The following is a 141,623-nucleotide window of genomic DNA, read 5'->3' as shown; positions in this document are numbered from 1 at the left end:
CCCAAAATCGAAGGGTTGAAGCCCAAAGTTAGGGGAAGGAACGGCCAAATTGTGGGGTCCCCCAAAATTGGGCGGAAGAACTCTTTAATATTAGGGGGGAACCCAAAAAAGGAGGGTGGGGGACTCTACAATTGGGGGGGACCCCCAAAATTGGTCGGGTCCCCCCAAATTAGGGGAGGAACCCCCAAAATTGGGTGGGTGAACCCCCAAATTGGGGGGAAGAAGACTTAAATGGAAAGTGTGAAATTCCAGAATTGAATGTGGACCCCCCCCAGACCTGGGGAGGAATCCCCAAACTTGGGGGGGGACCCCCAAAATTGGGGTTAAAACCCCAGATCCCGGGGAGCTAAGCTCCAAATTAAGGGAAGGAACCTCAAACATGTGGTGAGAACCCCAACATTGGGGGAAAGAACCTTAATATTAGGGTGGCAGGCCAAGAAAGGATGGTGGGGGCCTCCAAAATTGTGGGGGGCTTGGAATTGGGGGGAATCCCCAAAATGGAGGGGGAACCCCAAAAGTGGGGGGGGGGGCCGAAGCACCAAATTAGGGGAAGGAACCCCAAAATTGCGGGGAAGAACTCTGAAATGGAGAGCTGAAAACCCGAAATTGAGGGGAAACCCCCCAAAACGGCGGGAAAACCCTCCATAAACACGAAACCGGTAATGTAACAGAGCAAAAAATGGCGTCCTACGGCACGCTGCGAGGCTCAATTTTCTGGGGAGTGCTGGGAAATGTAGTTCTTGGCCACCGGGTTTCCGGGAGTCCATATTGTTTTCCCAGAGCATGCCGGGAGATGTAGTTCTCGGACACTGGGCTTCCGGGAGGCCATGTTGGTTTCCCATCTTTGCTAGACTCCGGGTGCTCTGGCTTCACAGAGAAACCCCCAAACTGAAAAATGTACCTGCTAATATATTGGGCTCTAAATGTAGCCCTGGGTTAATTGAATAACAATCCCTGGGTAAGATTGAAGTGCAGGAGGGGTTGGCTACGGTTTTAAGAGCCGGTTTGCAGAAAAGGGATTTCCCGTTAAGAAATGGCATATACTGATTGTTCTCTTCCTTGCTCTGCCAAGACCTGAAGCACATCTTGGAAGCCAGGCAGAATCCGTGGAGCCAATGGAGTTCTCAAGCTCGACTTCAGCTTCTTCCCAGCTAGAAGAAGCAAGGACACGCCGGCTGAGTTCCACAGGCAACGCGCCCGTATCTGTAGACGAGGATTTAGAGATGCTACTTTGGGAACTCTCAGACGGCATACTGGAAGCCGAGCTCGACTTGGACCCAGGGAAGGATGAGGATGACCTCCTCCTTGAGCTTTCCAAGATGATTGATGATTGAACTGCATAGTCCTATGGTATATTAAAAAAAAAAAAAAAAAAAAGAAAACAACTCTTCTTCTTGTTGGATACCCTGAGGTGATCCTTTTTCTAACTGAGGCTTTGCAATGAGACTTAAAGCACAGTTGGAACTGGTAGAAATTGGCAGGATCTGCACTCAGTTGTCCTAAGTTTTCCTGCTGGTCAGAGTTAAGGTCTTGTGCATAGTTCCGTAACTATAGGTGCCTACCTTTGATATCAAGAGGACAAAACACTTGCTTCTTTTGGCACAGAAAGATGTCCATCGGCACGCTGTGGTGGCTGTGAATTGACGTAGTGATGGAGCGATGCTCTGAAGGCTTAAACGGAAAGCTTCTTCCTTCCGCCCCCCCTTGGCACAGCTCGATGTTGGGCACATTGTGAAGCCTGGGTGTTCTGATTTCTCGAACAGTTGATACCCAAATCCCGGAGTTACTATGTCAACTCTTGACTTTTATTTGTGTATGCCATTGTTTTGACTGTAATCTTTTCAGATGATGAAGCTGTAAGGGCGGGAGGGAGCAAAATAATTATTCTAGCGTTGTGGACCAAACATGCTGCCAGGAGTGGTGGTGGTGGGGTCAGCCCACCCGGCCTTACTTTCAATTATCAGGGATGATAAAATGGTGTGAAAAGCAGCAGCTCTGCGATACGGCTACGCTACCCCCACTCCCTTCTCTTGTGCTGTACCGAAGTTCCCCCAAGCTTTGGTTGGTGCTTTTTGCTGGTGACAGTAGGACTCCAGGGCGAGTAGTCGGGACTCTCCTGCAGTAACTGGGTCAATTAAGGGTTGGTTTAAGTGCCTCCTGGTTTTTAAAATTGCTCCCCTGAGCTGCTGGCTCTGCTGCCTGCTACAGCAAATGTTCGGGTGCCATCAGCGTCGCACTTGGGCGTGGGCACTGACCCTGCGGAGGAGAGCTGAGACTCGCGTGTATTGTGTACCCTGCCGCCAGTGATCGTTTTCCCCTAGCAGATCTATTTTGAATCATTTCCCTAAATTTTAGAGGAACTTTAGGCTCTTTGTGCTATGATTTGTGAAGCTGTAGGGGCCCTCAGGCATTTGCTGCTGGCAGAGGAAAACCGCTTGTCGAATTTGTTGTAAATACTTTCTGTTTGGACAACAACGCCTGTGTGTGTGTGTGTGTGTGTGTGTGTGTGCGTGCTTTGACGACCCCCTGCGACGCCCCAGCTCCGCGAGGGAAGCTTTGAAGCGGCTCTGGGAAAACCTCTGCGGAAGAAACTGCTGCTAGTGACTTGCAGAAAAGGGACTCCACAATCAGTGAGATTGTAAAGTAGGTATGTTTATTCAGCGCTGGGCAGTACGGGAGGTCGTGGGCATGAAGATTGATGACTCTTCCTCGTCACCGCTAGTTGACCTCTTGTCTTTGCACAGACTCAGTTGCTCCTTGGCTCTTGTCCATCTGCAGGACCAGTTTCTCCCAGTTTCTTAAGACAGGCTCACTCTCTTATTAGGAGACTGACCTTGGTAAGGGGCCCAAGGCTTCTTGCTTTAGTTAATTGGCACAATGCACCATAGTTAGCAAAGACACTAAGTAGCATCCTAGTTTAACGCCGTCAGCGCTCTATCTCTACTTGATAAGATTCTCCTAACTCCCTCTCTCACTGGAGCCCACGCAGCCCTCCGTCCTGCCGAAGGACTTCACGGGGACTTCTGCCGGCTCCGGGTGCCCGCACACAGACAGAAATGGCTTTGAGAGAAAACAATCATGAGGAGGAGAGCTCAGAGACTGCGGCCGGCTTCGGCCACCTTCCCCTCGCTTTCCCTCTCCGTGTTCAAACCGAGCACTGTTCTGCCGTCAACCTTCACTGCCTCTGCCCGCGGCGCTGGGCTTTCGCGTGTGCCATTGCTCCTCTACATATTTTATCCTTCCTTTTGTAAGGAATGGTCCAGCAATTCGTGTCACTAAGGGATTTGAAGGGTTAACATCGAGGCCCGGGTCTAGGTGATAAGAGAACAAAGGGGTTTTTAGGGAAAAGTGCTGACTACTGCAGGGGATGTTGCTAGAGTTTCTGAAATCCGGCGCAGAGGCTCCCAAACGAGGAGGAAGGGGGAGCTGAAGGACAATTGAAGGACAAAAGCCTGAGAGGAAGACAACCAGCATTCAGCCCGAGCAAGCCCCGAGAGACCACCAGAGACTGGTACGCAGGCGCCCCTGGGAGGGGTTTTGGATTCCGGAAACCAATTCTAATAACCCTGCCTCTTCTCGAAGTAGTAATGAATATGTATTAGCCTGGGAGCATCAAAACCAGCCGCCTTACGTAACAGGTGTGCGTCCTGGGGGAGCAGAGACTCCCGGCGCACCCAGCGCTGCTTGCTTGCCTCTATTCGTTTAATAAATTGTAAACTTTGATTGTAATCCTATTTGGATTTATAACAGCCATTTATAACACTTTTTATATTTGTATTTTATTTAAGGCTGTCTTGCCCCCCTCCCCCCCCAGCCTCGCTGCTCGCCAATAAAGCTGGCGCAGGGGCTAAGGGATTTGAAGGGCCTGCTTGTACACCTTTGGGGACTGCCTCTTTTGGGGGGGGGGGGGGGGGTGTTAGGAGCTGCTTGTATACTTTTTTAGGCATTCCTCTGAGAGGGGGTTGGGAGCTTCGTGTATACTGGGGGGGGAGGGCCTCCCTCGAGGTGGAAGCGGGGGGGGTTGGAGCGTTTCTACACTGTAGGGGCCTGCCTGTACACTTTTGGGGCCTGCCTTGGAGGGGTTGGGAACTGCTTGTACACCTTTGGGGCCTGCGTCTGCGCGGGGCGGGGGGGGGTTGGGGGCTTGGAGCTGGTTTTAACCTTTCGGGCTTGCATCTGGAGGGGGTTGGGGCCTGCCTTTGGGGGGGGTGGTTGTGAGCTGCTTGTATACTGTAGGGGCCTGCTTGTACACCTTTGGGGCCTGCGTCTGGGGGGGGGTTGGGGCCTGTGCCGGGGGGGTTGGGAGCTGCTTGTACGCTCTAGGGTCCTCTGGCAGGCTTTGGGGCCTCCCTTTGAGGGGGGCAGTTGGGAGCTGGTTGTACACCTTTGGGGCCTGAGTCTGGGGTGTGGGGGCTGGGGCTGAGGCCTGGGGCCTGGGGCATGCATCTGGGTGGTGGTGGTGGGGGGTCCAGTTCATGGGGGGGGTGGGTTGGGAGCTGCTTGTGGACAGTTGGGGTCTGCATCCGGGTGTGGCTGGGGCCTGCTTGTAGACTTCTGCAGCCTGTGTCTGGTGTTTGGGGGCTTTTCTGTAGTGTTTGGGGATCGCATTTTGGCTTTGGGATGTGTCTAGAGCTTCTGGGGCCTAGCTGTAGTGCTTGGGGCCTGCGTCTGGGGCTTTTCTGTAGCATTTTGGTAGCGTGTTTGTGATTTGGGGTCTGTATCCAGGGTTTTGCCTTTTTTGTAGTTTTCAGCTTTGTGTCTGTTTCTTTGTTGGTTGCCTGGGGTTTGGGGTTTGGATCATTAGTCAGTGTCATTAGCGTCGGGGGGTTGATATGAAGGGTTAGGGTTGTGGTTAGAGTTGTTAGGGTTAAAGAGAATAAGGATTTTAGGGTAAGGGGATCAAGGTTGTGGGAATAAAAATGTTTTTGCACAGAGTTACATCGTTTAGAGGGAAGGAAGGTGGTATCGATATATGCTTGCAGTGATAAGAAAGCTTAACAGACAACCTTGTAAAATGCAGACAACCAGAATCCTTAGAGCAATTGGGTGGAAATCACGGTGTAAGAAACATTACCACCTCAAAGAGGAAAACAGTCAAGAAAAAAATAAAATTGACTAGTAACAGGCCAGCAGCTGTGTATTTTCTGTGAAGCACTGGATAGATTGTGAACATGGATTACCCAGTCAATGGGGAAACTGGGGAGGGTCCTGGTCACCGAGAGGAAAAAAAAAATTATATAAACTGTGTTATGGAACTAGTAGGTGGCTTGTGGGACGCCTGCCATTGCAATCGTGAATAAAAATGCTACCTCACTGAGATACTTGCCTGAGCCTATGGTATTGGTTACAGAGTGTTTCTAATAAGGTGTTAGGGTTTTAAGGTTTCAGGGCTAAGGCACTAGGGTTGGGTTTCAGGGTTAGGGTTTCCAGGGTTTAGGGTTAGGATTTTAAGGTTGTTAGGGTTGGAGTTATAAGGGTTAGGGTTTGGGGGTTAGTGTGTTAAGGTTTTAAAGTATTTTGTGGTTTTAGTGTTGATAGGGTTTTTAGGGTTAGGGTCTTAGGGTTTTAGTTATGGTCAGGTATTTAGGGTTAGGGTTTTAAGGTCTTTTTTTTTTTTTTTTAAGGTTAGGGTCTCCAGCGTTAGGGCTTTGAGAATCTTTACGTTTTGGGTTAGGGTTTAGAGGGTCTTAATTTTTAGGGTTAGGGCTTTTAGGCGTAGGTCTAGTGTGGTAAATTTTATCGGGTTAGGACTGTAAGGGTTTTTAGGGTTAGGGTTTCTAGGGTTTTTTGGGGTAGGGGTTAGGGTTAGATCCGTGGGAGCCGTAGTGTTAGGGGTCAGGGTTCTTAGGGGTAAGGCCCAATATTAGGGTGGAAGGCCAAACTAAGGGGGGAGCCCCCCCCAAAACTGAAGGGTCGAAGCCCCAATTTAGGGGAAGAAACGTCAAAATTGTGGGGTCCCCCAAAATTGGGCGGAAGAGCTCTTAATATTGGGGGAAACCCAAAAAAGGAGGGTGGGGGACTCTAAAATTGGGGGGACCCCCCCAAATTGGTTGTGTCCCCCCCCAAATTGGTTGTGTCCCCCCCCAAATTGGTTGTGTCCCCCCCAATTAGGGGAGGAACCCCCAAAATTGGGTGGACGAACCCCCATATTGGGGGGGCAGAACACTTAAATGGAAGTGTGAAATTCCAGAATTGAATGTGGACCCCCCAGAACAGTCTTCAGGGGTTTAGTGTGGTAAATTTTATCGGGTTAGGGCTGTAAGGGTTTTTAGGGTTAGGGTTTCTAGGGTTTGTTGGGGTAGGGGTTAGGGTTAGATCCGTGGTTGCCATAGCGTTAGGGGTCAAGGTTCTTAGGGGTTAGGCCTAATATTAGGGCGGAAGGCCAAAATAAGAGGGTGGGAGCCCCCCCCAAAATTGAAGGGTTGAAGCCCCAAGTTAGGGGAAGGAACGTCAAAATTGTGGGGTCCCCCAAAATTGGGCGGAAGAACTTTTAATATTAGGGGGGAACCCAAAAAAGGAGGGTGGGGAACTCTAAAATCGGTTGTGTCCCCCCCAAATTAGGGGAGGAACCCCCAAAATTGGGTGGGCGAACCCCCAAATTGGGGGGAAGAAGACTTAAATGGAAGTGTGAAATTCCAGAATTGGATGTGGACCCCCCAGAACAGTCTTCAGGGGTTTAGTGTGGTAAATTTTATCGGGTTAGGGCTGCAAGGGTTTTTAGGGTTAGGGTTTCTAGGGTTTGTTGGGGTAGGGGTTAGGGTTAGATCCGTGGTTGCCATAGGCTTAGGGGTCAAGGTTCTTAGGGGTTAGGCCTAATATTAGGGCGGAAGGCCAAAATAAGAGGGTGGGAGCCCCCCCCAAAATTGAAGGGTTGAAGCCCCAAGTTAGGGGAAGGAACGTCAAAATTGTGGGGTCCCCCAAAATTGGGCGGAAGAACTCTTTAATATTAGGGGGGAACCCAAAAAAGGAGGGTGGGGGACTCTACAATTGGGGGGGACCCCGAAAATTGGTCGGGTCCCCCCAAATTAGGGGAGGAACCCCCAAAATTGGGTGGGTGAACCCCCAAATTGGGGGGAAGAAGACTTAAATGGAAGTGTGAAATTCCAGAATTGAATGTGGACCCCCCCCAGACCTGGGGAGGAATCCCCAAACTTGGGGGGGACCCCCAAAATTGGGGTTAAAGCCCCAGATCCCGGGGAGCTAAGCCCCAAATTAAGGGAAGGAACCTCAAACATGTGGTGAGAACCCCAACATTGGGGGAAAGAACCTTAATATTAGGGTGGCAGGCCAAGAAAGGATGGTGGGGGCCTCCAAAATTGTGGGGGGCTTGGAATTGGGGGGAATCCCCAAAATGGAGGGGGAACCCCAAAAGTGGGGGGGGGGCGAAGCACCAAATTAGGGGAAGGAACCCCAAAATTGCGGGGAAGAACTCTGAAATGGAGAGCTGAAAACCCGAAATTGAGGGGAAACCCCCCAAAACGGCGGGAAAACCCTCCATAAACACGAAACCGGTAATGTAACAGAGCAAAAAATGGCGTCCTACGGCAAGGTGCGAGGCTCAATTTTCTGGGGAGTGCTGGGAAATGTAGTTCTTGGCCACCGGGTTTCCGGGAGTCCATATTGTTTTCCCAGAGCATGCCGGGAGATGTAGTTCTCGGACACTGGGCTTCCGGGAGGCCATGTTGGTTTCCCATCTTTGCTAGACTCCGGGTGCTCTGGCTTCACAGAGAAACCCCCAAACTGAAAAATGTACCTGCTAATATATTGGGCTCTAAATGTAGCCCTGGGTTAATTGAATAACAATCCCTGGGTAAGATTGAAGTGCAGGAGGGGTTGGCTACGGTTTTAAGAGCCGGTTTGCAGAAAAGGGATTTCCCGTTAAGAAATGGCATATACTGATTGTTCTCTTCCTTGCTCTGCCAAGACCTGAAGCACATCTTGGAAGCCAGGCAGAATCCGTGGAGCCAATGGAGTTCTCAAGCTCGACTTCAGCTTCTTCCCAGCTAGAAGAAGCAAGGACACGCCGGCTGAGTTCCACAGGCAACGCGCCCATATCTGTAGACGAGGATTTAGAGATGCTACTTTGGGAACTCTCAGACGGCATACTGGAAACCGAGCTCGACTTGGACCCAGGGAAGGATGAGGATGACCTCCTCCTTGAGCTTTCCAAGATGATTGATGATTGAACTGCATAGTCCTATGGTATATTAAAAAAAAAAAAAAAAAAAAAAAACAACTCTTCTTCTTGTTGGATACCCTGAGGTGATCCTTTTTCTAACTGAGGCTTTGCAATGAGACTTAAAGCACAGTTGGAACTGGTAGAAATTGGCAGGATCTGCACTCAGTTGTCCTAAGTTTTCCTGCTGGTCAGAGTTAAGGTCTTGTGCATGGTTCCGTAACTATAGGTGGCTACCTTTGATATCAAGAGGACAAAGCACTTGTTTCTTTTGGCACAGAAAGATGTCCATCGGCACGCTGCGGTGGCTGTGAATTGACGTAGTGATGGAGCGATGCTCTGAAGGCTTAAACGGAAAGCTTCTTCCTTCCGCCCCCCTTTGGCACAGCTCGATGTTGGGCACATTGTGAAGCCTGGGTGTTCTGATTTCTCGGACAGTTGCTACCCAAATCCCGGAGTTACTATGTCAACTCTTGACTTTTATTTGTGTATGCCATTGTTTTGACTGTAATCTTTTCAGATGATGAAGCTGTAAGGGCGGGAGGGAGCAAAATAATTATTCTAGCGTTGTGGACCAAACATGCTGCCAGGAGTGGTGGTGGTGGGGTCAGCCCACCCGGCCTTACTTTCAATTATCAGGGATGATAAAATGGTGTGAAAAGCAGCAGCTCTGCGATACGGCTACGCTACCCCCACTCCCTTCTCTTGTGCTGTACCAAAGTTCCCCCAAGCTTTGGTTGGTGCTTTTTGCTGGTGACAGTAGGACTCCAGGGCGAGTAGTCGGGACTCTCCTGCAGTAACTGGGTCTATTAAGGGTTGGTTTAAGTGCCTCCTGGTTTTTAAAATTGCTCCCCTGAGCTGCTGGCTCTGCTGCCTGCTACAGCAAATGTTCGGGTGCCATCAGCGTCGCACTTGGGCGTGGGCACTGACCCTGCGGAGGAGAGCTGAGACTCGCGTGTATTGTGTACCCTGCCGCCAGTGATTGTTTTCCCCTAGCAGATCTATTTTGAATCATTTCCCTAAATTTTAGAGGAACTTTAGGCTCTTTGTGCTATGATTTGTGAAGCTGTAGGGGCCCTCAGGCATTTGCTGCTGGCAGAGGAAAACCGCTTGTCGAATTTGTTGTAAATACTTTCTGTTTGGACAACAACGCCTGTGTGTGTGTGTGTGTGTGTGTGTGTGTGTGTGTGTGCGTGCTTTGACGACCCCCTGCGACGCCCCAGCTCCGCGAGGGAAGCTTTGAAGCGGCTCTGGGAAAACCTCTGCGGAAGAAACCGCTGCTAGTGACTTGCGGAAAAGGGACTCCACAATCAGTGAGATTGTAAAGTAGGTATGTTTATTCAGCGCTGGGCAGCACGGGAGGTCGTGGGCATGAAGATTGATGACTCTTCCTCGTCACCGCTAGTTGACCTCTTGTCTTTGCACAGACTCAGTTGCTCCTTGGCTCTTGTCCACCTGCAGGACCAGTTTCTCCCAGTTTCTTAAGATAGGCTCGCTCTCTTATTAGGAGACTGACCTTGGTAAGGGGCCCAAGGCTTCTTGCTTTAGTTAATTGGCACAATGCACCATAGTTAGCAAAGACACTAAGTAGCATCCTAGTTTAATGCCGTCAGCGCTCTATCTCTACTTGATAAGATTCTCCTAACTCCCTCTCTCACTGGAGCCCACGCAGCCCTCCGTCCTGCCGAAGGACTTCACGGGGACTTCTGCCGGCTCCGGGTGCCCGCACACAGACAGAAATGGCTTTGAGAGAAAACAATCAGGAGGAGGAGAGCTCAGAGACTGCGGCCGGCTTCGGCCACCTTCCCCTCGCTTTCCCTCTCCGTGTTCAAACCGAGCACTGTTCTGCCGTCAACCTTCGCTGCCTCTGCCCGCGGCGCTGGGCTTTCGCGTGTGCCATTGCTCCTCTACATATTTTATCCTTCCTTTTGTAAGGAATGGTCCAGCAATTCGTGTCACTAAGGGATTTGAAGGGTTAACATCGAGGCCCGGGTCTAGGTGATAAGAGAACAAAGGGGTTTTTAGGGAAAAGTGCTGACTACTGCAGGGGATGTTGCTAGAGTTTCTGAAATCCGGCGCAGAGGCTCCCAAACGAGGAGGAAGGGGGAGCTGAAGGACAATTGAAGGACAAAAGCCTGAGAGGAAGACAACCAGCATTCAGCCCGAGCAAGCCCCGAGAGACCACCAGAGACTGGTACGCAGGCGCCCCTGGGAGGGGTTTTGGATTCCGGAAACCAATTCTAATAACCCTGCCTCTTCTCGAAGTAGTAATGAATATGTATTAGCCTGGGAGCATCAAAACCAGCCGCCTTACGTAACAGGTGTGCGTCCTGGGGGAGCAGAGACTCCCGGCGCACCCAGCGCTGCTTGCTTGCCTCTATTCGTTTAATAAATTGTAAACTTTGATTGTAATCCTATTTGGATTTATAACAGCCATTTATAACACTTTTTATATTTGTATTTTATTTAAGGCTGTCTTGCCCCCCTCCCCCCCCAGCCTCGCTGCTCGCCAATAAAGCTGGCGCAGGGGCTAAGGGATTTGAAGGGCCTGCTTGTACACCTTTGGGGACTGCCTCTTTTGGGGGGGGGGGGGGGGTGTTAAGAGCTGCTTGTATACTTTTTTAGGCATTCCTCTGAGAGGGGGTTGGGAGCTTCGTGTATACTGGGGGGGGAGGGCCTCCCTCGAGGTGGAAGCGGGGGGGGTTGGAGCGTTTCTACACTGTAGGGGCCTGCCTGTACACTTTTGGGGCCTGCCTTGGAGGGGTTGGGAACTGCTTGTACACCTTTGGGGCCTGCGTCTGCGCGGGGCGGGGGGGGGTTGGGGGCTTGGAGCTGGTTTTAACCTTTCGGGCTTGCATCTGGAGGGGGTTGGGGCCTGCCTTTGGGGGGGGTGGTTGTGAGCTGCTTGTATACTGTAGGGGCCTGCTTGTACACCTTTGGGGCCTGCGTCTGGGGGGGGGTTGGGGCCTGTGCCGGGGGGGTTGGGAGCTGCTTGTACGCTCTAGGGTCCTCTGGCAGGCTTTGGGGCCTCCCTTTGAGGGGGGCAGTTGGGAGCTGGTTGTACACCTTTGGGGCCTGAGTCTGGGGTGTGGGGGCTGGGGCTGAGGCCTGGGGCCTGGGGCATGCATCTGGGTGGTGGTGGTGGGGGGTCCAGTTCATGGGGGGGGTGGGTTGGGAGCTGCTTGTGGACAGTTGGGGTCTGCATCCGGGTGTGGCTGGGGCCTGCTTGTAGACTTCTGCAGCCTGTGTCTGGTGTTTGGGGGCTTTTCTGTAGTGTTTGGGGATCGCATTTTGGCTTTGGGATGTGTCTAGAGCTTCTGGGGCCTAGCTGTAGTGCTTGGGGCCTGCGTCTGGGGCTTTTCTGTAGCATTTTGGTAGCGTGTTTGTGATTTGGGGTCTGTATCCAGGGTTTTGCCTTTTTTGTAGTTTTCAGCTTTGTGTCTGTTTCTTTGTTGGTTGCCTGGGGTTTGGGGTTTGGATCATTAGTCAGTGTCATTAGCGTCGGGGGGTTGATATGAAGGGTTAGGGTTGTGGTTAGAGTTGTTAGGGTTAAAGAGAATAAGGATTTTAGGGTAAGGGGATCAAGGTTGTGGGAATAAAAATGTTTTTGCACAGAGTTACATCGTTTAGAGGGAAGGAAGGTGGTATCGATATATGCTTGCAGTGATAAGAAAGCTTAACAGACAACCTTGTAAAATGCAGACAACCAGAATCCTTAGAGCAATTGGGTGGAAATCACGGTGTAAGAAACATTACCACCTCAAAGAGGAAAACAGTCAAGAAAAAAATAAAATTGACTAGTAACAGGCCAGCAGCTGTGTATTTTCTGTGAAGCACTGGATAGATTGTGAACATGGATTACCCAGTCAATGGGGAAACTGGGGAGGGTCCTGGTCACCGAGAGGAAAAAAAAAATTATATAAACTGTGTTATGGAACTAGTAGGTGGCTTGTGGGACGCCTGCCATTGCAATCGTGAATAAAAATGCTACCTCACTGAGATACTTGCCTGAGCCTATGGTATTGGTTACAGAGTGTTTCTAATAAGGTGTTAGGGTTTTAAGGTTTCAGGGCTAAGGCACTAGGGTTGGGTTTCAGGGTTAGGGTTTCCAGGGTTTAGGGTTAGGATTTTAAGGTTGTTAGGGTTGGAGTTATAAGGGTTAGGGTTTGGGGGTTAGTGTGTTAAGGTTTTAAAGTATTTTGTGGTTTTAGTGTTGATAGGGTTTTTAGGGTTAGGGTCTTAGGGTTTTAGTTATGGTCAGGTATTTAGGGTTAGGGTTTTAAGGTCTTTTTTTTTTTTTTTTTAAGGTTAGGGTCTCCAGCGTTAGGGCTTTGAGAATCTTTACGTTTTGGGTTAGGGTTTAGAGGGTCTTAATTTTTAGGGTTAGGGCTTTTAGGCGTAGGTCTAGTGTGGTAAATTTTATCGGGTTAGGACTGTAAGGGTTTTTAGGGTTAGGGTTTCTAGGGTTTTTTGGGGTAGGGGTTAGGGTTAGATCCGTGGGAGCCGTAGTGTTAGGGGTCAGGGTTCTTAGGGGTAAGGCCCAATATTAGGGTGGAAGGCCAAACTAAGGGGGGAGCCCCCCCCAAAACTGAAGGGTCGAAGCCCCAATTTAGGGGAAGAAACGTCAAAATTGTGGGGTCCCCCAAAATTGGGCGGAAGAGCTCTTAATATTGGGGGAAACCCAAAAAAGGAGGGTGGGGGACTCTAAAATTGGGGGGACCCCCCCAAATTGGTTGTGTCCCCCCCCAAATTGGTTGTGTCCCCCCCCAAATTGGTTGTGTCCCCCCCAATTAGGGGAGGAACCCCCAAAATTGGGTGGACGAACCCCCATATTGGGGGGGCAGAACACTTAAATGGAAGTGTGAAATTCCAGAATTGAATGTGGACCCCCCAGAACAGTCTTCAGGGGTTTAGTGTGGTAAATTTTATCGGGTTAGGGCTGTAAGGGTTTTTAGGGTTAGGGTTTCTAGGGTTTGTTGGGGTAGGGGTTAGGGTTAGATCCGTGGTTGCCATAGCGTTAGGGGTCAAGGTTCTTAGGGGTTAGGCCTAATATTAGGGCGGAAGGCCAAAATAAGAGGGTGGGAGCCCCCCCCAAAATTGAAGGGTTGAAGCCCCAAGTTAGGGGAAGGAACGTCAAAATTGTGGGGTCCCCCAAAATTGGGCGGAAGAACTTTTAATATTAGGGGGGAACCCAAAAAAGGAGGGTGGGGGACTCTAAAATCGGTTGTGTCCCCCCCAAATTAGGGGAGGAACCCCCAAAATTGGGTGGGCGAACCCCCAAATTGGGGGGAAGAAGACTTAAATGGAAGTGTGAAATTCCAGAATTGGATGTGGACCCCCCAGAACAGTCTTCAGGGGTTTAGTGTGGTAAATTTTATCGGGTTAGGGCTGCAAGGGTTTTTAGGGTTAGGGTTTCTAGGGTTTGTTGGGGTAGGGGTTAGGGTTAGATCCGTGGTTGCCATAGGCTTAGGGGTCAAGGTTCTTAGGGGTTAGGCCTAATATTAGGGCGGAAGGCCAAAATAAGAGGGTGGGAGCCCCCCCCAAAATTGAAGGGTTGAAGCCCCAAGTTAGGGGAAGGAACGTCAAAATTGTGGGGTCCCCCAAAATTGGGCGGAAGAACTCTTTAATATTAGGGGGGAACCCAAAAAAGGAGGGTGGGGGACTCTACAATTGGGGGGGACCCCGAAAATTGGTCGGGTCCCCCCAAATTAGGGGAGGAACCCCCAAAATTGGGTGGGTGAACCCCCAAATTGGGGGGAAGAAGACTTAAATGGAAGTGTGAAATTCCAGAATTGAATGTGGACCCCCCCCAGACCTGGGGAGGAATCCCCAAACTTGGGGGGGACCCCCAAAATTGGGGTTAAAGCCCCAGATCCCGGGGAGCTAAGCCCCAAATTAAGGGAAGGAACCTCAAACATGTGGTGAGAACCCCAACATTGGGGGAAAGAACCTTAATATTAGGGTGGCAGGCCAAGAAAGGATGGTGGGGGCCTCCAAAATTGTGGGGGGCTTGGAATTGGGGGGAATCCCCAAAATGGAGGGGGAACCCCAAAAGTGGGGGGGGGGGGGGCGAAGCACCAAATTAGGGGAAGGAACCCCAAAATTTCGGGGAAGAACTCTGAAATGGAGAGCTGAAAACCCGAAATTGAGGGGAAACCCCCCAAAACGGCGGGAAAACCCTCCATAAACACGAAACCGGTAATGTAACAGAGCAAAAAATGGCGTCCTACGGCAAGGTGCGAGGCTCAATTTTCTGGGGAGTGCTGGGAAATGTAGTTCTTGGCCACCGGGTTTCCGGGAGTCCATATTGTTTTCCCAGAGCATGCCGGGAGATGTAGTTCTCGGACACTGGGCTTCCGGGAGGCCATGTTGGTTTCCCATCTTTGCTAGACTCCGGGTGCTCTGGCTTCACAGAGAAACCCCCAAACTGAAAAATGTACCTGCTAATATATTGGGCTCTAAATGTAGCCCTGGGTTAATTGAATAACAATCCCTGGGTAAGATTGAAGTGCAGGAGGGGTTGGCTACGGTTTTAAGAGCCGGTTTGCAGAAAAGGGATTTCCCGTTAAGAAATGGCATATACTGATTGTTCTCTTCCTTGCTCTGCCAAGACCTGAAGCACATCTTGGAAGCCAGGCAGAATCCGTGGAGCCAATGGAGTTCTCAAGCTCGACTTCAGCTTCTTCCCAGCTAGAAGAAGCAAGGACACGCCGGCTGAGTTCCACAGGCAACGCGCCCATATCTGTAGACGAGGATTTAGAGATGCTACTTTGGGAACTCTCAGACGGCATACTGGAAACCGAGCTCGACTTGGACCCAGGGAAGGATGAGGATGACCTCCTCCTTGAGCTTTCCAAGATGATTGATGATTGAACTGCATAGTCCTATGGTATATTAAAAAAAAAAAAAAAAAAAAAAAACAACTCTTCTTCTTGTTGGATACCCTGAGGTGATCCTTTTTCTAACTGAGGCTTTGCAATGAGACTTAAAGCACAGTTGGAACTGGTAGAAATTGGCAGGATCTGCACTCAGTTGTCCTAAGTTTTCCTGCTGGTCAGAGTTAAGGTCTTGTGCATGGTTCCGTAACTATAGGTGGCTACCTTTGATATCAAGAGGACAAAGCACTTGTTTCTTTTGGCACAGAAAGATGTCCATCGGCACGCTGCGGTGGCTGTGAATTGACGTAGTGATGGAGCGATGCTCTGAAGGCTTAAACGGAAAGCTTCTTCCTTCCGCCCCCCTTTGGCACAGCTCGATGTTGGGCACATTGTGAAGCCTGGGTGTTCTGATTTCTCGGACAGTTGCTACCCAAATCCCGGAGTTACTATGTCAACTCTTGACTTTTATTTGTGTATGCCATTGTTTTGACTGTAATCTTTTCAGATGATGAAGCTGTAAGGGCGGGAGGGAGCAAAATAATTATTCTAGCGTTGTGGACCAAACATGCTGCCAGGAGTGGTGGTGGTGGGGTCAGCCCACCCGGCCTTACTTTCAATTATCAGGGATGATAAAATGGTGTGAAAAGCAGCAGCTCTGCGATACGGCTACGCTACCCCCACTCCCTTCTCTTGTGCTGTACCAAAGTTCCCCCAAGCTTTGGTTGGTGCTTTTTGCTGGTGACAGTAGGACTCCAGGGCGAGTAGTCGGGACTCTCCTGCAGTAACTGGGTCAATTAAGGGTTGGTTTAAGTGCCTCCTGGTTTTTAAAATTGCTCCCCTGAGCTGCTGGCTCTGCTGCCTGCTACAGCAAATGTTCGGGTGCCATCAGCGTCGCACTTGGGCGTGGGCACTGACCCTGCGGAGGAGAGCTGAGACTCGCGTGTATTGTGTACCCTGCCGCCAGTGATTGTTTTCCCCTAGCAGATCTATTTTGAATCATTTCCCTAAATTTTAGAGGAACTTTAGGCTCTTTGTGCTATGATTTGTGAAGCTGTAGGGGCCCTCAGGCATTTGCTGCTGGCAGAGGAAAACCGCTTGTCGAATTTGTTGTAAATACTTTCTGTTTGGACAACAACGCCTGTGTGTGTGTGTGTGTGTGTGTGTGTGTGTGTGTGTGTGTGCGTGCTTTGACGACCCCCTGCGACGCCCCAGCTCCGCGAGGGAAGCTTTGAAGCGGCTCTGGGAAAACCTCTGCGGAAGAAACCGCTGCTAGTGACTTGCGGAAAAGGGACTCCACAATCAGTGAGATTGTAAAGTAGGTATGTTTATTCAGCGCTGGGCAGCACGGGAGGTCGTGGGCATGAAGATTGATGACTCTTCCTCGTCACCGCTAGTTGACCTCTTGTCTTTGCACAGACTCAGTTGCTCCTTGGCTCTTGTCCACCTGCAGGACCAGTTTCTCCCAGTTTCTTAAGATAGGCTCGCTCTCTTATTAGGAGACTGACCTTGGTAAGGGGCCCAAGGCTTCTTGCTTTAGTTAATTGGCACAATGCACCATAGTTAGCAAAGACACTAAGTAGCATCCTAGTTTAATGCCGTCAGCGCTCTATCTCTACTTGATAAGATTCTCCTAACTCCCTCTCTCACTGGAGCCCACGCAGCCCTCCGTCCTGCCGAAGGACTTCACGGGGACTTCTGCCGGCTCCGGGTGCCCGCACACAGACAGAAATGGCTTTGAGAGAAAACAATCAGGAGGAGGAGAGCTCAGAGACTGCGGCCGGCTTCGGCCACCTTCCCCTCGCTTTCCCTCTCCGTGTTCAAACCGAGCACTGTTCTGCCGTCAACCTTCGCTGCCTCTGCCCGCGGCGCTGGGCTTTCGCGTGTGCCATTGCTCCTCTACATATTTTATCCTTCCTTTTGTAAGGAATGGTCCAGCAATTCGTGTCACTAAGGGATTTGAAGGGTTAACATCGAGGCCCGGGTCTAGGTGATAAGAGAACAAAGGGGTTTTTAGGGAAAAGTGCTGACTACTGCAGGGGATGTTGCTAGAGTTTCTGAAATCCGGCGCAGAGGCTCCCAAACGAGGAGGAAGGGGGAGCTGAAGGACAATTGAAGGACAAAAGCCTGAGAGGAAGACAACCAGCATTCAGCCTGAGCAAGCCCCGAGAGACCACCAGAGACTGATACGCAGGCGCCCCTGGGAGGGGTTTCGGATTCCGGAAACCAATTCTAATAACCCTTCCTCTTCTCGAAGTAGTAATGAATATGTATTAGCCTGGGAGCATCAAAACCAGCCGCCTTACGTAACAGGTGTGCGGCCTGGGGGAGCAGAGACTCCCGGCGCACCCAGCGCTGCTTGCTTGCCTCTATTCGTTTAATAAATTGTAAACTTTGATTGTAATCCTATTTGGATTTATAACAGCCATTTATAACACTTTTTATATTTGTATTTTATTTAAGGCTGTCTTGCCCCCCTCCCCCCCCCAGCCTCGCTGCTCACCAATAAAGCTGGCACAGGGACTCCTGCCTGCGACCATAGAGGCGCAGGGACTCCTGCCTGCGACCATAGAGACGCGGTCCTCCCGGCCTGCTAGAGCGGCCCGCCACGCTCCTCCAGCATCCCAGCGTCCCTTGCGCGCTCCCGCCCGGCCTCAGGGGCTTCCGGAGGCGGCCCAGCAGGGGCGGCGGGAGCAGCGAGGCGGCGGCAGCCATGGCGTACCGCGGGCAGGACCAGAAGGTGCAGACGGTGATGGTGCAGCCCATCGTAGCCTTCCTACGGCTGGGGAGCGACGGGGGAGCGGGTGGGGGGCGGCCCGGGCCTCAGGGGTCTCGGCCCGGGCCTTGAGGCCTTGTCCCGGGGCCCTGGGGCCTCGTTGCAGGGTTTGAGGCCTTGTCTTGAGGCCTTGTCCCGGGCCTGGAGCTCTTGTCCCCGTGCTGAGCCCTTCACGCAGTGCCCCAGAACCTCATCTTCCGCTACCTGCAGAGCGTGAGTAGCGCGGGGAGAGGACGGGGAGGGGATGGGGATGGGGATTTGGGGGGGGTGGGGGGAGCGGGGAGGGTCCGGGGATCTCCCTCGCTGAGTTTTCGGCTCCCACCCATTGCTCGGGGCAGGTTTGTGGGGAATGGAGAGCTGTGCGGCGTGCTGGTGGGTACAAGGAGCTGCTGCGCAGCCCGGCGTTTCCCCCTCGTGTTAACGGGAGTGGGATCGTGCAGCCGGGCGTGCAGGAGTGTTCCCTTGTGACTGGAAACGTGTCCTTCAGCAAACGTGTAGTATTCACCCAGTCATACAAGACTCTAAAATGTCAGACTGTTAATTGAAACTGCCCCTGAGAGTTGCTCCTTGGAGTGTTTGGGAGCTCTAGCGGCTATGGTTAGCAGGTATTTCTGAACACACGAGAGAGAACAAAACTGCTCGTGGTGTTTGTGTTCCAATTTACTCTCCTCCTTCGTTCTGCAGAGCTCGAGGATCCAGGTGTGGCTGAGCAAGTGAACGTGCGGATAGAAGGCTGCATCATCGTGAGTGTCAGCACGACCCCACGTTACATCGTTAGTTTGTTTTCCCTCATTCACAATCCTATTTTTTCTTGTCAAGAAAAACTAGCCCAAGGGAAAAAAGAAATCGTGCTTCTCTAACAATTAGTCTTCGTTGTCCAGCCTGGGTCAGCAAAGCTGACGATGGTTCGTGTTGTTGCTGAACTAATTGCCACTGTTGCCGATTTCTAGGGCTTTGACGAGTACGTGAATTTGGCGCTGGACGACGCAGAGGAGATTCACTCCAAGACAAAATCAAGGAAACAGCTGGGTGTGTCGTGTGTCTGTGCAACCCGAGTGACGCGCGGTCTGAAACCTGCCTGGGTGAGCCTTCTAGGTAGCAGCACTGAGACGTACCAATTGTGTGACGAGCCTTGCTGTTGAAGTTCAGTGAGCAATTCCTGGCTACATCTCTGTCCCTGATGATTTTTGAGCTGCTGATTTTGCTGGATGAAGGAGAATCTGTCCCTGCCTGAGACCAGTTCTGGTCTTTGAAACGTGTAATACCAGGCGGCCTGCACTCTGCGTGATGGGCAAAACCCTGCTCAACCACAGGAAACACTTTCTGAAAACACGAGATTATTCTCAGCTTCTGGGCTCTCTCTAATCCCCTCTTTCCCTTCTCTTTGCTGCAGGCCGGATCGTGTTAAAAGGGGACAACATCACTCTTCTACAGAGCGTTTCTAAGTAGAATTTGCCATCCTTAGAACAAAGGTGGCTGCCGTGCTGCGGAGTGACTGAGTGCCAGGGGAACGCGGCCCGCTGGTAGATAGGAAGTTATTTGTAACTGGGGTTGCATGCTGAGGTCAAAAGTCTTTCCTTTGTGGGAGCGAGTTGTTTGTAGCTTGAAACAATACGTGATGTATTTCACAAATAGCCATTTTTCACATTAACTGTAAATGTAAACCACAAATCTGCTTGTTTTCAGTCTCTTCCTTCTGTGAATGGAGAAGGAGGAGAAATATAGAAGCGTGGGCTTTTCTTTTTGCTGTGGATCTGATAAGTTTCGATAACGCTATGTGCTTTCTTGACCATTACATCTGCGTTATGTGGCCAGGGTGGACTCGTTCAGGGCACGGAAGCCCCACACAGTCCTTGAGCTAGCAGGGTGCTAAGGAGGGTGTTGGAGATTTTGCATACAATTGCAGCCCTTTGTTGCTGCAGTGACAGGTTCCTCAGATTCTTTCTAAACAGGGTTTAGCTTGTTGAGAATCTTTTTGGGAGTGCTTATTGTGGATCAGTCAGTAAAAGTATCTTAGTGGGCCCGTGAGGGATTTGGGGCTGTGGTGCAGTAACCCAGTGTTTACAAGTGTTACTGCTATGCATGCTTGTCCAATAACGTCTCCAGATCAGAGAGTGAGAGCGGGCAACTGGTTTGGATTAAATCTGTCACTTCTTGCTGCTTTGGACAGAGCCTGTAGATTAAACCCTTGTGCTGTTCAATAAGCTGGGGTATCAGATGTGTCGGTTGGGTTTTTATCATTTGATTTATTTTTTTTATCCGTTTGGAGATCTGTCTTTTCTATTTAAGTTTCCCCAAGAGAGCTGAGTTGCTTGATGCATCGACCAAAGAGAAGTTCCCCGGCTGACTTGGGACAGCCAGTCCCCTCGTTTTTCTGATCACAAAAAAAAAAAAAAAAAAGAAAAGAAAAAGAAAAAAATCGAAGAAGAAAAATTTTGACTGTAACTGTAACTCAGAAACTAAGATTACCTAAATGGAGAGAAATGAATTTTGATGCACAGGCTGTGCTAGAAATCTGTTAATCAGCATTCAGTTTTTCAAAACTTCAATTTGTGTATCATCATCATGAAAATTAATAAATTCAAGGTGGGAGATCCTTTCCTGAAAGGGAAGGACAGAAATACGAGTCTTGCTGTGGGGCCTACCCAGCGCAGTTCTGCCATTCCGAGAAGTAATACGTCAGGAGTGTCACAGCAGACGTTCCCAGGAAGAAACCTTTGAGGGGCAGCATGACACACTTGATTGGCTAAAGCAGCTTCAGCTGGACAGCCTGCTGCCGGGATGGGTAATTCTAAGTTGTGTTCAAGTTGCTGAGTTCCTTTCAGCATGTAGTAAAGATGTAACGTGCCGATGTCGTTTGGGAACAGGAGGCATTACGTGTCACCAGCAGTGGGCACGTAGGGAACAAAACAGTATCTTACGAGGTCCTCCACATCTGCCTTTCATTTTGTCCTTGGTTTGCCAGCTGGAGCTTTCAGGAGGTGAGGAAGGAGGCTGTCCCAGTGAATAGTTCAGGTGTTGCAGGGTATTTGTGATGCAGTGCTTGTAAAATTTACCTGCCCGCATCTCCTGTTACAGGCAGCCCCCCGCGGGCCCTGTGAGATGGGGAGCTGCTGCCCGGGGTTAGGCCCAAGGTGCCCTGTCAGGCCCAGGGCCGCCCTTCCCCTTCCCCTCGCCCTGCCCTTCCCTCCCGCTCCTCAGCCCTTGCTCAGGCCTTTTGGGCCGTCTGGCCGTCCGTCTGGCCGTCTGTCCATCCATCCGGCCGTCTGGCCGTCCATCTGGCCCTGTGTCCCTCCGTCCCACCGCCCTGCCCCGTCCCTGCCGTCTCCCTAGGGAAGCAAAGAGTCCCTGGGCTGCCTTCAGGGGGGAGGTTCTGCTCAGGAAATTAAAGCTTCCCCCTTAACGGGCGCCTTGCGAGTTATTTTGAGTTCCAACCTTCTGCCTTCCTTTCGTAGCAGTGCCTCTGAGGGGTGCGCTGTAAGGTAGCCGTCATCTGGCGCGCTGCTCCTGCGTTTCCCAAAGGAACTGCCTTCGGGATCTGACTAACTCTGGATGCACGCGGTTGTCACCTTAATTTCTCCGTTAGTTTGCTGAAAACAACCCGCTTGGGTGACCTTTGTGTTTGTTTCTTCAAACTTGGATCGAGGAGGTCTCTGTTTCCTTATGTTGATGTTCACGACGAAAGTGCAGAAGGGATGCTTACTGTTGCCCGGGTCAGTCCTGTTGCCAGGATGGGAATGTTTAGCCTACCGGCCCTCTGGTGCTGTTAGGCTGCACTCGGAGTGTGAGCTCTGGGCCTTATTTGGAAAAGACTGCGTTATTTGAGTGTACAAACCCGAGATATTCTGCGGATAGGTGATTCTCAAACCACGTCAGAACCACCGCTGTGACGTGTGCTGGAGTCGGACGCGCGTTTGACTGATCAGGCGGAGCAGGTGAATTGAATTTGTTGCTGGATGGCGAGGTGTTCTGGGGGAAGAGCTAGTCTAAGGAAAACTTCCTCTTACTGCCCCTTCCCATCTCAAATGGCCACTGCCTGGGGAAATTGCTTCTTTATGACATTAACTACAACGTTACAGTGAGGATGAGGAATCATCATTACTCCCATAGTTATTTGCTGCCAGGCCGCAGCGTTGATTTCAGAGATTTTAAAAAAAAAAAAAACAGGAAAAAGAAAGGAAGTATGTATTCTTTCACATACTCTCTTTTCCCTGAGAGTAAATGTTGTAGCTTCAGCAGTACCTTTCGTCTGGAAACGATTCCCAGTGCCTGCTCAGACACTGGGGAGTAAAATGACAGAACAATGGAGGAGAGCCACCCGATATAAAGAAAGGAAAAAAGGGGTTATGGATGAAGGGAAAGCAACTACATAAAAAATTGGTGCTATCTAAAAATTGGTTAACGGTTTGGGACCTGCAGGTGCTGCCTACACGTGCGTGTGTTGCAGTCGTGCCTGTTGCCACTGCGCAAAATGGAGAGAGCTTCTTTGTCGAATGCAGCATGTTAAAGAATGCGCCATTGCCTGGAAGAAATGCACGGCCTTCCCTCGTGTGGGACTTCTTCCCCATTGATCTGTGGTTTACCTGAAGGTTTACCATAACCTACATAAGTTTCAAAAGCAAGCAAGCAACCAACCAAAAAACAACACCAACATTAAAGAGTGGCAAGGCAGATGCTCATCTGGGGACTCTGACTCATCGGTGACATCACCAAGCAAAGCATTGTGAGCGCTTCGGGTCGGGGCTGCTGTGGCGAGCCTCGCAGCCGGGAGGGAGAGCGGGTACGGTTCGCCTCTGGCGGGTCTGTGTCAGCCCTCTGCCCTGGTGGCTTCGTTAGCAGTGAGAGTTTGACTGCTGTGTTCCCAGCTTTCGCTTCTGCACCGACCGTGTGGCAGAGCCCGCAAGCTGCTTCCTCAGCTGGAAGAGGAAGAGGAGTGACCTCAACTGTGCCGAGGTAAAGCAGAACTGTTGAAAAGATTTGTCAAAGATGCGGCTGGTACCAGCGCAGCCGCTGCAGCTGCAGCAGGTCCTGGAGCATTGGAGAAGATAGAGAGGGGTTTCTTCGTGAAAAGAATGCTGTGAAAGTGTTTTCACGCCAGAAATTAGGAGAAGCGCCTCTGTTGTTTGGATATCCTCTATTGACCTGGCACACGGGCATTACAGCATACCTGGCACACTCTTTGTATCATTTGTAAAAGAAAAAAAAAAAAAAAGTGTTTTAGGGCAGGCCAAAAACCTGCCTTGGCACTTCCACATCGCAGCAGTGCTTGCAGGCCGTGCATCCTGGATGCCAGGCAAGGATCTAAATCCGATGGTGCTGTTGGTAACGTGAAGTTCAGGAAGCACTTCTGGGTTTTTCTGCTCTTCCATGTGAATTTTTGCCCTGTGAAGGTGGTGTACTGAGCTCTTTTCTTACCAACAAATAGGTTTAAAAGCAGTTACAGCAAGGATGAGCTGTGTTAGCAGGAGGCTGTTCTGTGCTTTGACCATGGGAAGATGAATGGTTTACCTATGCACCGTTAAATATAATTTGACACCTAGCACACAACACTTGCAGCCTGTGGGGTGCTTTAACAAGCAGGTAAATCAGCGGAGACTGTTTTGCAGCAAGGCTGATGCTGGGTGATTAAAAAGCAGGGTCACAACAAGGAGTTTATGCTGTTCTTTCTTGCTTGTCATCCGACTGTCCGCTTACACTGTTCTAAAAATAAAAAACCACCAAAACGGGGTAAGCATCTTTAATGCCTTTATTATAAATGGAAGGCACAAAACAGGCCAGCAACAGAGACTGTCCAAGAGAAAGACTTTGTGCTTTATAAACAAACAAGAAATTACCCTTAGGTAGGTGTGATAATCCTTCCCTAATGCATTTTTTGGAGTGCAAAAATATTTTGTTCCCTTCTTGCTCTTCTCTCCAGGACAAAGGCAGAATAGCCAACTGGAAAGTTAGACCAGGGAGGTCAGTTTGTTCCATACTGAGAAAGACAAGCCTGTAAAACAAACTAGGCAGGTTTTCTTTGGACTAGTTATCTTCCTTCAGCAAAGGCAAAGTTTATGACACTTGTTGGCATGTATTTCCAGACCCCCAGCTACCGTGACTGTAGTGCATCTGTAATTCTTTTGTACAAAAAGAGTTCAAAATCTCGTAACGCAAAAACTTTACTAGCACCCTGGAGAAAAAAGAAATCTAAAAATCTTGCCAACTTCTATTACAGACCTGCTGAGTGCACCAGAGTTACTCATTTTTATTCAGGCTTTCAGGGGCTAGTTCAGTTGGTTTCTGTTCAGCACTTGGATCGCCATATTGGCAGATGTCAGTTTAAAAAAAAAAAAAAAAAGCTTTGGAGATCTTTTTTAAAATGAGACTGCTTTTTATGGCATTTAGGGCTGTGAGGTATCCTTGGTTTTTGCTTTCTTCCCATTCCTTAGACCAGATCCATTCATATCCTGAACAGTGTTCTGGGTCTGTTCAGGAAAATGGAAGGCAACAAGCAAAATGATGAGCTCCTTGGGCATTCAAAAGAGCTCAATCTGGGAAAGATTTCAAGTCCAACTTCCATGCTAAGGAGCACCAGTAATTTTTAGAAGTAGATGCAGAGGAATCTGCATGGCACTAAGTGTGTTTCTGAAGGTGCTAAAGGTCAGAAGTGACGATTCCTCTCAATACTAAAGAAGAGAAGGAAACCTTGCACTTAACTACTGTTTTTATTCCCTTTGTCAAGCAGTCAAAACCAACAACTAATACGGGAACCCAACTTTTCCCCTCTTTACTTTAGATTTGGGAAAATTCCCTGCCAAAATAATACTTCCTGGAAAATTCACTAGTGTTTGTGGGAGTAAAAGGTTCCAACCTTTTATTATTAATTTGTAAGAACTATTTCATCCGCTTTTGTCCAGAAGAGTCAGAAATAATTTGCACAGAAATGTGCAGCATTTTAATGAAAGGCTTCAGAATCACTCTAATTTGAACTTTATCTGGTCTGGTTGCAGGTTTTATGACATTTAGTGTCTTAAAAAAAAAATCAAAATATCTGACTTCACATCAGAAAAAAAAAACCTGCTTGTGGCTAAATAAAATCTGTTGCAGCTCTGGTCATTGAAAAATCATTGGCTGTTAAATTGGACCTAAGTCATCTTTTCTAACCTTTCATGATCTTGCAGCAATGGATGATGATGGATATATGGATTAGGGAACAGCACGTGATGGCAAACCTGTGGTATTTGCTACAGCGCAGAAAGAAAACAAATTGCTTCCCAAAAATCAAACTAATTCAAAATTCTTGGTATCATGCAGCCATGCCACTGGCAAAGTGAGCATTGCCCTGCCTCTCAAAGCTTGCTGTATCCTTGATCTGCTGTCTTCCTGCTGTTAATTGATTGCAACTCTACGTGTCTGATCAGGGCTACGAGTTGTTCTCGATATGGATACCATACGACATATACTGTGCACGCTTGTGTGTATAGATATGTTTATCCTGTATGCATGTACATATTTGATCTGGATAGGCTGGAGCGATGGGCTGAGGTCAACTGTATGAAGATCAACAAGGCCAAGTGCCGGGTCCTGCACCTGGGGCGCAACAACCCCAAGCAGAGCTACAGGCTGGGAGATGAGTGGCTGGAAAGCTGCCTGGCCGAGAAGGACCTGGGAGTGTTGGTTGACAGTCGGCTGAATATGAGCCAGCAGTGTGCCCAGGTGGCCAAGAAGGCCAACAGCATCCTGGCCTGTATAAGAAGCAGTGTGGCCAGCAGGTCTAGGGAAGTGATTGTGCCCCTGTACTCGGCTCTGGTGAGGCCGCACCTTGAGTACTGTGTTCAGTTTTGGGCCCCTCGCTACAGGAAGGACATGGACGTGCTCGAGCGAGTCCAGAGAAGGGCGACCAAGCTGGTGAGGGGTCTGGAGAACAAGTCTTACGAGGAGCGGCTGAGGGAGCTGGGCTTGTTCAGCCTGGAGAAGAGGAGGCTCAGGGGCGACCTTATCGCTCTCTACAGTTACCTTAAAGGAGGCTGTAAAGAGGTGGGGGTTGGTCTGTTCTCCTACGTGCCTGGTGACAGGACGAGGGGGAATGGGTGAAAGTTGTGACAGGGGAGTTTTAGGTTGGATGTTAGGAAGTACTTCTTTACCGAAAGGGTTATTAAGCATTGGAACGGGCTGCCCAGGGAGGTGGTGGAGTCACCATCCCTGGAGGTCTTTAAAAGACGTTTAGATGTAGAGCTTAGCGATATGGTTTAGTGGAGTACTTAGTGTTAGGTCGGAGGTTGGACTCGATGATCTTGAGGTCTCTTCCAACCTAGAAATCCGTGATACTGTGTGATACATATGTATGCATATTTGTGTGCTGGCCCCCAGATCACTCATGGTATAAAGCATTGGCCTCGAAGGCATACTCATCAAAATATTTGGTAGATCCTCCATTTTTTTCTAGTTCCCTCAAAATGAGAGAGTTTTTACGCGCTCTCTGTGTCAAAAAGGCAAAACTTCTGATTTCCACTGTCGCTCTCGCTAACTTTCTATCACTCACTCCTCGTGTGTGTGTGTCTAAACACATATGTGTGTAGGCGTATGCACATTTGTGTATTTCTGTGCACTGGTGTGTTTTTTGCTGTACAGGTAATAAAGACGGGGAAAGGTTTTAGTGTTTTCTTAATAGGTGAAGAAATCTTGAAGACCAGAGATTGGAACATACTGAATTTTGAATTAAAAAAAAAAAAAAAGTCAAATTTTCTGGCTGTGGAAGATGGAGCCTCATTTTTGCAGCCACTTTGAATCACGAGTTCATCTCTAAATGCACTGGGTTTTTTTGTTTTTGTTTTGTTTTGTGTTTTTTTTTTTTGGTTTTTATTTTTTGAAGAGCTAACTAACCCTGGCTGTCTCCAGTCTGAGAGAGTGTTCAGATGGACTTGCTTCCTCCATTAGTTATAAGCTGTTTAAAAGCACATCCTATGTTTGAATTGTGGATGAGAGGCTCCCTTGGCAAAGTGAGGAGGCAAATTCTTCCTACCCCTTTATCATTAATTCACGGATTCAGTGTTGGTTCGGCCTCCAGGAGAAGTTAACTGGAAGTCTTTGAAGATCGATAACTTTGCTGAGGTTGTCCAGGTAGGTGAACTCGAAGACCCACAGTGACTGGAACGTGCTATTTAATGCGTCATACTGCGTTCTGTAGAAGTTACTCGTAGCCATAGTTGATCATTGCCTTGCATGTATGATCAGGTGGTTTTTGAAGAAGTGACTCCATTTTCAGGCTTCCGGATGTGCTCCAAGGCATATTATTGAGGACGTGGAAGAGAACACTTGCTGACAAAGCTCCTGGCAGCTTTACAGAACTTTAGTTTAATATTGTGTTAGTTCCCGTAACAGCTGATTTCAAGGCATTGCTCTCCTCAAGAGACTAATTTGATGAACAGAAGAAAGCTGGAAAAATGCTTGTTACTCATTATTTTTCACTTGTTGGTACTTTGTTTAGGGTTACTTTTAAAAAGAAGATTTCACTGATCACAAGCCAGTGGAAGACTTTCAGCCCAAGCAAGGGTGAAGACAGCTCTCTCCAAGAGCAGAGGAAGTCCCTGTGGAGAGAACCCGAGCTTGTTATCAGAACTTGTCGGCATGTCTAAACAAGGAGACGATTGCTACTTCTATTTCTATTCTACCTGTACCAAGGTATGGCTGGGTTTCTTTTGCTTTGCTTTGCTTTGTTTTTTTGTTGTTTTTTTTTTTTTTTTCATTTTTTTCAGGAAGGGGTAGAGTAGGAGGAGGAGGCACACTGGTCTTTGGTTAACGTGATAACCAGATAGATTCTGAATTCAATCGTAGCAACCTGAGGCAGTAGCATGGACGTTTTTGAGGCTGTACTATATTTTCCTTGTTGGTTTCCTTTTGGTTACAGGGAGACAACTGTTCCTTCCGCCACTGTGAAGCTGCTCTGGGGAACGAGACAGTCTGCACGCTGTGGCAGGAGGGTCGTTGTTTCAGGAATGTCTGCCGATTCAGACACATGGAAATCGATGTGAGTGCCTAAAGATGTGTTCTCAAAATAAATCAACAAAAGCATTTTTCAGTGCTGTAGGTGTGCTGATTGTGCTTTTGCAGGACAGAGTCCTTTGCTTTGGAATTACACTGGTTTCTGTTAGCAGGGGAGGGGGTGGGAGGAAGGAGAGGGAAATAAAATCAATGCCTTAGGTATGTCTTAGCAAGATTTTCTTTTATTAGACGCCGACAGTATTTTCTCAACAGATGCAGAATAACCGCTAACTAGACTGCTCAAACCTGCTGGAGCAGGGGGGTAATAAACAGGCTGTACTAGCCTCCTGAGAGCAGGCTTGATAATGATCAGGTCTCTTGTGTCCCGGAGTCCTTCAGATAATGCTGTTCTAGCTGCCTGGGCTAGGAAGCAGTGGGGAAAGTTAAAGGTGCAGAAGAACGAAGTCTCCGAGAAGTAGTTCTGGATAGAGTTAACGTAGGCAATTTAAGATGTTCTTTTTCCCTCTGAATAATCCTAGTATAATCCTAGGTGTATTAGTTTAACCCACCCTAAACTGATGTCTGAGAGTGCCTGTCTTCTCAAACTGAATGATGACAAGGCTAAACGTGCATAGTGGTTACAGCTTCTGCAAACTTTGTGAATATGCCCAGAAATACTATACTTCCGTGATAAACTGACCTTTGGAATGATGTTTCAGCACTGTATTGTGACAGCCCTATCGCTGTCGTGACCTGGAACTGTGCATCTCTTTGCAAACCTTAGGTGCATGTTATCACGAGCTTGTCTTTCTTTCTGTCTTCAGAAAAAGCGCGCTGAGATTCCCTGCTACTGGCAGAAGCAGCCAGTAGGCTGTCAGAAAGCCAACTGTGCTTTTCATCACGCAAAGGGACGTTACATCGATGGCGTCTTCTTACCACCAAGCAAGAGTGAGTTTAGGTCCTTTTTCTTTAAGTATTGAAGAATTAATTTTGCATATTACTTAGTGGGTGCCAATAGTGTAGGAGACATCAGGTAACCGTTCATTTGTGAGTGCAGGAAAAGGTCTGCAGTCCTAGGTGGTCAGCTAAACCGAGTGTACTGCTGCTGTACTGCTGGTATTTGTTTTCTGCTTTCATGCTCAGCTTCTCTCTGCTTTGTGTGATATTTGCCTTGCAGTTTGCTTTCTGTTGTTTCGTCTTCTGCTGGGTGGTAGGGAGATGTGTTGTTGTTTGAAGGCAAGTCATTGTTCACGGTGTAAACAGTGGCGGGATGGGCAAAAGGAGATGCTGCATTCATTGCCTGTGCAGGTTATCTGCCTTAGCTACCATCTTCGTGCATTGTGGTCAAAGTTTTAAACTGCCATATTACTGATGATCCTCCTCTTCCTCTAGCTACACTGCCAAGTCCGCCTGAGTCCGCGGACGATGATTTGAAAGTGGCTCAGATGTCACTGCAGCAAAACAAACTTTCTGTCCAGTCCAATCCCTCTCCATAGCTAAGGCGGGTGATGAAAGTGGAAAACTCGGAAAATGTCCCAAGCCCTACACACCCTCCAGTTGTAATCAATGCTGCAGATGATGATGAAGATGATGATGGTGAGCATGGTTTGGTTCTTGGAAGGAATTTGTGCTGTAAATGATTGTGTAAGTCTTTGGTTCTTGGAAGGAATTTGTGCTGTAAATGAATGTATAAATCACAGATGACCTGAGGTCTGACTAGCGATAGGGCAGGCAGTCCGCTCAGGTCACTGGTGGCTTTGTCTGGCAGTCAGTGGACAGAACCTGAAATGTTGGAGGAAAGCTTAGAACCACTCTTGGCTTTAGCTGGTCTGTTGTGTAAAGCTCTATGTGAAACTAGGAAGGAAATTCCTTTTTTTTTGTCTGAAGAGTAATATGTTGTGTAGTAGTTAAAGCTGCAGAGAGAATCTAGAGTCCTAGATGTTTTGTCCTAGGGTAGTCTACTTACGAGTTCATCAGGTCAGTGTAGCTGTATTAAAAAAAAAAAAAAAAAAAAAAAAAAAACACAACTTTTTTATAGGAACCATGGACTGAAGTGTCATTGCATGAGCTACATAATCACGAACAATCTGGCCTATGCATAACTGAATAGATTTTTCCCCTTCAGACCAGCTTTCTGCGGAAGGAGAAGAAACTAAAACTCCCGTCCAGCAACCAGCTGAGGAAGGCCAAAATGGATTACGGATGATTTCCACTCGGAAAGCCAGTGCTACTACTGCTAAACAAGGTATTCCAGCACCTGTAGTAGGATAAATCGGAAGGAGAACTTGACAATTAACTCAAAAGCAATGTGGCGTAAAAACACAACAGAATGTAGGGGTGCTGAATGGACTCGGTTATTTCCATGATCTCATTTCTCCCTGATACCATCATGTGCCCATTGGGTCAGAAAGTTGAACTCCTTTTCTTTCCTTTTGGAGAACAAAACAGGGTCACAGCATGGAGTTTAAATGGCTGCACGTGCAGCCTGGCAACCACTGTTGAAAGCCATATCTAACGATAGAGGGATCTAATATCACGTAAATGGATTAAAATTAAAACTACAGTTTTTACCCTGAAGGGTGAAAGGAGGGGCAAAATGCCATTGATTCTATGGTTGTTTCACTTGTGAGGAGTGTTGACAGGCTTTATTCTAAATACTTCTGAAAGTTCCTGAGCACTAAGAAGCCTGAGGATCTGTGGTCCTCAGTGAGTGCCTCTGAGCCTTAGTCTCATTAACTGTTTTCTGTTTTCAGAGGACGGTCTGAATTTTGGAATAAAAACACTTGAAGAAATCAAATTGCAGAAAATGAAGGAAAAAACTAAGAGACACGGTGGTGAGTTAATATTCCCTGCTTCCTTACCCTGTTCACCTTCATCCTGTGTGATGATTTTTCTTTCAAAAAAAAACTCTTCCAGTAATACCGGGTAGCTGGCTATGCTTTGGTGAATCCAACTATTTTGCCAAAGAAGTGAAATTTGATTGGCTTCAGAATGGCAGGTGATGGTGGCTGGGAGCTGCTTGAGGGATAGACTTCCATGTTTAGCTGGGGGCATCGAGCAACCTGATTCTCAGCCAGCTGGTATTCTAGATGGGAATTCCAAGGGCAACCAGAGGCAAATTAGTCACCTCTCTTATTTGCATGCTCTGGTCACTGTTTGTTTGACAGTAATGAATAATTAAAGTTTTTTGTTCTTCGTGATAGTTTTTTCTGTTTGGTAAACTTCCTTATGTTTTGCTTGCTCTGAGCAGAAGGTCCTTCAAGATCTTCTCTTCCTCCCGTCGATTCTATGATTTTTCCTGCTCCGGAAAAGGAAAATGTCCGGACAGTGGTGAGAACTGTGACACTGTCTACAGAGGAAGGTAATAATTCATGCTTTTGTTTTGATTTCATTACTCCTAAACTGGAAGGTTAAGCAAGAAGGAAGGCAATTCACCCCTGTTAGCCTCCTGGTGCTGCCACCTTCTGTTCAAAACATGCTTTTATGCTGAAAGTCCCTGGTTGTACTGGAAAGCTTTGGTGCTCAGGTTAAGTGCAGTAGCAGGAGAAAGAAAAAAATGTGTCAGTATGCAAATAGGGGGATAACTGAAAAACAGGAGAGTAACGAGAAGAAAGAGCTCTAGAGGACAGTGCTATGTAAGAAGCAATTTCTGAAGCTTTAAAGAGGCTGACAGTGGCACGTGTGGACAGTAGTGCGATAGGAGTCTGTGTATAAATTATATTGTTTAGAGTTGTGCAAATTCCTTTGAAAGGGAAAGAAGTGAAGAAGTACTTCTACTCATAGACATTCACCTTAGAAAGGAATATTTCTCAGCATTTGTACCTAATAATATTCTGCTTGCTTATGCAGCTCTGTTCTGCACAAAGTATAGCTGTCAAGCAGACTCAGATTCATTCTCGACTACATTCAGCTGGAATTTGAGGCAAACACTGAGACTATGGATACTTTTTCTAAGTTAATTATAGTTGAAATATGAGTTTGTGTGGTTTAGCTGTCAAAACAGTGCCTTGCTGGGTTCTTTTTGGACATGGGCTAACAGTATACTATTTCTATTGGCTACTGGTTTCTATGAAATAGAAAAATTTTACTTTTGTTTTAGGGGAGGAACCTGTGGTTCGACTAGATCTTGCTGAGAAACAAGGAAAACGGAAAGCCTCCGTGGGTAAGAACTTTTTATGAGCTGTTATTTAGGTGCCGCCTTCTCTATATGACTGCATTGAAGAGTATTTTTGACGTATGAGAGGAAAATGCATTGCAGTGGAGATCTGTGTTGACTGCAGAAATGGCAAAAAAACCATTTAGCAGCTGAAAGGCAATTTTATGAAAATATGCTTGAAAAATAGAAGCTTGTGGTTGACTGTTCTCAAATCTTCCTGCAAAGAAATGTTCTTAAAATATTCCTTGTTTTCTCTGTCTGAAGCTGATGTAAGCGCCCTTCCGGTGAAGCGCAGCCTTGCTGAAAGGCTGGGGAAGAAGGTGGAGGTTCCGGGAAATGCTGACAAAGCACCAAAGAGAGGTACAGCTACTAAACAGGCATCTGGATGTGATTCACGGGTTTTGTATTTAGGCTTTCTGTTTGTCCTTTTCCTGCGATGTTTCTTTTTGCATGTTGGCTGAGGTCTTAATCACCGGGATTCAAAGTTACCTTTCCTGCCTTGTTTTCGAATGTGAACACAAAGTTGACGTTTATGCAGCCTCCCTAATTTGGTCTTTTTCTGTTTTGCAGTTCAAGTTCCCAAGTCTGTGAAGGAGAGGCTAGGATTACCTTCTCAACGGACTAGTACTGCGAAAGGTAACAACTGGCTATTAAATATACTTTCTCCTTCTTCCTTTCCGTGAACTTAGACCGTTTTCATACAGCCCTAAAAAGGAATTCAAATGAAAACAAAGAACTGGTTCCTCTTGCTCGAGTGCTGAAGCTCTTCTGACAGCCACTATCAGAAATCTGCCTCTAGGTGTGTGTTTATTTTCCGCTTGTGCCTTGTCAAGGTTTTAAGCTGCTTCTGTGAACCATCATATACAATTAGAATAGAGCCACTGCCGGGAGCAGGAATTTGAAATGCAGTCTGAAAAAGTAATCAAGTAAACTAGCATTTCTGTGTAGCAACTCTCTCTGGATAGGGCTGGTCTTCAAAATACAACAAGTGGCTCAGAGGAGGAGGAGAATGTTAGGCTATTGTCCTAAGATGCGTTATTGGGAACGCTCAGGCTTAGTTTTCCTTAGTACTGTGACAAATTTTGGAGACTTAAACTATTGTTGGACTCTCTTTAAATGTTGGTGCTTCTCATTTCTTGATGATGACAGGGAAGGCTGCTAAGCCAAAGGGAGAGATCCATGTGAAAACACTGGAGGAAATCCGTCGTGAGAGAGCTCTTCAGAGACGAGAATGTCAAGCCAAAGCCCAGGCTGAATGGCATGGTAAAACCAAAGATCCCAGCGCAGGGGCAAAAATTCAGGGTGAGCCCAAGAAGCAGAGCGTGCTCACTCTTTCCGGGCCCAGCAAAGTGCAGTCGAAGGAGCCGGCAGGTAAAGCCAAGCCAGAAGGAGAAGTGCGTGTTAAAACCCTGGAAGAAATAAAGCGCGAGAAAGCTCTGCGGATGCAGCAGAGTGGAGGAAATGTGCCAGCTCCCCCAGCACAACCTGGACCTGCCCCAGCCGGGCAGAAATCGTTATGGAACACAAAGCTATCAGGTAATAAGATGCTTTAATACCTGCCCCGGTGAGGTGCTTCCCATATTGAGCAAGTTCCGTTTGCTCAGGATCTGCTTTGCTTTTTCCTTCAATGCAGAGGATAAAAGAGTTTAAGGCTACAAAGTTCAAAGGCAAAGAAGGGCCAGAACATGCAACCATGTCTGTTTTCGTTAATTACGTGATGGTATTCTGTATTTCCCACTAGAAAATTAACACATTGAGGGGCTTTTTAGTCTAATTTTGGTATTCTGTTTTTTTCTGCCATCTGTTTATGGTATGAAGTCCTCCCTGCGTTGAGTTCAAGTTCACCTTCCTCTTTGGCATGTGTTGCTTAACTTGACACGTGTATGTGTTTGTAAAGCATGCATCAGCGTCTTAATGTGGGGGGCCAGTTTCTGTCAAAAATGACAGAGGATCAAAGGCCTCGTTGTTAAGATTATATCAACTTTGTAAAATGAGATTGTGTGAGGGAGATAAGGAGGGCTTAAAGGCTGCATGCACTGCACATTGTAGCCTTTCTCTCTGTCTCATGGGACACGAGGAAATAAACACACAAAGAAAACAAGTACCCAGCTTTCTTTCGTTTCTTCTCCTGCCAGCCAGATGTTAGGTCAGGAATGGGAGACTAGAATATGACTCTACAAATTTGGATTTTGTAGAACAACTTAATAGATTTTGTGGGACATCACTGCAGGGGAGAGGAAGCTGGTACAACAGTTGCATACACTCTCTTGTCTTACTATACCTGCTGCTTTTCCTTTCCTAGAGGGAGCAAGACTTTAAATACAAAAGCTGTCAACATTTGTGAATCTTACTAGACTTCATACAACGTCTTAGAGTATTGCTTGCACTTGGGATCGCTCTGTGTCTGAGTTTCCCTCGTCCTGGATTATGATTTACTGTAGCTATTCAGTTCCTTTGTTCCTTTGTATGGATTGTTGGTAGACGGAGTTTACTATGTGGAAGATATTGCTGAGAATCCAGGCAATGGCAGTGTACTTCTGCTGGCCAAATACAGTTAACTGTGTAGACGGGCCGTGGAAATGAGGAAGAGAACGTGGATTTTTCATGAGGCAGAGCAAGACTGTATCAGTTCTCTCTTCCTTTTACTCTAGCCAACTTTAACATGTTTGCGAAGCCTTGGGATGGGAAAGTCGCTTCCCCCAAGAAGAAGGCACTGAAACGTAAGGCACCTGGCAGTTTTCCCTCTGCTGTAGCAGCTGTGAAGCCACGGACTGCCTCTGACGCTGACACAATGGGACCTCCAGCCAAAAAAGCAGCTATGGTAAGGACAGGGGCTAATGCAGAAATGGATCCCTTGTAAAATTTACACCCTCCTCTAGGAGAAAAGATGGAAAACTCAAAAGTTCTACAGGCTTTCTGTTTCCTTTTAAATCCAGTAGCTGCCTACAGAATTCTTGTAGTACCCTTCCATATTTATTAGATTAATGGCACTATTTACTTAGTCCTCTGTGATTCTGTGATTTCTCTGGTGTGGAGGATTTTGTCCATTAATGCTGTGTTCTTAAAAGACACAAGATCATTAGTAACCTCCAAGTGAATATTAACTTTCTTCAGGAGCACCTTGGTTTTGTATTTTGGCTAAGGCTCCGCAATGCCAGAGGAGAAGCAGCATGGAGGAAAAAGCTAGTAAGGAATCTTTTACCCATGAGTCCTAAATACTGTTTTGCTGCTTTCTAGGCTGTTCCAGCCACGCTGGAGCACGTCCCAGCCACCAGACTTGAAGAAAATCCCCAAAACAGGTGATGACCACAACTTGTTCTTTTTCTCAATCGGTGTATATCCCCAGTGAAACATAAGTTCTGTCACACGTGGGGAAAAAAGGAGGGTTCTGAGATAATTAAAGCCCAAATCCATCAGAGGAATAAGTCACGTGAAATGACTTTCTAGCAGCTAGCAGGAATGCTTAATTAGACTTACTTTCTTTAAATGCTGCAAGTCGGTACAGCTTTCCAGTGACTTCTTGCTCTGTCTGAATACCTAAATGAGGATGAGGTGAAGTTCTCCTACTTCCTCGTGAGGTGATAAATGATGAGTAGTGTCCTCTGCCTTTTGGTCCTCAAGAAAGCCACCCGAACAAACATACAAGGTGACAAGAGTGCAGGGAGAGCAGAGGGAAGTGATGGCTGCAGATCAGCTTCCTGTAGTGGGGAGCAAACTCTGCTGAGTGTGCCGTGGGAAAAATGACTAACTTAGCAAACAGATATTTGCAGATGGAGACTTCTTAACATTTTAACAGGAAAATTAAGCAAGGTGGCAAAGTGCCTCTTGCTACAAAAATTGAACCATCTTTGCTAGACTCCAGGTGCTCTGGCTTCACAGAGAAACCCCCAAACTGAAAAATGTACCTGCTAATATATTGGGCTCTAAATGTAGCCCTGGGTTAATTGAATAACAATCCCTGGGTAAGATTGAAGTGCAGGAGGGGTTGGCTACGGTTTCAAGAGCCGGTTTGCAGAAAAGGGATTTCCCGTTAAGAAATGGCATATACTGATTGTTCTCTTCCTTGCTCTGCCAAGACCTGAAGCACATCTTGGAAGCCAGGCAGAATCCGTGGAGCCAATGGAGTTCTCAAGCTCGACTTCAGCTTCTTCCCAGCTAGAAGAAGCAAGGACACGCCGGCTGAGTTCCACAGGCAACGCGCCCGTATCTGTAGACGAGGATTTAGAGACGCTACTTTGGGAACTCTCAGACGGCATACTGGAAGCCGAGCTCGACTTGGACCCAGGGAAGGATGAGGATGACCTCCTCCTTGAGCTTTCCAAGATGATTGATGATTGAACTGCATAGTCCTATGGTATATTAAAAAAAAAAAAAAAAAAAAAAAAAGAAAACAACTCTTCTTCTTGTTGGATACCCCGAGGTGATCCTTTTTCTAACTGAGGCTTTGCAATGAGACTTAAAGCACAGTTGGAACTGGTAGAAATTGGCAGGATCTGCACTCAGTTGTCCTAAGTTTTCCTGCTGGTCAGAGTTAAGGTCTTGTGCATGGTTCCGTAACTATAGGTGGCTACCTTTGATATCAAGAGGACAAAGCACTTGTTTCTTTTGGCACAGAAAGATGTCCATCGGCACGCTGCGGTGGCTGTGAATTGACGTAGTGATGGAGCGATGCTCTGAAGGCTTAAACGGAAAGCTTCTTCCTTCCCCCCCGCCTTGGCACAGCTCGATGTTGGGCACATTGTGAAGCCTGGGTGTTCTGATTTCTCGGACAGTTGATACCCAAATCCCGGAGTTACTATGTCAACTCTTGACTTTTATTTGTGTATGCCATTGTTTTGACTGTAATCTTTTCAGATGATGAAGCTGTAGGGGCGGGAGGGAGCAGAATAATTATTCTAGCGTTGTGGACCAAACATGCTGCCAGGAGTGGTGGTGGTGGGGTCAGCCCACCCGGCCTTACTTTCAATTATCAGGGATGATAAAATGGTGTGAAAAGCAGCAGCTCTGCGATACGGCTACGCTACCCCCACTCCCTTCTCTTGTGCTGTACCAAAGTTCCCCCAAGCTTTGGTTGGTGCTTTTTGCTGGTGACAGTAGGACTCCAGGGCGAGTAGTCGGGACTCTCCTGCAGTAACTGGGTCAATTAAGGGTTGGTTTAAGTGCCTCCTGGTTTTTAAAATTGCTCCCCTGAGCTGCTGGCTCTGCTGCCTGCTACAGCAAATGTTCGGGTGCCATCAGCGTCGCACTTGGGCGTGGGCACTGACCCTGCGGAGGAGAGCTGAGACTCGCGTGTATTGTGTACCCTGCCGCCAGTGATCGTTTTCCCCTAGCAGATCTATTTTGAATTATTTCCCTAAATTTTAGAGGAACTTTAGGCTCTTTGTGCTATGATTTGTGAAGCTGTAGGGGCCCTCAGGCATTTGCTGCTGGCAGAGAAAAACCGCTTGTCGAATTTGTTGTAAATACTTTCTGTTTGGACAACAACGCCTGTGTGTGTGTGTGTGTGTGCGTGTGTGTGTGTGTGCGCGTGCGTGCTTTGACGACCCCCTGCGACGCCCCAGCTCCGCGAGGGAAGCTTTGAAGCGGCTCTGGGAAAACCTCTGCGGAAGAAACCGCTGCTAGTGACTTGCGGAAAAGGGACTCCACAATCAGTGAGATTGTAAAGTAGGTATGTTTATTCAGCGCTGGGCAGCACGGGAGGTCGTGGGCATGAAGATTGATGACTCTTCCTCGTCACCGCTAGTTGACCTCTTGTCTTTGCACAGACTCAGTTGCTCCTTGGCTCTTGTCCACCTGCAGGACCAGTTTCTCCCAGTTTCTTAAGACAGGCTCGCTCTCTTATTAGGAGACTGACCTTGGTAAGGGGCCCAAGGCTTCTTGCTTTAGTTAATTGGCACAATGCACCATAGTTAGCAAAGACGCTAAGTAGCATCCTAGTTTAATGCCGTCAGCGCTCTATCTCTACTTGATAAGATTCTCCTAACTCCCTCTCTCACTGGAGCCCACGCAGCCCTCCGTCCTGCCGAAGGACTTCACGGGGACTTCTGCCGGCTCCGGGTGCCCGCACACAGACAGAAATGGCTTTGAGAGAAAACAATCAGGAGGAGGAGAGCTCAGAGACTGCGGCCGGCTTCGGCCACCTTCCCCTCGCTTTCCCTCTCCGTGTTCAAACCGAGCACTGTTCTGCCGTCAACCTTCGCTGCCTCTGCCCGCGGCGCTGGGCTTTCGCGTGTGCCATTGCTCCTCTACATATTTTATCCTTCCTTTTGTAAGGAATGGTCCAGCAATTCGTGTCACTAAGGGATTTGAAGGGTTAACATCGAGGCCCGGGTCTAGGTGATAAGAGAACAAAGGGGTTTTTAGGGAAAAGTGCTGACTACTGCAGGGGATGTTGCTAGAGTTTCTGAAATCCGGCGCAGAGGCTCCCAAACGAGGAGGAAGGGGGAGCTGAAGGACAATTGAAGGACAAAAGCCTGAGAGGAAGACAACCAGCATTGAGCCCGAGCAAGCCCCGAGAGACCACCAGAGACTGGTACGCAGGCGCCCCTGGGAGGGGTTTCGGATTCCGGAAACCAATTCTAATAACCCTGCCTCTTCTCGAAGTAGTAATGAATATGTATTAGCCTGGGAGCATCAAAACCAGCCGCCTTACGTAACAGGTGTGCGTCCTGGGGGAGCAGAGACTCCCGGCGCACCCAGCGCTGCTTGCTTGCCTCTATTCGTTTAATAAATTGTAAACTTTGATTGTAATCCTATTTGGATTTATAACAGCCATTTATAACACTTTTTATATTTGTATTTTATTTAAGGCTGTCTTGCCCCCCTCCCCCCCCAGCCTCGCTGCTCGCCAATAAAGCTGGCGCAGGGGCTAAGGGATTTGAAGGGCCTGCTTGTACACCTAAGGGATTTGAGGGCCTGCTTGTACACCTTTGGGGACTGCCTCTTTTGGGGGGGGGGGGGTGTGTTAGGAGCTGCTTGTATACTTTTTTAGGCATTCCTCTGAGAGGGGGTTGGGAGCTTCGTGTATACTGGGGGGGGAGGGCCTCCCTCGAGGTGGAAGGGGGGGGGTTGGAGCGTTTCTACACTGTAGGGGCCTGCCTGTACACTTTTGGGGCCTGCCTTGGAGGGGTTGGGAACTGCTTGTACACCTTTGGGGCCTGCGTCTGCGCGGGGCGGGGGGGGGGTTGGGGGGTTGGAGCTGGTTTTAACCTTTCGGGCTTGCATCTGGAGGGGGTTGGGGCCTGCCTTTGGGGGGGTGGTTGTGAGCTGCTTGTATACTGTAGGGGCCTGCTTGTACACCTTTGGGGCCTGCGTCTGGGGGGGGGTGGGAGCTGCTTGTACACTGTTAGGGCCTGCCTTGGGGGAGGGGTTGGGGCATGTGCCTTGGGGGCATGGGGTTGGGAGCTGCTTCTACGCTGTAGGGGTCTGGGTCTTGGGGGGTTGGGGCTGTTTGTACACCTTTGGGGCGTGCCTCTGGGGAGGATGGGGAGTTGCTTGTACACCTTTGGGGCCTGTGTCTGGGGGGGGGTTGGGGCCTGTGCCGGGGGGGTTGGGAGCTGCTTGTACGCTCTAGGGTCCTCTGGCAGGCTTTGGGGCCTCCCTTTGAGGGGGGCAGTTGGGAGCTGGTTGTACACCTTTGGGGCCTGAGTCTGGGGTGTGGGGGCTGGGGCTGAGGCCTGGGGCCTGGGGCATGCATCTGGGTGGTGGTGGTGGGGGGTCCAGTTCATGGGGGGGGTGGGTTGGGAGCTGCTTGTGGACAGTTGGGGTCTGCATCCGGGTGTGGCTGGGGCCTGCTTGTAGACTTCTGCAGCCTGTGTCTGGTGTTTGGGGGCTTTTCTGTAGTGTTTGGGGATTGCATTTTGGCTTTGGGATGTGTCTAGAGCTTCTGGGGCCTAGCTGTAGTGCTTGGGGCCTGCGTCTGGGGCTTTTCTGTAGCATTTTGGTAGCGTGTTTGTGATTTGGGGTCTGTATCCAGGGTTTTGCCTTTTTTGTAGTTTCCAGCTTTGTGTCTGTTTCTTTGTTGGTTGCCTGGGGTTTGGGGTTTGGATCATTAGTCAGTGTCATTAGCGTCGGGGGGTTGATATGAAGGGTTAGGGTTGTGGTTAGAGTTGTTAGGGTTAAAGAGAATAAGGATTTTAGGGTAAGGGGATCAAGGTTGTGGGAATAAAAATGTTTTTGCACAGAGTTACATCGTTTAGAGGGAAGGAAGGTGGTATTGATATATGCTTGCAGTGATAAGAAAGCTTAACAGACAACCTTGTAAAATGCAGACAACCAGAATCCTTAGAGCAATTGGGTGGAAATCACGGTGTAAGAAACATTACCACCTCAAAGAGGAAAACAGTCAAGAAAAAAATAAAATTGACTAGTAACAGGCCAGCAGCTGTGTATTTTCTGTGAAGCACTGGATAGATTGTGAACATGGATTACCCAGTCAATGGGGAAACTGGGGAGGGTCCTGGTCACCGAGAGGAAAAAAAAAATTATATAAACTGTGTTATGGAACTAGTAGGTGGCTTGTGGGACGCCTGCCATTGCAATCGTGAATAAAAATGCTACCTCACTGAGATACTTGCCTGAGCCTATGGTATTGGTTACAGAGTGTTTCTAATAAGGTGTTAGGGTTTTAAGGTTTCAGGGCTAAGGCACTAGGGTTGGGTTTCAGGGTTAGGGTTTCCAGGGTTTAGGGTTAGGATTTTAAGGTTGTTAGGGTTGGAGTTATAAGGGTTAGGGTTTGGGGGTTAGTGTGTTAAGGTTTTAAAGTATTTTGTGGTTTTAGTGTTGATAGGGTTTTTAGGGTTAGGGTCTTAGGGTTTTAGTTATGGTCAGGTATTTAGGGTTAGGGTTTTAAGGTCTTATTTTTTTTTTTTAAGGTTAGGGTCTCCAGCGTTAGGGCTTTGAGAATCTTTACGTTTTGGGTTAGGGTTTAGAGGGTCTTAATTTTTAGGGTTAGGGCTTTTAGGCGTAGGTCTAGTGTGGTAAATTTTATCGGGTTAGGACTGTAAGGGTTTTTAGGGTTAGGGTTTCTAGGGTTTTTTGGGGTAGGGGTTAGGGTTAGATCCGTGGGAGCCGTAGTGTTAGGGGTCAGGGTTCTTAGGGGTAAGGCCCAATATTAGGGTGGAAGGCCAAACTAAGGGGGGGAGCCCCCCCCAAAATTGAAGGGTCGAAGCCCCAATTTAGGGGAAGAAACGTCAAAATTGTGGGGTCCCCCAAAATTGGGCGGAAGAGCTCTTAATATTAGGGGGGAACCCAAAAAAGGAGGGTGGGGGACTCTAAAATTGGGGGGACCCCCCAAATTGGTTGTGTCCCCCCCCAAATTGGTTGTGTCCCCCCCAAAATTGGTTGTGTCCCCCCCAATTAGGGGAGGAACCCCCAAAATTGGGTGGGCGAACCCCCAAATTGGGGGGAGAACACTTAAATGGAAGTGTGAAATTCCAGAATTGAATGTGGACCCCCCAGAACAGTCTTCAGGGGTTTAGTGTGGTAAATTTTATCGGGTTAGGGCTGCAAGGGTTTTTAGGGTTAGGGTTTCTAGGGTTTGTTGGGGTAGGGGTTAGGGTTAGATCCGTGGTTGCCATAGCGTTAGGGGTCAAGGTTCTTAGGGGTTAGGCCTAATATTAGGGCGGAAGGCCAAAATAAGAGGGGAGGAGCCCACCCAAAATTGAAGGGTTGAAGCCCAAAGTTAGGGGAAGGAACGTCAAAATTGTGGGGTCCCCCAAAATTGAGCGGAAGAGCTCTTAATATTTGGGGGAAACCCAAAAAAGGAGGGTGGGGGACTCTAAAATTGGTTGTGTCCCCCCCAAAATTGGTTGTGTCCCCCCCAATTAGGGGAGGAACCCCCAAAATTGGGTGGGCGGACCCCCATATTGGGGGGGAAGAACACTTAAATGGAAGTGTGAAATTCCAGAATTGAATGTGGACCCCCCAGAACAGTCTTCAGGGGTTTAGTGTGGTAAATTTTATCGGGTTAGGGCTGCAAGGGTTTTTAGGGTTAGGGTTTCTAGGGTTTGTTGGGGTAGGGGTTAGGGTTAGATCCGTGGTTGCCATAGGCTTAGGGGTCAAGGTTCTTAGGGGTTAGGCCTAATATTAGGGCGGAAGGCCAAAATAAGAGGGGGGGAGCCCCCCCCAAAATTGAAGGGTTGAAGCCCAAAGTTAGGGGAAGGAACGGCCAAATTGTGGGGTCCCCCAAAATTGGGCGGAAGAACTTTTAATATTAGGGGGGAACCCAAAAAAGGAGGGTGGGGGACTCTACAATTGGGGGGGACCCCCAAAATTGGTCGGGTCCCCCCCAAATTAGGGGAGGAACCCCCAAAATTGGGTGGGTGAACCCCCAAATTGGGGGGAAGAAGACTTAAATGGAAGTGTGAAATTCCAGAATTGAATGTGGACCCCCCCCAGACCTGGGGAGGAATCCCCAAACTTGGGGGGGACCCCCAAAATTGGGGTTAAAGCCCCAGATCCCGGGGAGCTAAGCCCCAAATTAAGGGAAGGAACCTCAAACATGTGGTGAGAACCCCAACATTGGGGGAAAGAACCTTAATATTAGGGTGGCAGGCCAAGAAAGGATGGTGGGGGCCTCCAAAATTGTGGGGGGCTTGGAATTGGGGGGAATCCCCAAAATGGAGGGGGAACCCCAAAAGTGGGGGGGGGGGCGAAGCACCAAATTAGGGGAAGGAACCCCAAAATTGCGGGGAAGAACTCTGAAATGGAGAGCTGAAAACCCGAAATTGAGGGGAAACCCCCCAAAACGGCGGGAAAACCCTCCATAAACACGAAACCGGTAATGTAACAGAGCAAAAAATGGCGTCCTACGGCACGCTGCGAGGCTCAATTTTCTGGGGAGTGCTGGGAAATGTAGTTCTTGGCCACCGGGTTTCCGGGAGTCCATATTGTTTTCCCAGAGCATGCCGGGAGATGTAGTTCTCGGACACTGGGCTTCCGGGAGGCCATGTTGGTTTCCCATCTTTGCTAGACTCCGGGTGCTCTGGCTTCACAGAGAAACCCCCAAACTGAAAAATGTACCTGCTAATATATTGGGCTCTAAATGTAGCCCTGGGTTAATTGAATAACAATCCCTGGGTAAGATTGAAGTGCAGGAGGGGTTGGCTACGGTTTTAAGAGCCGGTTTGCAGAAAAGGGATTTCCCGTTAAGAAATGGCATATACTGATTGTTCTCTTCCTTGCTCTGCCAAGACCTGAAGCACATCTTGGAAGCCAGGCAGAATCCGTGGAGCCAATGGAGTTCTCAAGCTCGACTTCAGCTTCTTCCCAGCTAGAAGAAGCAAGGACACGCCGGCTGAGTTCCACAGGCAACGCGCCCGTATCTGTAGACGAGGATTTAGAGATGCTACTTTGGGAACTCTCAGACGGCATACTGGAAGCCGAGCTCGACTTGGACCCAGGGAAGGATGAGGATGACCTCCTCCTTGAGCTTTCCAAGATGATTGATGATTGAACTGCATAGTCCTATGGTATATTGAAAAAAAAAAAAAAAAAAAAAAAAAAAAAAAAAAAAAGAAAACAACTCTTCTTCTTGTTGGATACCCTGAGGTGATCCTTTTTCTAACTGAGGCTTTGCAATGAGACTTAAAGCACAGTTGGAACTGGTAGAAATTGGCAGGATCTGCACTCAGTTGTCCTAAGTTTTCCTGCTGGTCAGAGTTAAGGTCTTGTGCATGGTTCCGTAACTATAGGTGGCTACCTTTGATATCAAGAGGACAAAGCACTTGTTTCTTTTGGCACAGAAAGATGTCCATCGGCACGCTGTGGTGGCTGTGAATTGACGTAGTGATGGAGCGATGCTCTGAAGGCTTAAACGGAAAGCTTCTTCCTTCCGCCCCCCCTTGGCACAGCTCGATGTTGGGCACATTGTGAAGCCTGGGTGTTCTGATTTCTCGGACAGTTGATACCCAAATCCCGGAGTTACTATGTCAACTCTTGACTTTTATTTGTGTATGCCATTGTTTTGACTGTAATCTTTTCAGATGATGAAGCTGTAGGGGCGGGAGGGAGCAAAATAATTATTCTAGCGTTGTGGACCAAACATGCTGCCAGGAGTGGTGGTGGTGGGGTCAGCCCACCCGGCCTTACTTTCAATTATCAGGGATGATAAAATGGTGTGAAAAGCAGCAGCTCTGCGATACGGCTACGCTACCCCCACTCCCTTCTCTTGTGCTGTACCAAAGTTCCCCCAAGCTTTGGTTGGTGCTTTTTGCTGGTGACAGTAGGACTCCAGGGCGAGTAGTCGGGACTCTCCTGCAGTAACTGGGTCAATTAAGGGTTGGTTTAAGTGCCTCCTGGTTTTTAAAATTGCTCCCCTGAGCTGCTGGCTCTGCTGCCTGCTACAGCAAATGTTCGGGTGCCATCAGCGTCGCACTTGGGCGTGGGCACTGACCCTGCGGAGGAGAGCTGAGACTCGCGTGTATTGTGTACCCTGCCGCCAGTGATCGTTTTCCCCTAGCAGATCTATTTTGAATCATTTCCCTAAATTTTAGAGGAACTTTAGGCTCTTTGTGCTATGATTTGTGAAGCTGTAGGGGCCCTCAGGCATTTGCTGCTGGCAGAGGAAAACCGCTTGTCGAATTTGTTGTAAATACTTTCTGTTTGGACAACAACGCCTGTGTGTGTGTGTGTGTGTGTGCATGTGTGTGTGTGCGCGCGTGCTTTGACGACCCCCTGCGACGCCCCAGCTCCGCGAGGGAAGCTTTGAAGCGGCTCTGGGAAAACCTCTGCGGAAGAAACCGCTGCTAGTGACTTGCGGAAAAGGGACTCCACAATCAGTGAGATTGTAAAGTAGGTATGTTTATTCAGCGCTGGGCAGCACGGGAGGTCGTGGGCATGAAGATTGATGACTCTTCCTCGTCACCGCTAGTTGACCTCTTGTCTTTGCACAGACTCAGTTGCTCCTTGGCTCTTGTCCACCTGCAGGACCAGTTTCTCCCAGTTTCTTAAGATAGGCTCGCTCTCTTATTAGGAGACTGACCTTGGTAAGGGGCCCAAGGCTTCTTGCTTTAGTTAATTGGCACAATGCACCATAGTTAGCAAAGACGCTAAGTAGCATCCTAGTTTAACGCTGTCAGCGCTCTATCTCTACTTGATAAGATTCTCCTAACTCCCTCTCTCACTGGAGCCCACGCAGCCCTCCGTCCTGCCGAAGGACTTCACGGGGACTTCTGCCGGCTCCGGGTGCCCGCACACAGACAGAAATGGCTTTGAGAGAAAACAATCAGGAGGAGGAGAGCTCAGAGACTGCGGCCGGCTTCGGCCACCTTCCCCTCGCTTTCCCTCTCCGTGTTCAAACCGAGCACTGTTCTGCCGTCAACCTTCGCTGCCTCTGCCCGCGGCGCTGGGCTTTCGCGTGTGCCATTGCTCCTCTACATATTTTATCCTTCCTTTTGTAAGGAATGGTCCAGCAATTCGTGTCACTAAGGGATTTGAAGGGTTAACATCGAGGCCCGGGTCTAGGTGATAAGAGAACAAAGGGGTTTTTAGGGAAAAGTGCTGACTACTGCAGGGGATGTTGCTAGAGTTTCTGAAATCCGGCGCAGAGGCTCCCAAACGAGGAGGAAGGGGGAGCTGAAGGACAATTGAAGGACAAAAGCCTGAGAGGAAGACAACCAGCATTGAGCCCGAGCAAGCCCCGAGAGACCACCAGAGACTGGTACGCAGGCGCCCCTGGGAGGGGTTTCGGATTCCGGAAACCAATTCTAATAACCCTGCCTCTTCTCGAAGTAGTAATGAATATGTATTAGCCTGGGAGCATCAAAACCAGCCGCCTTACGTAACAGGTGTGCGTCCTGGGGGAGCAGAGACTCCCGGCGCACCCAGCGCTGCTTGCTTGCCTCTATTCGTTTAATAAATTGTAAACTTTGATTGTAATCCTATTTGGATTTATAACAGCCATTTATAACACTTTTTATATTTGTATTTTATTTAAGGCTGTCTTGCCCCCCTCCCCCCCCAGCCTCGCTGCTCGCCAATAAAGCTGGCGCAGGGGCTAAGGGATTTGAAGGGCCTGCTTGTACACCTAAGGGATTTGAGGGCCTGCTTGTACACCTTTGGGGACTGCCTCTTTTGGGGGGGGGGGGGGGGTGTTAGGAGCTGCTTGTATACTTTTTTAGGCATTCCTCTGAGAGGGGGTTGGGAGCTTCGTGTATACTGGGGGGGGAGGGCCTCCCTCGAGGTGGAAGGAGGGGGGTTGGAGCGTTTCTACACTGTAGGGGCCTGCCTGTACACTTTTGGGGCCTGCCTTGGAGGGGTTGGGAACTGCTTGTACACCTTTGGGGCCTGCGTCTGCGCGGGGCGGGGGGGGTTGGGGGGTTGGAGCTGGTTTTAACCTTTCGGGCTTGCATCTGGAGGGGGTTGGGGCCTGCCTTTGGGGGGGTGGTTGTGAGCTGCTTGTATACTGTAGGGGCCTGCTTGTACACCTTTGGGGCCTGCGTCTGGGGGGGGGTGGGAGCTGCTTGTACACTGTTAGGGCCTGCCTTGGGGGAAGGGGTTGGGGCATGTGCCTTGGGGGCATGGGGTTGGGAGCTGCTTCTACGCTGTAGGGGTCTGGGTCTTGGGGGGTTGGGGCTGTTTGTACACCTTTGGGGCGTGCCTCTGGGGAGGATGGGGAGTTGCTTGTACACCTTTGGGGCCTGTGTCTGGGGGGGGGTTGGGGCCTGTGCCGGGGGGGTTGGGAGCTGCTTGTACGCTCTAGGGTCCTCTGGCAGGCTTTGGGGCCTCCCTTTGAGGGGGGCAGTTGGGAGCTGGTTGTACACCTTTGGGGCCTGAGTCTGGGGTGTGGGGGCTGGGGCTGAGGCCTGGGGCCTGGGGCATGCATCTGGGTGGTGGTGGGGGGGGGTCCAGTTCATGGGGGGGGTGGGTTGGGAGCTGCTTGTGGACAGTTGGGGTCTGCATCCGGGTGTGGCTGGGGCCTGCTTGTAGACTTCTGCAGCCTGTGTCTGGTGTTTGGGGGCTTTTCTGTAGTGTTTGGGGATTGCATTTTGGCTTTGGGATGTGTCTAGAGCTTCTGGGGCCTAGCTGTAGTGCTTGGGGCCTGCGTCTGGGGCTTTTCTGTAGCATTTTGGTAGCGTGTTTGTGATTTGGGGTCTGTATCCAGGGTTTTGCCTTTTTTGTAGTTTTCAGCTTTGTGTCTGTTTCTTTGTTGGTTGCCTGGGGTTTGGGGTTTGGATCATTAGTCAGTGTCATTAGCGTCGGGGGGTTGATATGAAGGGTTAGGGTTGTGGTTAGAGTTGTTAGGGTTAAAGAGAATAAGGATTTTAGGGTAAGGGGATCAAGGTTGTGGGAATAAAAATGTTTTTGCACAGAGTTACATCGTTTAGAGGGAAGGAAGGTGGTATTGATATATGCTTGCAGTGATAAGAAAGCTTAACAGACAACCTTGTAAAATGCAGACAACCAGAATCCTTAGAGCAATTGGGTGGAAATCACGGTGTAAGAAACATTACCACCTCAAAGAGGAAAACAGTCAAGAAAAAAATAAAATTGACTAGTAACAGGCCAGCAGCTGTGTATTTTCTGTGAAGCACTGGATAGATTGTGAACATGGATTACCCAGTCAATGGGGAAACTGGGGAGGGTCCTGGTCACCGAGAGGAAAAAAAAAATTATATAAACTGTGTTATGGAACTAGTAGGTGGCTTGTGGGACGCCTGCCATTGCAATCGTGAATAAAAATGCTACCTCACTGAGATACTTGCCTGAGCCTATGGTATTGGTTACAGAGTGTTTCTAATAAGGTGTTAGGGTTTTAAGGTTTCAGGGCTAAGGCACTAGGGTTGGGTTTCAGGGTTAGGGTTTCCAGGGTTTAGGGTTAGGATTTTAAGGTTGTTAGGGTTGGAGTTATAAGGGTTAGGGTTTGGGGGTTAGTGTGTTAAGGTTTTAAAGTATTTTGTGGTTTTAGTGTTGATAGGGTTTTTAGGGTTAGGGTCTTAGGGTTTTAGTTATGGTCAGGTATTTAGGGTTAGGGTTTTAAGGTCTTATTTTTTTTTTTTAAGGTTAGGGTCTCCAGCGTTAGGGCTTTGAGAATCTTTACGTTTTGGGTTAGGGTTTAGAGGGTCTTAATTTTTAGGGTTAGGGCTTTTAGGCGTAGGTCTAGTGTGGTAAATTTTATCGGGTTAGGACTGTAAGGGTTTTTAGGGTTAGGGTTTCTAGGGTTTTTTGGGGTAGGGGTTAGGGTTAGATCCGTGGGAGCCGTAGTGTTAGGGGTCAGGGTTCTTAGGGGTAAGGCCCAATATTAGGGTGGAAGGCCAAACTAAGGGGGGAGCCCCCCCCAAAATTGAAGGGTCGAAGCCCCAATTTAGGGGAAGAAACGTCAAAATTGTGGGGTCCCCCAAAATTGGGCGGAAGAGCTCTTAATATTGGGGGAAACCCAAAAAAGGAGGGTGGGGGACTCTAAAATTGGGGGGACCCCCCAAATTGGTTGTGTCCCCCCCCAAATTGGTTGTGTCCCCCCCAAAATTGGTTGTGTCCCCCCAATTAGGGGAGGAACCCCCAAAATTGGGTGGGCGAACCCCCATATTGGGGGGGCAGAACACTTAAACGGAAGTGTGAAATTCCAGAATTGAATGTGGACCCCCCAGAACAGTCTTCAGGGGTTTAGTGTGGTAAATTTTATCGGGTTAGGGCTGTAAGGGTTTTTAGGGTTAGGGTTTCTAGGGTTTGTTGGGGTAGGGGTTAGGGTTAGATCCGTGGTTGCCATAGCGTTAGGGGTCAAGGTTCTTAGGGGTTAGGCCTAATATTAGGGCGGAAGGCCAAAATAAGAGGGTGGGAGCCCCCCCCAAAATTGAAGGGTTGAAGCCCCAAGTTAGGGGAAGGAACGTCAAAATTGTGGGGTCCCCCAAAATTGGGCGGAAGAACTTTTAATATTAGGGGGGAACCCAAAAAAGGAGGGTGGGGGACTCTAAAATCGGTTGTGTCCCCCCCAAATTAGGGGAGGAACCCCCAAAATTGGGTGGGCGAACCCCCAAATTGGGGGGAAGAAGACTTAAATGGAAGTGTGAAATTCCAGAATTGGATGTGGACCCCCCAGAACAGTCTTCAGGGGTTTAGTGTGGTAAATTTTATCGGGTTAGGGCTGCAAGGGTTTTTAGGGTTAGGGTTTCTAGGGTTTGTTGGGGTAGGGGTTAGGGTTAGATCCGTGGTTGCCATAGCGTTAGGGGTCAAGGTTCTTAGGGGTTAGGCCTAATATTAGGGCGGAAGGCCAAAATAAGAGGGGAGGAGCCCACCCAAAATTGAAGGGTTGAAGCCCAAAGTTAGGGGAAGGAACGTCAAAATTGTGGGGTCCCCCAAAATTGAGCGGAAGAGCTCTTAATATTGGGGGAAACCCAAAAAAGGAGGGTGGGGGACTCTAAAATTGGTTGTGTCCCCCCCAAAATTGGTTGTGTCCCCCCCAAAATTGGTTGTGTCCCCCCCAATTAGGGGAGGAACCCCCAAAATTGGGTGGGCGGACCCCCATATTGGGGGGGAAGAACACTTAAATGGAAGTGTGAAATTCCAGAATTGAATGTGGACCCCCCAGAACAGTCTTCAGGGGTTTAGTGTGGTAAATTTTATCGGGTTAGGGCTGCAAGGGTTTTTAGGGTTAGGGTTTCTAGGGTTTGTTGGGGTAGGGGTTAGGGTTAGATCCGTGGTTGCCATAGGCTTAGGGGTCAAGGTTCTTAGGGGTTAGGCCTAATATTAGGGCGGAAGGCCAAAATAAGAGGGGGGGAGCCCCCCCCAAAATTGAAGGGTTGAAGCCCAAAGTTAGGGGAAGGAACGTCAAAATTGTGGGGTCCCCCAAAATTGGGCGGAAGAACTCTTTAATATTAGGGGGGAACCCAAAAAAGGAGGGTGGGGGACTCTACAATTGGGGGGGACCCCCAAAATTGGTCGGGTCCCCCCAAATTAGGGGAGGAACCCCCAAAATTGGGTGGGTGAACCCCCAAATTGGGGGGAAGAAGACTTAAATGGAAGTGTGAAATTCCAGAATTGAATGTGGACCCCCCCCCAGACCTGGGGAGGAATCCCCAAACTTGGGGGGGACCCCCAAAATTGGGGTTAAAGCCCCAGATCCCGGGGAGCTAAGCCCCAAATTAAGGGAAGGAACCTCAAACATGTGGTGAGAACCCCAACATTGGGGGAAAGAACCTTAATATTAGGGTGGCAGGCCAAGAAAGGATGGTGGGGGCCTCCAAAATTGTGGGGGGCTTGGAATTGGGGGGAATCCCCAAAATGGAGGGGGAACCCCAAAAGTGGGGGGGGGGGCGAAGCACCAAATTAGGGGAAGGAACCCCAAAATTGCGGGGAAGAACTCTGAAATGGAGAGCTGAAAACCCGAAATTGAGGGGAAACCCCCCAAAACGGCGGGAAAACCCTCCATAAACACGAAACCGGTAATGTAACAGAGCAAAAAATGGCGTCCTACGGCACGCTGCGAGGCTCAATTTTCTGGGGAGTGCTGGGAAATGTAGTTCTTGGCCACCGGGTTTCCGGGAGTCCATATTGTTTTCCCAGAGCATGCCGGGAGATGTAGTTCTCGGACACTGGGCTTCCGGGAGGCCATGTTGGTTTCCCATCTTTGCTAGACTCCGGGTGCTCTGGCTTCACAGAGAAACCCCCAAACTGAAAAATGTACCTGCTAATATATTGGGCTCTAAATGTAGCCCTGGGTTAATTGAATAACAATCCCTGGGTAAGATTGAAGTGCAGGAGGGGTTGGCTACGGTTTTAAGAGCCGGTTTGCAGAAAAGGGATTTCCCGTTAAGAAATGGCATATACTGATTGTTCTCTTCCTTGCTCTGCCAAGACCTGAAGCACATCTTGGAAGCCAGGCAGAATCCGTGGAGCCAATGGAGTTCTCAAGCTCGACTTCAGCTTCTTCCCAGCTAGAAGAAGCAAGGACACGCCGGCTGAGTTCCACAGGCAACGCGCCCGTATCTGTAGACGAGGATTTAGAGATGCTACTTTGGGAACTCTCAGACGGCATACTGGAAGCCGAGCTCGACTTGGACCCAGGGAAGGATGAGGATGACCTCCTCCTTGAGCTTTCCAAGATGATTGATGATTGAACTGCATAGTCCTATGGTATATTGAAAAAAAAAAAAAAAAAAAAAAAAAAAAAAAAAAAAGAAAACAACTCTTCTTCTTGTTGGATACCCTGAGGTGATCCTTTTTCTAACTGAGGCTTTGCAATGAGACTTAAAGCACAGTTGGAACTGGTAGAAATTGGCAGGATCTGCACTCAGTTGTCCTAAGTTTTCCTGCTGGTCAGAGTTAAGGTCTTGTGCATGGTTCCGTAACTATAGGTGGCTACCTTTGATATCAAGAGGACAAAGCACTTGTTTCTTTTGGCACAGAAAGATGTCCATCGGCACGCTGTGGTGGCTGTGAATTGACGTAGTGATGGAGCGATGCTCTGAAGGCTTAAACGGAAAGCTTCTTCCTTCCGCCCCCCCTTGGCACAGCTCGATGTTGGGCACATTGTGAAGCCTGGGTGTTCTGATTTCTCGGACAGTTGATACCCAAATCCCGGAGTTACTATGTCAACTCTTGACTTTTATTTGTGTATGCCATTGTTTTGACTGTAATCTTTTCAGATGATGAAGCTGTAGGGGCGGGAGGGAGCAAAATAATTATTCTAGCGTTGTGGACCAAACATGCTGCCAGGAGTGGTGGTGGTGGGGTCAGCCCACCCGGCCTTACTTTCAATTATCAGGGATGATAAAATGGTGTGAAAAGCAGCAGCTCTGCGATACGGCTACGCTACCCCCACTCCCTTCTCTTGTGCTGTACCAAAGTTCCCCCAAGCTTTGGTTGGTGCTTTTTGCTGGTGACAGTAGGACTCCAGGGCGAGTAGTCGGGACTCTCCTGCAGTAACTGGGTCAATTAAGGGTTGGTTTAAGTGCCTCCTGGTTTTTAAAATTGCTCCCCTGAGCTGCTGGCTCTGCTGCCTGCTACAGCAAATGTTCGGGTGCCATCAGCGTCGCACTTGGGCGTGGGCACTGACCCTGCGGAGGAGAGCTGAGACTCGCGTGTATTGTGTACCCTGCCGCCAGTGATCGTTTTCCCCTAGCAGATCTATTTTGAATCATTTCCCTAAATTTTAGAGGAACTTTAGGCTCTTTGTGCTATGATTTGTGAAGCTGTAGGGGCCCTCAGGCATTTGCTGCTGGCAGAGGAAAACCGCTTGTCGAATTTGTTGTAAATACTTTCTGTTTGGACAACAACGCCTGTGTGTGTGTGTGTGTGTGTGTGTGTGTGTGTGTGCGCGTGCGTGCTTTGACGACCCCCTGCGACGCCCCAGCTCCGCGAGGGAAGCTTTGAAGCGGCTCTGGGAAAACCTCTGCGGAAGAAACCGCTGCTAGTGACTTGCGGAAAAGGGACTCCACAATCAGTGAGATTGTAAAGTAGGTATGTTTATTCAGCGCTGGGCAGCACGGGAGGTCGTGGGCATGAAGATTGATGACTCTTCCTCGTCACCGCTAGTTGACCTCTTGTCTTTGCACAGACTCAGTTGCTCCTTGGCTCTTGTCCACCTGCAGGACCAGTTTCTCCCAGTTTCTTAAGATAGGCTCGCTCTCTTATTAGGAGACTGACCTTGGTAAGGGGCCCAAGGCTTCTTGCTTTAGTTAATTGGCACAATGCACCATAGTTAGCAAAGACGCTAAGTAGCATCCTAGTTTAACGCTGTCAGCGCTCTATCTCTACTTGATAAGATTCTCCTAACTCCCTCTCTCACTGGAGCCCACGCAGCCCTCCGTCCTGCCGAAGGACTTCACGGGGACTTCTGCCGGCTCCGGGTGCCCGCACACAGACAGAAATGGCTTTGAGAGAAAACAATCAGGAGGAGGAGAGCTCAGAGACTGCGGCCGGCTTCGGCCACCTTCCCCTCGCTTTCCCTCTCCGTGTTCAAACCGAGCACTGTTCTGCCGTCAACCTTCGCTGCCTCTGCCCGCGGCGCTGGGCTTTCGCGTGTGCCATTGCTCCTCTACATATTTTATCCTTCCTTTTGTAAGGAATGGTCCAGCAATTCGTGTCACTAAGGGATTTGAAGGGTTAACATCGAGGCCCGGGTCTAGGTGATAAGAGAACAAAGGGGTTTTTAGGGAAAAGTGCTGACTACTGCAGGGGATGTTGCTAGAGTTTCTGAAATCCGGCGCAGAGGCTCCCAAACGAGGAGGAAGGGGGAGCTGAAGGACAATTGAAGGACAAAAGCCTGAGAGGAAGACAACCAGCATTGAGCCCGAGCAAGCCCCGAGAGACCACCAGAGACTGGTACGCAGGCGCCCCTGGGAGGGGTTTCGGATTCCGGAAACCAATTCTAATAACCCTGCCTCTTCTCGAAGTAGTAATGAATATGTATTAGCCTGGGAGCATCAAAACCAGCCGCCTTACGTAACAGGTGTGCGTCCTGGGGGAGCAGAGACTCCCGGCGCACCCAGCGCTGCTTGCTTGCCTCTATTCGTTTAATAAATTGTAAACTTTGATTGTAATCCTATTTGGATTTATAACAGCCATTTATAACACTTTTTATATTTGTATTTTATTTAAGGCTGTCTTGCCCCCCTCCCCCCCCCAGCCTCGCTGCTCGCCAATAAAGCTGGCGCAGGGGCTAAGGGATTTGAAGGGCCTGCTTGTACACCTAAGGGATTTGAGGGCCTGCTTGTACACCTTTGGGGACTGCCTCTTTTGGGGGGGGGGGGGGGGTGTTAGGAGCTGCTTGTATACTTTTTTAGGCATTCCTCTGAGAGGGGGTTGGGAGCTTCGTGTATACTGGGGGGGGAGGGCCTCCCTCGAGGTGGAAGGGGGGGGGTTGGAGCGTTTCTACACTGTAGGGGCCTGCCTGTACACTTTTGGGGCCTGCCTTGGAGGGGTTGGGAACTGCTTGTACACCTTTGGGGCCTGCGTCTGCGCGGGGCGGGGGGGGTTGGGGGGTTGGAGCTGGTTTTAACCTTTCGGGCTTGCATCTGGAGGGGGTTGGGGCCTGCCTTTGGGGGGGTGGTTGTGAGCTGCTTGTATACTGTAGGGGCCTGCTTGTACACCTTTGGGGCCTGCGTCTGGGGGGGGGGTGGGAGCTGCTTGTACACTGTTAGGGCCTGCCTTGGGGGAGGGGTTGGGGCATGTGCCTTGGGGGCATGGGGTTGGGAGCTGCTTCTACGCTGTAGGGGTCTGGGTCTTGGGGGGTTGGGGCTGTTTGTACACCTTTGGGGCGTGCCTCTGGGGAGGATGGGGAGTTGCTTGTACACCTTTGGGGCCTGTGTCTGGGGGGGGGTTGGGGCCTGTGCCGGGGGGGTTGGGAGCTGCTTGTACGCTCTAGGGTCCTCTGGCAGGCTTTGGGGCCTCCCTTTGAGGGGGGCAGTTGGGAGCTGGTTGTACACCTTTGGGGCCTGAGTCTGGGGTGTGGGGGCTGGGGCTGAGGCCTGGGGCCTGGGGCATGCATCTGGGTGGTGGTGGTGGGGGGTCCAGTTCATGGGGGGGGTGGGTTGGGAGCTGCTTGTGGACAGTTGGGGTCTGCATCCGGGTGTGGCTGGGGCCTGCTTGTAGACTTCTGCAGCCTGTGTCTGGTGTTTGGGGGCTTTTCTGTAGTGTTTGGGGATTGCATTTTGGCTTTGGGATGTGTCTAGAGCTTCTGGGGCCTAGCTGTAGTGCTTGGGGCCTGCGTCTGGGGCTTTTCTGTAGCATTTTGGTAGCGTGTTTGTGATTTGGGGTCTGTATCCAGGGTTTTGCCTTTTTTGTAGTTTTCAGCTTTGTGTCTGTTTCTTTGTTGGTTGCCTGGGGTTTGGGGTTTGGATCATTAGTCAGTGTCATTAGCGTCGGGGGGTTGATATGAAGGGTTAGGGTTGTGGTTAGAGTTGTTAGGGTTAAAGAGAATAAGGATTTTAGGGTAAGGGGATCAAGGTTGTGGGAATAAAAATGTTTTTGCACAGAGTTACATCGTTTAGAGGGAAGGAAGGTGGTATTGATATATGCTTGCAGTGATAAGAAAGCTTAACAGACAACCTTGTAAAATGCAGACAACCAGAATCCTTAGAGCAATTGGGTGGAAATCACGGTGTAAGAAACATTACCACCTCAAAGAGGAAAACAGTCAAGAAAAAAATAAAATTGACTAGTAACAGGCCAGCAGCTGTGTATTTTCTGTGAAGCACTGGATAGATTGTGAACATGGATTACCCAGTCAATGGGGAAACTGGGGAGGGTCCTGGTCACCGAGAGGAAAAAAAAAATTATATAAACTGTGTTATGGAACTAGTAGGTGGCTTGTGGGACGCCTGCCATTGCAATCGTGAATAAAAATGCTACCTCACTGAGATACTTGCCTGAGCCTATGGTATTGGTTACAGAGTGTTTCTAATAAGGTGTTAGGGTTTTAAGGTTTCAGGGCTAAGGCACTAGGGTTGGGTTTCAGGGTTAGGGTTTCCAGGGTTTAGGGTTAGGATTTTAAGGTTGTTAGGGTTGGAGTTATAAGGGTTAGGGTTTGGGGGTTAGTGTGTTAAGGTTTTAAAGTATTTTGTGGTTTTAGTGTTGATAGGGTTTTTAGGGTTAGGGTCTTAGGGTTTTAGTTATGGTCAGGTATTTAGGGTTAGGGTTTTAAGGTCTTATTTTTTTTTTTAAGGTTAGGGTCTCCAGCGTTAGGGCTTTGAGAATCTTTACGTTTTGGGTTAGGGTTTAGAGGGTCTTAATTTTTAGGGTTAGGGCTTTCAGGCGTAGGTCTAGTGTGGTAAATTTTATCGGGTTAGGACTGTAAGGGTTTTTAGGGTTAGGGTTTCTAGGGTTTTTTGGGGTAGGGGTTAGGGTTAGATCCGTGGGAGCCGTAGTGTTAGGGGTCAGGGTTCTTAGGGGTAAGGCCCAATATTAGGGTGGAAGGCCAAACTAAGGGGGGAGCCCCCCCCAAAATTGAAGGGTCGAAGCCCCAATTTAGGGGAAGAAACGTCAAAATTGTGGGGTCCCCCAAAATTGGGCGGAAGAGCTCTTAATATTGGGGGAAACCCAAAAAAGGAGGGTGGGGGACTCTAAAATTGGGGGGACCCCCCAAATTGGTTGTGTCCCCCCCCAAAATTGGTTGTGTCCCCCCCAAAATTGGTTGTGTCCCCCCCAATTAGGGGAGGAACCCCCAAAATTGGGTGGGCGAACCCCCATATTGGGGGGGCAGAACACTTAAATGGAAGTGTGAAATTCCAGAATTGAATGTGGACCCCCCAGAACAGTCTTCAGGGGTTTAGTGTGGTAAATTTTATCGGGTTAGGGCTGCAAGGGTTTTTAGGGTTAGGGTTTCTAGGGTTTGTTGGGGTAGGGGTTAGGGTTAGATCCGTGGTTGCCATAGCGTTAGGGGTCAAGGTTCTTAGGGGTTAGGCCTAATATTAGGGCGGAAGGCCAAAATAAGAGGGTGGGAGCCCCCCCCAAAATTGAAGGGTTGAAGCCCCAAGTTAGGGGAAGGAACGTCAAAATTGTGGGGTCCCCCAAAATTGGGCGGAAGAACTTTTAATATTAGGGGGGAACCCAAAAAAGGAGGGTGTGAGACTCTACAATCGGTTGTGTCCCCCCCAAATTAGGGGAGGAACCCCCAAAATTGGGTGGGCGAACCCCCAAATTGGGGGGAAGAAGACTTAAATGGAAGTGTGAAATTCCAGAATTGGATGTGGACCCCCCAGAACAGTCTTCAGGGGTTTAGTGTGGTAAATTTTATCGGGTTAGGGCTGCAAGGGTTTTTAGGGTTAGGGTTTCTAGGGTTTGTTGGGGTAGGGGTTAGGGTTAGATCCGTGGTTGCCATAGCGTTAGGGGTCAAGGTTCTTAGGGGTTAGGCCTAATATTAGGGCGGAAGGCCAAAATAAGAGGGGAGGAGCCCACCCAAAATTGAAGGGTTGAAGCCCAAAGTTAGGGGAAGGAACGTCAAAATTGTGGGGTCCCCCAAAATTGAGCGGAAGAGCTCTTAATATTTGGGGGAAACCCAAAAAAGGAGGGTGGGGGACTCTAAAATTGGTTGTGTCTCCCCCAAAATTGGTTGTGTCCCCCCCAAAATTGGTTGTGTCCCCCCCAATTAGGGGAGGAACCCCCAAAATTGGGTGGGCGAACCCCCATATTGGGGGGGCAGAACACTTAAATGGAAGTGTGAAATTCCAGAATTGAATGTGGACCCCCCAGAACAGTCTTCAGGGGTTTAGTGTGGTAAATTTTATCGGGTTAGGGCTGTAAGGGTTTTTAGGGTTAGGGTTTCTAGGGTTTGTTGGGTAGGGGTTAGGGTTAGATCCGTGGTTGCCATAGGCTTAGGGGTCAAGGTTCTTAGGGGTTAGGCCTAATATTAGGGCGGAAGGCCAAAATAAGAGGGTGGGAGCCCCCCCCAAAATTGAAGGGTTGAAGCCCCAAGTTAGGGGAAGGAACGTCAAAATTGTGGGGTCCCCCAAAATTGGGCGGAAGAACTTTTAATATTAGGGGGGAACCCAAAAAAGGAGGGTGGGGGACTCTACAATCGGTTGTGTCCCCCCCAAATTAGGGGAGGAACCCCCAAAATTGGGTGGGCGAACCCCCAAATTGGGGGGGAAGAACACTTAAATGGAAGTGTGAAATTCCAGAATTGAATGTGGACCCCCCCCAGACCTGGGGAGGAATCCCCAAACTTGGGGGGGACCCCCAAAATTGGGGTTAAAGCCCCAGATCCCAGGGAGCTAAGCCCCAAATTAAGGGAAGGAACCTCAAACATGTGGTGAGAACCCCAACATTGGGGGAAAGAACCTTAATATTAGGGTGGCAGGCCAAGAAAGGATGGTGGGGGCCTCCAAAATTGTGGGGGGCTTGGAACTGGGGGGAATCCCCAAAATGGAGGGGGAACCCCAAAAGTGGGGGGGGGGCGAAGCACCAAATTAGGGGAAGGAACCCCAAAATTGCGGGGAAGAACTCTGAAATGGAGAGCTGAAAACCCGAAATTGAGGGGAAACCCCCCAAAACGGCGGGAAAACCCTCCATAAACACGAAACCGGTAATGTAACAGAGCAAAAAATGGCGTCCTACGGCACGCTGCGAGGCTCAATTTTCTGGGGAGTGCTGGGAAATGTAGTTCTTGGCCACCGGGTTTCCGAGAGTCCATATTGTTTTCCCAGAGCATGCCGGGAGATGTAGTTCTCGGACACTGGGCTTCCGGGAGGCCATGTTGGTTTCCCATCTTTGCTAGACTCCGGGTGCTCTGGCTTCACAGAGAAACCCCCAAACTGAAAAATGTACCTGCTAATATATTGGGCTCTAAATGTAGCCCTGGGTTAATTGAATAACAATCCCTGGGTAAGATTGAAGTGCAGGAGGGGTTGGCTACGGTTTTAAGAGCCGGTTTGCAGAAAAGGGATTTCCCGTTAAGAAATGGCATATACTGATTGTTCTCTTCCTTGCTCTGCCAAGACCTGAAGCACATCTTGGAAGCCAGGCAGAATCCATGGAGCCAATGGAGTTCTCAAGCTCGACTTCAGCTTCTTCCCAGCTAGAAGAAGCAAGGACACGCCGGCTGAGTTCCACAGGCAACGCGCCCGTATCTGTAGACGAGGATTTAGAGACGCTACTTTGGGAACTCTCAGACGGCATACTGGAAGCCGAGCTCGACTTGGACCCAGGGAAGGATGAGGATGACCTCCTCCTTGAGCTTTCCAAGATGATTGATGATTGAACTGCATAGTCCTATGGTATATTAAAAAAAAAAAAAAAAAAAAAAAAAAAAAAAAAAAAAAGAAAACAACTCTTCTTCTTGTTGGATACCCTGAGGTGATCCTTTTTCTAACTGAGGCTTTGCAATGAGACTTAAAGCACAGTTGGAACTGGTAGAAATTGGCAGGATCTGCACTCAGTTGTCCTAAGTTTCCCTGCTGGTCAGAGTTAAGGTCTTGTGCATGGTTCCGTAACTATAGGTGGCTACCTTTGATATCAAGAGGACAAAGCACTTGTTTCTTTTGGCACAGAAAGATGTCCATCGGCACGCTGTGGTGGCTGTGAATTGACGTAGTGATGGAGCGATGCTCTGAAGGCTTAAACGGAAAGCTTCTTCCTTCCGCCCCCCCTTGGCACAGCTCGATGTTGGGCACATTGTGAAGCCTGGGTGTTCTGATTTCTCGGACAGTTGATACCCAAATCCCGGAGTTACTATGTCAACTCTTGACTTTTATTTGTGTATGCCATTGTTTTGACTGTAATCTTTTCAGATGATGAAGCTGTAGGGGCGGGAGGGAGCAAAATAATTATTCTAGCGTTGTGGACCAAACATGCTGCCAGGAGTGGTGGTGGTGGGGTCAGCCCACCCGGCCTTACTTTCAATTATCAGGGATGATAAAATGGTGTGAAAAGCAGCAGCTCTGCGATACGGCTACGCTACCCCCACTCCCTTCTCTTGTGCTGTACCAAAGTTCCCCCAAGCTTTGGTTGGTGCTTTTTGCTGGTGACAGTAGGACTCCAGGGCGAGTAGTCGGGACTCTCCTGCAGTAACTGGGTCAATTAAGGGTTGGTTTAAGTGCCTCCTGGTTTTTAAAATTGCTCCCCTGAGCTGCTGGCTCTGCTGCCTGCTACAGCAAATGTTCGGGTGCCATCAGCGTCGCACTTGGGCGTGGGCACTGACCCTGCGGAGGAGAGCTGAGACTCGCGTGTATTGTGTACCCTGCCGCCAGTGATCGTTTTCCCCTAGCAGATCTATTTTGAATTATTTCCCTAAATTTTAGAGGAACTTTAGGCTCTTTGTGCTATGATTTGTGAAGCTGTAGGGGCCCTCAGGCATTTGCTGCTGGCAGAGGAAAACCGCTTGTCGAATTTGTTGTAAATACTTTCTGTTTGGACAAAAACGCCTGTGTGTGTGTGTGTGCGTGTGTGTGTGTGTGTGTGCGTGCTTTGACGACCCCCTGCGACGCCCCAGCTCCGCAAGGGAAGCTTTGAAGCGGCTCTGGGAAAACCTCTGCGGAAGAAACTGCTGCTGGCGACTTGCGGAAAACGGACTCCACAATCAGTGAGATTGTAAAGTAGGTATGTTTATTCAGCGCTGGGCAGCACGGGAGGTCGTGGGCATGAAGATTGATGACTCTTCCTCGTCACCGCTAGTTGACCTCTTGTCTTTGCACAGACTCAGTTGCTCCTTGGCTCTTGTCCACCTGCAGGACCAGTTTCTCCCAGTTTCTTAAGATAGGCTCGCTCTCTTATTAGGAGACTGACCTTGGTAAGGGGGCCCAAGGCTTCTTGCTTTAGTTAATTGGCACAATGCACCATAGTTAGCAAAGACACTAAGTAGCATCCTAGTTTAATGCCGTCAGCGCTCTATCTCTACTTGATAAGATTCTCCTAACTCCCTCTCTCACTGGAGCCCACGCAGCCCTCCGTTCTGCCGAAGGACTTCACGGGGACTTCTGCCGGCTCCGGGTGCCCGCACACAGACAGAAATGGCTTTGAGAGAAAACAATCAGGAGGAGGAGAGCTCAGAGACTGCGGCCGGCTTCGGCCACCTTCCCCTCGCTTTCCCTCTCCGTGTTCAAACCGAGCACTGTTCTGCCGTCAACCTTCGCTGCCTCTGCCCGCGGCGCTGGGCTTTCGCGTGTGCCATTGCTCCTCTACATATTTTATCCTTCCTTTTGTAAGGAATGGTCCAGCAATTCGTGTCACTAAGGGATTTGAAGGGTTAACATCGAGGCCCGGGTCTAGGTGATAAGAGAACAAAGGGGTTTTTAGGGAAAAGTGCTGACTACTGCAGGGGATGTTGCTAGAGTTTCTGAAATCCGGCGCAGAGGCTCCCAAACGAGGAGGAAGGGGGAGCTGAAGGACAATTGAAGGACAAAAGCCTGGGAGGAAGACAACCAGCATTCAGCCCGAGCAAGCCCCGAGAGACCACCAGAGACTGATACGCAGGCGCCCCTGGGAGGGGTTTCGGATTCCGGAAACCAATTCTAATAACCCTGCCTCTTCTCGAAGTAGTAATGAATATGTATTAGCCTGGGAGCATCAAAACCAGCCGCCTTAAGTAACAGGTGTGCGTCCTGGGGGAGCAGAGACTCCCGGCGCACCCAGCGCTGCTTGCTTGCCTCTATTCGTTTAATAAATTGTAAACTTTGATTGTAATCCTATTTGGATTTATAACAGCCATTTATAACACTTTTTATATTTGTATTTTATTTAAGGCTGTCTTGCCCCCCTCCCCCCCCCAGCCTCGCTGCTCACCAATAAAGCTGGCGCAGGGACTCCTGCCTGCGACCATAGAGGCGCAGGGACTCCTGCCTGCGACCATAGAGACGCGGTCCTCCCGGCCTGCTAGAGCGGCCCGCCACGCTCCTCCAGCATCCCAGCGTCCCTTGCGCGCTCCCGCCCGGCCTCAGGGGCTTCCGGAGGCGGCCCAGCAGGGGCGGCGGGAGCAGCGAGGCGGCGGCAGCCATGGCGTACCGCGGGCAGGACCAGAAGGTGCAGACGGTGATGGTGCAGCCCATCGTAGCCTTCCTGCGGCTGGGGAGCGACGGGGGAGCGGGTGGGGGGCGGCCCGGGCCTCAGGGGTCTCGGCCCGGGCCTTGAGGCCTTGTCCCGGGGCCCTGGGGCCTCGTTGCAGGGTTTGAGGCCTTGTCTTGAGGCCTTGTCCCGGGCCTGGAGCTCTTGTCCCCGTGCTGAGCCCTTCACGCAGTGCCCCAGAACCTCATCTTCCGCTACCTGCAGAGCGTGAGTAGCGCGGGGAGAGGACGGGGAGGGGATGGGGATGGGGATTTGGGGGGGGTGGGGGGAGCGGGGAGGGTCCGGGGATCTCCCTCGCTGAGTTTTCGGCTCCCACCCGTTGCTCGGGGCAGGTTTGTGGGGAATGGAGAGCTGTGCGGCGTGCTGGTGGGTACAAGGAGCTGCTGCGCAGCCCGGCGTTTCCCCCTCGTGTTAACGGGAGTGGGATCGTGCAGCCGGGCGTGCAGGAGTGTTCCCTTGTGACTGGAAACGTGTCCTTCAGCAAACGTGTAGTATTCACCCAGTCATATAAGACTCTAAAATGTCAGACTGTTAATTGAAACTGCCCCTGAGAGTTGCTCCTTGGAGTGTTTGGGAGCTCTAGCGGCTATGGTTAGCGGGTATTTCTGAACACACGAGAGAGAACAAAACTGCTCGTGGTGTTTGTGTTCCAATTTACTCTCCTCCTTCGTTCTGCAGAGCTCGAGGATCCAGGTGTGGCTGAGCAAGTGAACGTGCGGATAGAAGGCTGCATCATCGTGAGTGTCAGCACGACCCCACGTTACATCGTTAGTTTGTTTTCCCTCATTCACAATCCTATTTTTTCTTGTCAAGAAAAACTAGCCCAAGGGAAAAAAGAAATCGTGCTTCTCTAACAATTAGTCTTCGTTGTCCAGCCTGGGTCAGCAAAGCTGACGATGGTTCGTGTTGTTGCTGAACTAATTGCCACTGTTGCCGATTTCTAGGGCTTTGACGAGTACGTGAATTTGGCGCTGGACGACGCAGAGGAGATTCACTCCAAGACAAAATCAAGGAAACAGCTGGGTGTGTCGTGTGTCTGTGCAACCCGAGTGACGCGCGGTCTGAAACCTGCCCGGGTGAGCCTTCTAGGTAGCAGCACTGAGACGTACCAACCGTGTGACGAGCCTTGCTGTTGAAGTTCAGTGAGCAATTCCTGGCTACATCTCTGTCCCTGATGATTTTTGAGCTGCTGATTTTGCTGGATGAAGGAGAATCTGTCCCTGCCTGAGACCAGTTCTGGTCTTTGAAACGTGTAATACCAGGCGGCCTGCACTCTGCGTGATGGGCAAAACCCTGCTCAACCACAGGAAACACTTTCTGAAAACACGAGATTATTCTCAGGTTCTGGGCTCTCTCTAATCCCCTCTTTCCCTTCTCTTTGCTGCAGGCCGGATCGTGTTAAAAGGGGACAACATCACTCTTCTACAGAGCGTTTCTAAGTAGAATTTGCCATCCTTAGAACAAAGGTGGCTGCCGTGCTGCGGAGTGACTGAGTGCCAGGGGAACGCGGCCCGCTGGTAGATAGGAAGTTATTTGTAACTGGGGTTGCATGCTGAGGTCAAAAGTCTTTCCTTTGTGGGAGCGAGTTGTTTGTAGCTTGAAACAATACGTGATGTATTTCACAAATAGCCATTTTTCACATTAACTGTAAATGTAAACCACAAATCTGCTTGTTTTCAGTCTCTTCCTTCTGTGAATGGAGAAGGAGGAGAAATATAGAAGCGTGGGCTTTTCTTTTTGCTGTGGATCTGATAAGTTTCGATAACGCTATGTGCTTTCTTGACCATTACATCTGCGTTATGTGGCCAGGGTGGACTCGTTCAGGGCACGGAAGCCCCACACAGTCCTTGAGCTAGCAGGGTGCTAAGGAGGGTGTTGGAGATTTTGCATACAATTGCAGCCCTTTGTTGCTGCAGTGACAGGTTCCTCAGATTCTTTCTAAACAGGGTTTAGCTTGTTGAGAATCTTTTTGGGAGTGCTTATTGTGGATCAGTCAGTAAAAGTATCTTAGTGGGCCCGTGAGGGATTTGGGGCTGTGGTGCAGTAACCCAGTGTTTACAAGTGTTACTGCTATGCATGCTTGTCCAATAACGTCTCCAGATCAGAGAGTGAGAGCGGGCAACTGGTTTGGATTAAATCTGTCACTTCTTGCTGCTTTGGACAGAGCCTGTAGATTAAACCCTTGTGCTGTTCAATAAGCTGGGGTATCAGATGTGTCGGTTGGGTTTTTATCATTTGATTTATTTTTTTTATCCGTTTGGAGATCTGTCTTTTCTATTTAAGTTTCCCCAAGAGAGCTGAGTTGCTTGATGCATCGACCAAAGAGAAGTTCCCCGGCTGACTTGGGACAGCCAGTCCCCTCGTTTTTCTGATCACAAAAAAAAAAAAAAAAAAAAAAGAAAAAGAAAAAAATCGAAGAAGAAAAATTTTGACTGTAACTGTAACTCAGAAACTAAGATTACCTAAATGGAGAGAAATGAATTTTGATGCACAGGCTGTGCTAGAAATCTGTTAATCAGCATTCAGTTTTTCAAAACTTCAATTTGTGTATCATCATCATGAAAATTAATAAATTCAAGGTGGGAGATCCTTTCCTGAAAGGGAAGGACAGAAATACGAGTCTTGCTGTGGGGCCTACCCAGCGCAGTTCTGCCATTCCGAGAAGTAATACGTCAGGAGTGTCACAGCAGACGTTCCCAGGAAGAAACCTTTGAGGGGCAGCATGACACACTTGATTGGCTAAAGCAGCTTCAGCTGGACAGCCTGCTGCCGGGATGGGTAATTCTAAGTTGTGTTCAAGTTGCTGAGTTCCTTTCAGCATGTAGTAAAGATGTAACGTGCCGATGTCGTTTGGGAACAGGAGGCATTACGTGTCACCAGCAGTGGGCACGTAGGGAACAAAACAGTATCTTACGAGGTCCTCCACATCTGCCTTTCATTTTGTCCTTGGTTTGCCAGCTGGAGCTTTCAGGAGGTGAGGAAGGAGGCTGTCCCAGTGAATAGTTCAGGTGTTGCAGGGTATTTGTGATGCAGTGCTTGTAAAATTTACCTGCCCGCATCTCCTGTTACAGGCAGCCCCCCGCGGGCCCTGTGAGATGGGGAGCTGCTGCCCGGGGTTAGGCCCAAGGTGCCCTGTCAGGCCCAGGGCCGCCCTTCCCCTTCCCCTCGCCCTGCCCTTCCCTCCCGCTCCTCAGCCCTTGCTCAGGCCTTTTGGGCCGTCTGGCCGTCCGTCTGGCCGTCTGTCCATCCATCCGGCCGTCTGGCCGTCCATCTGGCCCTGTGTCCCTCCGTCCCACCGCCCTGCCCCGTCCCTGCCGTCTCCCTAGGGAAGCAAAGAGTCCCTGGGCTGCCTTCAGGGGGGAGGTTCTGCTCAGGAAATTAAAGCTTCCCCCTTAACGGGCGCCTTGCGAGTTATTTTGAGTTCCAACCTTCTGCCTTCCTTTCGTAGCAGTGCCTCTGAGGGGTGCGCTGTAAGGTAGCCGTCATCTGGCGCGCTGCTCCTGCGTTTCCCAAAGGAACTGCCTTCGGGATCTGACTAACTCTGGATGCACGCGGTTGTCACCTTAATTTCTCCGTTAGTTTGCTGAAAACAACCCGCTTGGGTGACCTTTGTGTTTGTTTCTTCAAACTTGGATCGAGGAGGTCTCTGTTTCCTTATGTTGATGTTCACGACGAAAGTGCAGAAGGGATGCTTACTGTTGCCCGGGTCAGTCCTGTTGCCAGGATGGGAATGTTTAGCCTACCGGCCCTCTGGTGCTGTTAGGCTGCACTCGGAGTGTGAGCTCTGGGCCTTATTTGGAAAAGACTGCGTTATTTGAGTGTACAAACCCGAGATATTCTGCGGATAGGTGATTCTCAAACCACGTCAGAACCACCGCTGTGACGTGTGCTGGAGTCGGACGCGCGTTTGACTGATCAGGCGGAGCAGGTGAATTGAATTTGTTGCTGGATGGCGAGGTGTTCTGGGGGAAGAGCTAGTCTAAGGAAAACTTCCTCTTACTGCCCCTTCCCATCTCAAATGGCCACTGCCTGGGGAAATTGCTTCTTTATGACATTAACTACAACGTTACAGTGAGGATGAGGAATCATCATTACTCCCATAGTTATTTGCTGCCAGGCCGCAGCGTTGATTTCAGAGATTTTAAAAAAAAAAAAAACAGGAAAAAGAAAGGAAGTATGTATTCTTTCACATACTCTCTTTTCCCTGAGAGTAAATGTTGTAGCTTCAGCAGTACCTTTCGTCTGGAAACGATTCCCAGTGCCTGCTCAGACACTGGGGAGTAAAATGACAGAACAATGGAGGAGAGCCACCCGATATAAAGAAAGGAAAAAAGGGGTTATGGATGAAGGGAAAGCAACTACATAAAAAATTGGTGCTATCTAAAAATTGGTTAACGGTTTGGGACCTGCAGGTGCTGCCTACACGTGCGTGTGTTGCAGTCGTGCCTGTTGCCACTGCGCAAAATGGAGAGAGCTTCTTTGTCGAATGCAGCATGTTAAAGAATGCGCCATTGCCTGGAAGAAATGCACGGCCTTCCCTCGTGTGGGACTTCTTCCCCATTGATCTGTGGTTTACCTGAAGGTTTACCATAACCTACATAAGTTTCAAAAGCAAGCAAGCAACCAACCAAAAAACAACACCAACATTAAAGAGTGGCAAGGCAGATGCTCATCTGGGGACTCTGACTCATCGGTGACATCACCAAGCAAAGCATTGTGAGCGCTTCGGGTCGGGGCTGCTGTGGCGAGCCTCGCAGCCGGGAGGGAGAGCGGGTACGGTTCGCCTCTGGCGGGTCTGTGTCAGCCCTCTGCCCTGGTGGCTTCGTTAGCAGTGAGAGTTTGACTGCTGTGTTCCCAGCTTTCGCTTCTGCACCGACCGTGTGGCAGAGCCCGCAAGCTGCTTCCTCAGCTGGAAGAGGAAGAGGAGTGACCTCAACTGTGCCGAGGTAAAGCAGAACCGTTGAAAAGATTTGTCAAAGATGCGGCTGGTACCAGCGCAGCCGCTGCAGCTGCAGCAGGTCCTGGAGCATTGGAGAAGATAGAGAGGGGTTTCTTCGTGAAAAGAATGCTGTGAAAGTGTTTTCACGCCAGAAATTAGGAGAAGCGCCTCTGTTGTTTGGATATCCTCTATTGACCTGGCACACGGGCATTACAGCATACCTGGCACACTCTTTGTATCGTTTGTAAAAGAAAAAAAAAAAAAAAGTGTTTTAGGGCAGGCCAAAAACCTGCCTTGGCACTTCCACATCGCAGCAGTGCTTGCAGGCCGTGCATCCTGGATGCCAGGCAAGGATCTAAATCCGATGGTGCTGTTGGTAACGTGAAGTTCAGGAAGCACTTCTGGGTTTTTCTGCTCTTCCATGTGAATTTTTGCCCTGTGAAGGTGGTGTACTGAGCTCTTTTCTTACCAACAAATAGGTTTAAAAGCAGTTACAGCAAGGATGAGCTGTGTTAGCAGGAGGCTGTTCTGTGCTTTGACCATGGGAAGATGAATGGTTTACCTATGCACCGTTAAATATAATTTGACACCTAGCACACAACACTTGCAGCCTGTGGGGTGCTTTAACAAGCAGGTAAATCAGCGGAGACTGTTTTGCAGCAAGGCTGATGCTGGGTGATTAAAAAGCAGGGTCACAACAAGGAGTTTATGCTGTTCTTTCTTGCTTGTCATCCGACTGTCCGCTTACACTGTTCTAAAAATAAAAAACCACCAAAACGGGGTAAGCATCTTTAATGCCTTTATTATAAATGGAAGGCACAAAACAGGCCAGCAACAGAGACTGTCCAAGAGAAAGACTTTGTGCTTTATAAACAAACAAGAAATTACCCTTAGGTAGGTGTGATAATCCTTCCCTAATGCATTTTTTGGAGTGCAAAAATATTTTGTTCCCTTCTTGCTCTTCTCTCCAGGACAAAGGCAGAATAGCCAACTGGAAAGTTAGACCAGGGAGGTCAGTTTGTTCCATACTGAGAAAGACAAGCCTGTAAAACAAACTAGGCAGGTTTTCTTTGGACTAGTTATCTTCCTTCAGCAAAGGCAAAGTTTATGACACTTGTTGGCATGTATTTCCAGACCCCCAGCTACCGTGACTGTAGTGCATCTGTAATTCTTTTGTACAAAAAGAGTTCAAAATCTCGTAACGCAAAAACTTTACTAGCACCCTGGAGAAAAAAGAAATCTAAAAATCTTGCCAACTTCTATTACAGACCTGCTGAGTGCACCAGAGTTACTCATTTTTATTCAGGCTTTCAGGGGCTAGTTCAGTTGGTTTCTGTTCAGCACTTGGATCGCCATATTGGCAGATGTCAGTTTAAAAAAAAAAAAAAAAAGCTTTGGAGATCTTTTTTAAAATGAGACTGCTTTTTATGGCATTTAGGGCTGTGAGGTATCCTTGGTTTTTGCTTTCTTCCCATTCCTTAGACCAGATCCATTCATATCCTGAACAGTGTTCTGGGTCTGTTCAGGAAAATGGAAGGCAACAAGCAAAATGATGAGCTCCTTGGGCATTCAAAAGAGCTCAATCTGGGAAAGATTTCAAGTCCAACTTCCATGCTAAGGAGCACCAGTAATTTTTAGAAGTAGATGCAGAGGAATCTGCATGGCACTAAGTGTGTTTCTGAAGGTGCTAAAGGTCAGAAGTGACGATTCCTCTCAATACTAAAGAAGAGAAGGAAACCTTGCACTTAACTACTGTTTTTATTCCCTTTGTCAAGCAGTCAAAACCAACAACTAATACGGGAACCCAACTTTTCCCCTCTTTACTTTAGATTTGGGAAAATTCCCTGCCAAAATAATACTTCCTGGAAAATTCACTAGTGTTTGTGGGAGTAAAAGGTTCCAACCTTTTATTATTAATTTGTAAGAACTATTTCATCCGCTTTTGTCCAGAAGAGTCAGAAATAATTTGCACAGAAATGTGCAGCATTTTAATGAAAGGCTTCAGAATCACTCTAATTTGAACTTTATCTGGTCTGGTTGCAGGTTTTATGACATTTAGTGTCTTAAAAAAAAAATCAAAATATCTGACTTCACATCAGAAAAAAAAAACCTGCTTGTGGCTAAATAAAATCTGTTGCAGCTCTGGTCATTGAAAAATCATTGGCTGTTAAATTGGACCTAAGTCATCTTTTCTAACCTTTCATGATCTTGCAGCAATGGATGATGATGGATATATGGATTAGGGAACAGCACGTGATGGCAAACCTGTGGTATTTGCTACAGCGCAGAAAGAAAACAAATTGCTTCCCAAAAATCAAACTAATTCAAAATTCTTGGTATCATGCAGCCATGCCACTGGCAAAGTGAGCATTGCCCTGCCTCTCAAAGCTTGCTGTATCCTTGATCTGCTGTCTTCCTGCTGTTAATTGATTGCAACTCTACGTGTCTGATCAGGGCTACGAGTTGTTCTCGATATGGATACCATACGACATATACTGTGCACGCTTGTGTGTATAGATATGTTTATCCTGTATGCATGTACATATTTGATCTGGATAGGCTGGAGCGATGGGCTGAGGTCAACTGTATGAAGATCAACAAGGCCAAGTGCCGGGTCCTGCACCTGGGGCGCAACAACCCCAAGCAGAGCTACAGGCTGGGAGATGAGTGGCTGGAAAGCTGCCTGGCCGAGAAGGACCTGGGAGTGTTGGTTGACAGTCGGCTGAATATGAGCCAGCAGTGTGCCCAGGTGGCCAAGAAGGCCAACAGCATCCTGGCCTGTATAAGAAGCAGTGTGGCCAGCAGGTCTAGGGAAGTGATTGTGCCCCTGTACTCGGCTCTGGTGAGGCCGCACCTTGAGTACTGTGTTCAGTTTTGGGCCCCTCGCTACAGGAAGGACATGGACGTGCTCGAGCGAGTCCAGAGAAGGGCGACCAAGCTGGTGAGGGGTCTGGAGAACAAGTCTTACGAGGAGCGGCTGAGGGAGCTGGGCTTGTTCAGCCTGGAGAAGAGGAGGCTCAGGGGCGACCTTATCGCTCTCTACAGTTACCTTAAAGGAGGCTGTAAAGAGGTGGGGGTTGGTCTGTTCTCCTACGTGCCTGGTGACAGGACGAGGGGGAATGGGTGAAAGTTGTGACAGGGGAGTTTTAGGTTGGATGTTAGGAAGTACTTCTTTACCGAAAGGGTTATTAAGCATTGGAACGGGCTGCCCAGGGAGGTGGTGGAGTCACCATCCCTGGAGGTCTTTAAAAGACGTTTAGATGTAGAGCTTAGCGATATGGTTTAGTGGAGTACTTAGTGTTAGGTCGGAGGTTGGACTCGATGATCTTGAGGTCTCTTCCAACCTAGAAATCCGTGATACTGTGTGATACATATGTATGCATATTTGTGTGCTGGCCCCCAGATCACTCATGGTATAAAGCATTGGCCTCGAAGGCATACTCATCAAAATATTTGGTAGATCCTCCATTTTTTTCTAGTTCCCTCAAAATGAGAGAGTTTTTACGCGCTCTCTGTGTCAAAAAGGCAAAACTTCTGATTTCCACTGTCGCTCTCGCTAACTTTCTATCACTCACTCCTCGTGTGTGTGTGTCTAAACACATATGTGTGTAGGCGTATGCACATTTGTGTATTTCTGTGCACTGGTGTGTTTTTTGCTGTACAGGTAATAAAGACGGGGAAAGGTTTTAGTGTTTTCTTAATAGGTGAAGAAATCTTGAAGACCAGAGATTGGAACATACTGAATTTTGAATTAAAAAAAAAAAAAAAGTCAAATTTTCTGGCTGTGGAAGATGGAGCCTCATTTTTGCAGCCACTTTGAATCACGAGTTCATCTCTAAATGCACTGGGTTTTTTTGTTTTTGTTTTGTTTTGTGTTTTTTTTTTTTGGTTTTTATTTTTTGAAGAGCTAACTAACCCTGGCTGTCTCCAGTCTGAGAGAGTGTTCAGATGGACTTGCTTCCTCCATTAGTTATAAGCTGTTTAAAAGCACATCCTATGTTTGAATTGTGGATGAGAGGCTCCCTTGGCAAAGTGAGGAGGCAAATTCTTCCTACCCCTTTATCATTAATTCACGGATTCAGTGTTGGTTCGGCCTCCAGGAGAAGTTAACTGGAAGTCTTTGAAGATCGATAACTTTGCTGAGGTTGTCCAGGTAGGTGAACTCGAAGACCCACAGTGACTGGAACGTGCTATTTAATGCGTCATACTGCGTTCTGTAGAAGTTACTCGTAGCCATAGTTGATCATTGCCTTGCATGTATGATCAGGTGGTTTTTGAAGAAGTGACTCCATTTTCAGGCTTCCGGATGTGCTCCAAGGCATATTATTGAGGACGTGGAAGAGAACACTTGCTGACAAAGCTCCTGGCAGCTTTACAGAACTTTAGTTTAATATTGTGTTAGTTCCCGTAACAGCTGATTTCAAGGCATTGCTCTCCTCAAGAGACTAATTTGATGAACAGAAGAAAGCTGGAAAAATGCTTGTTACTCATTATTTTTCACTTGTTGGTACTTTGTTTAGGGTTACTTTTAAAAAGAAGATTTCACTGATCACAAGCCAGTGGAAGACTTTCAGCCCAAGCAAGGGTGAAGACAGCTCTCTCCAAGAGCAGAGGAAGTCCCTGTGGAGAGAACCCGAGCTTGTTATCAGAACTTGTCGGCATGTCTAAACAAGGAGACGATTGCTACTTCTATTTCTATTCTACCTGTACCAAGGTATGGCTGGGTTTCTTTTGCTTTGCTTTGCTTTGTTTTTTTGTTGTTTTTTTTTTTTTTTTCATTTTTTTCAGGAAGGGGTAGAGTAGGAGGAGGAGGCACACTGGTCTTTGGTTAACGTGATAACCAGATAGATTCTGAATTCAATCGTAGCAACCTGAGGCAGTAGCATGGACGTTTTTGAGGCTGTACTATATTTTCCTTGTTGGTTTCCTTTTGGTTACAGGGAGACAACTGTTCCTTCCGCCACTGTGAAGCTGCTCTGGGGAACGAGACAGTCTGCACGCTGTGGCAGGAGGGTCGTTGTTTCAGGAATGTCTGCCGATTCAGACACATGGAAATCGATGTGAGTGCCTAAAGATGTGTTCTCAAAATAAATCAACAAAAGCATTTTTCAGTGCTGTAGGTGTGCTGATTGTGCTTTTGCAGGACAGAGTCCTTTGCTTTGGAATTACACTGGTTTCTGTTAGCAGGGGAGGGGGTGGGAGGAAGGAGAGGGAAATAAAATCAATGCCTTAGGTATGTCTTAGCAAGATTTTCTTTTATTAGACGCCGACAGTATTTTCTCAACAGATGCAGAATAACCGCTAACTAGACTGCTCAAACCTGCTGGAGCAGGGGGGTAATAAACAGGCTGTACTAGCCTCCTGAGAGCAGGCTTGATAATGATCAGGTCTCTTGTGTCCCGGAGTCCTTCAGATAATGCTGTTCTAGCTGCCTGGGCTAGGAAGCAGTGGGGAAAGTTAAAGGTGCAGAAGAACGAAGTCTCCGAGAAGTAGTTCTGGATAGAGTTAACGTAGGCAATTTAAGATGTTCTTTTTCCCTCTGAATAATCCTAGTATAATCCTAGGTGTATTAGTTTAACCCACCCTAAACTGATGTCTGAGAGTGCCTGTCTTCTCAAACTGAATGATGACAAGGCTAAACGTGCATAGTGGTTACAGCTTCTGCAAACTTTGTGAATATGCCCAGAAATACTATACTTCCGTGATAAACTGACCTTTGGAATGATGTTTCAGCACTGTATTGTGACAGCCCTATCGCTGTCGTGACCTGGAACTGTGCATCTCTTTGCAAACCTTAGGTGCATGTTATCACGAGCTTGTCTTTCTTTCTGTCTTCAGAAAAAGCGCGCTGAGATTCCCTGCTACTGGCAGAAGCAGCCAGTAGGCTGTCAGAAAGCCAACTGTGCTTTTCATCACGCAAAGGGACGTTACATCGATGGCGTCTTCTTACCACCAAGCAAGAGTGAGTTTAGGTCCTTTTTCTTTAAGTATTGAAGAATTAATTTTGCATATTACTTAGTGGGTGCCAATAGTGTAGGAGACATCAGGTAACCGTTCATTTGTGAGTGCAGGAAAAGGTCTGCAGTCCTAGGTGGTCAGCTAAACCGAGTGTACTGCTGCTGTACTGCTGGTATTTGTTTTCTGCTTTCATGCTCAGCTTCTCTCTGCTTTGTGTGATATTTGCCTTGCAGTTTGCTTTCTGTTGTTTCGTCTTCTGCTGGGTGGTAGGGAGATGTGTTGTTGTTTGAAGGCAAGTCATTGTTCACGGTGTAAACAGTGGCGGGATGGGCAAAAGGAGATGCTGCATTCATTGCCTGTGCAGGTTATCTGCCTTAGCTACCATCTTCGTGCATTGTGGTCAAAGTTTTAAACTGCCATATTACTGATGATCCTCCTCTTCCTCTAGCTACACTGCCAAGTCCGCCTGAGTCCGCGGACGATGATTTGAAAGTGGCTCAGATGTCACTGCAGCAAAACAAACTTTCTGTCCAGTCCAATCCCTCTCCATAGCTAAGGCGGGTGATGAAAGTGGAAAACTCGGAAAATGTCCCAAGCCCTACACACCCTCCAGTTGTAATCAATGCTGCAGATGATGATGAAGATGATGATGGTGAGCATGGTTTGGTTCTTGGAAGGAATTTGTGCTGTAAATGATTGTGTAAGTCTTTGGTTCTTGGAAGGAATTTGTGCTGTAAATGAATGTATAAATCACAGATGACCTGAGGTCTGACTAGCGATAGGGCAGGCAGTCCGCTCAGGTCACTGGTGGCTTTGTCTGGCAGTCAGTGGACAGAACCTGAAATGTTGGAGGAAAGCTTAGAACCACTCTTGGCTTTAGCTGGTCTGTTGTGTAAAGCTCTATGTGAAACTAGGAAGGAAATTCCTTTTTTTTTGTCTGAAGAGTAATATGTTGTGTAGTAGTTAAAGCTGCAGAGAGAATCTAGAGTCCTAGATGTTTTGTCCTAGGGTAGTCTACTTACGAGTTCATCAGGTCAGTGTAGCTGTATTAAAAAAAAAAAAAAAAAAAAAAAAAAAAACCACAACTTTTTTATAGGAACCATGGACTGAAGTGTCATTGCATGAGCTACATAATCACGAACAATCTGGCCTATGCATAACTGAATAGATTTTTCCCCTTCAGACCAGCTTTCTGCGGAAGGAGAAGAAACTAAAACTCCCGTCCAGCAACCAGCTGAGGAAGGCCAAAATGGATTACGGATGATTTCCACTCGGAAAGCCAGTGCTACTACTGCTAAACAAGGTATTCCAGCACCTGTAGTAGGATAAATCGGAAGGAGAACTTGACAATTAACTCAAAAGCAATGTGGCGTAAAAACACAACAGAATGTAGGGGTGCTGAATGGACTCGGTTATTTCCATGATCTCATTTCTCCCTGATACCATCATGTGCCCATTGGGTCAGAAAGTTGAACTCCTTTTCTTTCCTTTTGGAGAACAAAACAGGGTCACAGCATGGAGTTTAAATGGCTGCACGTGCAGCCTGGCAACCACTGTTGAAAGCCATATCTAACGATAGAGGGATCTAATATCACGTAAATGGATTAAAATTAAAACTACAGTTTTTACCCTGAAGGGTGAAAGGAGGGGCAAAATGCCATTGATTCTATGGTTGTTTCACTTGTGAGGAGTGTTGACAGGCTTTATTCTAAATACTTCTGAAAGTTCCTGAGCACTAAGAAGCCTGAGGATCTGTGGTCCTCAGTGAGTGCCTCTGAGCCTTAGTCTCATTAACTGTTTTCTGTTTTCAGAGGACGGTCTGAATTTTGGAATAAAAACACTTGAAGAAATCAAATTGCAGAAAATGAAGGAAAAAACTAAGAGACACGGTGGTGAGTTAATATTCCCTGCTTCCTTACCCTGTTCACCTTCATCCTGTGTGATGATTTTTCTTTCAAAAAAAAACTCTTCCAGTAATACCGGGTAGCTGGCTATGCTTTGGTGAATCCAACTATTTTGCCAAAGAAGTGAAATTTGATTGGCTTCAGAATGGCAGGTGATGGTGGCTGGGAGCTGCTTGAGGGATAGACTTCCATGTTTAGCTGGGGGCATCGAGCAACCTGATTCTCAGCCAGCTGGTATTCTAGATGGGAATTCCAAGGGCAACCAGAGGCAAATTAGTCACCTCTCTTATTTGCATGCTCTGGTCACTGTATGTTTGACAGTAATGAATAATTAAAGTTTTTTGTTCTTCGTGATAGTTTTTTCTGTTTGGTAAACTTCCTTATGTTTTGCTTGCTCTGAGCAGAAGGTCCTTCAAGATCTTCTCTTCCTCCCGTCGATTCTATGATTTTTCCTGCTCCGGAAAAGGAAAATGTCCGGACAGTGGTGAGAACTGTGACACTGTCTACAGAGGAAGGTAATAATTCATGCTTTTGTTTTGATTTCATTACTCCTAAACTGGAAGGTTAAGCAAGAAGGAAGGCAATTCACCCCTGTTAGCCTCCTGGTGCTGCCACCTTCTGTTCAAAACATGCTTTTATGCTGAAAGTCCCTGGTTGTACTGGAAAGCTTTGGTGCTCAGGTTAAGTGCAGTAGCAGGAGAAAGAAAAAAATGTGTCAGTATGCAAATAGGGGGATAACTGAAAAACAGGAGAGTAACGAGAAGAAAGAGCTCTAGAGGACAGTGCTATGTAAGAAGCAATTTCTGAAGCTTTAAAGAGGCTGACAGTGGCACGTGTGGACAGTAGTGCGATAGGAGTCTGTGTATAAATTATATTGTTTAGAGTTGTGCAAATTCCTTTGAAAGGGAAAGAAGTGAAGAAGTACTTCTACTCATAGACATTCACCTTAGAAAGGAATATTTCTCAGCATTTGTACCTAATAATATTCTGCTTGCTTATGCAGCTCTGTTCTGCACAAAGTATAGCTGTCAAGCAGACTCAGATTCATTCTCGACTACATTCAGCTGGAATTTGAGGCAAACACTGAGACTATGGATACTTTTTCTAAGTTAATTATAGTTGAAATATGAGTTTGTGTGGTTTAGCTGTCAAAACAGTGCCTTGCTGGGTTCTTTTTGGACATGGGCTAACAGTATACTATTTCTATTGGCTACTGGTTTCTATGAAATAGAAAAATTTTACTTTTGTTTTAGGGGAGGAACCTGTGGTTCGACTAGATCTTGCTGAGAAACAAGGAAAACGGAAAGCCTCCGTGGGTAAGAACTTTTTATGAGCTGTTATTTAGGTGCCGCCTTCTCTATATGACTGCATTGAAGAGTATTTTTGACGTATGAGAGGAAAATGCATTGCAGTGGAGATCTGTGTTGACTGCAGAAATGGCAAAAAAACCATTTAGCAGCTGAAAGGCAATTTTATGAAAATATGCTTGAAAAATAGAAGCTTGTGGTTGACTGTTCTCAAATCTTCCTGCAAAGAAATGTTCTTAAAATATTCCTTGTTTTCTCTGTCTGAAGCTGATGTAAGCGCCCTTCCGGTGAAGCGCAGCCTTGCTGAAAGGCTGGGGAAGAAGGTGGAGGTTCCGGGAAATGCTGACAAAGCACCAAAGAGAGGTACAGCTACTAAACAGGCATCTGGATGTGATTCACGGGTTTTGTATTTAGGCTTTCTGTTTGTCCTTTTCCTGCGATGTTTCTTTTTGCATGTTGGCTGAGGTCTTAATCACCGGGATTCAAAGTTACCTTTCCTGCCTTGTTTTCGAATGTGAACACAAAGTTGACGTTTATGCAGCCTCCCTAATTTGGTCTTTTTCTGTTTTGCAGTTCAAGTTCCCAAGTCTGTGAAGGAGAGGCTAGGATTACCTTCTCAACGGACTAGTACTGCGAAAGGTAACAACTGGCTATTAAATATACTTTCTCCTTCTTCCTTTCCGTGAACTTAGACCGTTTTCATACAGCCCTAAAAAGGAATTCAAATGAAAACAAAGAACTGGTTCCTCTTGCTCGAGTGCTGAAGCTCTTCTGACAGCCACTATCAGAAATCTGCCTCTAGGTGTGTGTTTATTTTCCGCTTGTGCCTTGTCAAGGTTTTAAGCTGCTTCTGTGAACCATCATATACAATTAGAATAGAGCCACTGCCGGGAGCAGGAATTTGAAATGCAGTCTGAAAAAGTAATCAAGTAAACTAGCATTTCTGTGTAGCAACTCTCTCTGGATAGGGCTGGTCTTCAAAATACAACAAGTGGCTCAGAGGAGGAGGAGAATGTTAGGCTATTGTCCTAAGATGCGTTATTGGGAACGCTCAGGCTTAGTTTTCCTTAGTACTGTGACAAATTTTGGAGACTTAAACTATTGTTGGACTCTCTTTAAATGTTGGTGCTTCTCATTTCTTGATGATGACAGGGAAGGCTGCTAAGCCAAAGGGAGAGATCCATGTGAAAACACTGGAGGAAATCCGTCGTGAGAGAGCTCTTCAGAGACGAGAATGTCAAGCCAAAGCCCAGGCTGAATGGCATGGTAAAACCAAAGATCCCAGCGCAGGGGCAAAAATTCAGGGTGAGCCCAAGAAGCAGAGCGTGCTCACTCTTTCCGGGCCCAGCAAAGTGCAGTCGAAGGAGCCGGCAGGTAAAGCCAAGCCAGAAGGAGAAGTGCGTGTTAAAACCCTGGAAGAAATAAAGCGCGAGAAAGCTCTGCGGATGCAGCAGAGTGGAGGAAATGTGCCAGCTCCCCCAGCACAACCTGGACCTGCCCCAGCCGGGCAGAAATCGTTATGGAACACAAAGCTATCAGGTAATAAGATGCTTTAATACCTGCCCCGGTGAGGTGCTTCCCATATTGAGCAAGTTCCGTTTGCTCAGGATCTGCTTTGCTTTTTCCTTCAATGCAGAGGATAAAAGAGTTTAAGGCTACAAAGTTCAAAGGCAAAGAAGGGCCAGAACATGCAACCATGTCTGTTTTCGTTAATTACGTGATGGTATTCTGTATTTCCCACTAGAAAATTAACACATTGAGGGGCTTTTTAGTCTAATTTTGGTATTCTGTTTTTTTCTGCCATCTGTTTATGGTATGAAGTCCTCCCTGCGTTGAGTTCAAGTTCACCTTCCTCTTTGGCATGTGTTGCTTAACTTGACACGTGTATGTGTTTGTAAAGCATGCATCAGCGTCTTAATGTGGGGGGCCAGTTTCTGTCAAAAATGACAGAGGATCAAAGGCCTCGTTGTTAAGATTATATCAACTTTGTAAAATGAGATTGTGTGAGGGAGATAAGGAGGGCTTAAAGGCTGCATGCACTGCACATTGTAGCCTTTCTCTCTGTCTCACGGGACACGAGGAAATAAACACACAAAGAAAACAAGTACCCAGCTTTCTTTCGTTTCTTCTCCTGCCAGCCAGATGTTAGGTCAGGAATGGGAGACTAGAATATGACTCTACAAATTTGGATTTTGTAGAACAACTTAATAGATTTTGTGGGACATCACTGCAGGGGAGAGGAAGCTGGTACAACAGTTGCATACACTCTCTTGTCTTACTATACCTGCTGCTTTTCCTTTCCTAGAGGGAGCAAGACTTTAAATACAAAAGCTGTCAACATTTGTGAATCTTACTAGACTTCATACAACGTCTTAGAGTATTGCTTGCACTTGGGATCGCTCTGTGTCTGAGTTTCCCTCGTCCTGGATTATGATTTACTGTAGCTATTCAGTTCCTTTGTTCCTTTGTATGGATTGTTGGTAGACGGAGTTTACTATGTGGAAGATATTGCTGAGAATCCAGGCAATGGCAGTGTAATTCTGCTGGCCAAATACAGTTAACTGTGTAGACGGGCCGTGGAAATGAGGAAGAGAACGTGGATTTTTCATGAGGCAGAGCAAGACTGTATCAGTTCTCTCTTCCTTTTACTCTAGCCAACTTTAACATGTTTGCGAAGCCTTGGGATGGGAAAGTCGCTTCCCCCAAGAAGAAGGCACTGAAACGTAAGGCACCTGGCAGTTTTCCCTCTGCTGTAGCAGCTGTGAAGCCACGGACTGCCTCTGACGCTGACACAATGGGACCTCCAGCCAAAAAAGCAGCTATGGTAAGGACAGGGGCTAATGCAGAAATGGATCCCTTGTAAAATTTACACCCTCCTCTAGGAGAAAAGATGGAAAACTCAAAAGTTCTACAGGCTTTCTGTTTCCTTTTAAATCCAGTAGCTGCCTACAGAATTCTTGTAGTACCCTTCCATATTTATTAGATTAATGGCACTATTTACTTAGTCCTCTGTGATTCTGTGATTTCTCTGGTGTGGAGGATTTTGTCCATTAATGCTGTGTTCTTAAAAGACACAAGATCATTAGTAACCTCCAAGTGAATATTAACTTTCTTCAGGAGCACCTTGGTTTTGTATTTTGGCTAAGGCTCCGCAATGCCAGAGGAGAAGCAGCATGGAGGAAAAAGCTAGTAAGGAATCTTTTACCCATGAGTCCTAAATACTGTTTTGCTGCTTTCTAGGCTGTTCCAGCCACGCTGGAGCACGTCCCAGCCACCAGACTTGAAGAAAATCCCCAAAACAGGTGATGACCACAACTTGTTCTTTTTCTCAATCGGTGTATATCCCCAGTGAAACATAAGTTCTGTCACACGTGGGGAAAAAAGGAGGGTTCTGAGATAATTAAAGCCCAAATCCATCAGAGGAATAAGTCACGTGAAATGACTTTCTAGCAGCTAGCAGGAATGCTTAATTAGACTTACTTTCTTTAAATGCTGCAAGTCGGTACAGCTTTCCAGTGACTTCTTGCTCTGTCTGAATACCTAAATGAGGATGAGGTGAAGTTCTTCTACTTCCTCGTGAGGTGATAAATGATGAGTAGTGTCCTCTGCCTTTTGGTCCTCAAGAATGCCACCCGAACAAACATACAAGGTGACAAGAGTGCAGGGAGAGCAGAGGGAAGTGATGGCTGCAGATCAGCTTCCTGTAGTGGGGAGCAAACTCTGCTGAGTGTGCCGTGGGAAAAATGACTAACTTAGCAAACAGATATTTGCAGATGGAGACTTCTTAACATTTTTACAGGAAAATTAAGCAAGGTGGCAAAGTGCCTCTTGCTACAACAATTGAACCATCTTTGCTAGACTCCAGGTGCTCTGGCTTCACAGAGAAACCCCCAAACTGAAAAATGTACCTGCTAATATATTGGGCTCTAAATGTAGCCCTGGGTTAATTGAATAACAATCCCTGGGTAAGATTGAAGTGCAGGAGGGGTTGGCTACGGTTTTAAGAGCCGGTTTGCAGAAAAGGGATTTCCCGTTAAGAAATGGCATATACTGATTGTTCTCTTCCTTGCTCTGCCAAGACCTGAAGCACATCTTGGAAGCCAGGCAGAATCCATGGAGCCAATGGAGTTCTCAAGCTCGACTTCAGCTTCTTCCCAGCTAGAAGAAGCAAGGACACGCCGGCTGAGTTCCACAGGCAACGCGCCCGTATCTGTAGACGAGGATTTAGAGACGCTACTTTGGGAACTCTCAGACGGCATACTGGAAGCCGAGCTCGACTTGGACCCAGGGAAGGATGAGGATGACCTCCTCCTTGAGCTTTCCAAGATGATTGATGATTGAACTGCATAGTCCTATGGTATATTAAAAAAAAAAAAAAAAAAAAAAAAAAGAAAACAACTCTTCTTCTTGTTGGATACCCTGAGGTGATCCTTTTTCTAACTGAGGCTTTGCAATGAGACTTAAAGCACAGTTGGAACTGGTAGAAATTGGCAGGATCTGCACTCAGTTGTCCTAAGTTTCCCTGCTGGTCAGAGTTAAGGTCTTGTGCATGGTTCCGTAACTATAGGTGGCTACCTTTGATATCAAGAGGACAAAGCACTTGTTTCTTTTGGCACAGAAAGATGTCCATCGGCACGCTGCGGTGGCTGTGAATTGACGTAGTGATGGAGCGATGCTCTGAAGGCTTAAACGGAAAGCTTCTTCCTTCCCCCCCGCCTTGGCACAGCTCGATGTTGGGCACATTGTGAAGCCTGGGTGTTCTGATTTCTCGGACAGTTGATACCCAAATCCCGGAGTTACTATGTCAACTCTTGACTTTTATTTGTGTATGCCATTGTTTTGACTGTAATCTTTTCAGATGATGAAGCTGTAGGGGCGGGAGGGAGCAGAATAATTATTCTAGCGTTGTGGACCAAACATGCTGCCAGGAGTGGTGGTGGTGGGGTCAGCCCACCCGGCCTTACTTTCAATTATCAGGGATGATAAAATGGTGTGAAAAGCAGCAGCTCTGCGATACGGCTACGCTACCCCCACTCCCTTCTCTTGTGCTGTACCAAAGTTCCCCCAAGCTTTGGTTGGTGCTTTTTGCTGGTGACAGTAGGACTCCAGGGCGAGTAGTCGGGACTCTCCTGCAGTAACTGGGTCAATTAAGGGTTGGTTTAAGTGCCTCCTGGTTTTTAAAATTGCTCCCCTGAGCTGCTGGCTCTGCTGCCTGCTACAGCAAATGTTCGGGTGCCATCAGCGTCGCACTTGGGCGTGGGCACTGACTCTGCGGAGGAGAGCTGAGGCTCGGGTGTATTGTGTACCCTGCCGCCAGTGATCGTTTTCCCCTAGCAGATCTATTTTGAATTATTTCCCTAAATTTTAGAGGAACTTTAGGCTCTTTGTGCTATGATTTGTGAAGCTGTAGGGGCCCTCAGGCATTTGCTGCTGGCAGAGAAAAACCGCTTGTCGAATTTGTTGTAAATACTTTCTGTTTGGACAACAACGCCTGTGTGTGTGTGTGTGTGTGTGTGTGTGTACGTGCGTGCTTTGACGACCCCCTGCGACGCCCCAGCTCCGCAAGGGAAGCTTTGAAGCGGCTCTGGGAAAACCTCTGCGGAAGAAACTGCTGCTGGCGACTTGCGGAAAAGGGACTCCACAATCAGTGAGATTGTAAAGTAGGTATGTTTATTCAGCGCTGGGCAGCACGGGAGGTCGTGGGCATGAAGATTGATGACTCTTCCTCGTCACCGCTAGTTGACCTCTTGTCTTTGCACAGACTCAGTTGCTCCTTGGCTCTTGTCCACCTGCAGGACCAGTTTCTCCCAGTTTCTTAAGATAGGCTCGCTCTCTTATTAGGAGACTGACCTTGGTAAGGGGCCCAAGGCTTCTTGCTTTAGTTAATTGGCACAATGCACCATAGTTAGCAAAGACACTAAGTAGCATCCTAGTTTAATGCCGTCAGCGCTCTATCTCTACTTGATAAGATTCTCCTAACTCCCTCTCTCACTGGAGCCCACGCAGCCCTCCGTCCTGCCGAAGGACTTCACGGGGACTTCTGCCGGCTCCGGGTGCCCGCACACAGACAGAAATGGCTTTGAGAGAAAACAATCAGGAGGAGGAGAGCTCAGAGACTGCGGCCGGCTTCGGCCACCTTCCCCTCGCTTTCCCTCTCCGTGTTCAAACCGAGCACTGTTCTGCCGTCAACCTTCGCTGCCTCTGCCCGCGGCGCTGGGCTTTCGCGTGTGCCATTGCTCCTCTACATATTTTATCCTTCCTTTTGTAAGGAATGGTCCAGCAATTCGTGTCACTAAGGGATTTGAAGGGTTACCATCGAGGCCCGGGTCTAGGTGATAAGAGAACAAAGGGGTTTTTAGGGAAAAGTGCTGACTACTGCAGGGGATGTTGCTAGAGTTTCTGAAATCCGGCGCAGAGGCTCCCAAACGAGGAGGAAGGGGGAGCTGAAGGACAATTGAAGGACAAAAGCCTGAGAGGAAGACAACCAGCATTCAGCCCGAGCAAGCCCCGAGAGACCACCAGAGACTGGTACGCAGGCGCCCCTGGGAGGGGTTTCGGATTCCGGAAACCAATTCTAATAACCCTGCCTCTTCTCGAAGTAGTAATGAATATGTATTAGCCTGGGAGCATCAAAACCAGCCGCCTTAAGTAACAGGTGTGCGTCCTGGGGGAGCAGAGACTCCCGGCGCACCCAGCGCTGCTTGCTTGCCTCTATTCGTTTAATAAATTGTAAACTTTGATTGTAATCCTATTTGGATTTATAACAGCCATTTATAACACTTTTTATATTTGTATTTTATTTAAGGCTGTCTTGCCCCCCTCCCCCCCCAGCCTCGCTGCTCGCCAATAAAGCTGGCGCAGGGGCTGAGGGATTTGAAGGGCCTGCTTGTACACCTAAGGGATTTGAGGGCCTGCTTGTACACCTTTGGGGACTGCCTCTTTTGGGGGGGGGGGGGGGGGGGGGGGTGTTAGGAGCTGCTTGTATACTTTTTTAGGCATTCCTCTGAGAGGGGGTTGGGAGCTTCGTGTATACTGGGGGGGGAGGGCCTCCCTCGAGGTGGAAGGGGGGGGGTTGGAGCGTTTCTACACTGTAGGGGCCTGCCTGTACACTTTTGGGGCCTGCCTTGGAGGGGTTGGGAACTGCTTGTACACCTTTGGGGCCTGCGTCTGCGCGGGGCGGGGGGGGGGTTGGGGGGTTGGAGCTGGTTTTAACCTTTCGGGCTTGCATCTGGAGGGGGTTGGGGCCTGCCTTTGGGGGGGTGGTTGTGAGCTGCTTGTATACTGTAGGGGCCTGCTTGTACACCTTTGGGGCCTGCGTCTGGGGGGGGGTGGGAGCTGCTTGTACACTGTTAGGGCCTGCCTTGGGGGAGGGGTTGGGCATGTGCCTTGGGGGCATGGGGTTGGGAGCTGCTTCTACGCTGTAGGGGTCTGGGTCTTGGGGGGTTGGGGCTGTTTGTACACCTTTGGGGCGTGCCTCTGGGGAGGATGGGGAGTTGCTTGTACACCTTTGGGGCCTGTGTCTGGGGGGGGGGTTGGGGCCTGTGCCGGGGGGGTTGGGAGCTGCTTGTACGCTCTAGGGTCCTTTGGCAGGCTTTGGGGCCTCCCTTTGAGGGGGGCAGTTGGGAGCTGGTTGTACACCTTTGGGGCCTGAGTCTGGGGTGTGGGGGCTGGGGCTGAGGCCTGGGGCCTGGGGCATGCATCTGGGTGGTGGTGGGGGGGGGTCCAGTTCATGGGGGGGGTGGGTTGGGAGCTGCTTGTGGACAGTTGGGGTCTGCATCCGGGTGTGGCTGGGGCCCGCTTGTAGACTTCTGCAGCCTGTGTCTGGTGTTTGGGGGCTTTTCTGTAGTGTTTGGGGATCGCATTTTGGCTTTGGGATGTGTCTAGAGCTTCTGGGGCCTAGCTGTAGTGCTTGGGGCCTGCGTCTGGGGCTTTTCTGTAGCATTTTGGTAGCGTGTTTGTGATTTGGGGTCTGTATCCAGGGTTTTGCCTTTTTTGTAGTTTTCAGCTTTGTGTCTGTTTCTTTGTTGGTTGCCTGGGGTTTGGGGTTTGGATCATTAGTCAGTGTCATTAGCGTCGGGGGGTTGATATGAAGGGTTAGGGTTGTGGTTAGAGTTGTTAGGGTTAAAGAGAATAAGGATTTTAGGGTAAGGGGATCAAGGTTGTGGGAATAAAAATGTTTTTGCACAGAGTTACATCGTTTAGAGGGAAGGAAGGTGGTATCGATATATGCTTGCAGTGATAAGAAAGCTTAACAGACAACCTTGTAAAATGCAGACAACCAGAATCCTTAGAGCAATTGGGTGGAAATCACGGTGTAAGAAACATTACCACCTCAAAGAGGAAAACAGTCAAGAAAAAAATAAAATTGACTAGTAACAGGCCAGCAGCTGTGTATTTTCTGTGAAGCACTGGATAGATTGTGAACATGGATTACCCAGTCAATGGGGAAACTGGGGAGGGTCCTGGTCACCGAGAGGAAAAAAAAAATTATATAAACTGTGTTATGGAACTAGTAGGTGGCTTGTGGGACGCCTGCCATTGCAATCGTGAATAAAAATGCTACCTCACTGAGATACTTGCCTGAGCCTATGGTATTGGTTACAGAGTGTTTCTAATAAGGTGTTAGGGTTTTAAGGTTTCAGGGCTAAGGCACTAGGGTTGGGTTTCAGGGTTAGGGTTTCCAGGGTTTAGGGTTAGGATTTTAAGGTTGTTAGGGTTGGAGTTATAAGGGTTAGGGTTTGGGGGTTAGTGTGTTAAGGTTTTAAAGTATTTTGTGGTTTTAGTGTTGATAGGGTTTTTAGGGTTAGGGTCTTAGGGTTTTAGTTATGGTCAGGTATTTAGGGTTAGGGTTTTAAGGTCTTTTTTTTTTTTTTTTAAGGTTAGGGTCTCCAGCGTTAGGGCTTTGAGAATCTTTACGTTTTGGGTTAGGGTTTAGAGGGTCTTAATTTTTAGGGTTAGGGCTTTTAGGCGTAGGTCTAGTGTGGTAAATTTTATCGGGTTAGGACTGTAAGGGTTTTTAGGGTTAGGGTTTCTAGGGTTTGTTGGGGTAGGGGTTAGGGTTAGATCCGTGGTTGCCATAGGCTTAGGGGTCAAGGTTCTTAGGGGTTAGGCCTAATATTAGGGCGGAAGGCCAAAATAAGAGGGGAGGAGCCCACCCAAAATTGAAGGGTTGAAGCCCAAAGTTAGGGGAAGGAACGTCAAAATTGTGGGGTCCCCCAAAATTGAGCGGAAGAGCTCTTAATATTGGGGGAAACCCAAAAAAGGAGGGTGGGGGACTCTAAAATTGGTTGTGTCCCCCCCAATTAGGGGAGGAACCCCCAAAATTGGGTGGGCGAACCCCCATATTGGGGGGGAAGAACACTTAAATGGAAGTGTGAAATTCCAGAATTGAATGTGGACCCCCCCAGAACAGTCTTCAGGGGTTTAGTGTGGTAAATTTTATCGGGTTAGGGCTGTAAGGGTTTTTAGGGTTAGGGTTTCTAGGGTTTGTTGGGGTAGGGGTTAGGGTTAGATCCGTGGTTGCCATAGGCTTAGGGGTCAAGGTTCTTAGGGGTTAGGCCTAATATTAGGGCGGAAGGCCAAAATAAGAGGGTGGGAGCCCCCCCCAAAATCGAAGGGTTGAAGCCCAAAGTTAGGGGAAGGAACGGCCAAATTGTGGGGTCCCCCAAAATTGGGCGGAAGAACTCTTTAATATTAGGGGGGAACCCAAAAAAGGAGGGTGGGGGACTCTACAATTGGGGGGGACCCCCAAAATTGGTCGGGTCCCCCCAAATTAGGGGAGGAACCCCCAAAATTGGGTGGGTGAACCCCCAAATTGGGGGGAAGAAGACTTAAATGGAAAGTGTGAAATTCCAGAATTGAATGTGGACCCCCCCCAGACCTGGGGAGGAATCCCCAAACTTGGGGGGGGACCCCCAAAATTGGGGTTAAAACCCCAGATCCCGGGGAGCTAAGCTCCAAATTAAGGGAAGGAACCTCAAACATGTGGTGAGAACCCCAACATTGGGGGAAAGAACCTTAATATTAGGGTGGCAGGCCAAGAAAGGATGGTGGGGGCCTCCAAAATTGTGGGGGGCTTGGAATTGGGGGGAATCCCCAAAATGGAGGGGGAACCCCAAAAGTGGGGGGGGGGGCCGAAGCACCAAATTAGGGGAAGGAACCCCAAAATTGCGGGGAAGAACTCTGAAATGGAGAGCTGAAAACCCGAAATTGAGGGGAAACCCCCCAAAACGGCGGGAAAACCCTCCATAAACACGAAACCGGTAATGTAACAGAGCAAAAAATGGCGTCCTACGGCAAGGTGCGAGGCTCAATTTTCTGGAGAGTGCTGGGAAATTTAGTTCTTGGCCACTGGGTTTCCGGGAGTCCATATTGTTTTCCCAGAGCATGCCGGGAGATGTAGTTCTCGGACACTGGGCTTCCGGGAGGCCATGTTGGTTTCCCATCTTTGCTAGACTCCGGGTGCTCTGGCTTCACAGAGAAACCCCCAAACTGAAAAATGTACCTGCTAATATATTGGGCTCTAAATGTAGCCCTGGGTTAATTGAATAACAATCCCTGGGTAAGATTGAAGTGCAGGAGGGGTTGGCTACGGTTTTAAGAGCCGGTTTGCAGAAAAGGGATTTCCCGTTAAGAAATGGCATATACTGATTGTTCTCTTCCTTGCTCTGCCAAGACCTGAAGCACATCTTGGAAGCCAGGCAGAATCCGTGGAGCCAATGGAGTTCTCAAGCTCGACTTCAGCTTCTTCCCAGCTAGAAGAAGCAAGGACACGCCGGCTGAGTTCCACAGGCAACGCGCCCGTATCTGTAGACGAGGATTTAGAGATGCTACTTTGGGAACTCTCAGACGGCATACTGGAAGCCGAGCTCGACTTGGACCCAGGGAAGGATGAGGATGACCTCCTCCTTGAGCTTTCCAAGATGATTGATGATTGAACTGCATAGTCCTATGGTATATTAAAAAAAAAAAAAAAAAAAAAAAAAAGAAAACAACTCTTCTTCTTGTTGGATACCCTGAGGTGATCCTTTTTCTAACTGAGGCTTTGCAATGAGACTTAAAGCACAGTTGGAACTGGTAGAAATTGGCAGGATCTGCACTCAGTTGTCCTAAGTTTTCCTGCTGGTCAGAGTTAAGGTCTTGTGCATAGTTCCGTAAGTATAGGTGGCTACCTTTGATATCAAGAGGACAAAACACTTGCTTCTTTTGGCACAGAAAGATGTCCATCGGCACGCTGTGGTGGCTGTGAATTGACGTAGTGATGGAGCGATGCTCTGAAGGCTTAAACGGAAAGCTTCTTCCTTCCGCCCCCCCTTGGCACAGCTCGATGTTGGGCACATTGTGAAGCCTGGGTGTTCTGATTTCTCGAACAGTTGATACCCAAATCCCGGAGTTACTATGTCAACTCTTGACTTTTATTTGTGTATGCCATTGTTTTGACTGTAATCTTTTCAGATGATGAAGCTGTAAGGGCGGGAGGGAGCAAAATAATTATTCTAGCGTTGTGGACCAAACATGCTGCCAGGAGTGGTGGTGGTGGGGTCAGCCCACCCGGCCTTACTTTCAATTATCAGGGATGATAAAATGGTGTGAAAAGCAGCAGCTCTGCGATACGGCTACGCTACCCCCACTCCCTTCTCTTGTGCTGTACCAAAGTTCCCCCAAGCTTTGGTTGGTGCTTTTTGCTGGTGACAGTAGGACTCCAGGGCGAGTAGTCGGGACTCTCCTGCAGTAACTGGGTCAATTAAGGGTTGGTTTAAGTGCCTCCTGGTTTTTAAAATTGCTCCCCTGAGCTGCTGGCTCTGCTGCCTGCTACAGCAAATGTTCGGGTGCCATCAGCGTCGCACTTGGGCGTGGGCACTGACCCTGCGGAGGAGAGCTGAGACTCGCGTGTATTGTGTACCCTGCCGCCAGTGATCGTTTTCCCCTAGCAGATCTATTTTGAATCATTTCCCTAAATTTTAGAGGAACTTTAGGCTCTTTGTGCTATGATTTGTGAAGCTGTAGGGGCCCTCAGGCATTTGCTGCTGGCAGAGGAAAACCGCTTGTCGAATTTGTTGTAAATACTTTCTGTTTGGACAACAACGCCTGTGTGTGTGTGTGTGTGTGTGTGTGTGTGTGCGTGCTTTGACGACCCCCTGCGACGCCCCAGCTCCGCGAGGGAAGCTTTGAAGCGGCTCTGGGAAAACCTCTGCGGAAGAAACCGCTGCTAGTGACTTGCGGAAAAGGGACTCCACAATCAGTGAGATTGTAAAGTAGGTATGTTTATTCAGCGCTGGGCAGCACGGGAGGTCGTGGGCATGAAGATTGATGACTCTTCCTCGTCACCGCTAGTTGACCTCTTGTCTTTGCACAGACTCAGTTGCTCCTTGGCTCTTGTCCATCTGCAGGACCAGTTTCTCCCAGTTTCTTAAGACAGGCTCACTCTCTTATTAGGAGACTGACCTTGGTAAGGGGCCCAAGGCTTCTTGCTTTAGTTAATTGGCACAATGCACCATAGTTAGCAAAGACACTAAGTAGCATCCTAGTTTAACGCCGTCAGCGCTCTATCTCTACTTGATAAGATTCTCCTAACTCCCTCTCTCACTGGAGCCCACGCAGCCCTCCGTCCTGCCGAAGGACTTCACGGGGACTTCTGCCGGCTCCGGGTGCCCGCACACAGACAGAAATGGCTTTGAGAGAAAACAATCATGAGGAGGAGAGCTCAGAGACTGCGGCCGGCTTCGGCCACCTTCCCCTCGCTTTCCCTCTCCGTGTTCAAACCGAGCACTGTTCTGCCGTCAACCTTCGCTGCCTCTGCCCGCGGCGCTGGGCTTTCGCGTGTGCCATTGCTCCTCTACATATTTTATCCTTCCTTTTGTAAGGAATGGTCCAGCAATTTGTGTCACTAAGGGATTTGAAGGGTTACCATCGAGGCCCGGGTCTAGGTGATAAGAGAACAAAGGGGTTTTTAGGAAAAAGTGCTGACTACTGCAGGGGATGTTGCTAGAGTTTCTGAAATCCGGCGCAGAGGCTCCCAAACGAGGAGGAAGGGGGAGCTGAAGGACAATTGAAGGACAAAAGCCTGAGAGGAAGACAACCAGCATTCAGCCCGAGCAAGCCCCGAGAGACCACCAGAGACTGGTACGCAGGCGCCCCTGGGAGGGGTTTTGGATTCCGGAAACCAATTCTAATAACCCTGCCTCTTCTCGAAGTAGTAATGAATATGTATTAGCCTGGGAGCATCAAAACCAGCCGCCTTACGTAACAGGTGTGCGTCCTGGGGGAGCAGAGACTCCCGGCGCACCCAGCGCTGCTTGCTTGCCTCTATTCGTTTAATAAATTGTAAACTTTGATTGTAATCCTATTTGGATTTATAACAGCCATTTATAACACTTTTTATATTTGTATTTTATTTAAGGCTGTCTTGCCCCCCTCCCCCCCCAGCCTCGCTGCTCGCCAATAAAGCTGGCGCAGGGGCTAAGGGATTTGAAGGGCCTGCTTGTACACCTTTTGGGGACTGCCTCTTTTGGGGGGGGGGGGGGGGGGGGGGGGGTGTTAGGAGCTGCTTGTATACTTTTTTAGGCATTCCTCTGAGAGGGGGTTGGGAGCTTCGTGTATACTGGGGGGGGAGGGCCTCCCTCGAGGTGGAAGCGGGGGGGGTTGGAGCGTTTCTACACTGTAGGGGCCTGCCTGTACACTTTTGGGGCCTGCCTTGGAGGGGTTGGGAACTGCTTGTACACCTTTGGGGCCTGCGTCTGCGCGGGGCGGGGGGGGGTTGGGGGCTTGGAGCTGGTTTTAACCTTTCGGGCTTGCATCTGGAGGGGGGGGCCTGCCTTTGGGGGGGTGGTTGTGAGCTGCTGTATACTGTAGGGGCCTGCTTGTACACCTTTGGGGGGTCTGTGGGAGCTGCTTGTGAGGGCTGCTTGTATACTGTACGCTGGGGGTCTGGGTCTGCTTGTACACCTTTGGGGCCTCTGCGTACACCTTTGGGGGGGGGGGGGGGGGGTTGGGGCCTGTGCCGGGGGGGTTGGGAGCTGCTTGTACGCTCTAGGGTCCTCTGGCAGGCTTTGGGGCCTCCCTTTGAGGGGGGCAGTTGGGAGCTGGTTGTACACCTTTGGGGCCTGAGTCTGGGGTGTGGGGGCTGGGGCTGAGGCCTGGGGCCTGGGGCATGCATCTGGGTGGTGGTGGGGGGGGGTCCAGTTCATGGGGGGGGTGGGTTGGGAGCTGCTTGTGGACAGTTGGGGTCTGCATCCGGGTGTGGCTGGGGCCTGCTTGTAGACTTCTGCAGCCTGTGTCTGGTGTTTGGGGGCTTTTCTGTAGTGTTTGGGGATTGCATTTTGGCTTTGGGATGTGTCTAGAGCTTCTGGGGCCTAGCTGTAGTGCTTGGGGCCTGCGTCTGGGGCTTTTCTGTAGCATTTTGGTAGCGTGTTTGTGATTTGGGGTCTGTATCCAGGGTTTTGCCTTTTTTGTAGTTTTCAGCTTTGTGTCTGTTTCTTTGTTGGTTGCCTGGGGTTTGGGGTTTGGATCATTAGTCAGTGTCATTAGCGTCGGGGGGTTGATATGAAGGGTTAGGGTTGTGGTTAGAGTTGTTAGGGTTAAAGAGAATAAGGATTTTAGGGTAAGGGGATCAAGGTTGTGGGAATAAAAATGTTTTTGCACAGAGTTACATCGTTTAGAGGGAAGGAAGGTGGTATCGATATATGCTTGCAGTGATAAGAAAGCTTAACAGACAACCTTGTAAAATGCAGACAACCAGAATCCTTAGAGCAATTGGGTGGAAATCACGGTGTAAGAAACATTACCACCTCAAAGAGGAAAACAGTCAAGAAAAAAATAAAATTGACTAGTAACAGGCCAGCAGCTGTGTATTTTCTGTGAAGCACTGGATAGATTGTGAACATGGATTACCCAGTCAATGGGGAAACTGGGGAGGGTCCTGGTCACCGAGAGGAAAAAAAAAATTATATAAACTGTGTTATGGAACTAGTAGGTGGCTTGTGGGACGCCTGCCATTGCAATCGTGAATAAAAATGCTACCTCACTGAGATACTTGCCTGAGCCTATGGTATTGGTTACAGAGTGTTTCTAATAAGGTGTTAGGGTTTTAAGGTTTCAGGGCTAAGGCACTAGGGTTGGGTTTCAGGGTTAGGGTTTCCAGGGTTTAGGGTTAGGATTTTAAGGTTGTTAGGGTTGGAGTTATAAGGGTTAGGGTTTGGGGGTTAGTGTGTTAAGGTTTTAAAGTATTTTGTGGTTTTAGTGTTGATAGGGTTTTTAGGGTTAGGGTCTTAGGGTTTTAGTTATGGTCAGGTATTTAGGGTTAGGGTTTTAAGGTCTTATTTTTTTTTTTTTTAAGGTTAGGGTCTCCAGCGTTAGGGCTTTGAGAATCTTTACGTTTTGGGTTAGGGTTTAGAGGGTCTTAATTTTTAGGGTTAGGGCTTTTAGGCGTAGGTCTAGTGTGGTAAATTTTATCGGGTTAGGACTGTAAGGGTTTTTAGGGTTAGGGTTTCTAGGGTTTTTTGGGGTAGGGGTTAGGGTTAGATCCGTGGGAGCCGTAGTGTTAGGGGTCAGGGTTCTTAGGGGTAAGGCCCAATATTAGGGTGGAAGGCCAAACTAAGGGGGGAGCCCCCCCCAAAATTGAAGGGTCGAAGCCCCAATTTAGGGGAAGAAACGTCAAAATTGTGGGGTCCCCCAAAATTGGGCGGAAGAGCTCTTAATATTGGGGGAAACCCAAAAAAGGAGGGTGGGGGACTCTAAAATTGGGGGGACCCCCCCAAATTGGTTGTGTCCCCCCCCAAATTGGTTGTGTCCCCCCCCAAATTGGTTGTGTCCCCCCCAATTAGGGGAGGAACCCCCAAAATTGGGTGGGCGAACCCCCATATTGGGGGGGCAGAACACTTAAATGGAAGTGTGAAATTCCAGAATTGAATGTGGACCCCCCAGAACAGTCTTCAGGGGTTTAGTGTGGTAAATTTTATCGGGTTAGGGCTGTAAGGGTTTTTAGGGTTAGGGTTTCTAGGGTTTGTTGGGGTAGGGGTTAGGGTTAGATCCGTGGTTGCCATAGCGTTAGGGGTCAAGGTTCTTAGGGGTTAGGCCTAATATTAGGGCGGAAGGCCAAAATAAGAGGGTGGGAGCCCCCCCCAAAATTGAAGGGTTGAAGCCCCAAGTTAGGGGAAGGAACGTCAAAATTGTGGGGTCCCCCAAAATTGGGCGGAAGAACTTTTAATATTAGGGGGGAACCCAAAAAAGGAGGGTGGGGGACTCTAAAATCGGTTGTGTCCCCCCCAAATTAGGGGAGGAACCCCCAAAATTGGGTGGGCGAACCCCCAAATTGGGGGGAAGAAGACTTAAATGGAAGTGTGAAATTCCAGAATTGGATGTGGACCCCCCAGAACAGTCTTCAGGGGTTTAGTGTGGTAAATTTTATCGGGTTAGGGCTGCAAGGGTTTTTAGGGTTAGGGTTTCTAGGGTTTGTTGGGGTAGGGGTTAGGGTTAGATCCGTGGTTGCCATAGGCTTAGGGGTCAAGGTTCTTAGGGGTTAGGCCTAATATTAGGGCGGAAGGCCAAAATAAGAGGGTGGGAGCCCCCCCCAAAATTGAAGGGTTGAAGCCCCAAGTTAGGGGAAGGAACGTCAAAATTGTGGGGTCCCCCAAAATTGGGCGGAAGAACTCTTTAATATTAGGGGGGAACCCAAAAAAGGAGGGTGGGGGACTCTACAATTGGGGGGGACCCCGAAAATTGGTCGGGTCCCCCCAAATTAGGGGAGGAACCCCCAAAATTGGGTGGGTGAACCCCCAAATTGGGGGGAAGAAGACTTAAATGGAAGTGTGAAATTCCAGAATTGAATGTGGACCCCCCCCAGACCTGGGGAGGAATCCCCAAACTTGGGGGGGACCCCCAAAATTGGGGTTAAAGCCCCAGATCCCGGGGAGCTAAGCCCCAAATTAAGGGAAGGAACCTCAAACATGTGGTGAGAACCCCAACATTGGGGGAAAGAACCTTAATATTAGGGTGGCAGGCCAAGAAAGGATGGTGGGGGCCTCCAAAATTGTGGGGGGCTTGGAATTGGGGGGAATCCCCAAAATGGAGGGGGAACCCCAAAAGTGGGGGGGGGGCAAGCACCAAATTAGGGGAAGGAACCCCAAAATTGCGGGGAAGAACTCTGAAATGGAGAGCTGAAAACCCGAAATTGAGGGGAAACCCCCCAAAACGGCGGGAAAACCCTCCATAAACACGAAACCGGTAATGTAACAGAGCAAAAAATGGCGTCCTACGGCACGCTGCGAGGCTCAATTTTCTGGGGAGTGCTGGGAAATGTAGTTCTTGGCCACCGGGTTTCCGGGAGTCCATATTGTTTTCCCAGAGCATGCCGGGAGATGTAGTTCTCGGACACTGGGCTTCCGGGAGGCCATGTTGGTTTCCCATCTTTGCTAGACTCCGGGTGCTCTGGCTTCACAGAGAAACCCCCAAACTGAAAAATGTACCTGCTAATATATTGGGCTCTAAATGTAGCCCTGGGTTAATTGAATAACAATCCCTGGGTAAGATTGAAGTGCAGGAGGGGTTGGCTACGGTTTTAAGAGCCGGTTTGCAGAAAAGGGATTTCCCGTTAAGAAATGGCATATACTGATTGTTCTCTTCCTTGCTCTGCCAAGACCTGAAGCACATCTTGGAAGCCAGGCAGAATCCGTGGAGCCAATGGAGTTCTCAAGCTCGACTTCAGCTTCTTCCCAGCTAGAAGAAGCAAGGACACGCCGGCTGAGTTCCACAGGCAACGCGCCCGTATCTGTAGACGAGGATTTAGAGATGCTACTTTGGGAACTCTCAGACGGCATACTGGAAGCCGAGCTCGACTTGGACCCAGGGAAGGATGAGGATGACCTCCTCCTTGAGCTTTCCAAGATGATTGATGATTGAACTGCATAGTCCTATGGTATATTAAAAAAAAAAAAAAAAAAAAAAAAAAAAAAAAAAGAAAACAACTCTTCTTCTTGTTGGATACCCTGAGGTGATCCTTTTTCTAACTGAGGCTTTGCAATGAGACTTAAAGCACAGTTGGAACTGGTAGAAATTGGCAGGATCTGCACTCAGTTGTCCTAAGTTTTCCTGCTGGTCAGAGTTAAGGTCTTGTGCATGGTTCCGTAACTATAGGTGGCTACCTTTGATATCAAGAGGACAAAGCACTTGTTTCTTTTGGCACAGAAAGATGTCCATCGGCACGCTGCGGTGGCTGTGAATTGACGTAGTGATGGAGCGATGCTCTGAAGGCTTAAACGGAAAGCTTCTTCCTTCCGCCCCCCCTTGGCACAGCTCGATGTTGGGCACATTGTGAAGCCTGGGTGTTCTGATTTCTCGGACAGTTGATACCCAAATCCCGGAGTTACTATGTCAACTCTTGACTTTTATTTGTGTATGCCATTGTTTTGACTGTAATCTTTTCAGATGATGAAGCTGTAGGGGCGGGAGGGAGCAAAATAATTATTCTAGCGTTGTGGACCAAACATGCTGCCAGGAGTGGTGGTGGTGGGGTCAGCCCACCCGGCCTTACTTTCAATTATCAGGGATGATAAAATGGTGTGAAAAGCAGCAGCTCTGCGATACGGCTACGCTACCCCCACTCCCTTCTCTTGTGCTGTACCAAAGTTCCCCCAAGCTTTGGTTGGTGCTTTTTGCTGGTGACAGTAGGACTCCAGGGCGAGTAGTCGGGACTCTCCTGCAGTAACTGGGTCAATTAAGGGTTGGTTTAAGTGCCTCCTGGTTTTTAAAATTGCTCCCCTGAGCTGCTGGCTCTGCTGCCTGCTACAGCAAATGTTCGGGTGCCATCAGCGTCGCACTTGGGCGTGGGCACTGACCCTGCGGAGGAGAGCTGAGACTCGCGTGTATTGTGTACCCTGCCGCCAGTGATCGTTTTCCCCTAGCAGATCTATTTTGAATTATTTCCCTAAATTTTAGAGGAACTTTAGGCTCTTTGTGCTATGATTTGTGAAGCTGTAGGGGCCCTCAGGCATTTGCTGCTGGCAGAGGAAAACCGCTTGTCGAATTTGTTGTAAATACTTTCTGTTTGGACAACAACGCCTGTGTGTGTGTGTGTGTGTGTGTGTGTGTGTGTGTGTGTGTGCGTGCTTTGACGACCCCCTGCGACGCCCCAGCTCCGCGAGGGAAGCTTTGAAGCGGCTCTGGGAAAACCTCTGCGGAAGAAACCGCTGCTGGCGACTTGCGGAAAAGGGACTCCACAATCAGTGAGATTGTAAAGTAGGTATGTTTATTCAGCGCTGGGCAGCACGGGAGGTCGTGGGCATGAAGATTGATGACTCTTCCTCGTCACCGCTAGTTGACCTCTTGTCTTTGCACAGACTCAGTTGCTCCTTGGCTCTTGTCCACCTGCAGGACCAGTTTCTCCCAGTTTCTTAAGATAGGCTCGCTCTCTTATTAGGAGACTGACCTTGGTAAGGGGCCCAAGGCTTCTTGCTTTAGTTAATTGGCACAATGCACCATAGTTAGCAAAGACACTAAGTAGCATCCTAGTTTAATGCCGTCAGCGCTCTATCTCTACTTGATAAGATTCTCCTAACTCCCTCTCTCACTGGAGCCCACGCAGCCCTCCGTCCTGCCGAAGGACTTCACGGGGACTTCTGCCGGCTCCGGGTGCCCGCACACAGACAGAAATGGCTTTGAGAGAAAACAATCAGGAGGAGGAGAGCTCAGAGACTGCGGCCGGCTTCGGCCACCTTCCCCTCGCTTTCCCTCTCCGTGTTCAAACCGAGCACTGTTCTGCCGTCAACCTTCGCTGCCTCTGCCCGCGGCGCTGGGCTTTCGCGTGTGCCATTGCTCCTCTACATATTTTATCCTTCCTTTTGTAAGGAATGGTCCAGCAATTCGTGTCACTAAGGGATTTGAAGGGTTAACATCGAGGCCCGGGTCTAGGTGATAAGAGAACAAAGGGGTTTTTAGGGAAAAGTGCTGACTACTGCAGGGGATGTTGCTAGAGTTTCTGAAATCCGGCGCAGAGGCTCCCAAACGAGGAGGAAGGGGGAGCTGAAGGACAATTGAAGGACAAAAGCCTGAGAGGAAGACAACCAGCATTCAGCCCGAGCAAGCCCCGAGAGACCACCAGAGACTGATACGCAGGCGCCCCTGGGAGGGGTTTCGGATTCCGGAAACCAATTCTAATAACCCTGCCTCTTCTCGAAGTAGTAATGAATATGTATTAGCCTGGGAGCATCAAAACCAGCCGCCTTACGTAACAGGTGTGCGTCCTGGGGGAGCAGAGACTCCCGGCGCACCCAGCGCTGCTTGCTTGCCTCTATTCGTTTAATAAATTGTAAACTTTGATTGTAATCCTATTTGGATTTATAACAGCCATTTATAACACTTTTTATATTTGTATTTTATTTAAGGCTGTCTTGCCCCCCTCCCCCCCCCAGCCTCGCTGCTCACCAATAAAGCTGGCACAGGGACTCCTGCCTGCGACCATAGAGGCGCAGGGACTCCTGCCTGCGACCATAGAGACGCGGTCCTCCCGGCCTGCTAGAGCGGCCCCCCACGCTCCTCCAGCATCCCAGCGTCCCTTGCGCGCTCCCGCCCGGCCTCAGGGGCTTCCGGAGGCGGCCCAGCAGGGGCGGCGGGAGCAGCGAGGCGGCGGCAGCCATGGCGTACCGCGGGCAGGACCAGAAGGTGCAGACGGTGATGGTGCAGCCCATCGTAGCCTTCCTGCGGCTGGGGAGCGACGGGGGAGCGGGTGGGGGGCGGCCCGGGCCTCAGGGGTCTCGGCCCGGGCCTTGAGGCCTTGTCCCGGGGCCCTGGGGCCTCGTTGCAGGGTTTGAGGCCTTGTCTTGAGGCCTTGTCCCGGGCCTGGAGCTCTTGTCCCCGTGCTGAGCCCTTCACGCAGTGCCCCAGAACCTCATCTTCCGCTACCTGCAGAGCGTGAGTAGCGCGGGGAGAGGACGGGGAGGGGATGGGGATGGGGATTTGGGGGGGGTGGGGGGAGCGGGGAGGGTCCGGGGATCTCCCTCGCTGAGTTTTCGGCTCCCACCCGTTGCTCGGGGCAGGTTTGTGGGGAATGGAGAGCTGTGCGGCGTGCTGGTGGGTACAAGGAGCTGCTGCGCAGCCCGGCGTTTCCCCCTCGTGTTAACGGGAGTGGGATCGTGCAGCCGGGCGTGCAGGAGTGTTCCCTTGTGACTGGAAACGTGTCCTTCAGCAAACGTGTAGTATTCACCCAGTCATATAAGACTCTAAAATGTCAGACTGTTAATTGAAACTGCCCCTGAGAGTTGCTCCTTGGAGTGTTTGGGAGCTCTAGCGGCTATGGTTAGCGGGTATTTCTGAACACACGAGAGAGAACAAAACTGCTCGCGGTGTTTGTGTTCCAATTTACTCTCCTCCTTCGTTCTGCAGAGCTCGAGGATCCAGGTGTGGCTGAGCAAGTGAACGTGCGGATAGAAGGCTGCATCATCGTGAGTGTCAGCACGACCCCACGTTACATCGTTAGTTTGTTTTCCCTCATTCACAATCCTATTTTTTCTTGTCAAGAAAAACTAGCCCAAGGGAAAAAAGAAATCGTGCTTCTCTAACAATTAGTCTTCGTTGTCCAGCCTGGGTCAGCAAAGCTGACGATGGTTCGTGTTGTTGCTGAACTAATTGCCACTGTTGCCGATTTCTAGGGCTTTGACGAGTACGTGAATTTGGCGCTGGACGACGCAGAGGAGATTCACTCCAAGACAAAATCAAGGAAACAGCTGGGTGTGTCGTGTGTCTGTGCAACCCGAGTGACGCGCGGTCTGAAACCTGCCCGGGTGAGCCTTCTAGGTAGCAGCACTGAGACGTACCAACCGTGTGACGAGCCTTGCTGTTGAAGTTCAGTGAGCAATTCCTGGCTACATCTCTGTCCCTGATGATTTTTGAGCTGCTGATTTTGCTGGATGAAGGAGAATCTGTCCCTGCCTGAGACCAGTTCTGGTCTTTGAAACGTGTAATACCAGGCGGCCTGCACTCTGCGTGATGGGCAAAACCCTGCTCAACCACACAAACACTTTCTGAAAACACGAGATTATTCTCAGGTTCTGGGCTCTCTCTAATCCCCTCTTTCCCTTCTCTTTGCTGCAGGCCGGATCGTGTTAAAAGGGGACAACATCACTCTTCTACAGAGCGTTTCTAAGTAGAATTTGCCATCCTTAGAACAAAGGTGGCTGCCGTGCTGCGGAGTGACTGAGTGCCAGGGGAACGCGGCCCGCTGGTAGATAGGAAGTTATTTGTAACTGGGGTTGCATGCTGAGGTCAAAAGTCTTTCCTTTGTGGGAGCGAGTTGTTTGTAGCTTGAAACAATACGTGATGTATTTCACAAATAGCCATTTTTCACATTAACTGTAAATGTAAACCACAAATCTGCTTGTTTTCAGTCTCTTCCTTCTGTGAATGGAGAAGGAGGAGAAATATAGAAGCGTGGGCTTTTCTTTTTGCTGTGGATCTGATAAGTTTCGATAACGCTATGTGCTTTCTTGACCATTACATCTGCGTTATGTGGCCAGGGTGGACTCGTTCAGGGCACGGAAGCCCCACACAGTCCTTGAGCTAGCAGGGTGCTAAGGAGGGTGTTGGAGATTTTGCATACAATTGCAGCCCTTTGTTGCTGCAGTGACAGGTTCCTCAGATTCTTTCTAAACAGGGTTTAGCTTGTTGAGAATCTTTTTGGGAGTGCTTATTGTGGATCAGTCAGTAAAAGTATCTTAGTGGGCCCGTGAGGGATTTGGGGCTGTGGTGCAGTAACCCAGTGTTTACAAGTGTTACTGCTATGCATGCTTGTCCAATAACGTCTCCAGATCAGAGAGTGAGAGCGGGCAACTGGTTTGGATTAAATCTGTCACTTCTTGCTGCTTTGGACAGAGCCTGTAGATTAAACCCTTGTGCTGTTCAATAAGCTGGGGTATCAGATGTGTCGGTTGGGTTTTTATCATTTGATTTATTTTTTTTATCCGTTTGGAGATCTGTCTTTTCTATTTAAGTTTCCCCAAGAGAGCTGAGTTGCTTGATGCATCGACCAAAGAGAAGTTCCCCGGCTGACTTGGGACAGCCAGTCCCCTCGTTTTTCTGATCACAAAAAAAAAAAAAAAAAAAAAAAAGAAAAAGAAAAAAATCGAAGAAGAAAAATTTTGACTGTAACTGTAACTCAGAAACTAAGATTACCTAAATGGAGAGAAATGAATTTTGATGCACAGGCTGTGCTAGAAATCTGTTAATCAGCATTCAGTTTTTCAAAACTTCAATTTGTGTATCATCATCATGAAAATTAATAAATTCAAGGTGGGAGATCCTTTCCTGAAAGGGAAGGACAGAAATACGAGTCTTGCTGTGGGGCCTACCCAGCGCAGTTCTGCCATTCCGAGAAGTAATACGTCAGGAGTGTCACAGCAGACGTTCCCAGGAAGAAACCTTTGAGGGGCAGCATGACACACTTGATTGGCTAAAGCAGCTTCAGCTGGACAGCCTGCTGCCGGGATGGGTAATTCTAAGTTGTGTTCAAGTTGCTGAGTTCCTTTCAGCATGTAGTAAAGATGTAACGTGCCGATGTCGTTTGGGAACAGGAGGCATTACGTGTCACCAGCAGTGGGCACGTAGGGAACAAAACAGTATCTTACGAGGTCCTCCACATCTGCCTTTCATTTTGTCCTTGGTTTGCCAGCTGGAGCTTTCAGGAGGTGAGGAAGGAGGCTGTCCCAGTGAATAGTTCAGGTGTTGCAGGGTATTTGTGATGCAGTGCTTGTAAAATTTACCTGCCCGCATCTCCTGTTACAGGCAGCCCCCCGCGGGCCCTGTGAGATGGGGAGCTGCTGCCCGGGGTTAGGCCCAAGGTGCCCTGTCAGGCCCAGGGCCGCCCTTCCCCTTCCCCTCGCCCTGCCCTTCCCTCCCGCTCCTCAGCCCTTGCTCAGGCCTTTTGGGCCGTCTGGCCGTCCGTCTGGCCGTCTGTCCATCCATCCGGCCGTCTGGCCGTCCATCTGGCCCTGTGTCCCTCCGTCCCACCGCCCTGCCCCGTCCCTGCCGTCTCCCTAGGGAAGCAAAGAGTCCCTGGGCTGCCTTCAGGGGGGAGGTTCTGCTCAGGAAATTAAAGCTTCCCCCTTAACGGGCGCCTTGCGAGTTATTTTGAGTTCCAACCTTCTGCCTTCCTTTCGTAGCAGTGCCTCTGAGGGGTGCGCTGTAAGGTAGCCGTCATCTGGCGCGCTGCTCCTGCGTTTCCCAAAGGAACTGCCTTCGGGATCTGACTAACTCTGGATGCACGCGGTTGTCACCTTAATTTCTCCGTTAGTTTGCTGAAAACAACCCGCTTGGGTGACCTTTGTGTTTGTTTCTTCAAACTTGGATCGAGGAGGTCTCTGTTTCCTTATGTTGATGTTCACGACGAAAGTGCAGAAGGGATGCTTACTGTTGCCCGGGTCAGTCCTGTTGCCAGGATGGGAATGTTTAGCCTACCGGCCCTCTGGTGCTGTTAGGCTGCACTCGGAGTGTGAGCTCTGGGCCTTATTTGGAAAAGACTGCGTTATTTGAGTGTACAAACCCGAGATATTCTGCGGATAGGTGATTCTCAAACCACGTCAGAACCACCGCTGTGACGTGTGCTGGAGTCGGACGCGCGTTTGACTGATCAGGCGGAGCAGGTGAATTGAATTTGTTGCTGGATGGCGAGGTGTTCTGGGGGAAGAGCTAGTCTAAGGAAAACTTCCTCTTACTGCCCCTTCCCATCTCAAATGGCCACTGCCTGGGGAAATTGCTTCTTTATGACATTAACTACAACGTTACAGTGAGGATGAGGAATCATCATTACTCCCATAGTTATTTGCTGCCAGGCCGCAGCGTTGATTTCAGAGATTTTAAAAAAAAAAAAAACAGGAAAAAGAAAGGAAGTATGTATTCTTTCACATACTCTCTTTTCCCTGAGAGTAAATGTTGTAGCTTCAGCAGTACCCTTCGTCTGGAAACGATTCCCAGTGCCTGCTCAGACACTGGGGAGTAAAATGACAGAACAATGGAGGAGAGCCACCCGATATAAAGAAAGGAAAAAAGGGGTTATGGATGAAGGGAAAGCAACTACATAAAAAATTGGTGCTATCTAAAAATTGGTTAACGGTTTGGGACCTGCAGGTGCTGCCTACACGTGCGTGTGTTGCAGTCGTGCCTGTTGCCACTGCGCAAAATGGAGAGAGCTTCTTTGTCGAATGCAGCATGTTAAAGAATGCGCCATTGCCTGGAAGAAATGCACGGCCTTCCCTCGTGTGGGACTTCTTCCCCATTGATCTGTGGTTTACCTGAAGGTTTACCATAACCTACATAAGTTTCAAAAGCAAGCAAGCAACCAACCAAAAAACAACACCAACATTAAAGAGTGGCAAGGCAGATGCTCATCTGGGGACTCTGACTCATCGGTGACATCACCAAGCAAAGCATTGTGAGCGCTTCGGGTCGGGGCTGCTGTGGCGAGCCTCGCAGCCGGGAGGGAGAGCGGGTACGGTTCGCCTCTGGCGGGTCTGTGTCAGCCCTCTGCCCTGGTGGCTTCGTTAGCAGTGAGAGTTTGACTGCTGTGTTCCCAGCTTTCGCTTCTGCACCGACCGTGTGGCAGAGCCCGCAAGCTGCTTCCTCAGCTGGAAGAGGAAGAGGAGTGACCTCAACTGTGCCGAGGTAAAGCAGAACCGTTGAAAAGATTTGTCAAAGATGCGGCTGGTACCAGCGCAGCCGCTGCAGCTGCAGCAGGTCCTGGAGCATTGGAGAAGATAGAGAGGGGTTTCTTCGTGAAAAGAATGCTGTGAAAGTGTTTTCACGCCAGAAATTAGGAGAAGCGCCTCTGTTGTTTGGATATCCTCTATTGACCTGGCACACGGGCATTACAGCATACCTGGCACACTCTTTGTATCGTTTGTAAAAGAAAAAAAAAAAAAAAGTGTTTTAGGGCAGGCCAAAAACCTGCCTTGGCACTTCCACATCGCAGCAGTGCTTGCAGGCCGTGCATCCTGGATGCCAGGCAAGGATCTAAATCCGATGGTGCTGTTGGTAACGTGAAGTTCAGGAAGCACTTCTGGGTTTTTCTGCTCTTCCATGTGAATTTTTGCCCTGTGAAGGTGGTGTACTGAGCTCTTTTCTTACCAACAAATAGGTTTAAAAGCAGTTACAGCAAGGATGAGCTGTGTTAGCAGGAGGCTGTTCTGTGCTTTGACCATGGGAAGATGAATGGTTTACCTATGCACCGTTAAATATAATTTGACACCTAGCACACAACACTTGCAGCCTGTGGGGTGCTTTAACAAGCAGGTAAATCAGCGGAGACTGTTTTGCAGCAAGGCTGATGCTGGGTGATTAAAAAGCAGGGTCACAACAAGGAGTTTATGCTGTTCTTTCTTGCTTGTCATCCGACTGTCCGCTTACACTGTTCTAAAAAAAAAAAAAAACCACCAAAACGGGGTAAGCATCTTTAATACCTTTATTATAAATGGAAGGCACAAAACAGGCCAGCAACAGAGACTGTCCAAGAGAAAGACTTTGTGCTTTATAAACAAACAAGAAATTACCCTTAGGTAGGTGTGATAATCCTTCCCTAATGCATTTTTTGGAGTGCAAAAATATTTTGTTCCCTTCTTGCTCTTCTCTCCAGGACAAAGGCAGAATAGCCAACTGGAAAGTTAGACCAGGGAGGTCAGTTTGTTCCATACTGAGAAAGACAAGCCTGTAAAACAAACTAGGCAGGTTTTCTTTGGACTAGTTATCTTCCTTCAGCAAAGGCAAAGTTTATGACACTTGTTGGCATGTATTTCCAGACCCCCAGCTACCGTGACTGTAGTGCATCTGTAATTCTTTTGTACAAAAAGAGTTCAAAATCTCGTAACGCAAAAACTTTACTAGCACCCTGGAGAAAAAAGAAATCTAAAAATCTTGCCAACTTCTATTACAGACCTGCTGAGTGCACCAGAGTTACTCATTTTTATTCAGGCTTTCAGGGGCTAGTTCAGTTGGTTTCTGTTCAGCACTTGGATCGCCATATTGGCAGATGTCAGTTTAAAAAAAAAAAAAAAAAAGCTTTGGAGATCTTTTTTAAAATGAGACTGCTTTTTATGGCATTTAGGGCTGTGAGGTATCCTTGGTTTTTGCTTTCTTCCCATTCCTTAGACCAGATCCATTCATATCCTGAACAGTGTTCTGGGTCTGTTCAGGAAAATGGAAGGCAACAAGCAAAATGATGAGCTCCTTGGGCATTCAAAAGAGCTCAATCTGGGAAAGATTTCAAGTCCAACTTCCATGCTAAGGAGCACCAGTAATTTTTAGAAGTAGATGCAGAGGAATCTGCATGGCACTAAGTGTGTTTCTGAAGGTGCTAAAGGTCAGAAGTGACGATTCCTCTCAATACTAAAGAAGAGAAGGAAACCTTGCACTTAACTACTGTTTTTATTCCCTTTGTCAAGCAGTCAAAACCAACAACTAATACGGGAACCCAACTTTTCCCCTCTTTACTTTAGATTTGGGAAAATTCCCTGCCAAAATAATACTTCCTGGAAAATTCACTAGTGTTTGTGGGAGTAAAAGGTTCCAACCTTTTATTATTAATTTGTAAGAACTATTTCATCCGCTTTTGTCCAGAAGAGTCAGAAATAATTTGCACAGAAATGTGCAGCATTTTAATGAAAGGCTTCAGAATCACTCTAATTTGAACTTTATCTGGTCTGGTTGCAGGTTTTATGACATTTAGTGTCTTAAAAAAAAAATCAAAATATCTGACTTCACATCAGAAAAAAAAAACCTGCTTGTGGCTAAATAAAATCTGTTGCAGCTCTGGTCATTGAAAAATCATTGGCTGTTAAATTGGACCTAAGTCATCTTTTCTAACCTTTCATGATCTTGCAGCAATGGATGATGATGGATATATGGATTAGGGAACAGCACGTGATGGCAAACCTGTGGTATTTGCTACAGCGCAGAAAGAAAACAAATTGCTTCCAAAAAATCAAACTAATTCAAAATTCTTGGTATCATGCAGCCATGCCACTGGCAAAGTGAGCATTGCCCTGCCTCTCAAAGCTTGCTGTATCCTTGATCTGCTGTCTTCCTGCTGTTAATTGATTGCAACTCTACGTGTCTGATCAGGGCTACGAGTTGTTCTCGATATGGATACCATACGACATATACTGTGCACGCTTGTGTGTATAGATATGTTTATCCTGTATGCATGTACATATTTGATCTGGATAGGCTGGAGCGATGGGCTGAGGTCAACTGTATGAAGATCAACAAGGCCAAGTGCCGGGTCCTGCACCTGGGGCGCAACAACCCCAAGCAGAGCTACAGGCTGGGAGATGAGTGGCTGGAAAGCTGCCTGGCCGAGAAGGACCTGGGAGTGTTGGTTGACAGTCGGCTGAATATGAGCCAGCAGTGTGCCCAGGTGGCCAAGAAGGCCAACAGCATCCTGGCCTGTATAAGAAGCAGTGTGGCCAGCAGGTCTAGGGAAGTGATTGTGCCCCTGTACTCGGCTCTGGTGAGGCCGCACCTTGAGTACTGTGTTCAGTTTTGGGCCCCTCGCTACAGGAAGGACATGGACGTGCTCGAGCGAGTCCAGAGAAGGGCGACCAAGCTGGTGAGGGGTCTGGAGAACAAGTCTTACGAGGAGCGGCTGAGGGAGCTGGGCTTGTTCAGCCTGGAGAAGAGGAGGCTCAGGGGCGACCTTATCGCTCTCTACAGTTACCTTAAAGGAGGCTGTAAAGAGGTGGGGGTTGGTCTGTTCTCCTACGTGCCTGGTGACAGGACGAGGGGGAATGGGCGAAAGTTGCGACAGGGGAGTTTTAGGTTGGATGTTAGGAAGTACTTCTTTACCGAAAGGGTTATTAAGCATTGGAACGGGCTGCCCAGGGAGGTGGTGGAGTCACCATCCCTGGAGGTCTTTAAAAGACGTTTAGATGTAGAGCTTAGCGATATGGTTTAGTGGAGTACTTAGTGTTAGGTCGGAGGTTGGACTCGATGATCTTGAGGTCTCTTCCAACCTAGAAATCCGTGATACTGTGTGATACATATGTATGCATATTTGTGTGCTGGCCCCCAGATCACTCATGGTATAAAGCATTGGCCTCGAAGGCATACTCATCAAAATATTTGGTAGATCCTCCATTTTTTTCTAGTTCCCTCAAAATGAGAGAGTTTTTACGCGCTCTCTGTGTCAAAAAGGCAAAACTTCTGATTTCCACTGTCGCTCTCGCTAACTTTCTATCACTCACTCCTCGTGTGTGTGTGTCTAAACACATATGTGTGTAGGCGTATGCACATTTGTGTATTTCTGTGCACTGGTGTGTTTTTTGCTGTACAGGTAATAAAGACGGGGAAAGGTTTTAGTGTTTTCTTAATAGGTGAAGAAATCTTGAAGACCAGAGATTGGAACATACTGAATTTTGAATTAAAAAAAAAAAAAAAGTCAAATTTTCTGGCTGTGGAAGATGGAGCCTCATTTTTGCAGCCACTTTGAATCACGAGTTCATCTCTAAATGCACTGGGTTTTTTTGTTTTTGTTTTGTTTTGTGTTTTTTTTTTTTGGTTTTTATTTTTTGAAGAGCTAACTAACCCTGGCTGTCTCCAGTCTGAGAGAGTGTTCAGATGGACTTGCTTCCTCCATTAGTTATAAGCTGTTTAAAAGCACATCCTATGTTTGAATTGTGGATGAGAGGCTCCCTTGGCAAAGTGAGGAGGCAAATTCTTCCTACCCCTTTATCATTAATTCACGGATTCAGTGTTGGTTCGGCCTCCAGGAGAAGTTAACTGGAAGTCTTTGAAGATCGATAACTTTGCTGAGGTTGTCCAGGTAGGTGAACTCGAAGACCCACAGTGACTGGAACGTGCTATTTAATGCGTCATACTGCGTTCTGTAGAAGTTACTCGTAGCCATAGTTGATCATTGCCTTGCATGTATGATCAGGTGGTTTTTGAAGAAGTGACTCCATTTTCAGGCTTCCGGATGTGCTCCAAGGCATATTATTGAGGACGTGGAAGAGAACACTTGCTGACAAAGCTCCTGGCAGCTTTACAGAACTTTAGTTTAATATTGTGTTAGTTCCCGTAACAGCTGATTTCAAGGCATTGCTCTCCTCAAGAGACTAATTTGATGAACAGAAGAAAGCTGGAAAAATGCTTGTTACTCATTATTTTTCACTTGTTGGTACTTTGTTTAGGGTTACTTTTAAAAAGAAGATTTCACTGATCACAAGCCAGTGGAAGACTTTCAGCCCAAGCAAGGGTGAAGACAGCTCTCTCCAAGAGCAGAGGAAGTCCCTGTGGAGAGAACCCGAGCTTGTTATCAGAACTTGTCGGCATGTCTAAACAAGGAGACGATTGCTACTTCTATTTCTATTCTACCTGTACCAAGGTATGGCTGGGTTTCTTTTGCTTTGCTTTGCTTTGTTTTTTTGTTGTTTTTTTTTTTTTTTTCATTTTTTTCAGGAAGGGGTAGAGTAGGAGGAGGAGGCACACTGGTCTTTGGTTAACGTGATAACCAGATAGATTCTGAATTCAATCGTAGCAACCTGAGGCAGTAGCATGGACGTTTTTGAGGCTGTACTATATTTTCCTTGTTGGTTTCCTTTTGGTTACAGGGAGACAACTGTTCCTTCCGCCACTGTGAAGCTGCTCTGGGGAACGAGACAGTCTGCACGCTGTGGCAGGAGGGTCGTTGTTTCAGGAATGTCTGCCGATTCAGACACATGGAAATCGATGTGAGTGCCTAAAGATGTGTTCTCAAAATAAATCAACAAAAGCATTTTTCAGTGCTGTAGGTGTGCTGATTGTGCTTTTGCAGGACAGAGTCCTTTGCTTTGGAATTACACTGGTTTCTGTTAGCAGGGGAGGGGGTGGGAGGAAGGAGAGGGAAATAAAATCAATGCCTTAGGTATGTCTTAGCAAGATTTTCTTTTATTAGACGCCGACAGTAGTCAGTAGACAGTTGACTGCATCAACAGATGCAGAATAACCGCTAACTAGACTGCTAAAACCTGCTGGAGCAGGGGGGTAATAAACAGGCTGTACTAGCCTCCTGAGAGCAGGTTGATAATGATCTATCAGGTCTCTTGTGTCCCGGAGTCCTTCAGATAATGCTGTTCTAGCTGCCTGGGCTAGGAAGCAGTGGGGAAAGTTAAAGGTGCAGAAGAACGAAGTCTCCGAGAAGTAGTTCTGGATAGAGTTAACGTAGGCAATTTAAGATGTTCTTTTTCCCTCTGAATAATCCTAGTATAATCCTAGGTGTATTAGTTTAACCCACCCTAAACTGATGTCTGAGAGTGCCTGTCTTCTCAAACTGAATGATGACAAGGCTAAACGTGCATAGTGGTTACAGCTTCTGCAAACTTTGTGAATATGCCCAGAAATACTATACTTCCGTGATAAACTGACCTTTGGAATGATGTTTCAGCACTGTATTGTGACAGCCCTATCGCTGTCGTGACCTGGAACTGTGCATCTCTTTGCAAACCTTAGGTGCATGTTATCACGAGCTTGTCTTTCTTTCTGTCTTCAGAAAAAGCGCGCTGAGATTCCCTGCTACTGGCAGAAGCAGCCAGTAGGCTGTCAGAAAGCCAACTGTGCTTTTCATCACGCAAAGGGACGTTACATCGATGGCGTCTTCTTACCACCAAGCAAGAGTGAGTTTAGGTCCTTTTTCTTTAAGTATTGAAGAATTAATTTTGCATATTACTTAGTGGGTGCCAATAGTGTAGGAGACATCAGGTAACCGTTCATTTGTGAGTGCAGGAAAAGGTCTGCAGTCCTAGGTGGTCAGCTAAACCGAGTGTACTGCTGCTGTACTGCTGGTATTTGTTTTCTGCTTTCATGCTCAGCTTCTCTCTGCTTTGTGTGATATTTGCCTTGCAGTTTGCTTTCTGTTGTTTCGTCTTCTGCTGGGTGGTAGGGAGATGTGTTGTTGTTTGAAGGCAAGTCATTGTTCACGGTGTAAACAGTGGCGGGATGGGCAAAAGGAGATGCTGCATTCATTGCCTGTGCAGGTTATCTGCCTTAGCTACCATCTTCGTGCATTGTGGTCAAAGTTTTAAACTGCCATATTACTGATGATCCTCCTCTTCCTCTAGCTACACTGCCAAGTCCGCCTGAGTCCGCGGACGATGATTTGAAAGTGGCTCAGATGTCACTGCAGCAAAACAAACTTTCTGTCCAGTCCAATCCCTCTCCATAGCTAAGGCGGGTGATGAAAGTGGAAAACTCGGAAAATGTCCCAAGCCCTACACACCCTCCAGTTGTAATCAATGCTGCAGATGATGATGAAGATGATGATGGTGAGCATGGTTTGGTTCTTGGAAGGAATTTGTGCTGTAAATGATTGTGTAAGTCTTTGGTTCTTGGAAGGAATTTGTGCTGTAAATGAATGTATAAATCACAGATGACCTGAGGTCTGACTAGCGATAGGGCAGGCAGTCCGCTCAGGTCACTGGTGGCTTTGTCTGGCAGTCAGTGGACAGAACCTGAAATGTTGGAGGAAAGCTTAGAACCACTCTTGGCTTTAGCTGGTCTGTTGTGTAAAGCTCTATGTGAAACTAGGAAGGAAATTCCTTTTTTTTTGTCTGAAGAGTAATATGTTGTGTAGTAGTTAAAGCTGCAGAGAGAATCTAGAGTCCTAGATGTTTTGTCCTAGGGTAGTCTACTTACGAGTTCATCAGGTCAGTGTAGCTGTATTAAAAAAAAAAAAAAAAAAAAAAAAAAAACCACAACTTTTTTATAGGAACCATGGACTGAAGTGTCATTGCATGAGCTACATAATCACGAACAATCTGGCCTATGCATAACTGAATAGATTTTTCCCCTTCAGACCAGCTTTCTGCGGAAGGAGAAGAAACTAAAACTCCCGTCCAGCAACCAGCTGAGGAAGGCCAAAATGGATTACGGATGATTTCCACTCGGAAAGCCAGTGCTACTACTGCTAAACAAGGTATTCCAGCACCTGTAGTAGGATAAATCGGAAGGAGAACTTGACAATTAACTCAAAAGCAATGTGGCGTAAAAACACAACAGAATGTAGGGGTGCTGAATGGACTCGGTTATTTCCATGATCTCATTTCTCCCTGATACCATCATGTGCCCATTGGGTCAGAAAGTTGAACTCCTTTTCTTTCCTTTTGGAGAACAAAACAGGGTCACAGCATGGAGTTTAAATGGCTGCACGTGCAGCCTGGCAACCACTGTTGAAAGCCATATCTAACGATAGAGGGATCTAATATCACGTAAATGGATTAAAATTAAAACTACAGTTTTTACCCTGAAGGGTGAAAGGAGGGGCAAAATGCCATTGATTCTATGGTTGTTTCACTTGTGAGGAGTGTTGACAGGCTTTATTCTAAATACTTCTGAAAGTTCCTGAGCACTAAGAAGCCTGAGGATCTGTGGTCCTCAGTGAGTGCCTCTGAGCCTTAGTCTCATTAACTGTTTTCTGTTTTCAGAGGACGGTCTGAATTTTGGAATAAAAACACTTGAAGAAATCAAATTGCAGAAAATGAAGGAAAAAACTAAGAGACACGGTGGTGAGTTAATATTCCCTGCTTCCTTACCCTGTTCACCTTCATCCTGTGTGATGATTTTTCTTTCAAAAAAAAACTCTTCCAGTAATACCGGGTAGCTGGCTATGCTTTGGTGAATCCAACTATTTTGCCAAAGAAGTGAAATTTGATTGGCTTCAGAATGGCAGGTGATGGTGGCTGGGAGCTGCTTGAGGGATAGACTTCCATGTTTAGCTGGGGGCATCGAGCAACCTGATTCTCAGCCAGCTGGTATTCTAGATGGGAATTCCAAGGGCAACCAGAGGCAAATTAGTCACCTCTCTTATTTGCATGCTCTGGTCACTGTATGTTTGACAGTAATGAATAATTAAAGTTTTTTGTTCTTCGTGATAGTTTTTTCTGTTTGGTAAACTTCCTTATGTTTTGCTTGCTCTGAGCAGAAGGTCCTTCAAGATCTTCTCTTCCTCCCGTCGATTCTATGATTTTTCCTGCTCCGGAAAAGGAAAATGTCCGGACAGTGGTGAGAACTGTGACACTGTCTACAGAGGAAGGTAATAATTCATGCTTTTGTTTTGATTTCATTACTCCTAAACTGGAAGGTTAAGCAAGAAGGAAGGCAATTCACCCCTGTTAGCCTCCTGGTGCTGCCACCTTCTGTTCAAAACATGCTTTTATGCTGAAAGTCCCTGGTTGTACTGGAAAGCTTTGGTGCTCAGGTTAAGTGCAGTAGCAGGAGAAAGAAAAAAATGTGTCAGTATGCAAATAGGGGGATAACTGAAAAACAGGAGAGTAACGAGAAGAAAGAGCTCTAGAGGACAGTGCTATGTAAGAAGCAATTTCTGAAGCTTTAAAGAGGCTGACAGTGGCACGTGTGGACAGTAGTGCGATAGGAGTCTGTGTATAAATTATATTGTTTAGAGTTGTGCAAATTCCTTTGAAAGGGAAAGAAGTGAAGAAGTACTTCTACTCATAGACATTCACCTTAGAAAGGAATATTTCTCAGCATTTGTACCTAATAATATTCTGCTTGCTTATGCAGCTCTGTTCTGCACAAAGTATAGCTGTCAAGCAGACTCAGATTCATTCTCGACTACATTCAGCTGGAATTTGAGGCAAACACTGAGACTATGGATACTTTTTCTAAGTTAATTATAGTTGAAATATGAGTTTGTGTGGTTTAGCTGTCAAAACAGTGCCTTGCTGGGTTCTTTTTGGACATGGGCTAACAGTATACTATTTCTATTGGCTACTGGTTTCTATGAAATAGAAAAATTTTACTTTTGTTTTAGGGGAGGAACCTGTGGTTCGACTAGATCTTGCTGAGAAACAAGGAAAACGGAAAGCCTCCGTGGGTAAGAACTTTTTATGAGCTGTTATTTAGGTGCCGCCTTCTCTATATGACTGCATTGAAGAGTATTTTTGACGTATGAGAGGAAAATGCATTGCAGTGGAGATCTGTGTTGACTGCAGAAATGGCAAAAAAACCATTTAGCAGCTGAAAGGCAATTTTATGAAAATATGCTTGAAAAATAGAAGCTTGTGGTTGACTGTTCTCAAATCTTCCTGCAAAGAAATGTTCTTAAAATATTCCTTGTTTTCTCTGTCTGAAGCTGATGTAAGCGCCCTTCCGGTGAAGCGCAGCCTTGCTGAAAGGCTGGGGAAGAAGGTGGAGGTTCCGGGAAATGCTGACAAAGCACCAAAGAGAGGTACAGCTACTAAACAGGCATCTGGATGTGATTCACGGGTTTTGTATTTAGGCTTTCTGTTTGTCCTTTTCCTGCGATGTTTCTTTTTGCATGTTGGCTGAGGTCTTAATCACCGGGATTCAAAGTTACCTTTCCTGCCTTGTTTTCGAATGTGAACACAAAGTTGACGTTTATGCAGCCTCCCTAATTTGGTCTTTTTCTGTTTTGCAGTTCAAGTTCCCAAGTCTGTGAAGGAGAGGCTAGGATTACCTTCTCAACGGACTAGTACTGCGAAAGGTAACAACTGGCTATTAAATATACTTTCTCCTTCTTCCTTTCCGTGAACTTAGACCGTTTTCATACAGCCCTAAAAAGGAATTCAAATGAAAACAAAGAACTGGTTCCTCTTGCTCGAGTGCTGAAGCTCTTCTGACAGCCACTATCAGAAATCTGCCTCTAGGTGTGTGTTTATTTTCCGCTTGTGCCTTGTCAAGGTTTTAAGCTGCTTCTGTGAACCATCATATACAATTAGAATAGAGCCACTGCCGGGAGCAGGAATTTGAAATGCAGTCTGAAAAAGTAATCAAGTAAACTAGCATTTCTGTGTAGCAACTCTCTCTGGATAGGGCTGGTCTTCAAAATACAACAAGTGGCTCAGAGGAGGAGGAGAATGTTAGGCTATTGTCCTAAGATGCGTTATTGGGAACGCTCAGGCTTAGTTTTCCTTAGTACTGTGACAAATTTTGGAGACTTAAACTATTGTTGGACTCTCTTTAAATGTTGGTGCTTCTCATTTCTTGATGATGACAGGGAAGGCTGCTAAGCCAAAGGGAGAGATCCATGTGAAAACACTGGAGGAAATCCGTCGTGAGAGAGCTCTTCAGAGACGAGAATGTCAAGCCAAAGCCCAGGCTGAATGGCATGGTAAAACCAAAGATCCCAGCGCAGGGGCAAAAATTCAGGGTGAGCCCAAGAAGCAGAGCGTGCTCACTCTTTCCGGGCCCAGCAAAGTGCAGTCGAAGGAGCCGGCAGGTAAAGCCAAGCCAGAAGGAGAAGTGCGTGTTAAAACCCTGGAAGAAATAAAGCGCGAGAAAGCTCTGCGGATGCAGCAGAGTGGAGGAAATGTGCCAGCTCCCCCAGCACAACCTGGACCTGCCCCAGCCGGGCAGAAATCGTTATGGAACACAAAGCTATCAGGTAATAAGATGCTTTAATACCTGCCCCGGTGAGGTGCTTCCCATATTGAGCAAGTTCCGTTTGCTCAGGATCTGCTTTGCTTTTTCCTTCAATGCAGAGGATAAAAGAGTTTAAGGCTACAAAGTTCAAAGGCAAAGAAGGGCCAGAACATGCAACCATGTCTGTTTTCGTTAATTACGTGATGGTATTCTGTATTTCCCACTAGAAAATTAACACATTGAGGGGCTTTTTAGTCTAATTTTGGTATTCTGTTTTTTTCTGCCATCTGTTTATGGTATGAAGTCCTCCCTGCGTTGAGTTCAAGTTCACCTTCCTCTTTGGCATGTGTTGCTTAACTTGACACGTGTATGTGTTTGTAAAGCATGCATCAGCGTCTTAATGTGGGGGGCCAGTTTCTGTCAAAAATGACAGAGGATCAAAGGCCTCGTTGTTAAGATTATATCAACTTTGTAAAATGAGATTGTGTGAGGGAGATAAGGAGGGCTTAAAGGCTGCATGCACTGCACATTGTAGCCTTTCTCTCTGTCTCACGGGACACGAGGAAATAAACACACAAAGAAAACAAGTACCCAGCTTTCTTTCGTTTCTTCTCCTGCCAGCCAGATGTTAGGTCAGGAATGGGAGACTAGAATATGACTCTACAAATTTGGATTTTGTAGAACAACTTAATAGATTTTGTGGGACATCACTGCAGGGGAGAGGAAGCTGGTACAACAGTTGCATACACTCTCTTGTCTTACTATACCTGCTGCTTTTCCTTTCCTAGAGGGAGCAAGACTTTAAATACAAAAGCTGTCAACATTTGTGAATCTTACTAGACTTCATACAACGTCTTAGAGTATTGCTTGCACTTGGGATCGCTCTGTGTCTGAGTTTCCCTCGTCCTGGATTATGATTTACTGTAGCTATTCAGTTCCTTTGTTCCTTTGTATGGATTGTTGGTAGACGGAGTTTACTATGTGGAAGATATTGCTGAGAATCCAGGCAATGGCAGTGTAATTCTGCTGGCCAAATACAGTTAACTGTGTAGACGGGCCGTGGAAATGAGGAAGAGAACGTGGATTTTTCATGAGGCAGAGCAAGACTGTATCAGTTCTCTCTTCCTTTTACTCTAGCCAACTTTAACATGTTTGCGAAGCCTTGGGATGGGAAAGTCGCTTCCCCCAAGAAGAAGGCACTGAAACGTAAGGCACCTGGCAGTTTTCCCTCTGCTGTAGCAGCTGTGAAGCCACGGACTGCCTCTGACGCTGACACAATGGGACCTCCAGCCAAAAAAGCAGCTATGGTAAGGACAGGGGCTAATGCAGAAATGGATCCCTTGTAAAATTTACACCCTCCTCTAGGAGAAAAGATGGAAAACTCAAAAGTTCTACAGGCTTTCTGTTTCCTTTTAAATCCAGTAGCTGCCTACAGAATTCTTGTAGTACCCTTCCATATTTATTAGATTAATGGCACTATTTACTTAGTCCTCTGTGATTCTGTGATTTCTCTGGTGTGGAGGATTTTGTCCATTAATGCTGTGTTCTTAAAAGACACAAGATCATTAGTAACCTCCAAGTGAATATTAACTTTCTTCAGGAGCACCTTGGTTTTGTATTTTGGCTAAGGCTCCGCAATGCCAGAGGAGAAGCAGCATGGAGGAAAAAGCTAGTAAGGAATCTTTTACCCATGAGTCCTAAATACTGTTTTGCTGCTTTCTAGGCTGTTCCAGCCACGCTGGAGCACGTCCCAGCCACCAGACTTGAAGAAAATCCCCAAAACAGGTGATGACCACAACTTGTTCTTTTTCTCAATCGGTGTATATCCCCAGTGAAACATAAGTTCTGTCACACGTGGGGAAAAAAGGAGGGTTCTGAGATAATTAAAGCCCAAATCCATCAGAGGAATAAGTCACGTGAAATGACTTTCTAGCAGCTAGCAGGAATGCTTAATTAGACTTACTTTCTTTAAATGCTGCAAGTCGGTACAGCTTTCCAGTGACTTCTTGCTCTGTCTGAATACCTAAATGAGGATGAGGTGAAGTTCTCGTACTTCCTCGTGAGGTGATAAATGATGAGTAGTGTCCTCTGCCTTTTGGTCCTCAAGAATGCCACCCGAACAAACATACAAGGTGACAAGAGTGCAGGGAGAGCAGAGGGAAGTGATGGCTGCAGATCAGCTTCCTGTAGTGGGGAGCAAACTCTGCTGAGTGTGCCGTGGGAAAAATGACTAACTTAGCAAACAGATATTTGCAGATGGAGACTTCTTAACATTTTTACAGGAAAATTAAGCAAGGTGGCAAAGTGCCTCTTGCTACAACAATTGAACCATCTTTGCTAGACTCCAGGTGCTCTGGCTTCACAGAGAAACCCCCAAACTGAAAAATGTACCTGCTAATATATTGGGCTCTAAATGTAGCCCTGGGTTAATTGAATAACAATCCCTGGGTAAGATTGAAGTGCAGGAGGGGTTGGCTACGGTTTTAAGAGCCGGTTTGCAGAAAAGGGATTTCCCGTTAAGAAATGGCATATACTGATTGTTCTCTTCCTTGCTCTGCCAAGACCTGAAGCACATCTTGGAAGCCAGGCAGAATCCATGGAGCCAATGGAGTTCTCAAGCTCGACTTCAGCTTCTTCCCAGCTAGAAGAAGCAAGGACACGCCGGCTGAGTTCCACAGGCAACGCGCCCGTATCTGTAGACGAGGATTTAGAGACGCTACTTTGGGAACTCTCAGACGGCATACTGGAAGCCGAGCTCGACTTGGACCCAGGGAAGGATGAGGATGACCTCCTCCTTGAGCTTTCCAAGATGATTGATGATTGAACTGCATAGTCCTATGGTATATTAAAAAAAAAAAAAAAAAAAAAAAAAAAGAAAACAACTCTTCTTCTTGTTGGATACCCTGAGGTGATCCTTTTTCTAACTGAGGCTTTGCAATGAGACTTAAAGCACAGTTGGAACTGGTAGAAATTGGCAGGATCTGCACTCAGTTGTCCTAAGTTTCCCTGCTGGTCAGAGTTAAGGTCTTGTGCATGGTTCCGTAACTATAGGTGGCTACCTTTGATATCAAGAGGACAAAGCACTTGTTTCTTTTGGCACAGAAAGATGTCCATCGGCACGCTGCGGTGGCTGTGAATTGACGTAGTGATGGAGCGATGCTCTGAAGGCTTAAACGGAAAGCTTCTTCCTTCCCCCCCGCCTTGGCACAGCTCGATGTTGGGCACATTGTGAAGCCTGGGTGTTCTGATTTCTCGGACAGTTGATACCCAAATCCCGGAGTTACTATGTCAACTCTTGACTTTTATTTGTGTATGCCATTGTTTTGACTGTAATCTTTTCAGATGATGAAGCTGTAGGGGCGGGAGGGAGCAGAATAATTATTCTAGCGTTGTGGACCAAACATGCTGCCAGGAGTGGTGGTGGTGGGGTCAGCCCACCCGGCCTTACTTTCAATTATCAGGGATGATAAAATGGTGTGAAAAGCAGCAGCTCTGCGATACGGCTACGCTACCCCCACTCCCTTCTCTTGTGCTGTACCAAAGTTCCCCCAAGCTTTGGTTGGTGCTTTTTGCTGGTGACAGTAGGACTCCAGGGCGAGTAGTCGGGACTCTCCTGCAGTAACTGGGTCAATTAAGGGTTGGTTTAAGTGCCTCCTGGTTTTTAAAATTGCTCCCCTGAGCTGCTGGCTCTGCTGCCTGCTACAGCAAATGTTCGGGTGCCATCAGCGTCGCACTTGGGCGTGGGCACTGACTCTGCGGAGGAGAGCTGAGGCTCGGGTGTATTGTGTACCCTGCCGCCAGTGATCGTTTTCCCCTAGCAGATCTATTTTGAATTATTTCCCTAAATTTTAGAGGAACTTTAGGCTCTTTGTGCTATGATTTGTGAAGCTGTAGGGGCCCTCAGGCATTTGCTGCTGGCAGAGAAAAACCGCTTGTCGAATTTGTTGTAAATACTTTCTGTTTGGACAACAACGCCTGTGTGTGTGTGTGTGTGTGTGTGTGTGTGTACGTGCGTGCTTTGACGACCCCCTGCGACGCCCCAGCTCCGCAAGGGAAGCTTTGAAGCGGCTCTGGGAAAACCTCTGCGGAAGAAACTGCTGCTGGCGACTTGCGGAAAAGGGACTCCACAATCAGTGAGATTGTAAAGTAGGTATGTTTATTCAGCGCTGGGCAGCACGGGAGGTCGTGGGCATGAAGATTGATGACTCTTCCTCGTCACCGCTAGTTGACCTCTTGTCTTTGCACAGACTCAGTTGCTCCTTGGCTCTTGTCCACCTGCAGGACCAGTTTCTCCCAGTTTCTTAAGATAGGCTCGCTCTCTTATTAGGAGACTGACCTTGGTAAGGGGCCCAAGGCTTCTTGCTTTAGTTAATTGGCACAATGCACCATAGTTAGCAAAGACACTAAGTAGCATCCTAGTTTAATGCCGTCAGCGCTCTATCTCTACTTGATAAGATTCTCCTAACTCCCTCTCTCACTGGAGCCCACGCAGCCCTCCGTCCTGCCGAAGGACTTCACGGGGACTTCTGCCGGCTCCGGGTGCCCGCACACAGACAGAAATGGCTTTGAGAGAAAACAATCAGGAGGAGGAGAGCTCAGAGACTGCGGCCGGCTTCGGCCACCTTCCCCTCGCTTTCCCTCTCCGTGTTCAAACCGAGCACTGTTCTGCCGTCAACCTTCGCTGCCTCTGCCCGCGGCGCTGGGCTTTCGCGTGTGCCATTGCTCCTCTACATATTTTATCCTTCCTTTTGTAAGGAATGGTCCAGCAATTCGTGTCACTAAGGGATTTGAAGGGTTAACATCGAGGCCCGGGTCTAGGTGATAAGAGAACAAAGGGGTTTTTAGGGAAAAGTGCTGACTACTGCAGGGGATGTTGCTAGAGTTTCTGAAATCCGGCGCAGAGGCTCCCAAACGAGGAGGAAGGGGGAGCTGAAGGACAATTGAAGGACAAAAGCCTGAGAGGAAGACAACCAGCATTCAGCCCGAGCAAGCCCCGAGAGACCACCAGAGACTGGTACGCAGGCGCCCCTGGGAGGGGTTTCGGATTCCGGAAACCAATTCTAATAACCCTGCCTCTTCTCGAAGTAGTAATGAATATGTATTAGCCTGGGAGCATCAAAACCAGCCGCCTTACGTAACAGGTGTGCGGCCTGGGGGAGCAGAGACTCCCGGCGCACCCAGCGCTGCTTGCTTGCCTCTATTCGTTTAATAAATTGTAAACTTTGATTGTAATCCTATTTGGATTTATAACAGCCATTTATAACACTTTTTATATTTGTATTTTATTTAAGGCTGTCTTGCCCCCCTCCCCCCCCCAGCCTCGCTGCTCACCAATAAAGCTGGCACAGGGACTCCTGCCTGCGACCATAGAGGCGCAGGGACTCCTGCCTGCGACCATAGAGACGCGGTCCTCCCGGCCTGCTAGAGCGGCCCGCCACGCTCCTCCAGCATCCCAGCGTCCCTTGCGCGCTCCCGCCCGGCCTCAGGGGCTTCCGGAGGCGGCCCAGCAGGGGCGGCGGGAGCAGCGAGGCGGCGGCAGCCATGGCGTACCGCGGGCAGGACCAGAAGGTGCAGACGGTGATGGTGCAGCCCATCGTAGCCTTCCTACGGCTGGGGAGCGACGGGGGAGCGGGTGGGGGGCGGCCCGGGCCTCAGGGGTCTCGGCCCGGGCCTTGAGGCCTTGTCCCGGGGCCCTGGGGCCTCGTTGCAGGGTTTGAGGCCTTGTCTTGAGGCCTTGTCCCGGGCCTGGAGCTCTTGTCCCCGTGCTGAGCCCTTCACGCAGTGCCCCAGAACCTCATCTTCCGCTACCTGCAGAGCGTGAGTAGCGCGGGGAGAGGACGGGGAGGGGATGGGGATGGGGATTTGGGGGGGGTGGGGGGAGCGGGGAGGGTCCGGGGATCTCCCTCGCTGAGTTTTCGGCTCCCACCCGTTGCTCGGGGCAGGTTTGTGGGGAATGGAGAGCTGTGCGGCGTGCTGGTGGGTACAAGGAGCTGCTGCGCAGCCCGGCGTTTCCCCCTCGTGTTAACGGGAGTGGGATCGTGCAGCCGGGCGTGCAGGAGTGTTCCCTTGTGACTGGAAACGTGTCCTTCAGCAAACGTGTAGTATTCACCCAGTCATATAAGACTCTAAAATGTCAGACTGTTAATTGAAACTGCCCCTGAGAGTTGCTCCTTGGAGTGTTTGGGAGCTCTAGCGGCTATGGTTAGCAGGTATTTCTGAACACACGAGAGAGAACAAAACTGCTCGTGGTGTTTGTGTTCCAATTTACTCTCCTCCTTCGTTCTGCAGAGCTCGAGGATCCAGGTGTGGCTGAGCAAGTGAACGTGCGGATAGAAGGCTGCATCATCGTGAGTGTCAGCACGACCCCACGTTACATCGTTAGTTTGTTTTCCCTCATTCACAATCCTATTTTTTCTTGTCAAGAAAAACTAGCCCAAGGGAAAAAAGAAATCGTGCTTCTCTAACAATTAGTCTTCGTTGTCCAGCCTGGGTCAGCAAAGCTGACGATGGTTCGTGTTGTTGCTGAACTAATTGCCACTGTTGCCGATTTCTAGGGCTTTGACGAGTACGTGAATTTGGCGCTGGACGACGCAGAGGAGATTCACTCCAAGACAAAATCAAGGAAACAGCTGGGTGTGTCGTGTGTCTGTGCAACCCGAGTGACGCGCGGTCTGAAACCTGCCCGGGTGAGCCTTCTAGGTAGCAGCACTGAGACGTACCAATTGTGTGACGAGCCTTGCTGTTGAAGTTCAGTGAGCAATTCCTGGCTACATCTCTGTCCCTGATGATTTTTGAGCTGCTGATTTTGCTGGATGAAGGAGAATCTGTCCCTGCCTGAGACCAGTTCTGGTCTTTGAAACGTGTAATACCAGGCGGCCTGCACTCTGCGTGATGGGCAAAACCCTGCTCAACCACAGGAAACACTTTCTGAAAACACGAGATTATTCTCAGGTTCTGGGCTCTCTCTAATCCCCTCTTTCCCTTCTCTTTGCTGCAGGCCGGATCGTGTTAAAAGGGGACAACATCACTCTTCTACAGAGTGTTTCTAAGTAGAATTTGCCATCCTTAGAACAAAGGTGGCTGCCGTGCTGCGGAGTGACTGAGTGCCAGGGGAACGCGGCCCGCTGGTAGATAGGAAGTTATTTGTAACTGGGGTTGCATGCTGAGGTCAAAAGTCTTTCCTTTGTGGGAGCGAGTTGTTTGTAGCTTGAAACAATACGTGATGTATTTCACAAATAGCCATTTTTCACATTAACTGTAAATGTAAACCACAAATCTGCTTGTTTTCAGTCTCTTCCTTCTGTGAATGGAGAAGGAGGAGAAATATAGAAGCGTGGGCTTTTCTTTTTGCTGTGGATCTGATAAGTTTCGATAACGCTATGTGCTTTCTTGACCATTACATCTGCGTTATGTGGCCAGGGTGGACTCGTTCAGGGCACGGAAGCCCCACACAGTCCTTGAGCTAGCAGGGTGCTAAGGAGGGTGTTGGAGATTTTGCATACAATTGCAGCCCTTTGTTGCTGCAGTGACAGGTTCCTCAGATTCTTTCTAAACAGGGTTTAGCTTGTTGAGAATCTTTTTGGGAGTGCTTATTGTGGATCAGTCAGTAAAAGTATCTTAGTGGGCCCGTGAGGGATTTGGGGCTGTGGTGCAGTAACCCAGTGTTTACAAGTGTTACTGCTATGCATGCTTGTCCAATAACGTCTCCAGATCAGAGAGTGAGAGCGGGCAACTGGTTTGGATTAAATCTGTCACTTCTTGCTGCTTTGGACAGAGCCTGTAGATTAAACCCTTGTGCTGTTCAATAAGCTGGGGTATCAGATGTGTCGGTTGGGTTTTTATCATTTGATTTATTTTTTTTATCCGTTTGGAGATCTGTCTTTTCTATTTAAGTTTCCCCAAGAGAGCTGAGTTGCTTGATGCATCGACCAAAGAGAAGTTCCCCGGCTGACTTGGGACAGCCAGTCCCCTCGTTTTTCTGATCACAAAAAAAAAAAAAAAAAAAAAAGAAAAAGAAAAAAATCGAAGAAGAAAAATTTTGACTGTAACTGTAACTCAGAAACTAAGATTACCTAAATGGAGAGAAATGAATTTTGATGCACAGGCTGTGCTAGAAATCTGTTAATCAGCATTCAGTTTTTCAAAACTTCAATTTGTGTATCATCATCATGAAAATTAATAAATTCAAGGTGGGAGATCCTTTCCTGAAAGGGAAGGACAGAAATACGAGTCTTGCTGTGGGGCCTACCCAGCGCAGTTCTGCCATTCCGAGAAGTAATACGTCAGGAGTGTCACAGCAGACGTTCCCAGGAAGAAACCTTTGAGGGGCAGCATGACACACTTGATTGGCTAAAGCAGCTTCAGCTGGACAGCCTGCTGCCGGGATGGGTAATTCTAAGTTGTGTTCAAGTTGCTGAGTTCCTTTCAGCATGTAGTAAAGATGTAACGTGCCGATGTCGTTTGGGAACAGGAGGCATTACGTGTCACCAGCAGTGGGCACGTAGGGAACAAAACAGTATCTTACGAGGTCCTCCACATCTGCCTTTCATTTTGTCCTTGGTTTGCCAGCTGGAGCTTTCAGGAGGTGAGGAAGGAGGCTGTCCCAGTGAATAGTTCAGGTGTTGCAGGGTATTTGTGATGCAGTGCTTGTAAAATTTACCTGCCCGCATCTCCTGTTACAGGCAGCCCCCCGCGGGCCCTGTGAGATGGGGAGCTGCTGCCCGGGGTTAGGCCCAAGGTGCCCTGTCAGGCCCAGGGCCGCCCTTCCCCTTCCCCTCGCCCTGCCCTTCCCTCCCGCTCCTCAGCCCTTGCTCAGGCCTTTTGGGCCGTCTGGCCGTCCGTCTGGCCGTCTGTCCATCCATCCGGCCGTCTGGCCGTCCATCTGGCCCTGTGTCCCTCCGTCCCACCGCCCTGCCCCGTCCCTGCCGTCTCCCTAGGGAAGCAAAGAGTCCCTGGGCTGCCTTCAGGGGGGAGGTTCTGCTCAGGAAATTAAAGCTTCCCCCTTAACGGGCGCCTTGCGAGTTATTTTGAGTTCCAACCTTCTGCCTTCCTTTCGTAGCAGTGCCTCTGAGGGGTGCGCTGTAAGGTAGCCGTCATCTGGCGCGCTGCTCCTGCGTTTCCCAAAGGAACTGCCTTCGGGATCTGACTAACTCTGGATGCACGCGGTTGTCACCTTAATTTCTCCGTTAGTTTGCTGAAAACAACCCGCTTGGGTGACCTTTGTGTTTGTTTCTTCAAACTTGGATCGAGGAGGTCTCTGTTTCCTTATGTTGATGTTCACGACGAAAGTGCAGAAGGGATGCTTACTGTTGCCCGGGTCAGTCCTGTTGCCAGGATGGGAATGTTTAGCCTACCGGCCCTCTGGTGCTGTTAGGCTGCACTCGGAGTGTGAGCTCTGGGCCTTATTTGGAAAAGACTGCGTTATTTGAGTGTACAAACCCGAGATATTCTGCGGATAGGTGATTCTCAAACCACGTCAGAACCACCGCTGTGACGTGTGCTGGAGTCGGACGCGCGTTTGACTGATCAGGCGGAGCAGGTGAATTGAATTTGTTGCTGGATGGCGAGGTGTTCTGGGGGAAGAGCTAGTCTAAGGAAAACTTCCTCTTACTGCCCCTTCCCATCTCAAATGGCCACTGCCTGGGGAAATTGCTTCTTTATGACATTAACTACAACGTTACAGTGAGGATGAGGAATCATCATTACTCCCATAGTTATTTGCTGCCAGGCCGCAGCGTTGATTTCAGAGATTTTAAAAAAAAAAAAAAACAGGAAAAAGAAAGGAAGTATGTATTCTTTCACATACTCTCTTTTCCCTGAGAGTAAATGTTGTAGCTTCAGCAGTACCTTTCGTCTGGAAACGATTCCCAGTGCCTGCTCAGACACTGGGGAGTAAAATGACAGAACAATGGAGGAGAGCCACCCGATATAAAGAAAGGAAAAAAGGGGTTATGGATGAAGGGAAAGCAACTACATAAAAAATTGGTGCTATCTAAAAATTGGTTAACGGTTTGGGACCTGCAGGTGCTGCCTACACGTGCGTGTGTTGCAGTCGTGCCTGTTGCCACTGCGCAAAATGGAGAGAGCTTCTTTGTCGAATGCAGCATGTTAAAGAATGCGCCATTGCCTGGAAGAAATGCACGGCCTTCCCTCGTGTGGGACTTCTTCCCCATTGATCTGTGGTTTACCTGAAGGTTTACCATAACCTACATAAGTTTCAAAAGCAAGCAAGCAACCAACCAAAAAACAACACCAACATTAAAGAGTGGCAAGGCAGATGCTCATCTGGGGACTCTGACTCATCGGTGACATCACCAAGCAAAGCATTGTGAGCGCTTCGGGTCGGGGCTGCTGTGGCGAGCCTCGCAGCCGGGAGGGAGAGCGGGTACGGTTCGCCTCTGGCGGGTCTGTGTCAGCCCTCTGCCCTGGTGGCTTCGTTAGCAGTGAGAGTTTGACTGCTGTGTTCCCAGCTTTCGCTTCTGCACCGACCGTGTGGCAGAGCCCGCAAGCTGCTTCCTCAGCTGGAAGAGGAAGAGGAGTGACCTCAACTGTGCCGAGGTAAAGCAGAACCGTTGAAAAGATTTGTCAAAGATGCGGCTGGTACCAGCGCAGCCGCTGCAGCTGCAGCAGGTCCTGGAGCATTGGAGAAGATAGAGAGGGGTTTCTTCGTGAAAAGAATGCTGTGAAAGTGTTTTCACGCCAGAAATTAGGAGAAGCGCCTCTGTTGTTTGGATATCCTCTATTGACCTGGCACACGGGCATTACAGCATACCTGGCACACTCTTTGTATCGTTTGTAAAAGAAAAAAAAAAAAAAGTGTTTTAGGGCAGGCCAAAAACCTGCCTTGGCACTTCCACATCGCAGCAGTGCTTGCAGGCCGTGCATCCTGGATGCCAGGCAAGGATCTAAATCCGATGGTGCTGTTGGTAACGTGAAGTTCAGGAAGCACTTCTGGGTTTTTCTGCTCTTCCATGTGAATTTTTGCCCTGTGAAGGTGGTGTACTGAGCTCTTTTCTTACCAACAAATAGGTTTAAAAGCAGTTACAGCAAGGATGAGCTGTGTTAGCAGGAGGCTGTTCTGTGCTTTGACCATGGGAAGATGAATGGTTTACCTATGCACCGTTAAATATAATTTGACACCTAGCACACAACACTTGCAGCCTGTGGGGTGCTTTAACAAGCAGGTAAATCAGCGGAGACTGTTTTGCAGCAAGGCTGATGCTGGGTGATTAAAAAGCAGGGTCACAACAAGGAGTTTATGCTGTTCTTTCTTGCTTGTCATCCGACTGTCCGCTTACACTGTTCTAAAAAAAAAAAAAAACCACCAAAACGGGGTAAGCATCTTTAATACCTTTATTATAAATGGAAGGCACAAAACAGGCCAGCAACAGAGACTGTCCAAGAGAAAGACTTTGTGCTTTATAAACAAACAAGAAATTACCCTTAGGTAGGTGTGATAATCCTTCCCTAATGCATTTTTTGGAGTGCAAAAATATTTTGTTCCCTTCTTGCTCTTCTCTCCAGGACAAAGGCAGAATAGCCAACTGGAAAGTTAGACCAGGGAGGTCAGTTTGTTCCATACTGAGAAAGACAAGCCTGTAAAACAAACTAGGCAGGTTTTCTTTGGACTAGTTATCTTCCTTCAGCAAAGGCAAAGTTTATGACACTTGTTGGCATGTATTTCCAGACCCCCAGCTACCGTGACTGTAGTGCATCTGTAATTCTTTTGTACAAAAAGAGTTCAAAATCTCGTAACGCAAAAACTTTACTAGCACCCTGGAGAAAAAAGAAATCTAAAAATCTTGCCAACTTCTATTACAGACCTGCTGAGTGCACCAGAGTTACTCATTTTTATTCAGGCTTTCAGGGGCTAGTTCAGTTGGTTTCTGTTCAGCACTTGGATCGCCATATTGGCAGATGTCAGTTTAAAAAAAAAAAAAAAAAGCTTTGGAGATCTTTTTTAAAATGAGACTGCTTTTTATGGCATTTAGGGCTGTGAGGTATCCTTGGTTTTTGCTTTCTTCCCATTCCTTAGACCAGATCCATTCATATCCTGAACAGTGTTCTGGGTCTGTTCAGGAAAATGGAAGGCAACAAGCAAAATGATGAGCTCCTTGGGCATTCAAAAGAGCTCAATCTGGGAAAGATTTCAAGTCCAACTTCCATGCTAAGGAGCACCAGTAATTTTTAGAAGTAGATGCAGAGGAATCTGCATGGCACTAAGTGTGTTTCTGAAGGTGCTAAAGGTCAGAAGTGACGATTCCTCTCAATACTAAAGAAGAGAAGGAAACCTTGCACTTAACTACTGTTTTTATTCCCTTTGTCAAGCAGTCAAAACCAACAACTAATACGGGAACCCAACTTTTCCCCTCTTTACTTTAGATTTGGGAAAATTCCCTGCCAAAATAATACTTCCTGGAAAATTCACTAGTGTTTGTGGGAGTAAAAGGTTCCAACCTTTTATTATTAATTTGTAAGAACTATTTCATCCGCTTTTGTCCAGAAGAGTCAGAAATAATTTGCACAGAAATGTGCAGCATTTTAATGAAAGGCTTCAGAATCACTCTAATTTGAACTTTATCTGGTCTGGTTGCAGGTTTTATGACATTTAGTGTCTTAAAAAAAAAATCAAAATATCTGACTTCACATCAGAAAAAAAAAACCTGCTTGTGGCTAAATAAAATCTGTTGCAGCTCTGGTCATTGAAAAATCATTGGCTGTTAAATTGGACCTAAGTCATCTTTTCTAACCTTTCATGATCTTGCAGCAATGGATGATGATGGATATATGGATTAGGGAACAGCACGTGATGGCAAACCTGTGGTATTTGCTACAGCGCAGAAAGAAAACAAATTGCTTCCAAAAAATCAAACTAATTCAAAATTCTTGGTATCATGCAGCCATGCCACTGGCAAAGTGAGCATTGCCCTGCCTCTCAAAGCTTGCTGTATCCTTGATCTGCTGTCTTCCTGCTGTTAATTGATTGCAACTCTACGTGTCTGATCAGGGCTACGAGTTGTTCTCGATATGGATACCATACGACATATACTGTGCACGCTTGTGTGTATAGATATGTTTATCCTGTATGCATGTACATATTTGATCTGGATAGGCTGGAGCGATGGGCTGAGGTCAACTGTATGAAGATCAACAAGGCCAAGTGCCGGGTCCTGCACCTGGGGCGCAACAACCCCAAGCAGAGCTACAGGCTGGGAGATGAGTGGCTGGAAAGCTGCCTGGCCGAGAAGGACCTGGGAGTGTTGGTTGACAGTCGGCTGAATATGAGCCAGCAGTGTGCCCAGGTGGCCAAGAAGGCCAACAGCATCCTGGCCTGTATAAGAAGCAGTGTGGCCAGCAGGTCTAGGGAAGTGATTGTGCCCCTGTACTCGGCTCTGGTGAGGCCGCACCTTGAGTACTGTGTTCAGTTTTGGGCCCCTCGCTACAGGAAGGACATGGACGTGCTCGAGCGAGTCCAGAGAAGGGCGACCAAGCTGGTGAGGGGTCTGGAGAACAAGTCTTACGAGGAGCGGCTGAGGGAGCTGGGCTTGTTCAGCCTGGAGAAGAGGAGGCTCAGGGGCGACCTTATCGCTCTCTACAGTTACCTTAAAGGAGGCTGTAAAGAGGTGGGGGTTGGTCTGTTCTCCTACGTGCCTGGTGACAGGACGAGGGGGAATGGGCGAAAGTTGCGACAGGGGAGTTTTAGGTTGGATGTTAGGAAGTACTTCTTTACCGAAAGGGTTATTAAGCATTGGAACGGGCTGCCCAGGGAGGTGGTGGAGTCACCATCCCTGGAGGTCTTTAAAAGACGTTTAGATGTAGAGCTTAGCGATATGGTTTAGTGGAGTACTTAGTGTTAGGTCGGAGGTTGGACTCGATGATCTTGAGGTCTCTTCCAACCTAGAAATCCGTGATACTGTGTGATACATATGTATGCATATTTGTGTGCTGGCCCCCAGATCACTCATGGTATAAAGCATTGGCCTCGAAGGCATACTCATCAAAATATTTGGTAGATCCTCCATTTTTTTCTAGTTCCCTCAAAATGAGAGAGTTTTTACGCGCTCTCTGTGTCAAAAAGGCAAAACTTCTGATTTCCACTGTCGCTCTCGCTAACTTTCTATCACTCACTCCTCGTGTGTGTGTGTCTAAACACATATGTGTGTATGCGTATGCACATTTGTGTATTTCTGTGCACTGGTGTGTTTTTTGCTGTACAGGTAATAAAGACGGGGAAAGGTTTTAGTGTTTTCTTAATAGGTGAAGAAATCTTGAAGACCAGAGATTGGAACATACTGAATTTTGAATTAAAAAAAAAAAAAAAAGTCAAATTTTCTGGCTGTGGAAGATGGAGCCTCATTTTTGCAGCCACTTTGAATCACGAGTTCATCTCTAAATGCACTGGGTTTTTTTGTTTTTGTTTTGTTTTGTGTTTTTTTTTTTTGGTTTTTATTTTTTGAAGAGCTAACTAACCCTGGCTGTCTCCAGTCTGAGAGAGTGTTCAGATGGACTTGCTTCCTCCATTAGTTATAAGCTGTTTAAAAGCACATCCTATGTTTGAATTGTGGATGAGAGGCTCCCTTGGCAAAGTGAGGAGGCAAATTCTTCCTACCCCTTTATCATTAATTCACGGATTCAGTGTTGGTTCGGCCTCCAGGAGAAGTTAACTGGAAGTCTTTGAAGATCGATAACTTTGCTGAGGTTGTCCAGGTAGGTGAACTCGAAGACCCACAGTGACTGGAACGTGCTATTTAATGCGTCATACTGCGTTCTGTAGAAGTTACTCGTAGCCATAGTTGATCATTGCCTTGCATGTATGATCAGGTGGTTTTTGAAGAAGTGACTCCATTTTCAGGCTTCCGGATGTGCTCCAAGGCATATTATTGAGGACGTGGAAGAGAACACTTGCTGACAAAGCTCCTGGCAGCTTTACAGAACTTTAGTTTAATATTGTGTTAGTTCCCGTAACAGCTGATTTCAAGGCATTGCTCTCCTCAAGAGACTAATTTGATGAACAGAAGAAAGCTGGAAAAATGCTTGTTACTCATTATTTTTCACTTGTTGGTACTTTGTTTAGGGTTACTTTTAAAAAGAAGATTTCACTGATCACAAGCCAGTGGAAGACTTTCAGCCCAAGCAAGGGTGAAGACAGCTCTCTCCAAGAGCAGAGGAAGTCCCTGTGGAGAGAACCCGAGCTTGTTATCAGAACTTGTCGGCATGTCTAAACAAGGAGACGATTGCTACTTCTATTTCTATTCTACCTGTACCAAGGTATGGCTGGGTTTCTTTTGCTTTGCTTTGCTTTGTTTTTTTGTTGTTTTTTTTTTTTTTTTTCATTTTTTTCAGGAAGGGGTAGAGTAGGAGGAGGAGGCACACTGGTCTTTGGTTAACGTGATAACCAGATAGATTCTGAATTCAATCGTAGCAACCTGAGGCAGTAGCATGGACGTTTTTGAGGCTGTACTATATTTTCCTTGTTGGTTTCCTTTTGGTTACAGGGAGACAACTGTTCCTTCCGCCACTGTGAAGCTGCTCTGGGGAACGAGACAGTCTGCACGCTGTGGCAGGAGGGTCGTTGTTTCAGGAATGTCTGCCGATTCAGACACATGGAAATCGATGTGAGTGCCTAAAGATGTGTTCTCAAAATAAATCAACAAAAGCATTTTTCAGTGCTGTAGGTGTGCTGATTGTGCTTTTGCAGGACAGAGTCCTTTGCTTTGGAATTACACTGGTTTCTGTTAGCAGGGGAGGGGGTGGGAGGAAGGAGAGGGAAATAAAATCAATGCCTTAGGTATGTCTTAGCAAGATTTTCTTTTATTAGACGCCGACAGTATTTTCTCAACAGATGCAGAATAACCGCTAACTAGACTGCTCAAACCTGCTGGAGCAGGGGGGTAATAAACAGGCTGTACTAGCCTCCTGAGAGCAGGCTTGATAATGATCTATCAGGTCTCTTGTGTCCCGGAGTCCTTCAGATAATGCTGTTCTAGCTGCCTGGGCTAGGAAGCAGTGGGGAAAGTTAAAGGTGCAGAAGAACGAAGTCTCCGAGAAGTAGTTCTGGATAGAGTTAACGTAGGCAATTTAAGATGTTCTTTTTCCCTCTGAATAATCCTAGTATAATCCTAGGTGTATTAGTTTAACCCACCCTAAACTGATGTCTGAGAGTGCCTGTCTTCTCAAACTGAATGATGACAAGGCTAAACGTGCATAGTGGTTACAGCTTCTGCAAACTTTGTGAATATGCCCGGAAATACTATACTTCCGTGATAAACTGACCTTTGGAATGATGTTTCAGCACTGTATTGTGACAGCCCTATCGCTGTCGTGACCTGGAACTGTGCATCTCTTTGCAAACCTTAGGTGCATGTTATCACGAGCTTGTCTTTCTTTCTGTCTTCAGAAAAAGCGCGCTGAGATTCCCTGCTACTGGCAGAAGCAGCCAGTAGGCTGTCAGAAAGCCAACTGTGCTTTTCATCACGCAAAGGGACGTTACATCGATGGCGTCTTCTTACCACCAAGCAAGAGTGAGTTTAGGTCCTTTTTCTTTAAGTATTGAAGAATTAATTTTGCATATTACTTAGTGGGTGCCAATAGTGTAGGAGACATCAGGTAACCGTTCATTTGTGAGTGCAGGAAAAGGTCTGCAGTCCTAGGTGGTCAGCTAAACCGAGTGTACTGCTGCTGTACTGCTGGTATTTGTTTTCTGCTTTCATGCTCAGCTTCTCTCTGCTTTGTGTGATATTTGCCTTGCAGTTTGCTTTCTGTTGTTTCGTCTTCTGCTGGGTGGCAGGGAGATGTGTTGTTGTTTGAAGGCAAGTCATTGTTCACGGTGTAAACAGTGGCGGGATGGGCAAAAGGAGATGCTGCATTCATTGCCTGTGCAGGTTATCTGCCTTAGCTACCATCTTCGTGCATTGTGGTCAAAGTTTTAAACTGCCATATTACTGATGATCCTCCTCTTCCTCTAGCTACACTGCCAAGTCCGCCTGAGTCCGCGGACGATGATTTGAAAGTGGCTCAGATGTCACTGCAGCAAAACAAACTTTCTGTCCAGTCCAATCCCTCTCCATAGCTAAGGCGGGTGATGAAAGTGGAAAACTCGGAAAATGTCCCAAGCCCTACACACCCTCCAGTTGTAATCAATGCTGCAGATGATGATGAAGATGATGATGGTGAGCATGGTTTGGTTCTTGGAAGGAATTTGTGCTGTAAATGATTGTGTAAGTCTTTGGTTCTTGGAAGGAATTTGTGCTGTAAATGAATGTATAAATCACAGATGACCTGAGGTCTGACTAGCGATAGGGCAGGCAGTCCGCTCAGGTCACTGGTGGCTTTGTCTGGCAGTCAGTGGACAGAACCTGAAATGTTGGAGGAAAGCTTAGAACCACTCTTGGCTTTAGCTGGTCTGTTGTGTAAAGCTCTATGTGAAACTAGGAAGGAAATTCCTTTTTTTTTGTCTGAAGAGTAATATGTTGTGTAGTAGTTAAAGCTGCAGAGAGAATCTAGAGTCCTAGATGTTTTGTCCTAGGGTAGTCTACTTACGAGTTCATCAGGTCAGTGTAGCTGTATTAAAAAAAAAAAAAAAAAAAAAAAAAAAACCACAACTTTTTTATAGGAACCATGGACTGAAGTGTCATTGCATGAGCTACATAATCACGAACAATCTGGCCTATGCATAACTGAATAGATTTTTCCCCTTCAGACCAGCTTTCTGCGGAAGGAGAAGAAACTAAAACTCCCGTCCAGCAACCAGCTGAGGAAGGCCAAAATGGATTACGGATGATTTCCACTCGGAAAGCCAGTGCTACTACTGCTAAACAAGGTATTCCAGCACCTGTAGTAGGATAAATCGGAAGGAGAACTTGACAATTAACTCAAAAGCAATGTGGCGTAAAAACACAACAGAATGTAGGGGTGCTGAATGGACTCGGTTATTTCCATGATCTCATTTCTCCCTGATACCATCATGTGCCCATTGGGTCAGAAAGTTGAACTCCTTTTCTTTCCTTTTGGAGAACAAAACAGGGTCACAGCATGGAGTTTAAATGGCTGCACGTGCAGCCTGGCAACCACTGTTGAAAGCCATATCTAACGATAGAGGGATCTAATATCACGTAAATGGATTAAAATTAAAACTACAGTTTTTACCCTGAAGGGTGAAAGGAGGGGCAAAATGCCATTGATTCTATGGTTGTTTCACTTGTGAGGAGTGTTGACAGGCTTTATTCTAAATACTTCTGAAAGTTCCTGAGCACTAAGAAGCCTGAGGATCTGTGGTCCTCAGTGAGTGCCTCTAAGCCTTAGTCTCATTAACTGTTTTCTGTTTTCAGAGGACGGTCTGAATTTTGGAATAAAAACACTTGAAGAAATCAAATTGCAGAAAATGAAGGAAAAAACTAAGAGACACGGTGGTGAGTTAATATTCCCTGCTTCCTTACCCTGTTCACCTTCATCCTGTGTGATGATTTTTCTTTCAAAAAAAAACTCTTCCAGTAATACCGGGTAGCTGGCTATGCTTTGGTGAATCCAACTATTTTGCCAAAGAAGTGAAATTTGATTGGCTTCAGAATGGCAGGTGATGGTGGCTGGGAGCTGCTTGAGGGATAGACTTCCATGTTTAGCTGGGGGCATCGAGCAACCTGATTCTCAGCCAGCTGGTATTCTAGATGGGAATTCCAAGGGCAACCAGAGGCAAACTAGTCACCTCTCTTATTTGCATGCTCTGGTCACTGTATGTTTGACAGTAATGAATAATTAAAGTTTTTTGTTCTTCGTGATAGTTTTTTCTGTTTGGTAAACTTCCTTATGTTTTGCTTGCTCTGAGCAGAAGGTCCTTCAAGATCTTCTCTTCCTCCCGTCGATTCTATGATTTTTCCTGCTCCGGAAAAGGAAAATGTCCGGACAGTGGTGAGAACTGTGACACTGTCTACAGAGGAAGGTAATAATTCATGCTTTTGTTTTGATTTCATTACTCCTAAACTGGAAGGTTAAGCAAGAAGGAAGGCAATTCACCCCTGTTAGCCTCCTGGTGCTGCCACCTTCTGTTCAAAACATGCTTTTATGCTGAAAGTCCCTGGTTGTACTGGAAAGCTTTGGTGCTCAGGTTAAGTGCAGTAGCAGGAGAAAGAAAAAAATGTGTCAGTATGCAAATAGGGGGATAACTGAAAAACAGGAGAGTAACGAGAAGAAAGAGCTCTAGAGGACAGTGCTATGTAAGAAGCAATTTCTGAAGCTTTAAAGAGGCTGACAGTGGCACGTGTGGACAGTAGTGCGATAGGAGTCTGTGTATAAATTATATTGTTTAGAGTTGTGCAAATTCCTTTGAAAGGGAAAGAAGTGAAGAAGTACTTCTACTCATAGACATTCACCTTAGAAAGGAATATTTCTCAGCATTTGTACCTAATAATATTCTGCTTGCTTATGCAGCTCTGTTCTGCACAAAGTATAGCTGTCAAGCAGACTCAGATTCATTCTCGACTACATTCAGCTGGAATTTGAGGCAAACACTGAGACTATGGATACTTTTTCTAAGTTAATTATAGTTGAAATATGAGTTTGTGTGGTTTAGCTGTCAAAACAGTGCCTTGCTGGGTTCTTTTTGGACATGGGCTAACAGTATACTATTTCTATTGGCTACTGGTTTCTATGAAATAGAAAAATTTTACTTTTGTTTTAGGGGAGGAACCTGTGGTTCGACTAGATCTTGCTGAGAAACAAGGAAAACGGAAAGCCTCCGTGGGTAAGAACTTTTTATGAGCTGTTATTTAGGTGCCGCCTTCTCTATATGACTGCATTGAAGAGTATTTTTGACGTATGAGAGGAAAATGCATTGCAGTGGAGATCTGTGTTGACTGCAGAAATGGCAAAAAAACCATTTAGCAGCTGAAAGGCAATTTTATGAAAATATGCTTGAAAAATAGAAGCTTGTGGTTGACTGTTCTCAAATCTTCCTGCAAAGAAATGTTCTTAAAATATTCCTTGTTTTCTCTGTCTGAAGCTGATGTAAGCGCCCTTCCGGTGAAGCGCAGCCTTGCTGAAAGGCTGGGGAAGAAGGTGGAGGTTCCGGGAAATGCTGACAAAGCACCAAAGAGAGGTACAGCTACTAAACAGGCATCTGGATGTGATTCACGGGTTTTGTATTTAGGCTTTCTGTTTGTCCTTTTCCTGCGATGTTTCTTTTTGCATGTTGGCTGAGGTCTTAATCACCGGGATTCAAAGTTACCTTTCCTGCCTTGTTTTCGAATGTGAACACAAAGTTGACGTTTATGCAGCCTCCCTAATTTGGTCTTTTTCTGTTTTGCAGTTCAAGTTCCCAAGTCTGTGAAGGAGAGGCTAGGATTACCTTCTCAACGGACTAGTACTGCGAAAGGTAACAACTGGCTATTAAATATACTTTCTCCTTCTTCCTTTCCGTGAACTTAGACCGTTTTCATACAGCCCTAAAAAGGAATTCAAATGAAAACAAAGAACTGGTTCCTCTTGCTCGAGTGCTGAAGCTCTTCTGACAGCCACTATCAGAAATCTGCCTCTAGGTGTGTGTTTATTTTCCGCTTGTGCCTTGTCAAGGTTTTAAGCTGCTTCTGTGAACCATCATATACAATTAGAATAGAGCCACTGCCGGGAGCAGGAATTTGAAATGCAGTCTGAAAAAGTAATCAAGTAAACTAGCATTTCTGTGTAGCAACTCTCTCTGGATAGGGCTGGTCTTCAAAATACAACAAGTGGCTCAGAGGAGGAGGAGAATGTTAGGCTATTGTCCTAAGATGCGTTATTGGGAACGCTCAGGCTTAGTTTTCCTTAGTACTGTGACAAATTTTGGAGACTTAAACTATTGTTGGACTCTCTTTAAATGTTGGTGCTTCTCATTTCTTGATGATGACAGGGAAGGCTGCTAAGCCAAAGGGAGAGATCCATGTGAAAACACTGGAGGAAATCCGTCGTGAGAGAGCTCTTCAGAGACGAGAATGTCAAGCCAAAGCCCAGGCTGAATGGCATGGTAAAACCAAAGATCCCAGCGCAGGGGCAAAAATTGAGGGTGAGCCCAAGAAGCAGAGCGTGCTCACTCTTTCCGGGCCCAGCAAAGTGCAGTCGAAGGAGCCGGCAGGTAAAGCCAAGCCAGAAGGAGAAGTGCGTGTTAAAACCCTGGAAGAAATAAAGCGCGAGAAAGCTCTGCGGATGCAGCAGAGTGGAGGAAATGTGCCAGCTCCCCCAGCACAACCTGGACCTGCCCCAGCCGGGCAGAAATCGTTATGGAACACAAAGCTATCAGGTAATAAGATGCTTTAATACCTGCCCCGGTGAGGTGCTTCCCATATTGAGCAAGTTCCGTTTGCTCAGGATCTGCTTTGCTTTTTCCTTCAATGCAGAGGATAAAAGAGTTTAAGGCTACAAAGTTCAAAGGCAAAGAAGGGCCAGAACATGCAACCATGTCTGTTTTCGTTAATTACGTGATGGTATTCTGTATTTCCCACTAGAAAATTAACACATTGAGGGGCTTTTTAGTCTAATTTTGGTATTCTGTTTTTTTCTGCCATCTGTTTATGGTATGAAGTCCTCCCTGCGTTGAGTTCAAGTTCACCTTCCTCTTTGGCATGTGTTGCTTAACTTGACACGTGTATGTGTTTGTAAAGCATGCATCAGCGTCTTAATGTGGGGGGCCAGTTTCTGTCAAAAATGACAGAGGATCAAAGGCCTCGTTGTTAAGATTATATCAACTTTGTAAAATGAGATTGTGTGAGGGAGATAAGGAGGGCTTAAAGGCTGCATGCACTGCACATTGTAGCCTTTCTCTCTGTCTCACGGGACACGAGGAAATAAACACACAAAGAAAACAAGTACCCAGCTTTCTTTCGTTTCTTCTCCTGCCAGCCAGATGTTAGGTCAGGAATGGGAGACTAGAATATGACTCTACAAATTTGGATTTTGTAGAACAACTTAATAGATTTTGTGGGACATCACTGCAGGGGAGAGGAAGCTGGTACAACAGTTGCATACACTCTCTTGTCTTACTATACCTGCTGCTTTTCCTTTCCTAGAGGGAGCAAGACTTTAAATACAAAAGCTGTCAACATTTGTGAATCTTACTAGACTTCATACAACGTCTTAGAGTATTGCTTGCACTTGGGATCGCTCTGTGTCTGAGTTTCCCTCGTCCTGGATTATGATTTACTGTAGCTATTCAGTTCCTTTGTTCCTTTGTATGGATTGTTGGTAGACGGAGTTTACTATGTGGAAGATATTGCTGAGAATCCAGGCAATGGCAGTGTAATTCTGCTGGCCAAATACAGTTAACTGTGTAGACGGGCCGTGGAAATGAGGAAGAGAACGTGGATTTTTCATGAGGCAGAGCAAGACTGTATCAGTTCTCTCTTCCTTTTACTCTAGCCAACTTTAACATGTTTGCGAAGCCTTGGGATGGGAAAGTCGCTTCCCCCAAGAAGAAGGCACTGAAACGTAAGGCACCTGGCAGTTTTCCCTCTGCTGTAGCAGCTGTGAAGCCACGGACTGCCTCTGACGCTGACACAATGGGACCTCCAGCCAAAAAAGCAGCTATGGTAAGGACAGGGGCTAATGCAGAAATGGATCCCTTGTAAAATTTACACCCTCCTCTAGGAGAAAAGATGGAAAACTCAAAAGTTCTACAGGCTTTCTGTTTCCTTTTAAATCCAGTAGCTGCCTACAGAATTCTTGTAGTACCCTTCCATATTTATTAGATTAATGGCACTATTTACTTAGTCCTCTGTGATTCTGTGATTTCTCTGGTGTGGAGGATTTTGTCCATTAATGCTGTGTTCTTAAAAGACACAAGATCATTAGTAACCTCCAAGTGAATATTAACTTTCTTCAGGAGCACCTTGGTTTTGTATTTTGGCTAAGGCTCCGCAATGCCAGAGGAGAAGCAGCATGGAGGAAAAAGCTAGTAAGGAATCTTTTACCCATGAGTCCTAAATACTGTTTTGCTGCTTTCTAGGCTGTTCCAGCCACGCTGGAGCACGTCCCAGCCACCAGACTTGAAGAAAATCCCCAAAACAGGTGATGACCACAACTTGTTCTTTTTCTCAATCGGTGTATATCCCCAGTGAAACATAAGTTCTGTCACACGTGGGGAAAAAAGGAGGGTTCTGAGATAATTAAAGCCCAAATCCATCAGAGGAATAAGTCACGTGAAATGACTTTCTAGCAGCTAGCAGGAATGCTTAATTAGACTTACTTTCTTTAAATGCTGCAAGTCGGTACAGCTTTCCAGTGACTTCTTGCTCTGTCTGAATACCTAAATGAGGATGAGGTGAAGTTCTCCTACTTCCTCGTGAGGTGATAAATGATGAGTAGTGTCCTCTGCCTTTTGGTCCTCAAGAATGCCACCCGAACAAACATACAAGGTGACAAGAGTGCAGGGAGAGCAGAGGGAAGTGATGGCTGCAGATCAGCTTCCTGTAGTGGGGAGCAAACTCTGCTGAGTGTGCCGTGGGAAAAATGACTAACTTAGCAAACAGATATTTGCAGATGGAGACTTCTTAACATTTTTACAGGAAAATTAAGCAAGGTGGCAAAGTGCCTCTTGCTACAACAATTGAACCATCTTTGCTAGACTCCAGGTGCTCTGGCTTCACAGAGAAACCCCCAAACTGAAAAATGTACCTGCTAATATATTGGGCTCTAAATGTAGCCCTGGGTTAATTGAATAACAATCCCTGGGTAAGATTGAAGTGCAGGAGGGGTTGGCTACGGTTTTAAGAGCCGGTTTGCAGAAAAGGGATTTCCCGTTAAGAAATGGCATATACTGATTGTTCTCTTCCTTGCTCTGCCAAGACCTGAAGCACATCTTGGAAGCCAGGCAGAATCCATGGAGCCAATGGAGTTCTCAAGCTCGACTTCAGCTTCTTCCCAGCTAGAAGAAGCAAGGACACGCCGGCTGAGTTCCACAGGCAACGCGCCCGTATCTGTAGACGAGGATTTAGAGACGCTACTTTGGGAACTCTCAGACGGCATACTGGAAGCCGAGCTCGACTTGGACCCAGGGAAGGATGAGGATGACCTCCTCCTTGAGCTTTCCAAGATGATTGATGATTGAACTGCATAGTCCTATGGTATATTAAAAAAAAAAAAAAAAAAAAAAAAAAAAGCAACTCTTCTTCTTGTTGGATACCCTGAGGTGATCCTTTTTCTAACTGAGGCTTTGCAATGAGACTTAAAGCACAGTTGGAACTGGTAGAAATTGGCAGGATCTGCACTCAGTTGTCCTAAGTTTCCCTGCTGGTCAGAGTTAAGGTCTTGTGCATGGTTCCGTAACTATAGGTGGCTACCTTTGATATCAAGAGGACAAAGCACTTGTTTCTTTTGGCACAGAAAGATGTCCATCGGCACGCTGCGGTGGCTGTGAATTGACGTAGTGATGGAGCGATGCTCTGAAGGCTTAAACGGAAAGCTTCTTCCTTCCCCCCCGCCTTGGCACAGCTCGATGTTGGGCACATTGTGAAGCCTGGGTGTTCTGATTTCTCGGACAGTTGATACCCAAATCCCGGAGTTACTATGTCAACTCTTGACTTTTATTTGTGTATGCCATTGTTTTGACTGTAATCTTTTCAGATGATGAAGCTGTAGGGGCGGGAGGGAGCAGAATAATTATTCTAGCGTTGTGGACCAAACATGCTGCCAGGAGTGGTGGTGGTGGGGTCAGCCCACCCGGCCTTACTTTCAATTATCAGGGATGATAAAATGGTGTGAAAAGCAGCAGCTCTGCGATACGGCTACGCTACCCCCACTCCCTTCTCTTGTGCTGTACCAAAGTTCCCCCAAGCTTTGGTTGGTGCTTTTTGCTGGTGACAGTAGGACTCCAGGGCGAGTAGTCGGGACTCTCCTGCAGTAACTGGGTCAATTAAGGGTTGGTTTAAGTGCCTCCTGGTTTTTAAAATTGCTCCCCTGAGCTGCTGGCTCTGCTGCCTGCTACAGCAAATGTTCGGGTGCCATCAGCGTCGCACTTGGGCGTGGGCACTGACTCTGCGGAGGAGAGCTGAGGCTCGGGTGTATTGTGTACCCTGCCGCCAGTGATCGTTTTCCCCTAGCAGATCTATTTTGAATTATTTCCCTAAATTTTAGAGGAACTTTAGGCTCTTTGTGCTATGATTTGTGAAGCTGTAGGGGCCCTCAGGCATTTGCTGCTGGCAGAGAAAAACCGCTTGTCGAATTTGTTGTAAATACTTTCTGTTTGGACAACAACGCCTGTGTGTGTGTGTGTGTGTGTGTGTGTGTACGTGCGTGCTTTGACGACCCCCTGCGACGCCCCAGCTCCGCAAGGGAAGCTTTGAAGCGGCTCTGGGAAAACCTCTGCGGAAGAAACTGCTGCTGGCGACTTGCGGAAAAGGGACTCCACAATCAGTGAGATTGTAAAGTAGGTATGTTTATTCAGCGCTGGGCAGCACGGGAGGTCGTGGGCATGAAGATTGATGACTCTTCCTCGTCACCGCTAGTTGACCTCTTGTCTTTGCACAGACTCAGTTGCTCCTTGGCTCTTGTCCACCTGCAGGACCAGTTTCTCCCAGTTTCTTAAGATAGGCTCGCTCTCTTATTAGGAGACTGACCTTGGTAAGGGGCCCAAGGCTTCTTGCTTTAGTTAATTGGCACAATGCACCATAGTTAGCAAAGACACTAAGTAGCATCCTAGTTTAATGCCGTCAGCGCTCTATCTCTACTTGATAAGATTCTCCTAACTCCCTCTCTCACTGGAGCCCACGCAGCCCTCCGTCCTGCCGAAGGACTTCACGGGGACTTCTGCCGGCTCCGGGTGCCCGCACACAGACAGAAATGGCTTTGAGAGAAAACAATCAGGAGGAGGAGAGCTCAGAGACTGCGGCCGGCTTCGGCCACCTTCCCCTCGCTTTCCCTCTCCGTGTTCAAACCGAGCACTGTTCTGCCGTCAACCTTCGCTGCCTCTGCCCGCGGCGCTGGGCTTTCGCGTGTGCCATTGCTCCTCTACATATTTTATCCTTCCTTTTGTAAGGAATGGTCCAGCAATTCGTGTCACTAAGGGATTTGAAGGGTTAACATCGAGGCCCGGGTCTAGGTGATAAGAGAACAAAGGGGTTTTTAGGGAAAAGTGCTGACTACTGCAGGGGATGTTGCTAGAGTTTCTGAAATCCGGCGCAGAGGCTCCCAAACGAGGAGGAAGGGGGAGCTGAAGGACAATTGAAGGACAAAAGCCTGAGAGGAAGACAACCAGCATTCAGCCCGAGCAAGCCCCGAGAGACCACCAGAGACTGGTACGCAGGCGCCCCTGGGAGGGGTTTCGGATTCCGGAAACCAATTCTAATAACCCTGCCTCTTCTCGAAGTAGTAATGAATATGTATTAGCCTGGGAGCATCAAAACCAGCCGCCTTAAGTAACAGGTGTGCGTCCTGGGGGAGCAGAGACTCCCGGCGCACCCAGCGCTGCTTGCTTGCCTCTATTCGTTTAATAAATTGTAAACTTTGATTGTAATCCTATTTGGATTTATAACAGCCATTTATAACACTTTTTATATTTGTATTTTATTTAAGGCTGTCTTGCCCCCCTCCCCCCCCAGCCTCGCTGCTCGCCAATAAAGCTGGCGCAGGGGCTGAGGGATTTGAAGGGCCTGCTTGTACACCTAAGGGATTTGAGGGCCTGCTTGTACACCTTTGGGGACTGCCTCTTTTGGGGGGGGGGGGGGGGGGGGGGGGTGTTAGGAGCTGCTTGTATACTTTTTTAGGCATTCCTCTGAGAGGGGGTTGGGAGCTTCGTGTATACTGGGGGGGGAGGGCCTCCCTCGAGGTGGAAGGGGGGGGGTTGGAGCGTTTCTACACTGTAGGGGCCTGCCTGTACACTTTTGGGGCCTGCCTTGGAGGGGTTGGGAACTGCTTGTACACCTTTGGGGCCTGCGTCTGCGCGGGGCGGGGGGGGGTTGGGGGGTTGGAGCTGGTTTTAACCTTTCGGGCTTGCATCTGGAGGGGGTTGGGGCCTGCCTTTGGGGGGGTGGTTGTGAGCTGCTTGTATACTGTAGGGGCCTGCTTGTACACCTTTGGGGCCTGCGTCTGGGGGGGGGTGGGAGCTGCTTGTACACTGTTAGGGCCTGCCTTGGGGGAGGGGTTGGGGCATGTGCCTTGGGGGCATGGGGTTGGGAGCTGCTTCTACGCTGTAGGGGTCTGGGTCTTGGGGGGTTGGGGCTGTTTGTACACCTTTGGGGCGTGCCTCTGGGGAGGATGGGGAGTTGCTTGTACACCTTTGGGGCCTGTGTCTGGGGGGGGGTTGGGGCCTGTGCCGGGGGGGGTTGGGAGCTGCTTGTACGCTCTAGGGTCCTCTGGCAGGCTTTGGGGCCTCCCTTTGAGGGGGGCAGTTGGGAGCTGGTTGTACACCTTTGGGGCCTGAGTCTGGGGTGTGGGGGCTGGGGCTGAGGCCTGGGGCCTGGGGCATGCATCTGGGTGGTGGTGGTGGGGGGTCCAGTTCATGGGGGGGGTGGGTTGGGAGCTGCTTGTGGACAGTTGGGGTCTGCATCCGGGTGTGGCTGGGGCCTGCTTGTAGACTTCTGCAGCCTGTGTCTGGTGTTTGGGGGCTTTTCTGTAGTGTTTGGGGATTGCAGTTTGGCTTTGGGATGTGTCTAGAGCTTCTGGGGCCTAGCTGTAGTGCTTGGGGCCTGTGTCTGGGGCTTTTCTGTAGCATTTTGGTAGCGTGTTTGTGATTTGGGGTCTGTATCCAGGGTTTTGCCTTTTTTGTAGTTTTCAGCTTTGTGTCTGTTTCTTTGTTGGTTGCCTGGGGTTTGGGGTTTGGATCATTAGTCAGTGTCATTAGCGTCGGGGGGTTGATATGAAGGGTTAGGGTTGTGGTTAGAGTTGTTAGGGTTAAAGAGAATAAGGATTTTAGGGTAAGGGGATCAAGGTTGTGGGAATAAAAATGTTTTTGCACAGAGTTACATCGTTTAGAGGGAAGGAAGGTGGTATCGATATATGCTTGCAGTGATAAGAAAGCTTAACAGACAACCTTGTAAAATGCAGACAACCAGAATCCTTAGAGCAATTGGGTGGAAATCACGGTGTAAGAAACATTACCACCTCAAAGAGGAAAACAGTCAAGAAAAAAATAAAATTGACTAGTAACAGGCCAGCAGCTGTGTATTTTCTGTGAAGCACTGGATAGATTGTGAACATGGATTACCCAGTCAATGGGGAAACTGGGGAGGGTCCTGGTCACCGAGAGGAAAAAAAAAATTATATAAACTGTGTTATGGAACTAGTAGGTGGCTTGTGGGACGCCTGCCATTGCAATCGTGAATAAAAATGCTACCTCACTGAGATACTTGCCTGAGCCTATGGTATTGGTTACAGAGTGTTTCTAATAAGGTGTTGGGGTTTTAAGGTTTCAGGGCTAAGGCACTAGGGTTGGGTTTCAGGGTTAGGGTTTCCAGGGTTTAGGGTTAGGATTTTAAGGTTGTTAGGGTTGGAGTTATAAGGGTTAGGGTTTGGGGGTTAGTGTGTTAAGGTTTTAAAGTATTTTGTGGTTTTAGTGTTGATAGGGTTTTTAGGGTTAGGGTCTTAGGGTTTTAGTTATGGTCAGGTATTTAGGGTTAGGGTTTTAAGGTCTTATTTTTTTTTTTAAGGTTAGGGTCTCCAGCGTTAGGGCTTTGAGAATCTTTACGTTTTGGGTTAGGGTTTAGAGGGTCTTAATTTTTAGGGTTAGGGCTTCTAGGCGTAGGTCTAGTGTGGTAAATTTTATCGGGTTAGGACTGTAAGGGTTTTTAGGGTTAGGGTTTCTAGGGTTTTTTGGGGTAGGGGTTAGGGTTAGATCCGTGGGAGCCGTAGTGTTAGGGGTCAGGGTTCTTAGGGCTAAGGCCCAATATTAGGGTGGAAGGCCAAACTAAGGGGGGAGCCCCCCCCAAAATTGAAGGGTCGAAGCCCCAATTTAGGGGAAGAAACGTCAAAATTGTGGGGTCCCCCAAAATTGGGCGGAAGAGCTCTTAATATTGGGGGAAACCCAAAAAAGGAGGGTGGGGGACTCTAAAATTGGGGGGACCCCCCAAATTGGTTGTGTCCCCCCCAAAATTGGTTGTGTCCCCCCCAAAATTGGTTGTGTCCCCCCCAAAATTAGGGGAGGAACCCCCAAAATTGGGTGGGCGAACCCCCAAATTGGGGGGAAGAAGACTTAAATGGAAGTGTGAAATTCCAGAATTGGATGTGGACCCCCCAGAACAGTCTTCAGGGGTTTAGTGTGGTAAATTTTATCGGGTGAGGGCTGCAAGGGTTTTTAGGGTTAGGGTTTCTAGGGTTTGTTGGGGTAGGGGTTAGGGTTAGATCCGTGGTTGCCATAGCGTTAGGGGTCAAGGTTCTTAGGGGTTAGGCCTAATATTAGGGCGGAAGGCCAAAATAAGAGGGTGGGAGCCCCCCCCAAAATTGAAGGGTTGAAGCCCCAAGTTAGGGGAAGGAACGTCAAAATTGTGGGGTCCCCCAAAATTGGGCGGAAGAACTTTTAATATTAGGGGGGAACCCAAAAAAGGAGGGTGTGAGACTCTACAATCGGTTGTGTCCCCCCCAAATTAGGGGAGGAACCCCCAAAATTGGGTGGGCGAACCCCCAAATTGGGGGGAAGAAGACTTAAATGGAAGTGTGAAATTCCAGAATTGGATGTGGACCCCCCAGAACAGTCTTCAGGGGTTTAGTGTGGTAAATTTTATCGGGTTAGGGCTGCAAGGGTTTTTAGGGTTAGGGTTTCTAGGGTTTGTTGGGGTAGGGGTTAGGGTTAGATCCGTGGTTGCCATAGCGTTAGGGGTCAAGGTTCTTAGGGGTTAGGCCTAATATTAGG

The sequence above is a fragment of the Anser cygnoides genome, chromosome 22 (genome assembly GCF_040182565.1).
Source record: "Anser cygnoides isolate HZ-2024a breed goose chromosome 22, Taihu_goose_T2T_genome, whole genome shotgun sequence".
Classification (NCBI taxonomy): domain Eukaryota; kingdom Metazoa; phylum Chordata; class Aves; order Anseriformes; family Anatidae; genus Anser; species Anser cygnoides.
This window is presented reverse-complemented; position numbering follows the sequence as displayed.